The sequence below is a fragment of the Colletotrichum fioriniae genome, assembly GCF_027942845.1.
Source record: "Colletotrichum fioriniae strain IMI 355084 chromosome Unknown scaffold_1, whole genome shotgun sequence".
NCBI classification, from domain to species: Eukaryota; Fungi; Ascomycota; class Sordariomycetes; order Glomerellales; family Glomerellaceae; genus Colletotrichum; species Colletotrichum fioriniae.
This window is the reverse complement of record NW_027076837.1, coordinates 6,629,932-6,767,541: the sequence shown is the minus strand read 5'-3', so window position 1 is coordinate 6,767,541 and position 137,610 is coordinate 6,629,932. Positions and strand designations below refer to the sequence as shown.

Genomic DNA, 137,610 nt, shown 5'->3' with positions numbered 1-137,610 from the left:
ATGCCGTTCGGGATATCATCAGATCGCGGCGGGACCAGAGACGGGCACGCTTACAACAACGGTGTCGGACCCACGGCGGCAGCATCGACATGACACCGACTGCGGCGACGGCATCCGCGTCTTCGACGAGCCGGAGCGTCACGCCTCTGAAACGGCAGCCGAGTCAAAGCAGCAGCATCAGCAAGCCGGATAGCCCGCTGTCCTTCACCTCGTCTGAGTTCTCGGCCGACTTTTCACCATGCGTCTCGCCGTTGATGGAGGATCTCATGCTTGAGGTCACGGATGCGATTGAGAGCAGCGGCCAGACGCCAGAGCTTCTGGCCATGTCGCCAAGGCGGACGACGTCGGCGTTCAATATGGACGACATATTCAGAATGATTGACGAGGCTCAGAGGGAGTACGAGAGCCTGAGCGACGCGCCTGTCACACCAGCAAGAAGAAACGAAATACCCCGCGAGCCACGCTGGAGCTGGGAGAGTCTGCTAGGCCCATCATGACGGCCAGCGACTTGGGCGACGTAGTAGACAAACGCAGGAGGGCCGAGCCACTTGGCCTCAGCATTCCGTGGCCCATGAAAGGGCCGTCTGTCCTGCTCTGAAGCAAGATGACAGCACGCAAGGGATGCCAGAGTGTACAACTTTGCACCTCTAACATTTGGGAAAGGGATGAGTGAGCATCACAAAGAAAGCGTCAGCAAACCAACCGGGGGCGTCTGAAGAGTTGAGCGTTGTGTCAGCAGGGAATAAACTTCAATTTGGATTGTACATATTAAAGGGTCTGCACCTTTTTCCTGGTCCATGGTCCCGACACCAACCCGATTTAGCCTTTTATTGTAATCGAACACCGGCCTGCCGCTTCGCCGATGATGAGTTCATATTTGCGTTCTCGCTCGCGTCAAACGTCGGCTTGGCCTCGCGTCGCTTCTCCTCCTCAATCTTCTTCAGCAACTTGTCGGTCTTGCCCTTGCCGCTGCCCTTGCCATGGAACTGGTGACTCATGTGCTTGAAGGCTTCCTTCTGGTCGAGAGATCTGCCGTGATCGTCCACGTACTTGAGCTCCACATTGGGCTTGTAGTGCTTCTTGAAAAGCTCGTCGACGACGCGTGATTGCTGCAGTTCGCGGTGGGCATTTGCTTGTCGGGCGCGCTCCTCTCTGTCCCTTACAGACATGGAATCCAGTCGGCCGCTGTTTCTGTCGCGCTCTCGCTGGGACTTGGTCCGATCTTCTTGCTCCCTCTCGAGACGTCTCTTTTCTGCCAAAAATTCGGCCTTTTGGCGTTCGCTCATGTTTCGCTCCGCACCATGAGAGTCTTTGATAAGACCACGCTCTCTGAGTAGGGCCAGAGCTGAACCCATACCGGTGTTGAGTGACTTCTCTTCGTCGACTCCCGTCGCTGCAATCTCTACAGATGCCTCTCTAGCTCTGTCCTCGGGAACTTCATAGGCATCGTCGCCCATCGGGTGATCTTCATCGTCGTCGTCGTCGGCGCCCATGGCAGTTACAGGCTCTACTGATGTGGATTTTGGCCTCTTTGTTTTGCGCTCCTCCTCCTCTTCTGGCTTCTTCAGATTCGACACAAACTCAGAGATCTCGTCAATGACTACACCGCCATTGAGAGCCTCATTGTCCGGCTCATCTGCCTGTTCTTTGAGTTGCCGAGCAATGTCCTCAGGTCGGTTCTTCTTCCGTCTCTTTAATGCGCTCTTCCGTTGGATGGCCAGGGAAGCCTGCAAATCGTCGTCATCAACGAAGTTGTCGTCTTCCACTTTGCGTTTCTTCTTGCTGATAGCCGCACCAGAGTCGACATCCATCTCGTTGTCGTCTGCCGGTGCCGTGTCAAGGGGGAAGATGTCGTCCTCATCGATAGGCTTCTGCCTCGTTGACTTGTTCTTCTTCTTCTTTGGCTTCTTCACCTTGATCTCTGAGATATCAAGGTAATCTGAGGTAGGAGCGTCTTCTGGATGGAGGGTTAGCGACGTCCCATCATGACCAAGTTTAGCTAGGCAATACTCACGCATGACATCAAGATCAATGTTTTGCAACTTTTTGACCTTTTCTGGAGCTCCAAGAATATCTCCCAACTCCGCGATAGCGCCAGACCCATCGAGGGTGAACTTCTTGCCCTTCTTGCCGTAGATTTCTTCGTCGTACTGAGCCAAGATGCCGCGTTCACCATCTTCATCTGCTGCAGCAAAGACGTCGTATGCTGGCTTTTTCTTCTTCAGGTCTAGTCTCTCTTGCAGTTGCTCTCTGGCTCTGACGTCCATATTCTCAAGCTCGTCGCCCTCTTCTTCATTCTGATCGATGGTCGAGTCCTTCAGGGTCAAGATCTGTTCGTCGCCGTCGAGAAAGTTGTCCAATTCGTGTGCGACCTTGACCCCGGCAAGGTCTTTCGAAGTGTACTCGACTGCCGCGAGCGCAGCTGCTTCGGCTGCTGCCTGCTCTTCCTCCAACTTTCTGGCCTTCTCGATAGCCTTTTGTCGCTTCTTCTGCGCTTTCAACCATGCCTTTGCGTCCACGTCGTTTTCGTCAGCTTCGCCGAGACCCTTGCCCTCCAAGATTGCATTGCGCTGCGCTGCTTCTCTTTCCCTTTTCGCGGCGGCGGCTCGCTCTTCTCGTTTGCGCTTGGCGGCTTCGGCGTCGCGCACCTTTTGGTAGTTGTCGTATGCTTGCGCCTGACGTCCTTCGAGTGTCGCAGACGCATCCTCTTCTTCCGATGCAGAATCATCGTGCTGCGTTTCGGCTGGGGCGGCGCCAGGAACCGGCAACGGCTTCATGCCCAGCGAAACGCGAATGCGATTCGTCTCTTCGATGGTCGCGGCGTCCATCTTGGCGGTAATCTGCGTTTTGGATGTTTCTGGCGATAGGTGTGTTTGACCTGTTGTGCAGTGTTGAAATGGATGCGGTTTTGTCAGTTGACGCGATGGTGAGTCGAGGGCTGCGGACGATGAAAATGCTATGGAGCATCAACGGAAGGCTGGAGTTGAGAGTGCGATTCCGATAACGATACCTTACGAGGCGCAAACTTCGTGGCCAACCGGAAAAAGCATGCGGCTCACCAACACTTTGCCAGGCACCCAGGCTCGTCAGGGTCGTTCTCCACCGCCAACGACCCGTGCTTAGCTAATCGTCCGAAGTGGGTCTCTGGTTTTTACTACATAGCGCAGCCTTGCGAAAATTCTCTTCTCTTTTTCTTTTCCTTCTTCAACAAACACGGGCCTGTGCCCAGAATTCCTCTGCTCCTACGGGAGTCAGGGTCGAGTTCTGCGGCAGCTCGATCATCCAAGGAGCCATCAAATTTCATGATGTCAATCTTCCGATCGACAGGTTCAAGAGTGACCGGTCTTGAGGCAGCCATGTTCGCCGTCAAAAGCTTGAGCGTGGTGTAATCTTGTACTGGGGACGTCATATTCCTACCCCTTTTGCCGAGATCGTCGATCTATGAGGTTAGGGAAAACCATGACTTGCCCACAAACTATGACCCTTGGGACTTCTTTTTTTCCTCCGCGTAGATTTTGCTGAAGAATTTTCACTATCGTGAGCGCGTAAAGTGGCAGCTTCCATCTGGATTTTGCCCCGCGACTGCGGCGCGTCAGGTGTAAGCAGCTTCAAGTGAGGAAAATCGCACTTGCCTAAAACTGGCAACCATCTCGTAATACAGTCTTAGCGGACCATTTGGAACCGAGTCGCGGCCATCTTGTTTGCGCCTAGCCCAGAGACCACTTTTGAAGATACTGTTACCAGGTTCTTACATGAAATATCCCATGTCTAGCACCATTCTTACCTAAGAAGACATGTGAAAGACCTACGGGCAATAATCGATAGACGAGCCACGATTTTCTCCACGGGCTCTTTCTCGGCGCATCCCGTGCCTGGCGCCGTCATCTCAAGCTTGCGCCGTTCGACGATGCATGTTGCTCCTGCATCTCGGTGCCCACCCTCTCGCTTCTCAAGTTCTCAATACCATCAGAGTTTGTCGGTTACGGCGCAGAGTCCCCGTTCTGGATATCCCGGCCGGCCGTGTCAACGGGGCCAAGTTGGCCAACATGTGGGATGGCCGGTGCGGGGTGCAGCCGTGTGATCTGGGGTAGCTATTGGCATGGCTAACTCTCTCGTCCGGCCCGATATCAACAGGAGACTCCGCCGTAACATCGTCACACTTCATACAGCTTGGTCGACGCTACTGCACGGCAGCAAATGAGCAAGCTGTAAAAAGGACGTTTCGGCTTTGAGGGCGAGGGAGTTTCCGCATTGATGATGTCGACTTGCTTGATGGCATCACACCACCAGCAAGCGCCGGTGGGTGAGGAAGCATCGCATGCCCAGCTTCTAGATGCCGATGGGACATGAGGCTGGCTCGAATGGGACAACAACGACAGCTGTTAGTCGCCTCTCCTTTCAAGTGATCCAGAGCATCATTCGCTTTCTCAGGTTCGTCCGATTCCGACAAGTGTAGGCTTCAGACAAAGGCCGCTCCCACTCCAATACGCATTAAGCTCATCAGCAGTGCAAGCCATCCAATGTCTTAGTCGTTCGATCAAGCCTAAGCCTCGGGAAGGAGTGTGCGGGGAACGCTTAAACCTCCTCCGCCTCCTCCACTACCCCAATGAGTCCTTCATCATAGCAACCAATAACACCCCGCAGTTCCTGGCGGAAAGGACCGAACGACAAGGTTGTCTGATCTACTTGGCCTTGGAGACGACATCACTCGACCCCTGTCTGCTATCCTTGCTGCCTACCTGAGGTGACCTTCTAGTAATACAACCAACCTGGTCCACGTGCGGCCTGTACGGCATCGTCTGAGCTGGGATTCTTGTTACCCTTGTCTCACGGCACTGCTGGAGCACTTGTACGTGCCGGCACTGGTACTATTCACAAAAGAACTCGAAGAAGTTGAGACTGAGGTCGACGAAAGCTGGAAAATTGGGCGTGTGCTCCACAACCGGGGGGCTTTGGAGGAATTATTGAACGGTTCGACCAAATTCCTCTCGCTGTTGTGCCGACATAGGTCCAGCTTCTAGCTCGTGGCGAGGGGCATCTTGGTTGTTCGTGAGACTAATGCAGGCCAGCTTGACAGCTCGGTGATACTCCAGCATTCGGGCCTTCGAGGCACATCAAAGCAACCCACCCTAAATACATCCCCTGCTCTACAGCTTCTTCGTGCCTCGCGAAGAAGTATATAATCATCATGGTTTACCTACAACATGTCATGTCGGGAAGCCTGGCACACAACACCACAGAGCGTCTTACACAGCCCATCATGAAGCTTCTCACTTCTGCTCTTCTGCTTGGGTCACTCGCCACCCAGACGATCTTTGGCTATCCCGGCGGCCAGTTTGTCAAGAGGGACGTCGACTCCTTCATTGCCACTGAGACTCCCATAGCCCTTGCGCAGCTGCTCTGCAATATTGGCCCGAATGGTTGTCATGCTCAAGGCGTCAGCTCTGGCATCGTCATTGCTTCTCCGGACAAGACTGACCCACCGTGTAAGTTAAGTTCTGTTGGTGACAAACCTCAAGCGGAGAAACGAGCGGCGGGACAAATCCATCGACCTGTTCTCCGAGGGGCAAACCATGGTACCTTGATTCAGGGACTCTTGCTAATGTTTCACAGATTTCTACACATGGACTAGAGGTAAACGTAATCTGCCAGTGGTTTCACTGCAGAAACTGACAGGTCCATAGATGCTGGCCTCGTCTTCAAGGCTGTAGTAGACATCTTCACCAACAGCTACGATGCCAACCTCCAGACCAACATCCAGAACTACATTGCTTCTCAAGCTCGCCTCCAGGGAGTCTCGAACCCTTCCGGAGGCTTGGGTGATGGTGCCGGTCTTGGCGAGCCAAAGTTCGAAGTAAACTTGGCCCCCTTCACGGGTGCTTGGGGTATGTTGGAAATTTGCCACTGGATTTGAGGCGCATACTAATATTGACTCAGGACGACCTCAGAGAGATGGTCCGGCGCTGCGAGCCATTGCCATCATCGGGTACGCGAAATGGCTCGTATCAAACGGCTACTCGTCTACTGCCTCATCCGTCTTGTGGCCGGTGATCCGCAATGACTTGGCATATGTTGCCCAGTACTGGTAAGAAGACCAGACTACAAGTGGCTATGAGCATACCTGACTTGTCTCTAGGAACCAGACTGGTTTCGATCTGTGGGAGGAGGTCCAGGGAAGCTCTTTCTTCACCGTCGCCAGCCAACATCGCGGTATGTTCACCTCAATTATATGATGAACAGTCATCAAGACTAACTCAAGAAACTAGCTCTTGTTGAGGGCAGCGCATTGGCCCGGTCTCTTGGACAGTCTTGCGCAGCTTGTGATGCCGTAGCCCCCCAAGTCTTGTGTTTCTTGGGCAGATTCTGGAACCCGTCTGGTAACTTTATGGTTGCAAACAGTGAGTTCATGAGCACAATCTTAAATGCCTGTCAGTGAACCACGCAGTCTAACTCCATCAAGTCAACGGAAACGGAAGATCCGGCCGTGATGCCAACGTCATCCTCGCCTCCATTCACAACTTCGACCCGGCCGCAGCCTGCGACGCGGCGACTTTCCAGCCCTGCAGTGACAAAGCCCTTGCCAGCCACAAGGTCGTCGTAGATTCTTTCCGCTCCATCTACGCGATCAACAACGGTATCGCCCAATCCGCCGCCGTCGCAGTCGGCAGATACCCCGAAGACAGCTACTACAACGGAAACCCGTGGTACCTCAACACCCTGGCCGCCGCTGAGCAGCTCTACGACGCCCTCTACGTCTGGAAGCAGCAAGGATCCATCACCGTCACCCAGACGTCACTGGCCTTCTTCCGAGACCGTGACGGCTCCGTAGCACCCGGGACGTACGCTTCTGGGTCATCAACCTACAACTCGCTCATTAATACCGTCAGCGCCTACGCGGACGGTTTCATGAACGTGGTCGCGACCTACGCCCAGTCCAACGGCTCGCTCGCCGAGCAGTTCTCGCGCAGCAACGGCCAGCCCCTTTCGGCGGACGACCTCACCTGGTCTTACGCGGCCTTCCTCACAGCCGCACAGCGCCGCGCCAACGTCATTCCCAAGGGCTGGGTCGGCTCTGCCACCTCGGTCCCGGGTACGTGCCAGGCCACCTCCATCGCCGGCTCGTACTCCAGCGCCACGGCGACTTCGTTCCCTGCCAACCAGACGCCTGGTGGAGGGGGCGGATCACCTACGGGAACTACTACGGGGGCTACGCCGACCGCGACGGGATGTCCTATTGCCAGCTCCGTGCTCGTTACTTTCAACGCCCGGGTCGTGACGCAGTTCGGCCAGACGATCAAATTAGTGGGTAGCACCGCCGCCCTCGGAAGCTGGAACCCGAGCAATGCCATCGCTTTGAGTGCTTCGGGATACACCTCGGCCAACCCCATCTGGTCTGTGACCATCGAGCTGCCGGCTGGTACGACGTTCCAGTACAAGTACATCAACGTTGCCAGCGGTGGTGCCGTCACTTGGGAGAGTGACCCCAACCGCAGCTACACCGTCCCGTCAACCTGCTCGTCGACGGCTACAAAGTCTGATACCTGGCAAGGATAGTTATCTTGAAATACCTTGGTGGTTCACCGTCTTTGACAACAGCTGCTTGAAGTTATTTCAAACACCCTAGGGAAAGGGGTGAAGTACATACGCTTATCTTCTTGCACATTGTTTTGAATCTTAGTTCGATATATCATGAAATCCTGCTGGTCTTCTTAGGCTTTCTCAGAAGCACGCTTCTCCAACTCCGTGATGATGGTGTCAACAGTCCACTCCAGAGTAGTCTCCATATCAATATCCAGTCCCTTGCCAACCTGTGCCTTAATGTTCTTCTCACTTAACACCTCCGCATTCAACTTTCCTTCGACGTCTCCATTCTCAAAAAGCCATGAGTGGGACTCGACATAGTTAGGCCAGACAATCTTGTCCACGTACCCAGGAGGGTCTTGCCAGAACCCCTCCAGAGTGACATACCCATCGCGGGCCTCGCGCCTCTGCGTCGCCTTGGCGCGGCTCACGAGGAGAAACAGCTTGATGTCGATGAGCTCCATGGTCGTCTCCATCTCCTTGCAGTAGAGAAGGAAGCCATCAAAGAGACAGACATTGAGCTTGCCCTCGGTGAAGATGGCGTGTCCTGGCTTGCCGGGCTGGAGCCAGGCTTCGACTTTAGCTTTCATGGCGGCGATCTTGTTATCCGAGACTGGGCACTTTCCGACGGAGTTTTGGTCTTCTTTCGAATCTACAAAGGGCTGATATTGTGTGAGAAGCGTGAGGGAGATTATACTATTCGAGTGGAACTTACAGGGAAAGTACCATTTTCACGAATGTGAACTAGAGCCTTTTCCATGTCGGGGATAGATATCGATTCAAGACAGTCCCAGTCCAAGAGACCATTCTTGCTTGGTAATCTGTCGGAAATGTAAGCAAGACTTGACCGTCATCATGATTTGTGTGGACTTCTTACTCGGATTCGGCTTTGTAGAAATCGTCCTCATGGAGGATAAAGGTACTGGGAAATATGTCTCTCAGTAGACGAGCGAGTGTCGTCTTCCCGCTGGAAGAGCAGCCGCTCAACCCGACAATCACGGCATTCTTCCCCGCCATCTTGAAGCTTTATCGTGAAGCGCCTCGCGGGAGGTATGTCTGTGAGTTGTGAGCGAGTGTGTCTATGAGAATAGCAAACTTGTTGCGTGTTGCTTTCAGACTTGATGAGGAACACTGACATAGATTAAAGTAGAGAGACCCGTTTTATGAGTCGTCGCCCATTAAGACAGACCGCCAGTTGCTAAACTGTGAATACGCGGGAGATAGTCGCAGCCAAGTCTTGATCTGAGATTCCGGCTTGTAGTAGCTTACTGTTAGATTGTTGGATCCCCATGGAAGTTAATCAACCCCACCACTACCCCTCCCCAGTCAGAATATCAGATAGTGGGGGCACCTTCCGCTGAAGGGTCCCCGGGAGCGGCGGTCCAGGGGGTTTCAGCCAAATCCAGGCAGGCCAAGGCAGGCAAGTCAAGCCCCTGGCGTGCGTCATCCGGGCCTGGCGAAGCGCTGTCCGATAGACCTGGAATTCGGACCTCGACGTCTCCAATTCCATCCATCCAATCCTATCCCACAAAAAAGTTGCAGTTCATCCCATCTTGTCCGCCCAACTCCTCCATATTGTCCCGGCGTTTCTCAGCAATTCTCTCCTTAAACCTTTCGAGCCCACACCGAAACACCTCTACAATACCGAACAGGCCGCGCAACAATGGCGGACACAGGCGGCCAGCAGACAGCCGTGGTGCTGTCGACATCCATCGTCGCCCTCATGACGGGCTTCCTCCTCGGCGTCTACTCGATCCGCGGCTACCTCATCTCCCCCGAACTGCGCTCCGAAGCCCGCGCCAACTTCGATGACCCTGTCGAGAGTGAGGAGTCCGACATTGACGAGGACGATACTGTTCTCGACCATGCGCCCAACTGGGCCAATGGCCTAGATGCCGACCGCCGTGACGGTCTGCGCCAGCGCAAGGGCAATGCCTCCGAGAAGCCCGCCTCTTCCAAGAAGCCCAACCCGGCTGGCACACCGCTGGTGGATAAAAATGAGGAGTGCAAGCTCGTGCTCGTCGTCCGGACGGACCTGGGCATGACCAAGGGTATGTTCTTGCTCTTCTCTCACTAACCCCCCTGAAAGGCGATCCATGGCTTACCAATCTCCCTCCTTTATAGGCAAGATGGCAGCGCAAGCCTCGCACGCGACTCTGGCATGCTACAAGTCCCTTTCCAAGATCGCAGCGAAAGACCCCTCGTCCCCCGCCGCCAAGATTCTTTCCCGCTGGGAGAATCTTGGTCAGGCCAAGATTGCCGTTCAGATCAAGAATCAGAACGAGATGCTCGAGCTCATGGGCAAGGCGCGTAGCCTCGGCGTCACCTCCGAGGTAATTGCCGATGCCGGCCGGACACAAATCGAGGCCGGCAGTCTGACTGTGCTGGGCGTTGGCCCTGCGCCCAGGAGCTTGGTTGACCAGATTACGGGACACTTGAAGCTGCTGTAAAGGCGATCTGAGAAATCCACATGGTTTCTTACGGAAGAAAAGTTATTATGGGAATATAGACTCTGGGAACATACACGAATGAAGCGTAATGGCGTACGGTACATAAAAGTAGGCGAAGAACTGATGTATTTCGCTTTACATGCGGACATGAGATATGTCCTGGAATGATGATCAAAAGTCACGCTGCTTACGCCAATGTTGATGAAGTTGATTTTTGTGACTTGACTCAAATGCCTACCTAGTTTGTCTCTGCTGAGGAGCTTGATACTGGAGGAGAAAAATCGTACAGGGACCGGTGGAAAGAAAACACCTAGAAGTAGATATAGCAACAGGCAATGTTTTACAGAGAAGACAGAGAGTATAGAGAATATCTTCCAGATTCGGGTATTCATGGTCACTAAGGGAGCAAATGCCTAAAACGCCTTTTTACATGCAACCAACTCCCCCTGTTCCAACTTTTTGTCAACACTTTTTACAGCCACGATTTCCTACTTCCTCATCATTCGCATTATTCCTTGCGCGCAAACCTCGACAGCGCCGGGCCGAGATCAGCCTCGGCCTCCTGGTTCTTGCTCTCCCTCTCCTTCTTGCGCTTCTCCCATATCTCATCAACCTTCATCCTCTTCTCGTCAATGATGTTCTTCTTCCTCTGCTTGCGCAGATACTTCTTCAACGCGCCGTTCTTGCCCCTGGCGCGGTTCTTGATCTCCTCCTCGACGGACAGCGGCTTCGCGTCCAGGTCCTTCTCGGCCTTGCGCTGCGCGGCCGAGCGCAGGTCAATGTTGCCGATAAAGTTGGGGTCCAGGGCAATCATCTCGGGCTTGAGCTTGTTCAACAGGCCCTTGACCTCTGCCTCCTGTCTCTGCTTCTTGGTCTCGAAGGGGTTGACCTCGAGGGCGTCGAAGTTGGCCTCGCCGGCGCCGGGGATGAGGTGTGAGGAGAAACCCTCGTCGTGGCCGGTGCCGAGGACGTCCTCAAAGGGGCACCACCGCACGCGCTCGACGCGTCTGCCTTCGCCTCCGAGAGCCATGTACGGGCTTTGGATCTTCTCCTGGACAGGTATGTTCTTGTTGAACAGGTCCTTCCAGACGCTCGTCTGCGTGCCCCATCCGACGGCCGTGAGACCCGAGTCGGAGATGGCTACTGAGGATGCGGGTGTTCTCGTAAAGTACTGGTTTACTTCCCTGAACATTCTGATGTCCCAGACGGCCATCTTGCAGTCTTGGCCGGTGGAGACCATGTATCGGCCCTCGCGGTCAACGGCTAATGATCTTACCGGTCCTCTATGCGCCAGGAGCTTGACGAGGGGGTCGGTCTGGTTGGGTGACCAGAGAGTGACTGTGCCGTTCTGGTGTCCTACGTGGAATACGGCGTTCCAGGGGTTCTGGGTCATGGCTGTTGGGGGGCCGAGCTTGGTGGGGATCTCGGAGACGATGTCGCCGGTCGAAACGTCCTGGTATTTGAGGAAACCTGTTGATGCCTGTGACCATTGTCAGCGAAGCTCAAAGCTCGCATCCCTACTTTTGAAAACTTACCACTGTACCAAGCAGGAAATGGTAGGGGAGAAACTCCATGTGTGTGACCTCCATGTGTTTCCTCAAGCAGTGAATCTCTACACCATTGTGATCGTAGATGTACACATACTTCTTCTGCGCAACAGCAAAGAATTGGTTGTTGTGCAGCCACCGCACATCCCTAATCGTCTCATTGAGTTGAATCTCGCACCCCAGCTTGCCTTCCCTCCAGTCAAACGTCGCAAGGTGACCTTTCCGCCCCGCGAGCAGCAGTTCCCTGCCGTTACGGGTGTATTCGCCGACGTACGGCCCCAGCTCCTCCAGCTTCAGCTCAAAGCGCTTCTGTGCCGTCGTGACGGAGACACCCTCGGTGATCTCATCCTGGCGGACCTTGTACGTCCTCTCGAGCTCCGTCTCGGGCTCGAGGAAGCCGCTGCTGTTCTCGAGAAGGATCTCGGCGTCCTTGGCCTTGATGGTGGCGTCGCGGTATTTGTTCTCGAGCTTGGAAAGGTTGGTGCGCAGCTTCTTATCCTTGATCGATTTCATGTTGACGCTCTTGCCGCGGCCGTACGACTTGTTCGCCTCCTTGAGCCTCCGGATCTTCTCTCGCTCCTCGCGCGGGACGAGGTCGGTGCGGCGCTTCACCTGCACGGCGCCATTGGAGTGCGGGTTGTCTCTCCGCGATATCGTCTGCGTCTCGGGTGTATCGATATCCATGGCGGGCAAACGGGTTGTGAGGTTTGTGTCGTGGCTCGCAGGTCTGGAGTTCTCGTGGAGTGCCGTCGCGAAGGGTCCCTACAAGGAAAAAAAAGTTCACTGAGGTGCTCGACAATAGCGACTCGGCCCAAAATTTCTTCGGCTCTTCTGTTATCGGGATCCTGGTTCGAGCGTATCTTATCACCCAAGCCAGTGCCCCGCAGAAACTTTTACCAGGCCAATGGACGTCTCCAGATAACGCACGCACGAATTCAAAAAAATAGTCGGTCAAAGTACCCCTCCATCCGCATCACAGGCGCAAATCCGTCCAAAAAGTCCAAAAATTGCGCCGTACTCGACCAAGTCTCGATTTCGACTGTGAAAAGTAGTAAAAGGAGCCTCTGTTCAACCTGGCTTCGCTACCTTTTCGTTTCAAGGCTGGGGGAGACGGGAAACCGCCCGCCGCGACCATGAGTCACTCTCACCGACCGACGACCAAAGTCACCCACAAGCCCTTCAAGTCCAAGCATGCGTCCAAGGGTGCGCTGAGGGACGCCGCCAAAGGTTCGCCTCCAGATTCTCCCTCACCCAAAATTCGAGGGCGCATTTTTCCTTGGAATTTTCAAACTAATGTTTGGTTTGAATAGGCAGGCTCCCGGGTGACGAAAAGGGGCAGCGAAAGACACCTCACCAGCAAGTTCTGTCCAAATTCGACCGACGAAACCAGGCCAAGCAGCGCCAGATCGCCAAACGCAAGGAGAGATTGGAGGAAGCTAGCTTATTTGTCGGAAGGGATGGCGCACCGAGAATCGTAGCGGTCGTGCCCCTATGCCAGGATGGTGACGCCGCGGTCGCCATCAAGCAGTTGAACGAGAGTGTGGACATCGAGGCCGAAGTGGGGGAGACGCCGTTCAGAGTCTCCGTCGACAGATTCAAGCAGAAGGTCCAATACATCCCCCTCAAGCGGGACCTGAATGCAGTTTTGGACGCCACTCGAGTTGCGGACTTTGTAGTGGTCATGCTATCCGCCGACGTCGAGGTCGATGATCTCGGAGAGCTGATGCTGAGGAGTCTGGAGAGCCAGGGTCTCTCGACCCTCTTCACCGTTGTCTACGGCGTGGACAAGATCGACCAAGCCAAGCACAAGCAGTCCACCCTCGGTTCCTTGAGGTCATACATCACCCACTTCCACCCCGAGCAGGAGAAGCTCTACCAGCTGGAGAACAGACAAGAGTGCGCCAACCTCATGAGGTCACTCTGCAACACCACACCAAAGGGTGTCAGGTGGCGTGAGGATAGGAGTTGGATGTTGGCCGAAGAAATCAAGTTCGCCAGCTCAGGACTTGACTCAACGGTCATCACCGGTGTCGTTAGGGGGCGTGGCTTGAAGGCCAACCGCCTGGTTCAGCTGGGCGACTTTGGCACGTTCCAGATCGAGAAGATTACGAGTGCCCCGTTGCCCAAGAAGCTGAAGAGGGGCGAAATGGCCGTGGAGGAGACCGAGACCGAGGAGACTCTCGATACCCCTGATGAAGACCAGGACGATCTGGCAGAGCTGGCCCCTGATGCGCCGATGGAAGACGACGAAATGGAAGCGGCTGAGCCGCCAGAGATTCAGAAGGGTGTGCTCCTCGACGACCACCACTACTTCAACGACGACTATTACGAGGCCGCGGAAGCCAAGACCAGAGTCCCCAAGGGAACGTCCAACTACCAAGCGGCATGGTACCTCGGCGACGACATGTCAGACTCAGGTTCCGACATGGAGGACTTTGAGATGCAAGACGGCGACTCTGAAGAGGACGAGGCCCGCCCCGAGGATGGTCTCGAGGGTGCCGCGCCCAGGGAGCCCACCGAGGGCGCGCCCACAACGTACGCACAGTCCGAAAAGTTCATCGAGCCGGATGAAGAGGAGGACGCTGCCGGTCTCGCCGCTTACCGCGCGCGCAAGACGGATGAGGTCGAAGACGACAAGGAGTTCCCCGACGAGATCGAGCTGCACCCGGGTGTCCTAGCGCGCGAGCGCCTGCAACGGTACAGAGGTCTCAAGAGCCTGCGGACGAGCGAGTGGCTCGAGAGCGAAGACCGGGCCTACGAGCCCGAGGAGTGGCGCAAGCTCCTCCAGATCCCAGACTACCAGGCGTCCCGGTCGCGGTCCACCCGCGAGGCCCTCGTCGGCGGCGTCGCCCCCGGCACCCGCGTCCACGTCTATCTCAAGGGCGTCCCGGCGTCCTTTGAGAAGTCGCACCAGCCCGGCCGGCCGGTGACGCTCTTCTCCCTCCTGCGCCACGAGCAGAAGAAGACGGCCGTCAATTACCTCTTCAACCTCAGCGCAGACCACGACAAGTCCATCAAGGCCAAGGAGGAGCTCATCGTGCAGTGCGGCCCCCGCCGCTTCACCATCAACCCCGTCTTCTCCCAGCCGGGCAACACGCCCAACAACGTGCACAAGTTTGCCAGATACCTCCATCCAGGCCAGTCCGCCGTCGCGACCTTCATGGGTCCCGTCACCTGGGGCGCTGTCCCCGTGCTGTTCTTCAAGCGCACCGAACCCACATCCGGGGACGCCGAGGGGGATTCTGCCCTCAACCTGACGCTCGTGGGCACCGGCACCGCCCTGCCGTCATCGACGAACCGCGTCATCGCCAAGCGCGCCATCCTGACGGGTCACCCGTACCACATCCACAAGAAGATCGTTACCATCCGCTACATGTTCTTCAACCGCGAGGACGTCGAGTGGTTCAAGGCCCTGCCGCTGTGGACCAAGCGCGGCCGCACCGGCTTCATGAAGGAGCCCCTCGGTACCCACGGGTACTTCAAGGCGACCTTCGACGCCCGTATCAACCCGCAGGACTCTGTTGGTGTCAGTCTGTATAAGCGTGTGTTCCCGCGCAACGCAGTCCCCTTTGAGGGGCCTCTCCTTGAGGCTGGCGTCCCGGAGCTGGTCGAGGAGGGTGATGTGATGATGGAGTAAAGGAAAAAAAAATATAGGCCAAGGGAAAAAATAAAATAAAAGTCAGACATGATGAGATGGAAATGCCAAAAAAGGGGTGCGCCCCGGGAAAAGAATGCATAGATATTAGCAGTAACGTCGGCTATAGATACAGGTCTGATGCCATCCTCCGGAGTTTTTTGAAAAGAGAGATTCGTTCAACTTTTTTTTGCATCAACCCTCACTTCTTACATTCTTCCAACGTTCGATGGCACATATGCTACTCAAGCCTTGAGGCTGTCAAGGCCCTCTGTAGGCCGCGGTCCGCCCGCAGCCCTACGGTTCTCCTCGGCACCACTCGCCTTCCACGCGCTAAGCATGAGGTTGACAATGTGATCAACGGCAACATTCTTCTTCACCTGCGCAAACACAGTAGGCCCGCCCTCGCGCATCTTGCGCGCGTCCCTCTCCATGACGCCCAGATCGGCGCCCACAATCTCGGCCAGATCCGTCTTGTTCACAACCAGCAAGTCGCTCTGTGTGATACCCGGACCGCCCTTGCGCGGGATCTTGTCGCCTCCCGAGACGTCAATGACGTAGATGATGTAATCGGCCAGCTCGCGGGAGTAGTTGGCGGCCAGGTTGTCGCCGCCGGACTCGATGAGGAGCAGGTCGGCGTCGAACTCGCGGTGGAGATCCTCGAGGGCGGCGAGGTTGGCCGAGATGTCCTCGCGCACGGCGGCGTGCGGGCAGCCGCCCGTCTCGATGGCGCGGATGCGCGGGGCGGGCAGGGCCTTGTGGCGGGTGAGGAATTCGGCGTCCTCGCGGGTGAAAATGTCGTTTGTGACGGCGGCGATGGAGTATTTTTCGCGCAGGGCGAGGCAGAGGGCGAGCATCAGAGCTGTCTTGCCGGAGCCGACTGGTCTGAGATTTTGGTAATTCGTGTCAGCCTTTCTTTCGTATTCCATTGCCATTGGGATTCGATTGTTCATGTCCAATTTGATGCTGGACATGTATGCCGAGGGCGCATCTAGCAAGCCATGTGGCCCTCCGAATAGTAAGAGTTGAGCGGTTTTTGAGCCGACCTCAGGAGTTGGATTGCAAATTGAACTCACCCTCCAATACCAATTGTGAAAGCACGATCGCTCCAGTTTCTGCCCTCGACAATGGGCATCTCGCGGCCGAGATAACTTCCAGGACCATCAAGGATCTCGTGGGAGTGGCCGTGCTCCTGGGCATTGAAGCCGCCCTCGTGGGAGTGCGCGTGGCCATGAGGGCCGTCGTGTGAGTGCTCGTGAGACATGATTGTGTGAGGAAAGTATGAATTGTGCTTAGATGAAGGCTCTTCCGAACGGACTTTACAGTAGTACGAGGAAGAGAGGCTTTGTGAAGCTGTAGCTTATATGGCGGAAGCTGTTGAAGAATGGCGGGGTTACGTCTGAGCACTGTCAAGGGATCGCGGGGTCCTTAACTTATCGCAGCGATAAGATCTCAGCGCGTTGTGCCCGGGCGTGCGAGAGCTGGTCCCCCCACGGCCGCCGCCGGCGCACTCAGTGCGGGGACACACCGCTCTCCTCCGGGTCCGCGAAAGGAGGGACTCCAGCGACGAGGCTCAGCACTCGAATAGGATTAACAGATCGATCATCCGTCTCTGCAGCCGTTTTTTGTCATATCATATGTCAAAGGTCCCACACTGAGTGAGCAGAGAATCACTATCTATACTTGTAAAACATCTTGTATTCGTGCTGCCGCCCGTCGCACCCACTAGGGGCCGTAGATATGCTCATCCGTGAACCATGCACCAATCCACTTCAACGCCTAAAATATGCATCGCCAATCATAAATCAACCATCTCATGCTCTCCAGCTTGTGCTCCCTCCACTCAAGCCTTGGCCGGCGAACCACTGCTCCCCTCATCCTTGGGCTTAGGCGGCTTCGGCACCCTCTCATACGCATTCGGGCTAGGCCGCCTCTTCTCGCTCCCCTCGCGATTAGCCTTCCTCCCATGCCCGTGGCCGCTGTGGTCGTGATCGTGGTCGTCGCAGTCGTGGTCATGGTCTCCTCGCTTGCCGCTCTTCTTGCCTTTGCCCTTACCCTTGTGGTCTCCCGAGGGTACCCTCCTACGCCCGCCGTTGGTGTCCGCCTCCGAGTCGGAAGAGTCGTCAGAGGAGTCCGAGGAGGACTCGTCGCTGGACTCGTCTACGCCTTTGGGGCGGTGGTAGATGCAGCAGACTGTGAAGTTACGTTAGTCGGTCATATATGTGACTAGATGACAGGGCGAGGTCAACTCACCTTTTGAGCTCTTGCGTCCCAGGCCCTCGTTATCCACCACGTCTTCCGCCCATCGCACCGACTGCCTAGATGGAGCGTGGGCACCTCTCAGCCGCAGGATCGCCTGCGTACCCGTCCTGCTCTGCGTTTCTGTCTGGGTCTGTGAGGGACCTGGTGCCGACCGCTGCGGCAAGCGATCTTGTAGGCCCGCCATTGTGGTGGGAAATTTGGTGCAAGCAGGTTATGCGAAGTCGAAGGGTGGCAATGTTTGGTGTGGTCGTGTGCTGCCGATGCAGTCACTTCTTCTTCGCGGGGGCGCTTCTCACACCGATGAACCCCCGATCTTGTAAAAGTTGCTGGAACTTCTCGAATGGTAAGACTTGATGCAGTCGCAAATCTGTAGCTGTCGTGCGTGCTGGAGAGTCTGTTGCGTACTGATTCGTTACCCGGCGGGAAGATCGAGGATATTCAGGGGTTCGTGTGTCCGTAGGGATTTGCCTATTTGTAAGTTTGGAGGAAGGCAAACAGGGTGGGATGCTTTCTAGATCCTTATTTTTTTTCCCCCCTGGAGGGGCGGGAAAGCATGCGGGCGACGGTCACAGGCCAAACATGGAAACCCCCGATTATTCAGGTACAGCCTGGGCATGACCTAGGCGATTCAGTGCTACCAACCCCACGTCATTCCCTGAAGATCCACAACCCACAGACGGCCAAGAGCCGGAGCCACGGCCGGGCCAGTCAATTCCAGGGACGCACCGGCGCGGCGAGAAGGTTCCGGATTCGGTGATCCAAACGGTCCCGGGTGTCGGCCACTGTCAACAGCTCAACCACTCCGTCACACTTCGACTGTATCCAAGGCTCATGACACGCCGCGCATTTCCCATGCGTAAGTTGGTTTGTGGGAATGGCCAGTGCTTTGGAAGGGGCGAGAAAGGGGGGAGCAAGAGTGGTCCTGCTACCTTGCTGCCCTGCTACGTACTTAACTGATTCTATTGATCCTGCTGCCTTGCTGTCTTGCAACCTTCCTGCCATTCTTGGTCTGCTACCTCTCTGACCTGCCACCTTCCTATACTTTTTGCTATCCTGCTACGTACCTTACTGATCCTGGCACAGGTCTGATACCTATATCAACCCACCTACCCACCCACGTCCAACCTCCCACTCTTCTCTTCCTCAAGCAGCTGCAAGCACGACAAGTCACGATCAAGGTACCGGTGTAACTCACATTCCAGAGACACTGGGAAGGCGACATTGAATAAAGTGCTTGCCAAGACAGATATTTTCAGCTCCTCTCAAAGTATTCTTTTTGCCTTAAGTATTGGTGTCTCGCGCAGTATTCCATAATGAATATAGTCCAGAAGGTTTGTATTCCTCTTCCTATACCCCTCCCTTTGCCGATTGCTAACCACAATCAGTGCTTGCGTGCTGGTTTACGACGCACCCCCTACCCGCTGCTCCCGGTGGTACAAACGCGCACAATGTCATTCGGTAACTCGAACAATGGACAACCGAGAAATAACACTCCAGATGACTTTCAAGCTTTAGTCATTACACGGCTCGACAGGCTTGATGCTATGTCGCGCATTGTTCACGCGTAAAGTGGTTTAAGGAAATGTCCAGGTCATCAGTGTTGTACATCCGAAATCAGCAACGCCTGTATCCATCAACTGCTAAATGGCGTCAATACCTACGGGCATACCTTCCTAAGGGGCCGTAACACATTTTATATCTATCCGACCCTGTTTTCCACATATTCGCCTACGAATGGTTTCAAAATAATATAGGAGTTAGAGAAAGACTAGAGACGGGGGAGGAGCTTAGAGACGGAGGAGAAGCTTAGAGATGGGAGAGGAGCCTAGAGATAGGAGAGAAGATTAGAGGTAGGGGAAACACCGCCCGGAGACGTATATACTAACGGAAGTATTAGATAGGATACTATTAGCGAGATTTATATAGTAGACCTATATAGAAGGGTTGTGTAGTGAATGTGTGTAGTGAATGGTAGATTCTTGTTATTATTACATGGTGTTTACATATGGGTATCGCATGCAAATATTCTACAGATGGTGTACATAGTATGTGTTTGTGTTGGGGGGAGATGTTACAAGACCATTCAAGCATCCGCTGCAAGAGCTCTCTTGGCAGCCTTAGCCGCCTTCTTCGCGCCCTTCATGCTCTTGCGCGGACGGCTCTTCATCTCCTTCTTGGGGGACTTATTCAGAAGCCACGCGTTCATCGGCAGACGAGTGCCGACGAACCTGCCCTCGGGCGTCCAGACTTCGACGACGGGCCAGTTGGGCTCGTCGGGGTTCCGGGCGGGTTTCGCGGGCTTCTCCTCCTCCTTCTTCTTCTGCTTCTCGACCTTGGGTGGGCCGGCCTGGTCGATTGAGGCCAGCTCCATTTTGGCGAAGCCATCCACAGGCTCAGGCTCGACCTCGAGTTCGGGCTCGGGTTCAGGTTCCTCCTCCATCAGGGACGGCGCGCAGCCGGCAAACAGGTCTTTGGTCCGCACCTGCGCCACAATCTCGACCCATCCGCACCCCTCGATGAGGATATCGGTGGCCACCACGCGCCAGGGGGAGGTCCTCGACCTTTCTACGGCCGACGTCCTTGCGGGTGAGGGGTCCCGCGCGTTCCTTGGTCACGTCGTACTTGAGCTCAAAAGAGCCCGCGAGCTTGAGCTTCTCGGCAATACCGGGGGCGGCGATATTGGGCACGCGATCGGATTCCCTCGTCTGCTGCTGGAACTCGATGGCCTTCGCCGTGGATGTCGCGTGTTCGGGAATAGGGGTGAAGTTGTAGGCGAGGAAGACGAGGTCCGGCGTCGTGGGCGTGATGCGGATCAGGCTTCCGAGCAGGAGGGACTGACCAGGTTTTAGGGATTGCTGTTCGGGCTTGATTCGGTGGTGCATGATGAGATCCTGGCGGTGCTCAGGCTTGACGTATCTCTCGAGATCCGATCTAGCCACTCCAGGTAGATCAATCAGCTCACCCTTGCCATTGCCAAAAGGAATTCGAATAGGAGAAGCCGTCGTGCCTGGAAGAGAGGAGACCGTAGGCATCTCCGGATAATCTGTTTCGGGACGAGCAGGAGGCAGCAAAGCATCCAGTTCGAAACGATCTGAGTCGTTCTCAAAGTTTCCCCTCGCAGCATAGTGGGCGCCGTCGCTATCCTCCTCCTTTGCAAATAAGGAGATCTGCACAGGGTTCTTTGATGGGAGAGATGCCGAAGTGCCCTTTGGGAATACCGAGTCAAACAGTTGACTCTTTCCAACATTGACCTTGCCAACCATCCAGCCCGCACCGCCACGCTTGTAAATCTCCTCCTTGAGCGACTTGGTCCACCACCCTCGCTGGGCGCTGACGCACTTGACGTTGCCCAGTCTGATGAGCTGTCCAAACTTGCCCAGCGACCGACGCAGAACCTCTCTCAGGTACGGCATGAGCGAGTCCACCTGCTCCTTCTTCGGCGCCAGCAGATCCGACCGTGTGATGATGAAGCTCATGTCGAACTTGCGATCTTTGAAGTATCTCCCAGCCCTGTTCCTACGGTTTTTGTGCTTCAAGTTGGCGTCGAGGACTTGGTGCAGCTTCGGAATGAACGACATTGGGAAATCGGCGGCGTCGATTACGTGGTATATATGGTTATTCTTGAAGGGGGACTCCTCGATCGTCTCGCGCAGGGCGTCGACCGTCGGGTGGTAGATTGGCTCTCCGGCATGGTGGTGCACCAGCTTGTGGCATCGGTCGCAGAGCGGTACTCTCTTTGGTTTGGGACCTGATGCTGCTGCAATTTATTAGCATCTACGGTAGACGCAGCACAACAGTAGAATACGCACTTGTAACGTCTGAACCCAGTTCCTCCCCAAAACGCAGCGTCTTCGGGTCCAAGCCAAGTTGAGCCAGCTGTTCCTCGCTCATCTTCTGCAGGACCTCATCAATGACCTTGTCTTCCTCCCGCGCCTCCATTTCCGCATCTTCCATGATACCCTTAGGCGCGAGATACTCCTTCACGGCTTTCCTGCTCAGGTCGTAGTACCCAGCATGCCCGGCCTCCGTCGTTTGGCTCAATGCGCCGCAGCCACTACATGATAGCGGAAGGGTTCTCCGTGGGATCTTGGTCGATTCGTCAGCAGGAGGTAACGGGGCCGCCGCTGCCGGTTCGGATATCGTAGTCGCCTCGACGTGCATACAGCGTCGCTGTCTGTAGGGAAGGTTGCGGTGCGCATCTCCAGCCGGCGCAAAGCAGTGTCGCGCAGACGCGGTGGTGAGGGATGGACAGAGGTAGACCGGAACTTCACCCAAGGCGGCCCGGTCCCCAATACTCATGGCACTCCTGAGCCATCTCGAAGACAAGGCGCGATGCATCGTCGCAAAAGCATCAAGAAACGAATGTCGTAGATTGGGTGTTAGCTTCAGGACTTTTGGGGGTCCTGGCAGCTTTTCGACTAGACAAGCACCTAGGAAATTCTAGAAATTTTGGGGACGATCAACGTCCGAGCTACCCCGATAAGAGTTCCAGCATCCCTTATCGCCGGACAATCATTTGCCCCCGTCCCGAAAAATCCAAGGGTCGCGGGCAATTTTCAGACTCCCGACCACGCGACTGACATCGAGAAGTGCCTGGTGTGAAGTGCAGTTTTAAGATACCCTGAAGAGACTACCGCCAAGATGACTCGTGTAGGACAGAGATGGCACGCTCTACGAGCTGTAGGTTTCCTTAGGCCATTGAATTGTTCATGACGAACTTAGAAAGCTAACTTGCTGGTGAACAGAAGGTACTTACATCCCGCTCGAGACCTACACCCCCGACATAGCTCCCAGGAATAGCTTCAATTGACACCCGCCAGATCCTCAACATCCGCTTCGGCCTCGGCGCCGCAAAACTGCCTCCAAATGTGACGAGGATACACATGGAGTTCGCCAGGCGCGTAGATGGCGGCCACTTCGGACCCAAGTTCGTCTGCCCTCCTCTGCGAGAGCCTCACCACCTCTCCTCAAGGAATACCAAACTAACCACTTCTTTTCCAATCATCCACAGGAAATTCTGGCGCGACATGCTCCCCCGCCTAAAATACTACAACCCCGCCGTCCCCATGATTGTAAACCGCAAAAACAACAACGAAGGCGCCGCCATAATGTCCGTCTACTTCTCCACCTCGGGCGAACCACTCGAACCCTCCACCCTCCCGCAACCCTCCTCCTCGGCAATCGACAATTCCAAAGCCCCCGCGCCCCTCGAAGGGCTCGAGCGCGTCGTCAAGATCGACATGAAGAACAAGCACTCGGAGGAAATCTACGAGCACTTCCTCCAAGAGACAAAGGCCGAGGCCGTGCTTCCCGGTCCCGAGGACGAGGCGGATATGAAGGCCGTTGAAGAGCTGAAGGCCAAGGGTGACAAGGATCGGAAGCGGGTGGCCAAGATCCTCGAGGAGGAGAGGAGGGAGAAGGCTATGCTTGCCAGGGCGCGTGCTGAGTCTAGCTAATGGATGATAAGGAGATGGAGGGGGGGAGGCAGAACAAAAAAAGTATGTACGAGGGCGGGCGTGGAGAAGAAACCGAAAAAAGTGTATGAATATCCTGTACAAAATGTACCAAAAAGAATCTCTGCAGAATGAGAAATGCTCTGGGTTGTATTCTGACCGGTCGGCTGACTTGATGGGCTACTTGACCAAGTCCTAGTCGTGATCACAAATGCAAGCTTGGGAGGCACTGAATGCTGTCAACTGCAATTATGGTTGGAAACGAAACAAAATCTTTTCCTTTAAAAACTAGCCACGGGCTTATCGCCCATGTTCATCCAAAACCTTGACGCCGCCCACCACCGAAGAAAGACCAACAAGCTGTAGGTCGTTGTGAATCTGCCAGCCATACCGTCTAGATGCATGCTGCTACCCTTTGCAGGGCTGCGGTTTGTCTTTCTGTAAACTCCGATATCGATGCTCCCTGTAGCTCATTTGACACATGATACGCTTATTTCAAACCAAAGCCTTCGCTCTCGTGCACGGCGGTCCATAGCATGTGCTCTAGTCTCTCCCTTGACCCATAACGGCGCAGGGCCAGCATATTGAAGCATGTTCGAGCGATGGGATACCTGTTCTCATCATCGCCTAGACACGTAATCTTGATCGGAAGAAGAGCAGCACCCATGGCCGGCACTCTGTCCGTACCGGTGATGAAGGAGAGAAGCTTCCTCTGCTCATCAGGAGTTGCATTCTTGAAGGCATCCCAGAACCATCCTATGACTGGCTCTACCCCATCAGGGTTCTTCGAACCCCAGTTGTCGTACTCAGCCACGCCCCTCAGGGCGTCCACGTCGAGTGCCGTATCTGAGCCTCGAACAAGCAGTTCAATCTCCTCAGGTCGAAACAGCGACAGAGCGTTGCCGCCACACACAGTGTAAAACCCACGTTTGAAGGGCTCAAACTGTCGGGCGACCGCCGTCTCGAGCAGGTACCTGACGTATAATGTGACGTACTCTGCTCTGTTTGCATTCGTGACTGGCTTCCTCTCTCCTCCCGGGCAGAGCGGGACCTGCATCACAGTTCCGTACTTCTCAATGTCCACAACGAAGTCCAGCTGGAAAGTCGCCTCAACGTCACCGTCATACTCAAGAAGTTGTTTGAGGCCACTAGCTAAACGCGGGCGATACTCTGCCAGATCTTCTAGCGTGTAGTTCATGGTAGGCCGAGGATGGGCAGATGGGCCTGACGACGAACTAGGGGCGGAAGCAAGAAGCTTTCGGAATGCAAAAGGCGGCAGTGCCACGTCGAGGATGGTGGAGTTGTATATGGCCAGACCCATGACAACGCCAACCAGGAAGAACTGGTCAGAAGTCTCAAAGGCGTTGGGGTTGAAATAGCAGAACTGAGAGTCCTCGTCGTAGATAAACATGCCTGTAATGAAGTGTTAAAAACAGACTCAGACCTGACGCAGACTGATACGTACCATGCTCGGGGTTGAACACTTCACGCACGAGGAGAAGAAACCATTCTTTCTTCAAGCCACCGGCGTCGAGCCCCTCCTCGCCTTTGAAAACGATGCGTAACCCCTTCTTGATGTCTTCGCTCCCGCTTCCAATGACTTCGCTCACAGCCTTCAAACTGTCGTCAACCAGGCACTCTCTTCGAACATCAAGCACCAAGAATTGTGTAACGTTCCTCCTTGTCATGATGCTGTCGAAAAAGGCGTCCCGGGCCTTGGTCATCTGTTGCCTTCGTGCGTCGTGCTCCAGGATCTGGGACTTGGCCCACATGCTCAACAGAAACGGATACTGGCAGAACGAGAACTTTCCCCTCTTCGATTCCCATGCTTCGAACTCGGCTACCAAGTCGGTGTAGTCAATCATGGTGTTGTAAAAGTCACTCGTAGGAATGATTTGTCCATGTGCCTGTATGCCTCCTCTGTGAGTACTGCTACTCATATTTCCCGTCTGATCCGGGCGCCGAATGTGCGTCATATTATTTGCCGCAAACACTAGAGAGAGAACTCTGGCGGCGGCCCGGATTTGCCAGTCTTCATTATATACCATCTTCTTTTGTTGCTCCTTCTGTTGCTTTGAGGAGCTACGCTGCGTTCCTAGCGCTGCGTGCAGCGAGGCTGCTGAATGCCCGGCACTCATGTTCGGAATCAGCCCGGCTGTTATGTCAACTCTGACCTCGTGTTTCTTCTCATTCTGGCGAATGAGTCTGTAAGTTAGAAACCCAGCGGCAAGGTCTTTGATCTTGATGAATCTGGCCTCCGAATACCGCGCGAACCAAGTGGTTAAGTGGTTCTGGCATGAAGTCGATGAATTCGAAATCAAGCCCAGGATCCGCTTGATAATGACGGAATGTTGTCCGGATACGGGTCCGGTTTTCAAGGTCGATCTGTCTTCCCTAATGATCTCATCGCGTTTCAGCGATGGACGCCTGTCATTGCTTCCTCGGCCTTGGAAGGCATTCGACTCCCCGTAGAGCAGCGGGTTCTCCAAGATGATGAGAAGATATCTCAGGTCTTCTGGATCAGTCATCGGCCGCCCAGGACGCTTGAGTAGTGTTTCAATGGCTTTCAATAGGGTCCTGTGGGTATGGTCTTGGCCGAAGAGTAATTGGGACTCGATGGCTCGGAGCTCTGTTGCCGATAAAGGGTCTGCCTCCGAATCTCGGGTTATCTCCTCATAAATGGACATCCATGATTCCGCAGCATTGATCACCGATCTGTACCACTCTGTGACTTGATTCCATTCCACCTGCGGCGAGCGAGACGTGATGAAGGAAGGGGCATCCTCCATCCGCTGTGAGGCCGATCGCTTGTGGCGTGTCCCTCCCTGACTTTGGTTCCCAGTCCACCACGTCCCGTTCTCGGCGAAGTCACCAAGCAACAGAAGCTTAGGGTCGAGATCACACACGGGAGATTCGGAATGCTGCTCTGCGAACTTAGGCTCGGGTCTGGGGACAGGGGGCCGCCGCGATGCCGACTCACTCCCTGAGCGAGTGGCTACGACAGGCCGACGAGAAAGGAACGAAGAGTTGACGCAGTGGAATGAACTGAAGCAGGTGGTAATGTAGTCTTCAAGCGGCCTAAATATCCTCTTTGGGTCATCGGCATCTGAGAATCTGGGACCCGCCGGCCGTGGAGCACTGGCGTCTGCCGTGAGCTGGCGCATGGAGGGCCTCTCGGGGTAAGAAGACGAAAATGACCGGGCCGTCGGGGGTAGACGCAGCGGATGCACGTTGGGATTTGGGCGAAGCGTAGGCTGCTCGGGGAAGAGGTAGCCAGAGCCATTGCCTTGGCTTCTCTCCCGCCTGTGCTGTGGACCTCCTGTCGTTCTCGAAGTACAGGGCCGTTCAGTCTGTTCCCGAAACGGACTGGGGGTTGCGTGCCTCTCGGCGGCGACCTCGCGGTGTTCATCCTCTGAGCTCGAGGACCTCCTAATCGCCCTCGCCAGATGTGCATGGATGGATTGCCGGATCAGTCTCTTGGTCTGGTCGAGTGAAATAGGCCTGGTCTCATATCGTTCTGCCGGGCGTGTGGTCTGTTTCTGAGGCGACGTCGACTCTTGAGACGGGCGCTGTAGCCATTTGGGGCCGCTGTTGGATCTGGAGGGTAGCTGGTCCGGGTGGATGTCATTGATGGTTACACAGACTGTGCATTTGAAGACCTTCAGCTCGCGTGGCCAGCGCACGAGAGAGCCGCAGGTCATGCAATTGCCAGTCGCAAAGTCCCTACTGCCACCACTGGTGCCTCCCCTCTTGTGTGTAGTGTTGTTGTTGCCGGGCGGCTTCGTCATGACGGGCGCATCGTCTTCGGAATCGGTGTCATGGGAGGTGTCGGGGCGCTTCTTCTTGCTGGAGAATAGCGAAGGGAATGGGTGGCTCATGGAGCGGGAATGTGTCGGACGGCGCGGGCGTCTTGGGTGGAAATCGGATTCGGAAGAGCTCGAGTCGGCATGGAGGTGGGAGTTATCCAAAATCGCATAGCTGTCGGGCAGTCGTCCCAGCTGGCCAGGTGGTGCAGTGTGCGAGGGGCTGTGTATTCGGGAGACAAGGTCGGCGGAAGTTTGACGGAGAGTAGGAGGGCGAGGAGGTGGAGCATGACGTTGCGACGACCAAGGAGCAATGTTTGCGAGCGATGCCGTCTAAACTCTGCGACAACAGCAAGGGCACCTGGCCAGCTTGGTCTGCAAGCAGCAAATCGGCATGGAGAAATGAGGATGTACGAGAAGGCAAGGTTAGGTTTTTCTCACGGTCTGTCTTTTCTCTTTCTCTCTCTCTCTTTCTAAATGCTTCCCACCGTGCCCAAGGAAGGTAGTTGAAGTAAAAGTGAGACGATGGAGGACGAGGGGGGTGGGAAAGTGAGGTGCGGCTGGAAGTGGGAGAGAGGGAGGGGAGAGCCTGCACTTTGAATTGAGTTGAAGGCGTGTCTCGTCCAACAAGTGTGGATGTAAGTCAAAGGGACGAGACAGGACACGGCATGACACTTGCTGCAGGAGAGGGCAGGCTTCACGATGCAGGTAGTAATAACAAGGCGCGCAAAGAGTAATTGTCCGACGCACCCATGCTGGGATTATGCTGTTGTGATGGGTTCTAGCTGCAGGATACTGCTGTACGAACATAACAAGAGGCCATGGAGCTAAAGCAACACCGACAAGGCGGATGGCCCAGCATCTAGGAAACTCGATACCAAATATTAAGTGTGTACTAAGTGAAAGTGACAAACGGCCTCGTTGTTTTTGTTATGGTGCCAATAGGTTAGTTACGGTACTTGGAGCTTGGGGTGCTTGGGTCCGGCTGGAGGTAGTGGAATTGACCGTCTCTAGTGTCCCAGCCAACAATTTGCGCCGAGCACATGCACACACACACAAACATATGAGAATAGGTATCAGACGACGGTACGGACATGTAAACGGCATTCGGGGGTGATGGTCTTTGAACTGAGCGCCGCGGCGCTGTGCCCGTTCCTCTAGAAATGCATCCTTGGCCACAGACTGACTACCTGACAGCAAGAGACTGAGAGCTGAGAGTCGACTCGACTCGAGCTCGGCCGAGGGAGGGAATGAAAATTGAACAATGCAACGGCAGCAGTGTCCCGAACCAAGACACTCCCTATGCTAGATTCCATGTTCTCTCATCTCAATCTCGTCAGGTCTCGTATTCGACAGTCGACGCTGGGCGCACATGGAGCCGAGAGCGAATCAGCAGGCTGCGTATGTCAGGGCAAACATATTAGTACACCAGGAGTGATTAAACTGCTGATCCCTGTGAAGCGCCGGGTGGCTGACTGAGTGCCCTTTCGAGTTTCCCACAGATGTGTTTACTCTCCCTGATATTGGTTCCGAATAATAACCTTCGAGAAAGAAACAAGTCTACAGTTACACTCTGATACACGGTTCACTGCTCCTTACCTCTCTGACTTGCAGGTAGGTATCCGTACTTATGTCAAAAGATGAAGGGGGCCAGTTTCCATGTCTAATTGTTGTACAACGTACCAGTACGAACCTGAGGTAGGGTACCTACCTTGATGCATGAACTGCTAAAGAGCTTGCTGTAATTAAGGTCCCAGAAACGTCAAACATGATCAGCTACGCTGCCAATTTAACATAAGGTAACAGAATCATCAGCCTGGACAGCTGTGGAGTGACATAAAATGTTGCAATTTCCTAATGACGACCCCTGCTCCAAGTGTTTTTATTTTATTTTATTGAGGGACGGATAAGTAACTGGAGGTGTATTTTAGGGGTCCTGGGCTGAGTGCCTGAAGCAGGGGCCCTTTTGGCTGGGTCAGCACTCAGCTCCAGACTCCAGTGTAACCCAACTCGCCAAACCAAACAAAACCAAGCCGACCGCGGCTGTGAGAATCCCTGCAGGGGAACACTCCCAGTCTCCAGCGTGCATGCCCTCCCGCTATTGCCCTGCCTTAGCACACCAGTCACGCTGCAGCTAGCGGTCCAAGGTCGCACTTCCCCGAGACCGGCACTCGGCGGGGGGAACTTCGGGAGACCTGACGGACGGTTTGTTCCTCCCTGACCTAAATTCTACCTAGGTACCTTGAGTCCCCAGGGCAGGTCCCAATCCACCCAGGTCGTTTCCTTCCGAGTCCCGTCGGTGCCATCCAGCGCCAAGCCCGGCGACCTTAACCTCGAATGTGGGGGAAAGAAGTAATCGCGGATCCCCGTTTCGTCGATGACAGGCCCCTGCCATTGGATCTCTGCTTCGGACCTTTGCTGGTGCACACTTTTGCTCCCTCGACCTTACACTACGGGAGTCTCCACCCTCGACCTTCACCACATAAGGTAGCTTCAGCAGATGACAACTGGCACTACACACTGCCTCGGCCGTTTCAGCATTTCGGTGCATCCATGACACGCCCTCGAACCCGACTCTTCAACTTCGCTGTCCAAGTCCGGACAACTGGGATCCCCCAAGCTCCACTCGGAGGAAGCTTCAGGCGAACAGCTCCGGAGCTGACGGCCGCCGTGACGTCAATTCTTGTCTTGTCCGTCCTCGCGAGCTACCATACAGCCAATGTCTGCGCACTCGAAACCTCGAGCGATCAAAGGCAGCACAGCATCGGCCGCTGCCTGTAACCGTAGTTATTATCGTCTTCGAGAGCTGTTTTCTAGACCTGGTTCGGTTGTTCTCTAGATCAATGACATAGGCCAATTGCCTGCGGACGGGCCGGTGGAGGGAATCTAATGGAGAAGACAGCAAGAGCCAGGAGAGTGTTTTGTCCTGCTTCTGGCCATCTCTCTTTCAATCGATAGCACAAAGGCTGCCAAATGTCAACAACCATGAGATATGCGGTGCTTAACTACCATTGGTCGTATGTCGCTCGCTTATCGTCTCTGCTGACAACTCCAGATCAATGCATCATACATAGGAAATATGTGGGTGTTTGCGAACATTGTCATATTCTCATTCGTCATAACGTATGAACAGCTACCTGGTTATCGCCTCGCTCCCAAACTCTACAGCATCTGCGCAAATTGCGGCGATACCGAGAATTGGCAGTTGATAAACTTGATCGTGTCGTTGCACCAGTTGGACTCCTTTGTTCCGGTGCCAACCATTCTTGCCTTGTCCGAGGCCTTGGCCCCCTTCTTGAGCGTACCCTGCAATGTGCTCTCGAAGTCGCCCTTCACAATCGTCAGGTCACCCTCCAGCTCTGCCAGTACCTCACCGCTTTCGCTTCGGAGCTCGAACATGCTGATGCCGTGGTTAATTTCCAATGGGCTGGGGTTGTACACCTTCATCGTGTTGACGAAACCACCGCCGCGCTCCGCAGAGTTGACCTGCGCGATCTTGGGGCCGCCCATGCCAACGATGGGCACGTCCTTTGCGTATTTGACCTTGGCGGACAGGCCGAGCGCCTTGATTGTGCAGTCGCCGTTGTCGAGTCGCAACACCAAGCTCTCGTCGCACATGATGGCTTTGACGAACGCCATGAAGGCATTGCGGTCGAGGATCTTGATGAGCTGGTCCTTGACGACAACCTCTGTACCTCCGGACTTGGTCTTGACTTCGGGAAGATCCAGCTTGCCAAAGCAGCCGCCGTTAAACATCATGTCGACGGTCATCGGTGCCATTGTCGCGCCCATGGGTCCCGTGCCTGTGACCCTGCTCACGATTCCCATGACAAAGGTGCTGTAATTCGCACAGCAGTCAGATTTATGTCACAGAATGCCGCCAAATGGAGTGACTTACTCAGCCGTGGGCTGGGAGATCTTAATGTGTTCCACCTCCAGCTTGGAGCGGTTGAGAATGGCCTGGGTGATGGCGTCCATTTTGGCTAGTGTGCTGATTTGTGGAAGCGCTAGGGGAGTGGTGACGTTCAGTAAGCTGGTTTGGGGTTTGTTGTAAGTGAGACTTGATTATTACAGTTGAAGTTGGTTGATGAATTGATAGGAAATTCAAGGCGAGGAACATTGGGTTATATACACGCTCCCCATGTCGTCCAATATCCTGGTCATCACAACCCAGATACGGCCTCACTGTCGTCAGAACGAACACATGCAGCTTGAGCTGCCATGCCATGTGCTACTGAGCTGCCACAATCTCACTTTTTGCCTCGGAACCTGAGTCTCGTCTCCAACAGAACCCACCGCCACAACACAGTTCGCATAGCTCTTCGCATAGCTTGCTACCCTGCCACACCCCGTCCAAAACTTGACAAGGCCTCAGGGGGGTTAGAACGGGCAGTCCATCAGACGAAGAATGGTTGCTATTCGGTGAGCCCAACACTTCGGATAACACCCCTGCCTGTATGACAGATCGATCAACCCACCGATCCTCTGCCTAGAGTGTTGCCCCCTCTCAAAACGGCAATTCCCTGTGCGGTGAAACACCAATGGAGGGCGAGGGTTTCCTTCACAGCTCAAAAGCAGGAGCCAGCTCACGCACACAACGCAACGCACCCGCACCCGCATTCGCACAGCTCTTTTCGACGGCGGATCCCGCAATGCGAGCGAATGCTTCTTATTTGGTTTCCATTTCGCTTGGACGTCCCGTTTCGGGAAGCATTGAGCGCTTACCTGCCCTTCTCTCCCCCCACCTTTAACTCAAAAAATAAGTGGAAGAGAGAGTCCGGGGACGAGATCCGCGCCGGGCTGGCGGCGGGAAGAGTCTCAGTCTCAGCCTCATCTCTCTCTCTCTCGCATACTTGACTTTATTCTTTTCCGACCGGCATGTGTCAGCGGCGCAACATTTGCCAGCCAGGTCCCTTTTTGTCACGTTCCAGAAGTTACTCAAACCTAAGTGGGTAAAGAGGCGCTGCGAACACTGCCCACCTCCCTGATACCTCCCCGAGGGCTGACTCGAAATGTTTACGTTGGGGAAGAGTGAGTGAGCCAAGAGGGTTAAAACACGTTTTGCAAGTTAATGCAATTCGACGCAAGTTGCTGGCCGGTGCGGGGACTGGGTAAAGCATCAATCTCGGTACGCAACGTTGGCACGAAGAAGGTGAAGTTTGGCATGTGCTCTAGCCTTTTCACCGAGGGACGTTGGTGTGGAGGTGGACGAGAAGAAGGTGCGGGTTGTTTACTGATTGGCGATGATTTCCCCGGCAGTCGTAAACTCAACCTCTAGTTAGTAGGGATGTGGGTTGTATCGCGAGGGCGGGGGGCAGTAGGATGAATTTGCCCAGCTCATACATACAGAGAGAGCCCAAGGTGTGGAGGGGTTACGAATGAGAAGAAGCGGGAATAGGCTTCGGTCCCATGTGCGCCAGATGGACGATGCGTAGTCAACACTGCGTAATGCCATTCCCTTTTTGCCTTTGTCAATCATTTCCTTTGATAGGTCATTTTTGGATAAGGTAGGTCTAGCTAGGGAAATCTAGATGAGAAGAACATTTTGGGACTGCGTAAACCAACTATTCCAGGTCAAGACACCCAAGTACTTACGTTTCCGGACTCGGGTCTGGAATCGAACGGGAACTCGTGGTGATTCATCGCTCTTTTATTATCGAGCAGGAAAAAAACCTGGGTAAAGAGAAAGACTAACAGAACAAAACCAAGCTTCTCTCTGTCCCTTCGACCCATTGAAGTGCCCTTTTTTTTTTCTTTCCTCTTTCTTGGATTCACTACCCTCTCCAAACTCCGCAACCGCCGAGCCGCCTTACGCTAATCTCAACCAAATCCTCAACCGCCGGATCCAAAAGTCGTCATCAAAGTCATCAACCGTTCAAACAACACCGTTTCTGCGCCGCCAACCACCTTTTTTGTCAAGTTTCACTATTCGCCAACCGCCGACTCGACAACAGCCGCCGTTCCCACTCTACAGCCGTCCCACCAGCTTCTGACTCCGATCCGATGCTTGTCTAAGTAACGAAATGAGATGAGCCAAGCAGAGACTTTTTTAAAACAACAACAAACGATCCAAGGCAACTTCATACTCGGGGAGAGAGTGACCAAAGGGGAGATAGAAACCAGTCTGTTCTGTCATGCTTGCGGTGCGGCACAGAGAGCCCTTACACTCCAGTAGCATCATCGAAAACAATCGCGGCCTTGATGGCGCTCTTGTTCTTGATGGACTCGAGAGCTTCACCAAACTGCTCAAGCTTGAACGTCTTGTTGACGATACCCTTGGTCTTGACCTTGCCCGAGTCGAGGTAGTCAATGGTGGCGGCTGCGCGAGTGTTAGGATGACTGGGCTTAATGTGCGTATGCAAGCAGTAGGCACAAATGTTTTGAAGATTGATACGTACGGAACATATAGGTCTCGGAGAAGGAGCCGAGAATTGTGATCTCGTCACCGAAAATCTTGGAGGGAGGCCATGATACACGAGCAGAGCTGCTGTAGACACTGTAGTTTGACGGATCAGCAACCATGTACGCTGAAACGATGATTCGCAACCTTACCCATAGACTACGAGCTTGCCACCGCGGCGGACGTAGTTGATGGCGTCCTCGAGAATCTTGACGGAACCGGTAGCCTCAACGACGACGTCAAAGCCGTACGGGTGGTCCTTCTGGAGTTGCGTGAACTGGACCTGAGGGTCAGAGCGGGACAGCTCAACGTAGTTGTCGGCAGCATCCAAGCTGCGAGCGAGGTCCATCTTTAGACCTTGAGGAGCCGCGATGGTGACATTGCAGCCGCCGTTGTGGCGCATGAGTTGAGCAAGCATCTACATTGTAGTACATCGATCAGTCACTGGTGCACGGGGTGCAGGGTGCAGGGTGCAATCTCCCGGCCGAAGTCGAGGTGGACTCACGAGACCGGTTGGGCCGGCGCCGAACATGAGGACGCTTGATCCGAGGCGGGGCCGGATCTTGTCCAGACCGTGGCATGCACAGGAGGCGGGCTCGAGAAGAGTGGCATCGACATCGTTAAGGTTGTGGATCTTGAAGACCTTGCCGGCAGGGTACGCGCAGTACTCGGCGAAACCACCGTTCATGGTGACACCGTGAGCCTCGAACTGCAAAGGAAGTGTTACTTCAACATCCGTCCGTATAAGTGGTAAAGTGGGGTCGGGCATACGTGCTCGCAGAGCAAAAGCTCTCCACGTCGGCAGTAGAAGCACTCATTGCAGAGCTCACTGTTGTCGGCAGCAACACGGTCGCCGACCTTGAAGTCCTTGACTTTCTGTGTCATCATGTTAGCAGCCATTTCATCAGGAGTGGAGGACAATAGCTTTGCTTACAGGTCCTACGGCGGCGACGACACCAACAGTCTCATGGCCAGGAATCAAGGGAAACTTTGCAATGAACTCTCCCTCGTGAATGTGCTATAAATAACGTTAGTTATGTCACTCGAGGTACGACTGGAGGCCGTTAGGTTTGGGAGGTTTTACCAAGTCTGTGGCGTCCGTGTTAGTCGTACTGATCAATGCAAAAGATCACTCTCGACTTGCGCGGCGTATGCATTGGTACAAGAAAGATGACGGTTTACTCACCAGTGCCACAAACACCGCAAGCTCTGACTTTGACCAGAACATCATTTTCCCGAAGCTCTGGGAGAGGAACTTGGACGATTGACCAATCCTCGGGCTTCTCGTACCTGGATGAGGGGTCAGCTTAGCGCCAATGGAGGGGTAGATGGTCCAGCAACCAGAGTTGCGCGAACTGCCATGCTGGTCCGATGATCATTCGTGGTCGACAGAGGGGAACCATACCGAAGGGCCTTCATCTGCTTGGGAAGGTTCGACATGTTGAAGGATTCTTGACTGGTGTCCTGAGGGTGGCAGATGTGCTATCGTAGCTTGATGCTCAGTTAGCGAATGTCAACAGTATTAGTGAAGCTCAGCTTGTGTTATAGGGGATGCAAAACAACCATGGAAGCTACTAACGTACACAAGAGACTCACTAGAGGACAGGCGAAGTGGGGAGAAGTTTGATTCAGTACTTCTGTGTGAAGCTCCTAGAGGTGGAATGGGTAGCTTTATATATGGCCTCCTCCGAGCAGCGCGGGGATGGGCACATCTTGGGACGGAGATGGGACCAGGGTCCAAGGTGTTGGCTGGCGTGTCTAAGGTCAGGGTAGTTACATCTAAACTCTCCCTTGGACTTGCATTGTACGCTCGAATCGGCGAGCTTCGAAGGCTACACCGAGTCCATGTACCTCTTCATTCGTGCGGTGCCATCCGGCATGCTGGCGTAGGTAGCTGCATCCCGCGTCCGCAGACGCATTCTCGACCATATCGACGCGCCACTCGGCCAACAAATGATGGTACATACACGAGACGGCATGCCACGCCTCGAGAAAGACCCCAGCCTGGTCTGGCCAAACATTGATCGGTGAGGGTAAAAAGCACCTGAGAAAGACCGGAGCTGTTGGCAGACCACAGAGCTGAGCAAAGTCTAAACCCCCCTGTCCGTCCAAAAATTGCCCCGCCCCCAGACTTTCAGCGGAGTTATTGCTGCAAACCTGGCGTCATCACGCAGGGCAGGGCTGCCACCAGCAACCAGACTTCCAAGCGCGGGAAAGTCGGGAGGTAATGACTTTGGGAGCAATCGAAAATCAGGGAGAAGACTCAACGTGTGAGGGGCAAGGTCATGACAACGCGTCCGCGAACGAGCTTCCAACAACTGCCAGGCAGTCCAGCTGTCTAGCTCATCCCACTGAACGGGGTCAAGACACTATCATCGAGCCACTCAGAGAAGCGAGAGCTAGCGAGCTGCATACAAATTGGAGAGTGGGGAGCGTGCAAGAAGTCCTGGTCTCGACTTGTAAGTGTGTGAACCAGACAGTGACAACACCACTTCCACCATCAACAACACCATCTCTTCTTTTCTTTCCCGCCAGGAGGTCCACTTGGACACCGCCGCAGTGCTTATCTTGCACACCCGGCACTCTTTCCCTGGCACACTACCTCAACAAAACACTCCCAGAGCCGGGCCAAGGAGAGTGGGAGCGTGGTGACACCCCATGGCACATGACATGAACTTACCGTAGTCTACTCGTCTCGACCTTGCCCAGCACCCAGGCTCTTGCTGATATCCGCGCCCGCGATTCTCTCTCCACGCGCTATCCTTGGAGTACCCCCCTCGCCGGTTGTTCCCCGGTTTGCTGGCCTTGTAGCGCCAGCCCTTGGCGTGGAGACACTGCCTCCACATGGAGTTGACTTAAGACCCCACCCCACACGACGGATCACCCCCCACGACGGATCGCTCGATTAGGCCGACTTTTTCCCTTATTTAATACTACTATTATTATACTATATAAGTATTAAATAATAATAAAAAAATTATAAAAATTATATTAAAATTATTAATAAATTTACTATACTTAATTATATAAAAAAATATATTAAAAACGTAAAATAAATATTAGCTTTAATAAATCGATTTAAAAAGCTACTACGAATTAGGGAATCCCTTTATATTACTTTTTTTAAAATAATTAAAAAGTATTATAATAGTTAAGAAGTTAAAAAAGATTATTAAAAGCTTAATAAGTACTAAGAATAGTCCCTTATTTATTAAATAATTATATAAAGCTAATTAAGATTTACTTTAACTTATACTTAAATTAAAAAGTTTATAACGCGAATTATTTAATAAAATAATGACTAATACCTATTTAAAAAAAAATTAAAAAAAAATAGCTTTTTTAGAAAAGAATCTTATATTATTAATGTTATAGGCTTATTATATAGATTTAAAATATATTAAATCCGTTATTATTAACGTTATAAAAGCCTTTTAAAAAATCTTAACGATTTTAAATATTAATAAAATCTTAAGATCCCTCTATTAAAATATAAATAAAATAAGATTAATAAAAAAGAATAATAAAAACTATTTAATATTAAATAATTTTAAAAAAAAATCTATTTATATCCAGACTCCTGGGGACCGTATTTAAATATTTATATTTAAATATATTTTTTATAAGTAGTTACTACTTTTTATTATTAATTATTTTTAAAAAAATAAACTATATAATAATAATAATTCCCTAAAAAAATATTAAATTATACTTCGTAAAGTTTTATATTTTTTTTAAATAAATAAATTTTAAATATAATTAAATTAGAATAATTATTTAAAATATTTATTTTTTAAATAGAAGTAAAAACTAAGATATTACGACTTAATATATATAACTAAGACTAGGGCCGGCCCCGTAGGCTTATAGCGGTTATAGTATATTATATATATATAAAAGCTAAAGAATATAAGAGTTATTTTATAAAATAAAAGAACTATAAAATAAGTTATATATAAATAAGAAAAGTAATTAGGTAATAAAGTAATTATTATAATTACCCTAAATAAGCAATTATTAGTATTTATTTTTTAATTATTAACGAATAAAATAAAATATTATAAAGGATATATTTAAAAAACGAGACTTATATATAGTATAGCCTCGAGCTAGGCTTAAAAATAGAACTTTTATAGCTTTTTTTAATAATTAACTTAATATTAAATTTTATAATTATTTTTAATTATTTTTATTAAGAAACCTTTTTAATAAAATTATAATTAATTACTAAAACCTTATTTATTTTATAATTTATAAATATAGTTTTAAAAAAGCTATTTATAATTATAATATTATTTATTTAGTATTTATAGCTTTAATTTTTTGTTAATATATTTATTATAACTAATTAACCGTAATATTTTAATTATTTTTTATTTAATAAGTTTATATTATAAAAAACTAATTAAATAATACGAACAATATTTTTTTATATTTTAATTAAATTACTTACCCTGGGCTCTTTTTATTTTTTTCTAAATAGCCTATTTAAAACTTAGTTAAAGAAATAAAAACGGCCCTAATAAACGTTAATTCTAATAATAAGGTTATATTTAAAAAGGAAATTTATAAACGACTCTAAAAAAGAGTTAAAAAGGAGACATAAATATTATTAAAATATAAATTATATATAACGAAATTATAAATAAGTTTTAGAACTTTAAAATTATATTTTAGTAATTTAGGAATAGCCCTTAGCGTATTTAGGCCCTAAAAAACGAAGTTATTTAATTTAGGGAATAAAAAATAAATATTAATATTTAAGTTTTTTAGAGAGAAGTTAATACTTTCTAAGCCGTTATTAATATTATTAGTACCCCCCTCTAGGGAGGACGATAGAAGTTTAAGTTTAGTATATTTATTATTTATAATAATATTTTAAGTATTTTTAAAGGATTTTTTAATTTAAGTTAAGAACTATTAGAACTTTTATTATAGAGATTTTATTAGCGAAATTAAGAAGGTTATATATATTATTAATTTTTTTTAGGGAACGAGCCCTTAGATAGTTTAAGCTTATTTAAAAAGAATATTTTAGTAAGGAGATTTTTTAATAAGTACTTTATTAAAATATACAATATTTATTATAATTTTAATAAATTTAAAAAAAGCTCTTAGGTCCCTATTTTAAGATTTTAATAAGAAATAATAAACTAAGCGCGACTTAGTATAGTTATAATAAACTAAATTAGTAAAAAAAATACTTTACTAAATTCTAACGTCTTAATACTTAACTAGATTTTATTAATAATACTAAGATATTTATATTTTATTAAGGACTAAAGGACGAAATTAAGGATAAACTAATTAAGCTTAATAAATTAAATAACTTCTTTTAATATAGCGAGCTCGTTATTAAAATTAATAATTAATTTTATAAATATAAAAAAAAACGACTTAATATAAGATGTAAATACTAATAATAACCTTAGTATAGTTTTTAAATAAATTAAAAACTTCGTAATAACTAAAATAATAATTACTAAAGTACTATTTATAAATAATATAATAGTTTTATAAACCTTAATGTTACTAAAAAAAAATAACTACTTAAAAAAAAACTTTAAGTATTATAATTATAATAAGCTAGGATATATAGCTAGAGATTATTAATAACCTAAATATATTTAATACTAACTTATTCTAGAGAAATAAGTTAATATTATAAATAAAAAAGTCCCTTATGAATAACTTTTATAAATAGCTTATTATAATAATAACTATTTTACTTATTAAAATAATAAAAAATAAACTAAATAGTATCTAAAAAAACTTAAAAAATAACGGATAATTAAAATATAGTACTATTTTATTAATTAAAATACTAGCCGTTAGGACTAAAGAAAAAAGTTATTTTAGTATATTAACTAAGTACTCTTAAAAATAATAACTTTAAATATATTATTATACTCTCTTAAATTTATAAAAAATATAAAAAAAAACTAAGACGGACCTTATTATAAAAAAATACTTTTTATTTTTTTTAAAAAAAAATTATATAAAGACTTTAAATATTACGGCTAGCTAGTTATAATAAGTATATTAATAAAAGTTAAGGCTACGAATACTAAGTAAATAATATTATAATTATAAATAGCTTCCCCGAAACTATATTTATAAATTATAAAATAAATAAAGCTTTAATAATTAATCGTAATCTTATTAAAAGGGTTTTTTAATAAAAAATAGCTAAAAAATAATCGTAAAATCTAATATTAAATTAATTATTAAAAAAGCTATAAGAAGTCTATTCTTAAGCCCGGCTTAAGTCTATACTATATATAAATCTTATTTATAAATATATCTTTTATAATATTATTATTTATAATTACCTAACCGTTTACTAAATAATTATCTATCCTATTTATATATAATCGTTTATCTTACTTTTTTTATAAATATCCGTTCCTTATTTTATTATATAATCGTAATTACGTAACTTATTTATAGTTTTTCTATTTTAAAAAGAGTTATTTTAAATTCGTTTTTTTTATATATATAGTATAATAACTACTATAGGTTTTATAGGGCGGCCCCTAGCTTTATTATATTTATTAAGTTATAATATTAACTTCTCTTTTTAAAAAATCTAGTCCTCTAAGCTTATAAATAAATCGTCTATTTTTAAGTTAGGGAATTATTAAATTTATTCTATTAAAAAATATACTAATACGATATTAAGTTAAATTAAAAAAATTAAAATTTTAAGTAGCCGTATCTCGTTATAAGTTATTACGTATTATTCGTTTTTTTTAATAAAAAATATAAAAAATAATATTTTATTTAAATTATCGCTCGCATAATATTTAATATTTAGTCCTTTTTAATTTTAACGTTTATAAAATATACTATTACTTAAATATATTATATAATACTTTTACTAATACTATTTATACTTATAAATAATCGTAATTTTTATTTAATAATTTAAGCTAATTTAATATAGTTAATTGTTTAATAATAAAATCTAATTAATTAGATTATAAGAAGTAAATAAAAAAATCGCGCTTTTAAAAAAAGGGTTATAAAGTTATAAAAAAAAGCTAAGGCTTATTAAAGGGCTTAAGCTAAGTTAAATAAATTGTTATTTAAACTAAAGCGTTTTTTATATTTAAAAGCGAATAATATTTAAAAAAAATTATATTATATTAAAAAAATTTCCTAAGGATATTAAAAAATACTTTATTAATAGCTTGCGAAGTATAAGCTAATAATACTTTCAGGGGTTATTAATTAAGATATTATAATAGCTAGGAGTTCTAGTTTTAATTTTAATTTTAATACTCCTTAAGAAGTTATTAAGAGTTCTAAAAGTTCGTAATAAGTTCTTATATATTTTTTTTATATTTATAGTTTTTTTTATTTAATTAAGAATTCTTATATTTTATTCTTAATTTTATAATTAGTAATCTTTTTTAACTTCGTATTTTAATTCGTTAGGTTCTATAATAATATAATTTTTTTATATAAACCCTTAAGTATTAGTTTAAAAAAATAAAATATAAAAAACTAAATAATACTTTATTATATTTAAAAGTCTTAGTTTATAATTAATATTTAAGACTTTTTAAATAATTTCGAAAGGTCTAAGTTTTTTATAATTTAATTTATTATTTAGTTATTTTATTTTAATATTATAATAAAAGAGATAAGTACTATCCTCTTTTTTTTAAAAATTAGTCCTCTAATTTTTAATCTATTTACGTTTTTTTTATATATTAATATATAAATTCGAAATTTAAAAATACCCCTTTCTAAATCTTTTTAAGTTTTATTATACTTACTACTATTTTAATAGCTTATAACCTTTATTTTACTTTTCTATATACTATTAACTAATATTTATAATTTAAATAAAATAAGGATTCTCTTATACTTTTACTAACTATATTATTATATATAAATTAGATTATTAATAATAATATTACTTAGTTATTCTAATCGTAGTTTATATAATAATAGAAGTATATTTTAAGAATTTAGTTAATTCTTTTTATTTAACTATCGGTTTATAAATAAAAAAGTAATTAATAATTTATAATTTATACTAAGTTATAAAATTAAGGATTTTTAAAATTTTAAAATAAATAAAGTACCTCTATTAAAAAACGATTTTTTTTAATATATTATAAGTAATAATAATATTTTTTAAAAAAACGTATATACTAATTTTTTTATATTACTAGCTTTTTTTATAGGGTATAAAATAAGCGAACTTAGTAAATCGATTAACTATAACTAGAATATTATCGTACTATATATTTATAAATAGTTTTTTAAACTTTAATAATTTAATAATAAAATCCTATAAAATCGATTATTATATTTCTATAAGTAGTTATAATAATTATAGCTTATTATATAATTTATACGGGCTATTCTTATTTTTTTTATAAATTGCGTAATCTTTAATTACGTTAGTAATTTTAGTATATATAATAAATTTATTATAATACTAATAAATCCGTTTTTATATTTTAATAACTCTTTAATAACCGTATATAAGTATATTATAAATTTTTATAATAAGCTTAGGGGTTATTTTTTTTAATCAGGCTAGTATTAATTTTTCTAGTTATTATAAAAAGCTTTGTAATTAGTATAAAGCTACTATTTTTTTTTAAAAAAATAACTTATATTTTTTAAGGATTATAACTTCGTAATTAGGTCTTTTATTAAGAGCGTTTATTTTATTATTTTTTTAAACTTTTTTAATAAATAATTTAAAAGTTATATTTAAATAAGAACTCGCTTTATTTAACTTATTGTTTATTTAAATTCTTATTTATTATAAAGTTTATAAAGTTTTTATAATTTATATAAACCGTAATTTTATATTTAGTTCTGGATAATTATAATCTTTATTTTTTAAAAATATTTCGATAATAGTTATTAATTCCTTATTATAAATTTATTAATTTAATTTTATTCCGTAAAATATTTTAAAATAAAAAATAATATAAATAAAGTTTTTTTTATTTATTTTATTATTTTAAAACCGCTCTTATAATAAAAATCCGAGGCGTTAATTTTAATTTTAAAAAGTTTCTGGGGGTTTAAAATTATAATAATTAGTTCGGAAATAACTATATTCTTAATTTTAATAAATACTTTTTTATATTTAAAGTCCTAAATAAATAGGTTATTTTTTTTATATTAAATTATTAAGAGGTTTAATAATATTAATATAGTTTTTAAAAAAATCGTTAATAAAAGTTAATAAATCCTAAGAATTTTTATATGTCCTTAACGTTTTATAATATAAGCTAGTCCCTAACTATTTCTATTTTTAATATTTATATATAGATTTATTTTAATATTATAATATATTTAAAAAAAATCTATTTTTTTAAATATAAAACGTATACTTAGAGGGTTTAGTATATAATTTAGTATTTTAAAGTTTTTAAAATACTATATAAATATACTTCTCGTATATTTCGAGGTTAAAAAAGAAAATAAAAAATATTATTAATATAAATAATAATAAAGATATTAATAAACTCCCGGAGTATATAGTTAATTATTATTTAAAAAGTTATTAGAATATTAGTAAGTTTAAAAGGTATAATAAAATATTTAAAAAATCTTTTACGAATTTAGAATACTATTTTTTTATTTATTTTTTTTTAATTTTAATTTAGTTAAAAGCTTTTTTTAAAATTTATTATAATAAACTAGTTAATTTTATATAATAAATCTCTAAATTCAGTAATAAATAATAAAAAAATAGTAATTCTTTTTTATAATTTTATTAAGTTTTTTATAGTTAATAATAAGTCTTAGTTAGTATAAAAAATAGGGGTGATCCCGTAGGGAGATTTTAAGGGTTAAATATATCCTTTTTAAGTTTTTTTATTAATATACTTATTAAAATAGTCTTATTTTTTCTTAGTTTATAAGGTATATAAAAAAGAACTTAGGTTATGTTCCTTTTTAAGTTCGATTTTTATATTTTAATTATTATATTTTAGTAATCCTATTTCTTTAGGTTTTATAAATAGTTTTATATATTTTTAATACTCTTTAAATATAATTTAAAGTTATTTTAATCCTTAATTATTTATATTAAATACGAACTTCTTAGAGCTTTTTACTATTTTAATAAAAGCTATATATTATATTTTTTTTTAAAAAAGTTATAAGAAATTTGTTTAAACCTTTTTTTTAAGTTGTTTAGTAACTAAATTTACTTATTAAACTTAGTTAGTAATTTAATTTATTTATAGGTTATATTTTCGTAATTACGAGATTCCTAGGATAATATTAATATTTTTAATTTTTTATAATATTATATTATAGTTAATTTTTATAATTATTAATATATATTAAGAGGTATACAGTCTCTTAATTAATATATCCGTTATTATAATTAACTTTTTTTTACTATTTATAATTAGTATAAGTTATTTTTTTTATATTTATAATAAATTGAGTTTATTTATTATTTTTAATAATATAAAACTTTTTTATATACCGCTATTAATTATAGTGCGTAATAATTATCCGCGTATAACGAGTTTAATTAATAAGTATACGTTATATTATTATTTAATTATATATAAGAACTTATTTTTAATATTTACTTTTCGTTATTCTTTTATAATTAGCTTTTTTAGTTTTTTAATATTCTATTCCTTAGTTATTCTTTTTATTCTGTTTATTTTTATTATTCTCTCTAAGCTCGTACTTTAAAAAATATAATAAATCTAATATTAGTTATACTTATAATCGGTTTATATTATATTATTATTATTTTAATATTATATAGGGAAGTCTAAGCTTAGTCTAAATATTATTTTATAAATTCTATTAAAATATAAGATCGTTTAGTTTAGTAATTAATTATTAATATAAATATCTTTAATAAGTTAGTTATTACGTTTTTATAAATAGAAATAACTATCCTTTTTAGGTAAGAAGTACTAGAAGTATTTATTATTTAGGTATTTTACTTAGAATAATTTCTTATAAAATATATTTTTAGTATTAAATAGGGAACTATTTTCCTTTACTTAGAGTATTATAAAAAACTTTTTTTAGGTTCTACTATTCTATAAAAATTATAGTATTTATTTATTATTAAATAAGTTAATATTTTTTGTATTAATTTTTATTAAAAATTTTTTTTAAAACTAGTATTATTAGTATTAAAATAAGATCTATAACTAATTTCTATTTAAATACGTCATTAAATAACGTCGTAAGGTTTATTTAAGTTATATAATAATTCTTTACTAAAAATAAGTTTACTAGGGCCTACGTAAAGTTCTTTATTAAATTAAAAAATTAATTTTTTTTAATTTTTTTTAAAATTAAGGTTTAATTTTTTTAATTATTTTAATCTTATTTTTTATATAATAAGTTTTTTAAGCTATTTTTTAACTTTATAAATAAATTTTTTTATTATTATCCTCTCGTTTTATTATATAAATAGACTTAGTTAGGACTTTTTTTTAAAATTAAGTTTTTTTAAACCTAAGGGGTCGTTTTTATTTACTATTTTACTATATTATATAAATAAAGTTATTTATAATTTCTTTTATATTAAGTCCTTTTTTTTTAAAACTTAAAAAAGTTATTCTTTTATACTTATTTAGAGTTTTTATATAATTCTTTCTTTAAAAAAAATAAAGGGTATTTTTTTATAATAAGGGTCCGTCTTAGCCTTCTCCTCTATATTTTTATAAATTTAAAAAAGTATAATAATATATTTAAAATTATTATCTTTAAGGGTATTTAGTTAATATATTAAAATAACTTCTTTTTTAGTTATAACAGCTAGTATTTTAATTAATAAAGTAGTATTATATCTTAATTATCCGTTATTTTTTAAGTTTTTTTTAAATATTATCCGGTTTATTTTTTTACTATTTTAATAAGTAAAATAATTATTATTATAATAGGCTATTTATAAGAGTTATTTATAAAGGACTTCTTTATTTATAATATTAACTCGTTTTTTTTAAAAATAGGTTAATATTAAATATACTTAGGTTATTAATAATCTCTAGCTATATATTTTAGCTTATTATAATTATAATATTTAAAATCTTTTTTTATATAGTTATCTTTTTTTTTATAACGCTAAGGTTTATAAGACCATTATATTATTTATAAATAGTACTTTATTAATTATTATTTTAGTTATTATAAGTTTTTTAATTTATTTAGAAACTATACTAGGGTTATTATTAGTACTTACGTCTTATATTAAATCGTTCTATATTTATAAAATTAATTATTAATTCTAATAATAAGTTCGTTATATTAAAAGAAATCGTTTAGTTTATCGAGTTTAATTAGTTCGTCCTTAATTTTATCCTTTAGTCCTTAATAAAATATAAATATTTTAATATTATTAGTAAAGTCTAGTTAAATATTAAGATATCTAAACTTAGCAAAGTATTCTTTTACTAATTTAATTTATTATAACTATACTAAATTATGCTTAATTTATTATTTTTTATTAAAATTTTAAAATAAGGACCTAAAAGCTTTTTTAAATTTATTAAAACTATAATAAATATTATATATTTTAATAAAGTACTTATTAAAAGTCTCCTTATTAAAATATTCTTTTTAAATAAATTTAAATTATTTAAGGGCTCGTTTTTTAAAAAAAATTAATAGCATATATAACTTTTTTTAGTTTTATTAATAAAGTTTTTATAATAAAAAATTTTAATAGTTCTTAACTTAAATTAAAAAAATTTTTTTAAAAATACTTAAAAGTATTATTATAAATAATAAGTACGCTAAATTTAAATTTTTATTGTTCTCTTTAAAGGGGGTACTAATAATATTAATAATAACTTAGAGGGTATTAATTTCTTTTTAAAAAAGCTTAAATATTAGTACTTATTTTTTATTCCTTAAGTTAGATAACTTTATTTTTTTAAGGCTTAAATATATTAAAGTCTATTTTTAAATTATTAAAATATAATTTTAAAATTCTAGAGCTTATTCGTAGTTTTATTATATATAGTTTATATTTTAGTAATATTTACGTCTCTTTTTTTTAATTTTTTTTTAAAGTTATTTATAAGTTTTTTTTTAAAAAATAACCTCGTTATTAGAATTAACGTTTATCAGGGGCTATTTTTATTTCTTTAGTTAAGTTTTAAATAGGCTATTTAGAGAATATAAAAAAGCCCGGAATAAGTAATTTAACTAAGGTATAAGAAAATATCGTTTGTATTATTTAATTAGTTTTTTATAAAATAAACTTATTAAATAAAAAGTAATTAAAATATTATAACTAGCTAATTATAATAAATATATTAATAAAAAATTAAAGCTACGAATACTAAGTAAATAGTATTATAATTATAAATAGCTTTCTTAAAGTTATATTTATAAGTTATAAAATAAATAAGGCTTTAGTAATTAATTATAATTTTATTAAAAAGGTTTTTTTAATAAAAATAACTAAAAGCGATCGTAAGATTTAATATTAAGTTAATTATTAAAAAAGCTATAAGAAGTTTATTTTTAAGCCCGGCTTAAATCTATATTATATATAAGTCTTATTTATAAATATATTTTTTTATAATATTATTATTTACGATTACTTAACTATTTACTAAATAATTGTCCGTCTTATTTATATATAATTATTTATTTTACTTTTTTATGGGCATCCGTTTTTTATCTTATTATATAATTATAATTATATAACTTATTTATAGTTTTTTTTGTCTTAAGAAGAGTTATTCTAAGTTCGTTCTTTTTATATATATAATATAATAGCCGCTATAAGTCTTATAGGGCGGCCCCTAGCCTTATTATATTTATTAAGTCGTAATATTAAGCGAGTATAAAGGAATAACTTTTTAAGTTTAAAAAAAAAGGATTTAATATAAAAGAAATTATAAGTAACCTTATTTATATAGTATAGTAAAATAGTAAATAAAAATAACCCTTTAGGCTTAGAGGACCTAACTTAGAAAAAGTCCTAACTAAGTTTATTTATATAATAAGACAAGAGGATAGTAATAAAAAAATTTATTTATAAAATTAAAAAAATAGCTTAGAAACTTATTATATAAAGATAGGATTAAAATAATTAAAAAATTAGATCTTAATTTTAAAAAAAATTAAAAAAAAGAATTAACTTTTAATTTAATAAAAAACTTTATGCGGGCCTTAGTAAACTTATTTTTTAATAAAGAATTATTATATAATTTAGATAAACTTTATAATATTACTTAATAACGTATTTAAATAAAAAATTAGTTATAGATCCTATTTTAGTATTAACGATACTAGTTTTAAAAAGGATTTTAATAAAAACTAATACGAAAATATTAATTTATTTGATAATAAATAAATATTATAGTTTTATAGAATAATAGAACTTAAGAAAGTTTTTATAATACCCTAAGTAAAAGGAGATAGCTCTTTATTTAATATTAAGGATATATTTTATAAGGAATTGTTTTAGGTAAAATGCTTAGATAATAAATATTTTTAGTACCTCTTATTTAAAAAGGATAACTATTTCTATTTATAAAGACGTAATAACTAATTTATTAAGGATATTTATATTAACGATTAGTTATTAAACTAGATAATTATATATTTTAATAGGATTTATAAAACGATATTTAGATTAAGCTTAGACTTCTTTATATAATATTAGAATAATAATAATATAATATAGACTAATTATAAATATAATTAATATTAAATTTATTATATCCCTAAGGTACTGAGCCTAGAGAGAATAATAAGAATAAATAGAATAAAAAGAATAACTAAGGAATAAAATATTAAAAAAACTAAAAAAAACTAATTATAAAAAGAACGATAAAAGGCGAATATTAAAAAATAAGTTTTTATATATAACTAGATAATAATATAATATATATTTATTAATTAAACTCGTTATACGCGGACGATAATTATATATTATAATTAATAGCGGCGTATAAAAAAAGTTTTATATTATTAAAAATAGTAAATAAACTTAACTTATTATAGATATAAAAAAGATAACTTATATTAATTATAAATAGTAAAAGGAGAAAAAAGTTAATTATGATAATAAATATATTAATTAAGAGACCGTATACTTTTTTAATATATATTAATAATTATAAAAATTAATTATAGTACGATATTATAGAAATTAGAGATATTAATATTATCCTAGGAATCTCGTAGTTATAAAAAATATAATTTATAAATAAATTAGATTATTAGTTAGGTTTAATAGGTAAATTTAGTTATTGAACGACTTAAGAAAAAAGGGGTTTAAATAAATTTATTATAACTTTTTAAAAAAGAAAGAAGAAATACGATATATAGTTTTTATTAAAATAATAAAAAGCCCTAAGAAGTTTGTATTTAGTATAAACGATTAGGGATTAAAATAATTCTAAATTATATTTAAAAAAATACTAAAAAATATATAAAACTATTTATAGAACTTAAAAAGATAGGATTATTAAAATATAATAATTAAAATATAAAAATTAAATTTAAAAAAGGAATATAACCTAAGTTCTTCTTTATATACTTTATAAATTAAAAAGAATAAGATTATTTTAATAAATATATTAACAAAAAAACTTAAAAAAGAATATATTTAACTTTTAAAATCTCTTATAAAATTACTTTTTATTTTTTATATTAAAAAAAGGAAAGAAGAAACTAAGATTTATTATTAATTATAAAAAACTTAACGAAATTATAAAAAAGAATTATTATTTTTTTATTACTTATTATTAAACTTAGAGATTTATTATATAGAACTAACTAGTTTATTATAATAAACTTTAAAAAAAGTATTTAATTAAATCTGAATTAAAGAAAGAGATGAATAAAAAAATAATATTTTAAATTCGTAGAGGACTTTTTAAGTATTTTATTATACCCTTTTAGACTTATTAATACTTTAATAACTTTTTTAAATAATAGTTAACTATATATTTTAGGAGTTTATTAATATTTTTGTTATTATTTATATTGATAATATTTTTTATTTTCTCTTTTAATTTTAAAATATATAAAAAATATATTTATATAGTATTTTAAAAACTCTAAAATACTAAACTATATACCGAACTCTCTAAGTATGAATTTTATATTTAGAAAGTAAACTTTTTTAGATATATTATTATATTAAGATAAATCTATATATAAGTATTTAAAATAGAAGTAGTTAGGGACTAGCTTATATTATAAAACGTTAAAGACGTATAAAGATTTTTTAAAAATTTATTAACTTTTATTAATAATTCTTTAAGGATTATATTAATATTATTAAACTTTTTAATAACTTAATATAAAAAAGATAACCTATTTATTTAGGACTTTAAATATAAAAAAGTATTTATTAAAGTTAAAAAATATAGTTATTTTTTAAACTAATTATTATAATTCTAAACCCCTAAAAACTTTTTAAAATTAAAACTAATATTTTAGATTTTATTATAAGAGCGGTTTTAAAATAACGAGATAAATAAAGAAAACTTTATTTATATTATTTTTTATTTTAAAATATTTTATAGAATAGAATTAAATTAGTAAATTTATAATAAGGAACTAATAGCTATTATTAAAGTATTTTAAAAAATAGAGACTATAGCTATTTAAAACTAAATATAAAATTATAGTTTATATAAATTATAAAAACTTTATAAACTTTATAATAAATAAAAATTTAAATAAATAATAAGTTAGATAGAGTAAGTTTTTATTTAAATATAATTTTTAAATTATTTATTAAAAAAAGTTTAGAAAATAGTAAAATAAACGCTCTTAATAAAAGACTTAATTACGAAATTATAGTCCCTAAAGAAATATAAGTTATTTTTAAAAAAAAAGGATAGTAGCTTTATACTAATTATAAAGCTTTTTATAATAATTAAAAGGATTAATATTAGCCCTGATTAAAAAAAATAACTCCTAAGCTTATTATAAAAATTTATAATATACCTATATACGGTTATTAAGGAGTTATTAAAATATAAAAATAGATTTATTAATATTATAATAAATCCGTTATACGTACTAAAATTACTAATATAATTAAGGACTACGTAATTTATAAAAAAAATAAAAAATAGTTCGTATAAACTTTATAGCGAGTTATAATTATTATAACTACTTATAAAAAATATAATAATCGATTTTATAGGACTTTATTATTAAACTATTAAAGTCTAAGGAACTATTTATAAATATATAGTACGATAATATCCTAGTTATAATTAATTAACTTATTAAGTTTACTTATTTTATACTTTATAAAAAAAGCTAATAATATAAAAAGAATTAGCGTATACGTTCTTTAAAAAATATTATTATTATTTATAATATACTAAAAAAAATTATTTTTTAATAAAGGTATTTTATTTATTTTAAAGTTTTAGAGATCCCTAATTTTATAACTAAGTATAAATTATAAATTATTAACTACTTTTTATTTATAAACCGATAGTTAAATAAAAAAAATTAATTAGATTTTTAAAATATATTTTTAATATTATATAAACTACGATTAGAATAACTAAGTAATATTATTATTAATAGCTTAATTTGTATATAATAATATAATTAGTAAAAGTATAAAAAAATCCTCGTTTTATTTAAACTACGGATACTAATTAATAATATATAAAGAAGTATAATAATATTACGACTTAATATATATAAGATAAGATTAGGGCCTGCCCTGTAGGCTTTGCGGCGGCTACGATATATTATATATATATAAAGGACGCTAATATAAGAATTACTTTAATAAAATAGAAGAATTATAGATAAAGTTATGTAATAATAAGAAGGACCGATAGGTAATAAGTAGTTTATAAATAGGATTAATAAAATAAGGGCGGTTTATTTTTAAAGGATTAATATTACGATATTAGTTTTAATTATAAAGGAACTATTTAAATAGTATATAGGATTTGTATATAATATAGCCTTAAGCTAAGCTCGAGGGCGGACTTTTTTATAATTTTTTTAGTAATTAACTTAATATTAAATTTTATGATCGTTTTTAGCTATTTTTATTAAGAAGCCCTTTTGATAAAATTATAATTAATTATTAAAGTTTTACTTATTTTATGATTTATAAATATAGTTTTAAAAAAGCTATTTATAATTATAATACTATTTATTTAGTATTCGTAGCCTTAATTTTTATTAATATATTTATTATAACTAGTTAGCTATAATATTTTAATTACTCTTATTTAGTAAGTTTATTTTACGAAGATTAATTAAATAGTATGAATATATTAGCTATTAATAATAATAGTACTGGGTAGCTTTATTAGGGTAGCTACGCTTATTATTTAATAATTATACGATATAATATTTGAATTTAAAAATAAGAATAAGTAGTTTTATGCTTAGCTTATAATACCCTGACCTCTTTTAGTACTTAGAGCTAAGTACTCTGAATTAGAACCCTATAATAGGTCCCCGGATATATTTTAAAGATTTTTTATTTAAACTAGGGCTTATTTATATTATTATAAAACTTTTTTTATTATTAAGGTAGATAAGGTTTATTATATAGCCTTTTTTTTAAAAAAGGATACCCTCGTTTAGTTCGAACTTTTAATAAGAGACTATTTTGAGAATAATTACTATATATAAAATAAAAAATATTAAGAAGATTTTTATAGACTATGCTAAATTTAAGAAGAGAATTAAAGAAACTTTTGGTAATTTTAATAAAGAACGAGTTATTAAACGAAAACTTACGAACTTTAAATAGAAAGGGTTTGTTAGTAAGTATGTTTTAGAGTTTTAATAAATCGTTTTTAAGCTTAATTAGGGTAACGAAGTACTTATAGTATTATTTTATTGCGGCCTAAAAAAAGAAGTTAAGGACGAACTTTTATATAAGAAACGACCTAATGAACTTTATAAGTATATAAATATAATAATTAAGATTGATAATTGATTTTATAAACAATATTTTAAGTATAAGGGTTAGAACGTATAGAATAACTAACTTAAACTTAATATTAGAAAGAAATATTAACTTTTGATAACTATTATTGGTTATTATAGCGGATTTATAGATTTTAGTATTACTAAAAAAGAATAACCCTACTAAAAAAAAGATTTTAAATATTATAATTGCGATAAGTTAGGATATATAGCTAGAGATTACTAATAATTTAAGCGTATTTAATATTAGTTTATTTTAGAAAAAATGAGTTAATATTGTGAGTAAGGAAGTTTTTTATAAATAACTTTTTTAAATAACTTACTATAATAATAATTATTTTATTTATTAAAATAATAAGGAATAAACTAGTTAGTATTTAAAAAAAACTTAAGAATAATAGATAAATAAGATATAGTATTATTTTATTATTTATTAAGACGTTAGCTGTTATAATTAAAGAAGAAATCCTAACTAAGTTTATTTATATAATAAGACGAAAAAAACGGCGATAAGAAATTTATTTATAAGGTTAAGGAATAGTTTAGAGATTTATTATATAAAAAATAGAATTAAGATAATTAAAAAAACTAGATTTTAATTTTAAGGAAGTTAAGGGAAAGATTAATTTTTAATTTAATAAAGAACTTTACGCGGGCTTAAGCGAACTTATTTTTTAGTAAAGAATTGTTATATAATTTAAACGAATTTTTGCGACGTTACTTGATAACGTGCTTAGATAAAAATTAGTTACGGATCCTATTTTAATATTAATAATACTAGTTCTAAAGAGGATTTTAATAAGAATTAACGTAAGAATATTAACTTATTTAATAACGAATAAATATTATAGTTTTATAGAATAGCTAAACTTAAAAAGGTTCTTATAATATTTTAAATAAAGGGAGATAGTTTTTTATTTAATATTAAAGATATATTTTATAAGGAATTATTTTGGGTAGAGTGCTTAGATAATAAATGCTTTTTAGTACTTTTTATTTAAAAAGGATAGCTATTTTTATTTATAAAGACGTAATAACTAACTTATTAAGGATATTTATATTAACGACTAGTTATTAAACTAGATAATTATATATTTTAATAAGATTTATAAAGTAATATTTGGACTAAGTTTAGACTTTTCTATATAATATTAAAACGATAATAATATAATATAGACTAATTATAGGTATAACTAGTATTAAATTTATTATATTTTTAAAAGCACGAGCTTAAAAAAAATAATAAAAATAAATAGAATAAAGGGAATAATTAAAGAATAGAATATTAAAAAATTAAAAAAGCTAATTATAAAGGAACGATAAAAAAGCGAATATCGAAAATAAGTTTTTATACGTAACTAGATAATAGTACGACGTATATTTATTAATTAAATTTAATATATATAAATAATAATTATATGCTATAATTAATAGCGGTATATAAGAAAAACTTTATATTATTAAGAGTAGTAAATAAACTTAACTTATTATAAATATAAAAAAGATAACTTATATTAATTATAAATAGTAAAAGGAGAAAGAGTTAATTACGATAACGAATATATTAATTAAGAGACTGTATACTTCTTAATATATATTAACGATTATTTAAAATAATTATAATATAATATTATAGAAATAAGAAATATTAACGTTATTTTAAGAATCTCGTGGTTATAAAAGTATAACTTATAGATAAATTAGATTACTAGCTAGGTTTAATAAGAAAATTTAGTTACTAAACGATTTAAAAAAAAGGGTTTAAATAAATTTATTATAACTTTTAATACGATATATATAGCTTTTGCTAGAATAATAAAAAGCTTTAAGAAGTTCGTATTTAATATAAACGATTAAGGATCGGAATAACTCTAAATTATACTTAAGGAGTACTAAAAATATATAAGACTATTTATAGAACTTAAAAAAATAAGATTATTAGAATATAGTAGTTAAAATATAGAGATCGAATTTAAAAAAAAATATAACCTAGGTTCTTTTTTTTTATATTTTATAAACTAAGAAGAATAAGATTATTTTAATAAATATATTAATGAAAAAACTCGAAAAAAGGATATATTTAACCCTCGAAATTCTTTATAGGGAGTACTTTTATTTTTTTTATATTAAAGAAAGGAAAAAAGAAACTAAGACTTATTATTAATTATAAAAAACTTAATAAAATTATAAAAAAAACTACTATTTTTTTATTTTTTATTATTAAGCTTAGAGATTTATTTTATAAAACTAATTAGTTTATTATAATAAATTTTAAAAAAAGTATTTAATTAAATTTAAATTAAAGAAGGAGATAAATAGAAAATAGTATTTTAAACCTATAAAGGACTCTTTAAGTATTTCGTTATGCTTTTTGGACTTATTAATATTCTAGTAACTTTTTAAATAATAATTAACTATATATTCTAGGAGTTTGTTAATATTTTTTATTATTGTTTATATTAACGATGTTTTTTATTTTCTTTTTTTAATTTTAAAATATATAAAAAGTATATTTATATAGTATTTTAAAAACTTTAGGATACTAAACTATATACTAAACCCTCTAAGTATAAGTTTTATATTTAAAAAGTGGACTTTTTTAGATATATTATTATATTAAGATAAATTTATATATAAGTATTTAAGGTAGAAGTAGTTAGGGACTAGCTTATATTATAGAATATTAAGGATATATAAGGATTTTTAAGATTTATTAATTTTTTATTAACGATTTTTTAAAAAATTATACTAATATTATTAGACCTCTTAATAATTTAATACGAAAGGATAACTTATTTATTTAGGATTTTAAATACGAAGAAGTATTTATTAAAGTTAAAAATATAGTTATTTCCGAACTAGTTATTATAATTTTAGATCCCCAGAAACCCTTTAAAGTTAAGATTAATACTTTAGACTTTACTATAGGAGTAGTTCTAAGATAACAAAATAAATAAGGAAAAACTTTATTTATATTATTTTTATTTTAAAATATTTTACGGAATAGAATTAAATTAATAAATTTATAATAAAAAAATTAATAGTTATTATAGAAGTATTTTAAGAATAGAGATTATAGTTATTTAGAACTAAGTATAAAGTTATAATTTATATAGATTATAAAAACTTTATAAACTTTATAATAAATAAGAATCTAAATAAACGATAAGTTAGATAGAGCGAGTTCTTATTTAAATATAATTTCTAAATTATTTATTAAAAAGGTTTAGAAAATAATAGAGTAGACGCTCTTAATAAAAGACCTAATTACGAAGTTATGGTCCTTAAGGAAACGTAAGTTATTTTTAAAAAAAGAAAAAGACGGTAGCCTCGTACTAACTACGAAACTTTTTTATAATAACTAAAAAAGATTAATATTAGCCCGACTAGAAGAATAATCCCTAAAGCTTATTATAGAAATTTATAGTATACTTATATATAGTTATTAAGGAGTTATTAAAATATAGAAACGGATTTGCTAGTATTATAATAAATCTATTATATATATTAAAATTACTAATATAATTAAAAGATTACGCAATTTATAAAAAAAATAAAAATAGCTTACGTAAATTATATAGCAAGCTATAATTATTATAATTATTTATAAAAGTATAGTAATTAATTTTATAAGACTTTATTATTAAATTATTAAAGTTTAAGGAACTATTTATAAATATATAGTATAATAGTATCCTAGTTATAGTTAATTAACTTACTAAGTTTACTTATTTTATATTTTATAAAGAAGCTAGCGACGTAAAAGAATTAGCATATATATTTTTTAAAAATATTATTATTATTTATAGTATGCTAAAGGAAATTATTTTTTAATAGAGGTATTCTATTTATTTTAAAGTTTTAGAGATCCCTAATTTTATAATTTAGTATAAATTATAAATTATTAACCGCTTTCTATTTATAAACCGATAGTTAAATAAAAAAGAATTAACTAGATTCTCGAAATATATTTTTATTATTATGTGAACTACAATTAGAATAATTAGGTAATATTATTATTAATAGCCTAATTTATATATAATAATATAATTAGTAAAAGTATAAAGAGAATCCCTGTTTTATTTAAATTACGGATACTAGCTAATAATATATAGAAAAAGTATAATAAGGATTATAAATTATTAAAATAGTAATAAACATAACAAAACTCTAAGAAATTTAGAAAAAAGGTATTTTTAGATTTTAAGTTCGTATACTAATATATAAAGAAAAACGTAAATAGATTAAAGATTAGAGGACTAATTTTAAAAAAGGGGGATAGTACTTATTTTTTTTACTATAATATTAAAACGAAATGACTAAGTAATAAATTAGATTATAAAAAAAACTTAGATTTTTTTTAAAATTATTTAGAAAGTTTTAAATGTTAATTATAAGTTGAGATTCTTAGATATAATGAAGTATTATTTAGTTTTTTTTATATTTTATTTTTTGAACTAGTATTTAAAGGTTTATATACTAAAAAATTATATTATTATAGAACTAAATAAACTAGAATACGAAAGTTAAACGGATTATTAATTATAAAGTTAAGAATAAAATATAAGAATTCTTAATTAAATAGAAAAAATTATAAATATAAGGAAAAATATATAGGAACTTATTACAGAACCTCTAGAACTCCTAGTAACTTTTTAAGGATTATTAGAGGACGGTACTAATAGACTTAAAAAAGTAAACTTATTACTAATTTTAAAAATAGATTAGTTTATATTATTAGGAACCTATATAAACTATAATTCTTTAATTATATTATATTTATAAGTATTTAATACGAACTTTAGAGCGTTAGACTTATTTATTTTTTTATATTTTTTTAATAAAAAGTCTTAGCTTAGCGATTACGTATTAATTTATAAGTTTTTTAAATATAAGATAAACGATTAGTAGCGGTAGTTATTAATAACTAAAGACGGGCTAACTCTTTGTAAAGCTTAAAAAAGTTTTTTTATTTACTTTTTTTATTTTTTTTATTTTATTCCTTTTGCTAAGCGTTAAGTTTTTTAAACTATAAAAAAGAATATTAGAAAATAAATTTTTAAAAAGAAAAGGAAAAAAGATAAAACTTATAAGTTGAAGTTATTAATATTTTATTATAAGGCTTTTTTTATTTTAATATAGGTTCGATAGCGAAAAGAGCTTTTTACTAAACTAATACGGGACCCTTATATAAAAATAATAAGTATAAGGTATATTAGTAACTAACGAACGAGCTTTAATAAATTTTAAAAGTGCGAGGCACTTATAATTTTTTTATTTTTTATTTTTTTAGATTTTGTTTTTAAATTTGATTTTTTTATGCGACTTAATATAGTGTTAGTATTATAGAAAATAAATAGATAAATAAAACTTAATAGGCCCTAACCTGGGCTATGGATACTTATTTATAAGTCTATGGGACTAGATTTTTTAGAAGGGAGACCTAATATTATAACTTAATATGTATAAGATAAGACTAGGGCCTACCCCTGTAGGCTTATAGTAATTATAATATATTATATATATATAAAGGATATTAATATAGGAGTTATTCTAATAGAATAGAAGAATTATAAATAAAGTTATATAATAATAAGAAGGATTAATAAGTAATAAGCGGTTTATAAATAGGATTAATAAGATAAGGGCGGTTTATTTCTAAAGGACTAATATTACGATATCGGTCCTAATTATAAAGGAATTATTTAAATAGTATACGGGATTTATATATAATATAGCCTCGAGCTAGGCTCGAGGGCAGACCTTTATAACTTTTTTTAATAATTAATTTAATATTAAATTTTATAATCGCTTTTAATTATTTTTTATTAAGAAGCTTTTTTTAATAAGATTATAATTAATTATTAAAGTCTTATTTATTTTACGATTTATAGATATAGTTTTGAGGAAGCTATTTATAACTATAATACTATTTATTTAGTATTCGTAGCCTTAACTTCTACTAATATACTTATTACGATTAGCTAGCTATAATAAATAAGGATTATAAACTATTAAAATAATAATAAATATAATAAAATTCTAAAAAAATTAAAAAAAAGTATTTTTTAAATTTTAAGTTCGTACGCTAACGTATAAAAAAAAATATAAATAAATTAAGGATTAGAAAATTAACTTTAAAAAAAGGGGGATAATACTTATTTTTTTTATTATAATATTAAAATAAAAACGATTAAATAATAAATTAAATTATAAAAAACTTAGACTTTTTAAAATTACTTAGAAAATTTTAAATATTAATTATAAGCTAAGATTCTTAAATATAATAAAATATTATTTAGTTTTTTTATATTTTATTTTTTAAACTAATATTAAAAAGGTTTATATATAAAAAAATTATATTATTATAAAACTAAACGAACTAAAATATAAAATTAAATAAATTATTAATTATAGAACTAGGGACGAAATATAAGAATTCCTTATTAAATAGAAAAAACTATAAATATAAAAAAAATATATAAGAATTTATTACGAATTTTTAAAACTCTTAATAACTTTTTAAAGGAGTATTAAAATTAAAATTAAAACTAGAACTTTTAGTTATTACGGTATCCTAATTAATTATGTTAAAAAATATTATTAAATTATACCTCCCGTATTAATAAAGACTTATTAAAAAGAGCTACTTTTTTAAAAAGATTAGGGATTACCTTACCCTTCTTAAAAAACTATTCTCTTTACCTTTTATAAATAGTCTAACTTAAATAGAGATTTATTTATTTTAATTTATACTTAACAAAGGGCTTTTACTTATTTCTAAAGAAAAGACTTTTCTACCTCTTCTTTACGTTCTAAATAATTAGTTTTAGTTAGAAAACGGTTTATTATACTTATATTAATAAAATAAAAATATTACTACTTAGGGGAGAACTTATAATTATAAATTATATTAGCTAACGCGTTATAAGAATAATTACGACGAGTATACTCGTAATATTTCGATTTTCTTTTAAGTATTTTATACCTCTAACTTACTAAATAATAAAACGAGTAAGGTATTATAATTTTAAAACTATGCTCTTTTATTTTAAGAGCTAGTTTAAAGTAACGATAAGTTAAAGAACTAGTAAATATCTTAATAAAAAATATTCTTAGGAAGATCGGAGTAACTAAATAAGGACCCTATCGACTTATTTATAGGTTTATAGGACTAAATTTTTTAAAAAGGAAATTTAATATTATAACTTAATATATATAACTAAAACTAGGGCCGGCCCTATAAGCTTATAACGGCTATAATATACTATATATATATAAAACTAAGGAATATAAAAATTATTTTATAAAATAAAAGAACTATAAAATAAGTTATATATAAATAAAAAAAAATAATTAGGTAATAAAGTAATTATTATAATTATTTTAAATAAGCGATTATTAATACTTATTTTTTAATTATTAACGAATAAAATAGAATATTATAAAAAAATATATTTAAAAAACGAGATTTATATATAGTATAGCTTTAAACTAAGCTCGAGGATAGAACTTTTATAACTTTTTTTAATAATTAACTTAGTATTAAATTTTATGATTACTTTTTAGTTATTTTTACTAAGAAACTTTTTTAATAAAATTATAATTAATTACCGAAGCCTTATTTATTTTATAATTTATAAATATAGTTTTAGGAAGCTATTTACAATTATAATATTATTTATTTAATATTCGTAGCCTTAATTTTTGTTAATATACTTATTATAACTAGCTAGCCGTAATATAAGAAACTCTGATTTAAGTATTTATTTATTATTAATAATTATAATAATTACGTTTCTAATAATTTTATATAATAATATTATTTTAAAAATATTTATTTAGATTATTTATTATTATATTTTAATTATATTATATAATTCTTAAATATTTTAATATTCTCGCTCTTTAAAATATACTATTATAATAAGCTTAATAATTACGGCCTCTAGCTTAGTTTAATATTAATTAAAAAAAAGAACTTCTTTTACTATTATTTTTAAACTTAAAAATAAGTATTTATAAAATAAAATATATATATTAATTAAAAAAGTAATAGAGTTATAGCCCGTTAATATAAAATAGCCCCTATTTAATAAATTTATTATTATAACGTAATTTATAAACGTTTTATAAATATTATTATAAAAACCCTTATTACTAAAAAGCCCCTAAAATACTTTAAAATTATAATATTATTATTTTTAAAAAGTTAAGAGATTTTAAAAAAATATTAAAAGTTTTAAATATAAAATAAGAGCGAGGTTAATTATAATTTTATTATTTATAAATTAATATTTAATAAAATAAATAAGTGGTTAAATATTTAAAATATAGCCCTAGTTAATACTTAATTAATTATTAAATTACTAAAGGTTTAAGTAAAATTATATAAGCTAATTATAAAAGTAAAAAATATAATAAGATTTAAATAAATAATTTATATAAATCGAGGCTATTATAAGAATAAAAAAGGAAGCTAAGGTTTATTTATAATACTTAGTTATGGTTCTAAGGCCTATAATTAATATAAAAAAAGCTTAATTTATTAGTATATATTTAGAATTTTAAATTTAGTAATATTATACTAATAATAATCGAATTTATAGTTATAATATTAAAAAGTTAAAATCTAGAAAATCGTCTATTTTAGGTGATCTGTCGTGGGGGGTGATCCGTCGTGTAGGGTGGGGTCTTACGTATCGGGTTAGTTCAAAGATAGTGGGATGGGTCGTTGGATGCTCTGATATGATTCTGAATCTCTGCCACCCTGAGGTTAAGCTGAGTTTGCGTTTGGTGGCTCATAGCTTAATCGCGTCTCCGATTATTATTCTGCACCACAAGGTGCTAAGGCATGATGGAGTGTCCATCTTTGCTGGCGCGGTTAGAGTAGAATCGACATTTGCTTGCAGTTCCCTGTAGTAATTAGAAAATGTTCTGCCGCTAGTGATGTGGTGAAGCTGTGTGTAAATCAATGTCGGGTTGGGTTAGACAAGACATCGATTGGGTGAAGTGACTTTCATGGCAAGTACTCTTGCCCAGGACCTTCTCTTCCCTTCTCATCCCACGGCTCGGGGATATTGAGGTAACCGCGTCCGGAAGCTGGCACAGGTGCAGAAAGGAGGCCAGGTACGTAGGAGTGAGGGGAAGGGGGGATGAACCCTACCTCTTCCTGGGCCAGGTGCAAGCAATGGCACCCAAAGGCACGGCAGGACGTTGAGGAAGGCGTTCTGGTCTCTTCTGAGCCAATGCAGCACATCTCACCTGCTGAGACAAAGACGCACAGCCAGACAGCATTTGCAAAAGTGTGGAGAGGTTGCTTGAGTTCCGACCTTACGCGGGGGCGCAATTGAGACTCTCGCCCATTCGGCGTCCGGAAACCTGGCAGTCATGAGATTTACGCAGTCACCGCCACTTCCCAACGACCTTACTTACCCGCCTCGGGATTCCTCCAACTGGCCATCCCGTTCAACTTTCGAGGCTATCACGCATATTCGCTAAGGCAAGGGAACATCGCGCATTGCTTCTTTGCACAGAGGGGGCAGCGGCGCTACACATAAAACGCACTCATGTCTGGAACCATACGTTATTCGTGCGAAGCCTGCTGAAGCTATCCTACGTGCGTCGGCGCTTACCCCAGGCTCTCAACATTCCTTCATAGACGGACCCCTTTCTCGTCCATCCTTCGACTTGAGGAACGCTTTGCGCATGTCCTCGTTTCTTTTTCTCATCTTTGCCTGCCCTCGACATGCAGAAGGGGTCTTGAACGTGGCCTCTCGCAACTTCAGCACCACCCCACGTGCTAGCCGGCAGACACTGCTTGCTCATCACAGCGTGGTAAGAAGGACAAAAGGACGTTTCACAGTTTGGAGAGAACGGCACAAAGCCGCAGGCTGCAATTCATGACCTTTTGATGCAAACGATTTCCGAGGATCTAACCTCCAAACTCCCACGATGTTTCCCCCGTTGTCTGTGACGTTAACAGACGCGCGACTGTTCCGGCCATCCACTTTTTAGAGTACATGTCGGTGCCTTTTTGTTTCTGCCAATGCGTCTCGAGAGTAAAAGCCGATAGGAAAGAATCCTCTTACGAGGGGGGAGCGGCGCCACGGCCACGGCCAAAGCCACCACGGCTGTAACATGTGTTAGCAAAAAAAGACGTTCTGACCCTTACTATGCGCAGTATCGACATGGCGCAAAGCATTCGAGGGGTTGAGGCTCACAATTGGGGCTCGAATCCACCAGGGGCACCACCCTCCTTGCCACCCTCGCCAGCATCACGGCGGCGGTAGCCACCCTCACGGTCACCACGGTCACCTCCACGGCCACGGCCGCCGAAGGGTCTTCTCTCGCGCTCGCCCTCGCCGAGCATGCCGCGGGGAGGAGCGTGGGAGCGCTGCTGCTTGATGTGGGTGGCGGGGACAATCTCGGCGGGAAGGTGAAGCCACTCGCGGAGGTAGTCGAGACCCTCGGGGGTCAGGGTGTAGTAGTAGTACTGCCACGAGAACTGGGTCTTGACATAGCCGCGGGAGGTGAGCGACTGGCAGGCCTTGACGACGAACAGGTTCTTGGTGTCGATGTCGGGGTGCTTGGGGAGGTTGAAGTCCTTCTTCGCGACGAGGACACCCTCACGGAAGAGGTACTGTAATTTTCGTCGTCAGCAATCGCTATCCTCCCAATTTTTCAGCACGCCTGAAAATTGTAAATCTAACCTCGTGGATCTTCTTGCGGTCGGCCTTGGGGATCAACATCGTGGCGGTTGTCGTGGTCGCTGCTGGTCGATGAGTGGGATGTCTGATCGAGCGCTGTCGAGAACTAACAAAAAGTTTCGAAATTCGTCGTGGGAAGGTAGAATAGCCTAGTGGGCGTCAACCCTACGCGGAACGGACGAAGTGTGGGGCGCTGTAATGGCACGCAGAGCAGTCACGTGTAGATAACGCCTATTGATAAGTGGGTGTATCCTCAAGGGCCGCCACACTTCCTCAGAGTGCTGCGCCTCACCCAGTAGCTAGGTATCTGCGATAAGTCAGGGCCATCTCATAATCATCGTTGTATCCAAACACTGAACATTTGCCTGCCACTTCGCGTCCCCATCCCGCCTCGACATCGTCACCTGCCTATCGATTTACTATTGCGTCGGCGCAAATCGAGAAACCAAATACTTCGGTCACGGACATAAAGCACTCCCAACTCGAAAATGGCTGTCAAGAACGTCAACGTGTTCGTCAGCACCTTTGCTGGTTTGGGCCTACCGTCGACACTGGTACTGCCTGTTCCCTCGACGACGACCCTATGCGACTTGCGACAACAGCTTGACGAGCGACTGCCCGCCACAGACAACCGCCTTATCCTGACAACCGTCTCCAACAAAGAGCTGTCAACTTCGTCTACCAAACCAGTGTCAGATCTTCTGTCATCCATCGACGATGACTTTGTTTCTTTGCGACTTTCCGTACCGCTTTGCGGTGGCAAGGGTGGTTTTGGGTCCCAGCTTCGAGCTGCCGGTGGTCGCATGTCCTCAAAGAAGAAGCGCAACCAGGGAGATGCGAACAACTCAAGCCGAAACCTTGACGGCAGACGTTTGCGGACCGTCACCGAGGCCAAGGCGCTGGCTGAGTACCTCGCCATCAAGCCAGAGATGGAGAAGAAAGAGAAGGAGAAGCGTCGCGAGAGATGGGAGCAGATTGTTGAGCTTGCAGAGAAACGCGAGGACGAGATCAAGAACGGCAGCAAAGGTCGCCTCGACGGAAAGTGGGTTGAGGACAAGGAAGAGTCCAACGAGAGAACCCGCGAAGCGGTACTTGCTGCCATGAAAGCCGGAAAGTACAAGGACAACCTTCTCGGTACGTCGCAAGGATCGACAGGATCAGAGGAGACGGACGAAGAAATGAGTGAGAATGAGCAGGATGAGGAAGGAGGCAGCTCGAAGGAGTCAACACCGCCGTCAGAACCGGCAAAGGCACCCAAGGACAAGCCGAGAACGTTCTTTGGATTCGATGAGGACGATGAGTTTATGAGTTCTGATGAAGATGAAGTCAAGAGCAAGAAGAAGTGAGCTGTCGAGTCGGATCGCTTCTCATGACTTTTTACTTCTTTCTTTGTTCTACTATCTTCATCACACTGCTTGGCTTGCGTAAGGGTTGCAGGGACAAATGGGAGCGCACGGAGTTTCTGGTCAGCCGGGTTAAAGGAACGGTATCAAGGTTCATGTTTTTGTACAAGTGATCAAATGGGCGGACACTACAAATAGTTTTCACGAAATCATATTCGGCGCCCTGGAGCGTCATCAGCGTCATCGCACGACACGTCCTCCGATGCTCTATTTGAGGTCTCGATCCATCTTGAAGTAATACAGTCGCCCGGCTCCTCCGTCTAACCTGCTCACAACAGAGTCCAAATTCGCTTATGCGTCGAGCTTGACGGGGAAGTTGCCGGCCTCTGTTATGTGTCAGTATGCGTGCTTTTGATTTGCGGACGGAGTGCTAACCTCTCTGCTCGTCCCAACGGGTGTACCAGCCAGAGGGGCACAGAGAGCGGTAGCCGAGCCAGAACTGCGACTGGTTAGTTTCTTTCAATTTTCAACATAACTCGCGAACGGTCCGGACCTGGCGGCAAGGGGCGAAGTCCTCGCCCTTGGCGTTGATGCACTTGTGGTAGTCGACGTAGTTCTGCCAGCAGTGCTTGGTCTGGTTCATGTTCGGGTAGCGGGCATCGGTGCCTATACAAGTCAAGTCAGATTCACATCGCTCATCGTGCCCGCTTCCAATTGAGGCGACGCTATCGCGGGTTTCGGTGGTTCGGGCGGAGGGTTCATACCGGCTATAGTGGTCATCAGTTAGCCTCGGAAAAAAGATCAGACCATAATTTGGAGAGGGATATTTCTTCAGCGTACCGGTAACGAACTTGAAGGGCTTGGTGACGAGCTCCTGATCGTCAGACATTTTGGCGGCTTGCGAGTTCAATTGACTGGGAGTCGGATCTGGTGATGAGGTCGAGTGGGCAGCGGCGTGCGATCGGTGTTGATGCTTTGAGAGCAATTGAATGGTCGTTTCTGCACCGAGAATCAGGTGGTGACGGGCGAGAACGGGTGGATGCCTGAAGATGGCCAATCGGGCCTCAGGCATTAGAAAGGTGGGCCGAGCTCCAGTCCAACATCAGACCAGACCGATGGAAGTCGAGTCCAACTTCTAAACACTCATTTTGAGATCCAATCCCGATCAACTACGCTCCCTCCCGCCGTACCGACAGCACCGAAAAATCTCCCCTCTTCAGAAAATAACAAAATCGCCAAAATGCGTCCTACTCTCGGTCTCCGCGCTTTCCGCCCGACTCTGCGCATGATGTCCCCCGTTCCCGTACGTTGAAATTTCGCCGGTCCGGATGAGCGCAATCGCTAATTCTTATGTCTCCCCTTAGGCCGAGGACCAAGTCGGTACGTCGACACCCGCCCCCAGCCATTGAAGACTCCCGCGATATCGGATATCTACTTCGACGAAAAACCGTGGTGTTGCGAAATGGCTAGCAGGTGCTGATATTGTTGACTCTAGGCCACACCGTCTCCCAGAGACTGCGCAAGCTCCGCCAGATCCCTCCCGAGTTGATCCCCCTCGGTACGTCATTAGGCATTCAAGGTTGCGTCAAATTTTTGTTGACGAAACATAGGTGTTGTCGTTGGCTTCGCTCTGGCCGCTGCCACCTACTCCGTCGGACGTCACTTCATGACCGACAAGACCATCCGTCTCAAGCGCCAGGGCAAGTCTGCCGCCGACGCCGGCCACGGAGAGGAGCACCACTAAGCGAAGGTTATGAGGACGACGGGAGAACGGTTGACCATGGCGCTCGTGTGTTATTAGGGAGGATCAGTTTGTATAAGTCTACGACAGAGACAGATCAAAAAGCACCAGAGACGCTGCTTTCATTTCCTTTCTCATTGTGCTTCTCCGCCTCAAGTATTAGAGAAAAGCCGTGCCCCTTTTATATCTCGGTAAAACCATGTGAACGCCGTCGCTATGTAATTCGAAAGAGGCTTCCGTCGCCTTCGTCCACACCTCCTCATCTTCACTCTGGTCGTGGTCCCGCAACATCAAGCCCCTCCAAACCTTGCATGGGGTCATCCCCACGCATCTCAATCTGTGCCGTGCCTTGGTCCGTTGCCAACCCGTCCTCCTCGCCAACAGCATGCTCTGCCAGCCATCCTTCCTATGATGAATATCAGTGGCTTATTTCAAAGCTCCATAAGGCAGCAATATGAGGAAGGAGAGTGTCATAATAGCAGAGTGATAGGAATAGGAGTAAGGAAAGAGGAAAATAAGAAGTAGTGAGAACAGCGAACATAAGATGTATATAAGACATATTTTCTAGGAATGACTAACCTGTTCCCAGACAGCTTTCTTGCTGCCCAGGCCCTCGTCTGCGCTCTTCGGAACTTTGGCGGCCGACACTTTGATGACTCGCCCGAAGAATTCTGACTGATCCATGTTGTCGATGGCTTCTTTCGCGTCCTCCGTGTCTTCGTACTCAACATAGGCGAAGCCACGGTGAGGATCTGTTGAGTTTGGCTTGTCGTTCTTCGGTAGCGATACATCGGCGATTTCTCCAAAGGGGATGAATGCATCGTGAACATTGGCGGCCGTCACTATTGAGGCCAGCCCACCAACGAAGACGGTCGATTTCCAGCGCGCAGCGTCCGTCATCTTTGCTCAGATTGTAATCGTTTGGCGGTTGTTGAATTCGTTAACCTGCTCAGCAATACCTTGAGAGTGAGCGCGGCTAGGTGACAATTGAGTGAATCTTTCTGATAGTACCTAAGTGGAGTTTCTGCGTAAGAGCTGTTGTAAGTCTCTATTGGCTGAGTGGATTTTTAGCTACTTGGAGCTGTGCCGTGGTTGTTTGGGTGTAAGCTTCCAGTTACGTAAGCCACACGCAGCGACGATTGCTCGCTTCTTCCCCTCCACTGAGGTACCTTACCTTAAGGTATACCCATCTTCAACATTGAGTTTGGATATCATCTTCTGTCGGGTATCCCTGCTTCTACAAACTTGCTTATGTAGTTTTTTACTTTCTCATCTTGATTGGGAATATATGGGATTTCCGATGAAAGAAGATACATCATGAAGATACATCTTGAAGATGGCCGCTTATGTAATGAATTCCATGTCCCGCGACTGCTCTCCGCCTTCAACTCTCCCTGCTGTGATGACGATGCACGTGACGCCACTTTTCCTGCTTGAGCCAGTTGAGAGGTGCACGGTCCAGTACTAGGGGGGCCATTGATGGCTGCGATTTAGGCCTTGGGGAGCTTGGGATGGGGCTGCAATCTGGCATCATATTTCCCTAAGGGCCAGCGTGCACTGTGACACTACCGCTTCAACGACTAATAGCCACCTCTCCCATAAGGCTTGGTTTTACTTTTCTCAACTCCAGAGAATCTCGGCCCTCCTCGCCAGATCTTCTTGTTACTGTCACGTCAACCAATGCCAATTCGCAGCGAAATTTGTCTTTCTTAGACTGGCCGACTTCCCTTATAGCAACGTCCCCCCCCTCCCTCCGAGTGCAGTCCTGGGGACTGAGTGATTCTCGCAATCATGGTTCGCCTCCGCGAGATCCCAAGGACCGCGGCGTTCGCCTGGTCCCCCGACCCGTCGAAGCCTCTTTTGATCACCGGCACTAGAGCTGGAGCTGTGGATGCCGACTTTTCTGATGAGACCAAGCTGGAGCTGTGGGACCTCAACCTTGACAACCAAGACCAAGGCCTCGAGCTGCAGCCCATAGCTAGCATCAGCACCGACTCGAGGTAGGCTCTGCTGCCGCGCTACCAATCAGACATATTGGCTCACGACACTTAGATTCTATGACCTCGCTTGGGGGCCCGCCGATTCCGACCACCCGAGGGGTATCATCGCAGGTGCCCTCGAAAATGGCTCTCTCGACTTGTGGGATGCCGAGAAGCTCATCGATGGAGCCGAGGATGCCTTCATGTCCCGCACAACGAAGCACACCGGTGCGATCAAGTCCCTCCAGTTCAACTCCCTCCGACCGAATATCCTTGCGACCGCTGGCGCAAAGGGAGAATTGTTCGTTTACGACATCAACGACGTGGAAAACCCATTCCGACTGGGAACCGCCGCTGCTCGCGCTGACGACCTGGAAGTTGTCGCATGGAACCGCAAGGTTGCGCACATTCTCGCTACCGGAGGTTCTGGCGGTTTTGTCACTGTCTGGGACTTGAAGACCAAGAAGGCCTCCTTGACCCTGAACAACAACAGAAAGCCCGTCAGCGCCATTGCTTGGGATCCCAACAACTCGACGAAGCTCCTGACCGCCACTCACGACGATACCGCTCCCGTTATCTTCCTGTGGGATCTCAGAAATGCCAATGCGCCCGAGAGGACGCTTCAGGGACACGAGCAGGGTATTCTTTCCCTGTCTTGGTGTCAGCAGGATAGCGACTTGCTGCTTTCTTGCGGCAAAGACAACAGAACTCTGGTGTGGAACCCTCAAACGGGAGAGAGACTGGGAGAGTTCCCTGAGGTTACAAACTGGACCTTCCTCACTAGATTCAACCCCGCCAACCCCAATCTTTCCGCTACCGCTGGTTTCGACGGCAAGATCACCGTCCAGACCCTTCAGAACACCAACCCTACGAACACGCAGGCCGCTACCAACAACAACCTCGATGGTGAAGACTTCTTTACCAGTGCCCAGACACAGCCTCAGGGAGCGTCGTTCTCCTTGAGCCAAGCTCCCAAGTGGTTCGAGCGTCCAGTGGGGGCCACCTTTGGCTTTGGTGGAAAACTTGTCATTTTCAAGCAAAATGCCCAGCAAAAGTCCACCAAGATCTCCATCTCCCAGTTCTCTGTTGACTCGTCCATCGGTACCTCCACGGAAAAGTTCGAGGAGTCTTTGCAGTCAGGCGACATTGTTGGTCTCTGCGAGTCCCGTAAGGAACAAGCTAAGACCGAGGAGGAGAAGGCGGACTGGCTTGTCATGGAAACCCTTACGGGCGAGAACCCGCGGAAGCGCATTGTTGAGTACCTCGGATTCAACGAGGAAGAGATCACCAACGGAGTCTCGAGCAAGGAAGAGACGAAATCTGAGGATGCCGCGGCGGACAAGGAGGAGGACACGAAGGAGGCAGAGAAGCCCGACAACATGTGGGGCGAGGCCGACGGAGAAGGAGAGGAAGACTTCTTGTCGAATCTCTCTGCAACCAAGGGCGCCAAGACGGACAGTCCTTTCCACCTACTGGCTGACACAGATACCACAGTGGAGAAGTCCATCACCAAGGCTTTGATGCTTGGAAACTTTGCAAAGGCCACTGAGATCTCCCTCAAGGAACAGCGTTGGGCAGATGCTTTCCTCATTGCCAACTGCGGTGGCCAGGAGCTGGTGGACAAAGTGCAGAGCGCCTATCTGGCCAGCAAGGACGGTGTCCCAAGCTACGTCCGCTTGCTTGGATCAGTCATTGCCAAGAACCTGTGGGATGTTGTCTACAACGCCGACCTCGAGAATTGGAAGGAGTCAATGGCCATTCTTTGCACGTTCTCTGACCCCAAAGAGTTCCCCGATCTCTGCGAGGCTCTTGGCGACCGCATCCTCGAGAACGGCTCACGCAAGGATGCTTCTTTCTGTTTCCTCGTTGGGTCAAAGCTTGAGAAGGTCGTCTCCATCTGGATCACGGAGCTTGAGGAGGCCGAGCAGGCTGGCATGCAGGAACCTAGCGATGATTCGACGTTCTCTGTGCACGCTCGTTCACTTCAGCACTTCATCGAGAAGGTGACCATCTTCCGTCAAGTCACAAAGTTCCAGGACTCTGGAAAGGAGCAGTCTGCCGACTGGAAGCTGTCAGCTTTGTACGAGAAGTACACGGAATACGCCGATATCATTGCCGCCCACGGTCAACTCGCAGTTGCCCAGAAATACCTGGATTTGCTGCCCAAGGAGTATCCTGAGGCGCAGCTAGCAAGGGAGCGCTTGGCACGGGCTACGGGCAAGGCCGCCGTCTCGCAGGCCGCACCAAAGGCGCCGGCTGCTGCACGTCGTCCGGGACAACCTCCTGCGGCGGCCAACCCCCGGGCCACCCCCGGTTATCAGCCCTACCAGCCCGCTGCCCCTGCTCCGACTCCTGTCGGTGCTAGCCCGTACGCACCAACGGGACCGGCTCTCGTCGCAGCAACCGGACCGGCAGCTGCGTCGAACCCCTATGCCCCGGCTGCCCCGGCGATCGGTGGTTACGCACCTACCGGCCAGTCGCCCTACGGCCCGAGCCAAGGCTACCAGCCTCCCGTCGCCCAGCCGGCCTATCAAGCACCCTCGGGCTATGGACCACCTCCCTCAAACTTCGGCTCGGTGCCGCCGCCGCCGCGCAACTCCACGCCTACTACGTCCTTCCGCCCCAAGGAGAGTTGGAATGATGTACCTTTGGTTGCCAAGGCACCTCCTCCAAGGAAGACTACTCCTAGCGTCGCTCCAATCTCTTCGCCGTTCTCTCAGCAACCTAACCAGCCGGGTCCCCCGCCTCAGAGCCCGTACGGACGTACTGGTTCAACGCCGCCTCCTCCTCCGCCCAAGGGCCCCGCCCCGCCTCGTGTCACGTCTCCTCTGGCCGGTCCTCCCCAGACTTTCCAGGCCCCGCCTAGGCCAACATCATCGGCATCGAACGCATACGCGCCTCCGCCCCCTCAGCCCGGCGCGATGCCACCGCCTACCATGCCTCGCACTGCCTCGCCATACAACCCTCCTCCATCTGGCCCTGCCCCTCTAACCGCTACGCGCCCGCTCCCTCGGCCCAGCCACAAGCAAGCCAGCCACCCTTGGGGTCCTCTATGCCACCTCCCGGAAGCCAGCCTCCCCGAGAAACCCCCTATGCGCCGCCGCCCCAGCAGCCGGGCACACCACAGAACCAGTACGCGCCTTCGCCGTACGGCGCCCCCCTGCTGCTGCTTCGAGGCCGCCCACTGGCCCTCCTCCCTCCAACGGACCTCCGCCTGCTGCCAGAGCTCAGCCGACCCCTCCTCCCCGAAGGCGGCTGCCCCGCCCAAGGCCAGACACCCTGCTGGCGACCGGTCGCACATTCCAGCTCACGCCCAGCGACTGGTCGATGTCCTCAGCTCGGATATGCAGCGTGTAGCTTCTCGCGCGCCTTCGTCCTTTGCTGCGCAAGTCAAGGATACTCAAAAGCGCCTCAATCTGCTTTTTGATCACTTGAACAACGAGGAGCTGGTCAAGCCTGACACAATCGATCAACTTTGTGCTTTGGGCGAGGCTATTGAGCAGAAGAATTATGAGGTTGCTCACAAGATCCAAGTCGAGATCCAGCGGGACAAGACTGATGAATGCGGTAACTGGATGGTAAGTTCGCTGCTACGATACTTCACTTACTATGTACTAATATCTTATCTCAGGTCGGTGTTAAGCGTTTGATCAGCATGAGCAAGGCCACTCCATGAGTGCCTTCTCTAAGTTAAGGGGATGGGATGTCATGGGACATGAGATGTTGATGATAGCCAACTGCGCTTTTACGTATACATTAGAGCTTAAATCGAATGTGGAGACTGTGATTGAATGCCTGCAATTCTACCGTGGTAGATGCTCAGATGATTTGGACTCGTGGCAATGAAAGTAGAAAAGCGAAATTCCGATTGAGAGGGTGAAGAACTCGCTCTGCCATTTGATCAACTCGGCGTCTGGATTGCAAGTCATGCAAATATTGAGGGAATTACAATTGTTCCTGAAAGGAAAATTGCAACTGGTTGTCAAGACTTGTTCCCAGTACGTTTTTCGTGCAAGGTTTGGGTGGGTTGACTGGAGCTCCCTACCTACCTAGTTAGGTGTAAGCTGGCACCTGCGCCAAGATAAGATAAACAAGGGCGGGCTAAAGCCAACATCATCCACAAAACGTCACACCTCGACAACCTGTCACCCCACAGCCAACAAACCAAATCACCCACGATGACGGAGTCAACATCAGAGGATGCTGCGGCTCAACGCGCAGCTGAACAAATTCGCCTGCGCAAGGCGAAGCGCGAGGCCAAAATTCGTGCTGGCGGAACCGCGAGACTGAACAAGATCACTGGTCTTGGTGGAGGATTCCAGCGAGGTACGATGACCGAACCTTTCTCGACAGCTAGCGCAACTGTAGACGCCGGTTTTGAGCTTCCACAAAGCTAACTTTCGATTTCTATCTAGATGAGGCCGTATCTACACCTCCCTCAGCATCATCGTCCCCCGCTCCGGCCACGTCAGGTCTGCCGAAGCCCAGCGTGAGCGCCGACCATGCAGACCCCGAGGAAATCGACATCTCCCAGCACTACTACGAACCAGCCTCGACACCGCGTCCCTCTGCCGCTGGACCGCCCTTCGACCCGAACTCTATGAACGAGGACCAGCTTCGACAAATGATGCTCGGCTTCGAGGGCCCTGGCGCGGGCGGAGCCCCGCAGAACCCTTTTGCGGGTCCTGGTATGGGAGGAGGCATGCCCGGCGGCGAAGATGATCCCTTGATGAAGATGCTCTCGCAGATGATGGCCGGTGGCGGCGCTCCTGGTGGCATGCCAGGCTTTCCCGGTGCCGGCGGTGCGCAGGGTGGTTTCCCCGCGGGATTCCCTGGCATGCCTGGCATGCCTGGCATGCCCGGTATGCCTGGTATGCAAACGCCCGAACAAGCCAAGGCCGCTTCGTCCGCCTACATCTGGCGCATTGTCCACGCTATCTTTGCAATCTCTCTTGGTCTCTATATCGCCCTTACCACGACCTTCTCCGGCAGCAAGCTTGAACGCGAGCGCACGGCGCTGTCTTACAACTACCCCACGGGCAGCGATGAGGCAGTCACAGACGTTAACAGTATGGAAAAGGGCCGCGAGATCTTCTTCTGGATCTTCGCGACGACTGAGGCTGTGTTGCTTACGACAAGGTTCTTCATTGAGCGTGGACGGGCACCTCCGCCGGGCATGCTGTGGACTGTTGTGGGATTTTTGCCTGGTTCGATCAAGACTTACGCCGAGACTGCGTTGCGGTATGGACAGATCTTCTTGACGGTGAGAAGCGATATCCTCGTATGTGTGTTTGTCTTGGGTCTTGCTTCGTTGATTCGCGGATGAAGCCACCGGTTGAGGTTATTCACTGGTTGGGGGCAAGTTCTAGGTAGAGGGGCACTTCAGTCGAAGTTGAATTCGACCAGCCTCACGGCATAATGGTCAATACACTATTTCTACCTAGAGTGCAATCCGTCGGTCATGAAAGGTTTGGAAGTCCAGAGTGCTTTTGTGAAAAGTAGTGTTTTCAAATCCCAAGTGACTATGTTTGACCTATTACAGCGTGTCAGTTTCAGGCCTTTGACCTTAGTCTTGTCATTTAAGACGTATTCCTGTTTTGTGTATACATTCTGACCAAGGAAACTATCGAGCTACTAGCTCTGAGGCTTCGACAAAGTACTATCATTTCGAATCGGCCTGAAAGCCATAGCGTAAGAGCATACTTACTCCAATTCCAAGGCTGTCTAGGAGAGATCAACCAGGTCATTCTCATAATCGTATCATTCATTAGATGGGGTCCGCAGAGTGGTGCTGAGTATTCATCTGTGCAGTGGTAGTGACGGGCACGGAGGCGGAGGCGGGCCCGGATAATACCAATGGTGCGCCTTGTCCTGACTTACTCAACAGATCTACAAGGCAACAAGCGGAAAGTTAGAACTAGCAACAGCTGTACTCGGCCGAAAATTCACGGTGAGCTCAGTGTCCTTATTGATATCGTCCACTTAGGAGTAAGGGGGTAGTGCTGATTCATGGCGCAGAGTCTATATGCCCTGACAGCCCACTTCCTCATACTCAAGTGCCGCGTCCGTATTCTTGGCTTTATGGGATTTACAAATGTTAGTCCGCGCGGAGGCCGTCGTTAAATTCGAAATATCCCTGCTATAGTCAGTGTGGCTAGGATAGCTCCCCGGGGCCGTTGCAGATCCATAATTCTGTAGGTTTTGTGATTAGAGGAGTTGCCCGAAGGCCACTGCGCAGTCGGTCATTTGCAATCCGAACACCCCAAGCGGGTGTAACATCTACCTTGCCTCCAGCGGAGTCTTTAACGGAGTTTATTTTGACGGAGAGTAGTGAAGATCCCGAGCAGCCTCGTGTCCAACTCGAGAGGAGAAGCATATATCGTATAAGATGACTTGGTGCCGTTCCAGGAGTCTGATAGTTTCCGCAACTTGATCAAGTCAAACGAATCTGCGTAACTCGGAAATCACTTTCTCATTAACACAAAGAAAAAAATGGCAGGACTTACAACCATCACCGCAGCTGCAGCGGCAGCTGCCCTCCTCTTCGGCCTCGTCTACAACTGGCTCATGCCCAAGCCCATCCCAGGCCTCCCGCACAACCAGGACTCGGCACGTCGTATCTCGGGCGACGTCCCTTACTTTGCGGAATACGACAAGGCGGCGCGCTTCCGGACCCGGTTCTTCTACGACTTGGTTGCCAAGCACAAGTCGGCCGTGGTGCAGGTCCTCCTGCCCTTCTCCAAGCCCCTCGTCATCGTCGCAGACTATCGCGAGTCGAAGGATCTCATGGCGAAGCGGAGCAAGGAGCTCAGCCGCGGGTACATGAATAACGTGGCGTGGCAAGGGTTTTTGTCGGAGCACTTTATTGCCATGGAAGATGCGCATCCGTCGTTTAAGAAGTCGAGGTTTCTTACTAAGGACTTGATGACCAATAGTTTCCTTCACTCTGTAAGATATTTCTCTCCCCTATCCTCTTCTCGGTATACAATTTTGTGTACGCATCCAAGGGCAATCAAGTCAGCGATCTTAACGTGCTCTTAGGTTTCTGCCCCGGCGTCGCACGTAGCCATCTCTGACTTCATCCGTCTCTGGAAACGCAAGGCAACTCTCTCACAGGGGCTACCATTCGAGACCGTCGAGGACTTGGAGGGCCTCACCTACGACATCATGATGACAGCCGTCTTTGGCGTCGGGTACAAGGAGAGCACAACAACAAAGTATTCCAAGCTCCTGGAGGACGCAGGCAAAGACGCCGTGGTTCCCAGCGGCTCGTCCGCACAGGTTGCCAAGTTCCCGTCACCCGAAACCCCGGCCCTGGTGAAAGCCCTCCACGTCCTCAACGTCTCCATCACGGCGGTCTTTGGCTCCGTATTCCCCAAGCTGTCCGTCTTCATCGAGAACCTGAAGCCCAAAGCGCGCCAGGCTCTGAAGTTGAAGAAGGACGCAATACAAGCCCAGATCGATGCCGCTGTCAAGAGGGCCGACAAGGGAGGAGGCTCGTCAGAGCATAAGTCGGCGGTAGACTACGTCGTCTCCCGCGAGAAGACAGCGGCCGTTGAGGAGGGGCGGGAGCCAAAGTACGACGGCATGCAGCTCAATGATATGCTGTGGGGATACATCGCCGGCGGCCAGGACTCTACCCACAGCACCTTGTGCTTCACGGTCAAATACCTCGGCGCGTACCAAGAGGCCCAGCAAAAGCTGCGAAGCGCCCTACGATCCGCCTACACCGAGCCCTACGCGCAGAAGCGCGAGCCCACCATTGAAGAGATCCTCAGGACGCAGGTCCCCTACCTAGACGCCTTCGTCGAGGAAACGCTCCGCCTGTGCAGTCCCGCGGGGGCCATCACCAAGGAAACCGTCCGCGACATCAACGTCCTGGGCCACATCATCCCCAAGGGCACGACACTCATGTTCCTCCTGACCGGGCCGACCTTTGTCCAGCCAGGCGTGCCCGTCGACGACGCCAAACGCAGCGAGACCTCGCAAAAGTCCTCGGGCGAGGGCGTCGGCGACTGGTCGCACAGTGACTTCCCCGCCGAGAATTTCGCCCCCGAGCGGTGGCTGCAGATCGAGGGGGAGACGGTCAAGTTTAACAACAATGCTGGTCCATTTATGAGTTTCAGCAGCGGGCCCAGGGGCTGTTGGGGGAAACGGCTGGCGTACCTGGAGCTGAGGATGATTGTGACGCTTTTGGTGTGGAACTTGGAGTTTTTGAAGTTGCCTGCCGAAATGGAGGATCCTGGGTTGACAGAAGGGCTGTTCACGAAGCCCAGGTCTAGTATGATCAAGTTGAGGGTCATTTCGGACACGAAGTGAGTTTGGGGTTAGAAGGGAAGACTGGGGTTGCTTTCAATTTCGAAGTATCAAAATCGGTATTCTTGCTACCTAGCTTTTACACCATACAGTAGGGTCTATCCTCGAAGCAAGGAAAGAAAGGAGGGACGAAAAACACACAAGATGTGAACTCTTTCGAGGATTTGAGTAAGTCAATAGTCGTTTGGGATGTTGTTTACTTTATAATAGGCACATAAGTCTGAACAACCCCTTACCCTTTGCGGATATCTCTGTGTGTAACTACCCTCAACTGTTGACTAGCACGAACTCATGTCTTTGAGATAAACCTGCCACATGGACCTTTAATATGGAATCCATATGTCGCTTCTAAAGCCTTCTAAGAAGTTGTCAAGTCACCAGATATCGTTGAAGCCAGAAAGCAAGTGGACCTAGACTAACTGATAGCAGTACCAGTTCCACCGGCCCACTCCCTCTACACCAAGAGAACCCAGGCCAGCAAGAACGTGTCGTTTACCGTCACTCCGCCATTGGTCTCTCACGGGGCCAAACATACAAAACAAACAAGCCGTAACACCAAGACAGTCCTGAACGTTCTCGCCCCTGAACGACCCGAATAGCAACCCTCAAAAAGAGTCAAAAACATACAACACCAGGTATTCGCTGGTCGTCACCGACCCAACTACTAATCCGGCCCTCACTGGCTTATCTATGGGAGAGCGGACGGGATCCCGAGTTCTCCAGTGGGTATGGTCGTATGTGAAGGTCTAATAATGCCAAATTGGTTATATAGTTTTCAGTGGAGGGAAGATGCGGCTCTGCCCTCAACTTTGAACGCCGTATTTCATATCATCATCAATATGCCGTCTAAATATTACAGAAATATTCAGAAGAATTGAATCTTTCTTAGTTTATGATTTTTTGGGGATTTAATGTTGTGGTGTTGATTGCTGATGGCGAATATTGGTAGGCGTATTTCGAACGACCTGCAACATCTCGTACCCGGCCGGCGTCATGCTCACATTACCTTGCCCAATGCACATCAACTATGTTTCAAAATAAAATAAACTAAAAAAATCAGATTATTCAACACTTCCTCTTCTCGAATTATAGCAAATGAAACAAGCTAATATGTTCTCATAATCTCAAATATTCCAAAACGCGGCGTCAACAAACGAACCTCCTCAACACCGTCAAAGCCACACTTCACTAAGCAGAACCCCAGCCCCCAAACCAACATGAACCAACCAAATGAAGCGCCATAAACCCGCGGGTTACCAACCCAGCAACCACATTTTCCTGGACAAAGGAGACTTTGAAGAATAGTATAGGTGGCTGCTGCAACGGAAAGCCCATGTTTATTTCCTAAGCTACCACACGCCAGAGGGGGAACGTGTACCCGATTGCTCTTTCGACTACTTCCGTCACCCAAGGTACGATACCTCACCCTCTTGGCTCCGTATTCTTGCTGGTAGCTCACCCTGCCGCCTTTGACTCCATCTTCGGCTGTGTCCACTTCCGTCCCTCCCCCGCCTCCGCCTCCGTCTCCGGAGCCACCCCTTCAACGATCCCCGACTTCGCCGGTGAAATCTTCCGTGCTCACGACTCCCCACGCCGCCATGCACATTTTCGCCTTCCCTACCTTACTTGCCCAAAATAGCGCGAGTAGACCCTTTGGCAGGCTTATCAAGTGAGAACAGACACAAACAACAACCCCTCCGAGCCCTTCACCGACGGGCACTAGACAGTAGCTCGGCTAAAAAAAAACACCATCGAGGTTTTGCCGTTTGTCCCATTGCTAGTAGTGTAGTACAAAGCCCAGCCAGCCCGCCATCCACTAGAGGTAAGACCGTAGGAGGCCGTGGATAGCAAAAGCCACTTCATTTGTCCCAAGGCCAGAGGGCCACCTCAGTCCATCCAAGCCTGGCCAAAATGGAATTCTGTTTTCTCAAATTCACCCATTCAACCTCCCCCCCCCATCAAGCCTCAGCCCATCGCTCGGTCCCTTAGATCCAAACGTATCTCGCACTTCGAACTCGAACTCGAACTTCCTTATCTCTGTCCATTAAAAACACATTCCCCAGACCTCGTCACCGCCCGACCGCTCAGATCTCCCTTCCCTCCTTTTTTCCTAATCACCCGCCCGTTCACCCCGCGATTCTTTCCGATCAGATTCGCGTGCCCCCCGGACAAACGGGCGTTTTCTTGGAGGGTGACCTGCCAGCCTAACCCCCACCATCGCATTCCCCCGCCATCCGAGACATCCACACAGAACCACCACAGCAACTTCACTGGGCCCTGGGGTCGGTGAGGTGGGAGAAGGGCGAACATACTAATAGACAGGTGAACATGAACAGTCCACTAGTACCAAGCATGTGGCCTTCAATCTCCGAGATAATATCGTAAAAGTGACTGCAGACACGGAGCGGAGTGAAACAAAGGTCGACCTTGCCAAGCGCTGTCGTCTGGCTAAAGGTGTCAAATGCGCGAATACGCATACGGTGATCGACGTCGATTAAAAAAAAAGGAAAAAAAAAGAGGAACCTGCGGGGTGCATCCGCACCACGCGAGCTGGAGCTTTCACATGTCAAAAAAACACGGCTGCCAACTCCGAGGAGCACCCAAAGTCTGGACTGAGCGCTTTCCAATCCTTGCAGATTCTTGTGGTGCGTCAGTCGCCAGGGAGGAGCAAAAAGTTGAGATGGCAGATCAGCCCAACAGAAACAGGAGGTAGATGAAGGGGGGAATCATTGAACCGGTAACAGATTTGCAAGTAAGACGAAGTCTATTATATGTGAAAAATGTTTTTTGGTTTAATGAATAGGATTTGGGGGAAACAACAGTGTGAAGGGTATCAACTACAAGAGCCTTCCCTGATCAAATATAATAAATCTGGGTAAATCTGGTTCCGCAAGTAAATCATCATCGCCTCCCGTGCGCGGCCCGCAACAGGGCCGGGATACTCCCGTAAATCACGTTCATTATCGTGCCCAAGATGACCTGCCTTGCTTCCTCTGGGAATCTGCCTCTTGATAGCGATTCCCATGTGCTGCAGGTACCTCCTCTCCTACATCATGATATAGCAAGCGACCTCATACTCGAGAAGGCGAGCGATGGCATCCTTCGGTTCGGTGTTCCGAAGTTCGTCCGGAGGAGCAGTAGGATATTCCAACGGCAAGGCATGTCCACTGATGGTAGCGTGGTTGACATTGGGCCGTAATATCACCGTCCCACGAGGGCGCTTTCCTGGGCCCTGAGCTCGTCGTTGCCCTTCATTATCTCTTCAAGCCACTCAGCCGCCATGGTCAACATCGTGCTCTTGCTGAAGCCGCCTCCCTTGAGACCTGGCACAAGCTCGCAGAGATCGTCGAAGCCTTCCTTGATTAAAGTTCGGCGCTTTTGCTCGCTCTTGATGTGATTTTCTCGCTTCTGTGCATCCGTGAGGTTCTCCCGTGCTGGCTTGGCCCCAGTCCCGGATTTACGCCTCCGGCCTGTGCCGTTTTCTGCTGGCGGGGTGGCTGAGCTGGGCTCGGCTTTCGTCTTGCGTTTTCTTGCCGTCTTCGTTGCAGTACCGTTCTCTTCATCATCATCGTCAACTTCCTCCTTCGTACTCCTGCTCTTCCTCCTTTTTCTTGGCGGTGCATCAGCATCCTCTTCTTTTTTCAATACTTCAGATGACTTTCGGCTGTGACCTTTCCCTGTTGCGTGCTCGCCGTTCGGGCTTGGTGGGCGAGTATTATCTGTGCTTTGGCTTGGCTCCAGGCATTCCATGTACCTCAGCTGGCCTCTAGACAGAGCATCGTAGGTCTCTTTAGGATCCGGAACAAAGCTGTTGGAGCGGTTGAATCGAGCATCCGAGCCCCACTGCACATCGATATTGGGAACCTGGTTAGCCCGTTGCGAGGACACTCTCTCTCCAGGTGCGGGTCCGAAAAACATGTCCGCAAACGTGCTCTCGTGATCATCAACGAGGCTGGCCTGAGCCACGCTCCCTCGTTCAGCACGCTTGAAGTCCTCCATAGGTTGGTGCCTAAGGTGGCCGACGGGTGGACCGAGGGAGTGCGGAACATCCCTGGTACTGCTGAACATCGGCCCACTTCCATTTGTGTTTGTTCTTGACGAGGAACCGTTGTGCAGTAGTGTGCTGGCGGCCTGGAGAACATCGGCTGAGGCGTGCTGATCGAGAGTCGGGTGTGACTGCTGCTGATGATGATGCTGCTGCTGCTGCGATGGCGGCGGCGGCTGGTGCTGTTGCTGCTGCTGTGGTGGTGGGGGAGGAGGAGGCATCAGGCTTGAGCCCATGGACATCATGTCCGCAAAGTCGTTATGAGGCATACTATGCCCAGGGGAAGCAAGAGGCGGTGGGGCCGGTGACTGGCCAAACGACGTCGCCGTCCCCATGAACTGGGGAGGTAGTTCCAACCAAGCATCGCTGAAGTTTAGTCCTTCGCCGAAAGAAGGCAGATTATAGTGGTCGGCAGTCATGTCCTCGAAGAAGGAACTGAGTAATTTGGTTTCATTGTCGGAGAGGAGAGGTGCGCCAGGCGCAGGTTCGGGAGGATCGAGGAAGAAGTCTTGCGAAGGATCAACGGCATCTGGGAAAAGGTTGTAAGTATTTGACTTTGTTGGAAAATGGACGAGACGGTTTACTAACAGCCGAAGGGCAAATTGGGGTCTGACGGCTGCGTCGAACCCATCCTGGGACGTTGTATGGCGAGCATGGGTGCGTCTTGTGGCAAATGGACGGCGACCGTCGAATGCGCTGATTCTGGTTCTGGTTCGGAGAGCGAAAGACGTTTGTCGTGGAGGCTTCGAAGCGTGGGAAAGATTGAGTGTAGTCGACTCGAAGGAGGGCATGCGCATTCCTATGGGCAAATCGATATCCTATGAATCATTGACGGAGGGGCGGGACGTGTCTATCAGAAGCGCAGCGCAGCGCGTCTGTACGAGAGGCTCGTCTGGCTGGGAGAGGGCATGCGGTGGAGAGGTCTCGAATAAGTTATCGGCCAGTCGCTTGATTGCCTTGTGATTTGGCGGGGTGGCTGATTGTTATTGTGGAAGCAGTCACCGCTATGGTGTCGTTTGATAGGAGTCTGGAGAGGTTGGTGGGTGTATTTGCCGCCTTTAGGTGTGCGCCGTGGCAGAGCAGGAAGAGACCGAAGTAGAGGCTGGCAGGTTACGTCGAGGCGGAGGTGGGGTGGTGGCTGCGCTTAGGCACCGCACTGGGCTTCTGGATCCCAAGTGCTAGAAGGAGGTTCTCTTCGCCGTCGTCTCGTCCGATGAGCGGGGGGTGAGGGGGGGAGAAAGGATGGATGGCGATGATGAGCGTGAGGCAAAAGGCGGGACGGGTGCCGTGTAAGGTAAGGCAGGACAAGGTGAGGTGAAGTGAAGTCGGGGAGGGTAAGCGGAGCTGGGGGGCAGCGTGTGGGATGGCGGCGGAGTGGTGTACTAAGGTAGAGCGGCGCGTCAAGCAGTGCTACGTTCTCGATGGTGAGATGGAGAGCTCCCAGTTGAAGAGGATCCAAGGTCTACCCCGTATGGCGGACGTTAATGCGGCCCATGCAGGGCTAAGAAGAAGAAAGAGACCCTTGAGACTTGTCGAACGGCAGAAGCAGAGTCTGAGTGGACTCTACTGCGTAGACGTACGGTGTCGAGCCAAGAGACGGCGAGGGTATGTGTGTTTGTCCAAGATGGGATGCGAGCGCGAGGCCCATTCGAAGCATTGGACTGTGAGGTAGATAGACTCTGGACCAACGTGGACGAAGCTGTTGCTTTGGCTTGATGTTGAGGTTGGCTCAACCGTGTACTTGCATATCTGAGAGAGAGCGCGCGCCCAAACGGATAGCGAGGAATAGCAACAGGTGAGGTGAAACGAACCCCCAATCAGCTCAGGGAGATGGCCAGACGTAAGCTAAGGCAAGTAAGACAGATGGGAAGAGGAAGCGGACGTGGTCGTAGGCGTATAGTAGGACGCGGGCGTGAGGTGACGGACACGGTACTCTCTGGTACTGTACGGTGCAGCGAGAACGAGGGCTCAAGGACCCCGTGATTTTTTTCGGCCGGGGAAAGTGAGTGACGAGCAGGAAATCAAGGACTCGAAAAGAATGAAAGGTCTGGGGCACCAAACAGCCAAAGTGCGACCCCTGTTGTTGACCAGGGTGGTTGAGTGCTAGTGAGTGTACGGAGTACTTGGTAAGGTAGAAGAGAGAGGTCAGAGACTCTGACTCTCTGAGTACGAATAGTGAGGATTGAGGTAGAGGTGGAGGAACTTAGGAAGAGGGATCAGGGAGGGCAAAGTCGCAAGTTGCAGGCAGGGGTGGGGTGTGAGGTGTGGGTGGGTTGCCGGCACGGTCACCTGCATCGCGCGCTGCAAGCCTCCGCACTTACCTTAGTGGCAGCAGTCAACGGACAGTGGACAGGTTAGGCCGGTCGGCCAGCAGCAATGGAATTGGAAGCAGGCAAGGCAGGGCAGGGCAGGGCTCGAGCCGGCCTAATTTTCCCATTGCTACCTTTGCCCAGTTTCTTACGGATGAGGATGCCATGGATGGTCCCAAGATTAGGTAGGTAGGTAGGTATCTTGCCCAACATCTGAACAAGGACGAAAGACTGATTGGATAAGGCGCCGGATCTTGGATCGGAGCCATGCGGACATGAGACAAGCCGAGCTATATCGTTGAAACGGTGCGATTGCGCTTATGCCTTAGCTAAGCATCCACCTTAGTGCACTATGGAAGGTACCTACTTCACATTACTGCATTACTGTGTACCTAAAGGCTGAGGCACCTCTTTCTGGCGGGCTCGGGTCACACGAATAGCGGTCAGCAGGTGGACCATCAAGAAATTGAATCAGTTTTCATTGGTTTGCTAAGCTCTTCTCAACCTTCTCGTTAGCTTGGTGCCTGACTGCTTATGGTAGCTGGGTGGGTCGATGCCAGTTTTCGATGCTAACGGGCTTATGTCCCTAGCGGGTCATCACATGCCAGCTCGGAGCTCCCCCCCTCTCAGTTCTCTCTCATCCCCAATCTCATCCCCCCCTCCCGCTGTCCAGCGCTGTCAGTCATCTTCACGTTCTCCCTGCACCAGGAATTACCTTACACTATCCCATTCTAGGCTTGGCCTCTCGTAAATGTACATTGTACCTGTATCCGTGCACCCGTGCTCCGCATCATCAACCTTCCTAAGCTTTTCCCAGCATTTTCACACACCTGGGTACCTCACCTCTTCTCAGTTTGGGGCACCTAGCTTTGCAAAGAGGTTCTACGGTTCTACGTTCGCACCCACTCGACATGTTCTGAAAGTTCCTCAGCTTTTGCTTCGATATACCCTGTCTTATTCCCGTTGACTCTCAAGTCTGGCCTCATCGTTCGGCCAAACTCGTTGCTTCCATCTGTCGCCTGGAACCGCATCTGTAACACGTCTTCATCCCGTTTGTGTCTTTCAGTCTCGGTATCTCAATTAACGCTGTCACATCGACACTTGCCGCACTGTTTGTTCTATCCACCCGGATACCTCTTACATCAAATCCTTTGGAATTTTGACGGCTGTCCACAAGTCCCTGCTCAGCACCCAAGGCAGCGCCGACAGATCCCACTAAGCCACCTCACAGACCCTGAACGGTTCTTGACACGGCGAGACAAAGGAAGCAAACACAGCCTCGGTTGATACGAAACGGCTGGCTGTCCCAGCCTGTCTGTCTGTGGTTTTCCCACCAGCCAACCAGTCAACCATCGACCTCTTGTGTCTCCCTGTCTACCAAGTATTCATCGTTCGAGAACTAGGAGCAAGCGCCGAGATTCTTGACGGCCGGTCGATCGCACTGATCGAAATCCTCCACGCCCGAAGCGTCCCGCAACTCGCAAGGACAAGACTTCTCGAGCAAGGCTAGCAAGGTATTCCCTGTTCAACGCCGTTTACCACTACCGAGCCAACGCAAAACGCCGTTCCCTTCAGGTTTTTCTCCAGACAGACTCCAGACTTTGATAGAAGTCTCTTCTTCTTCAGCACCGTCGCACTCGCATGGGTTGCCGCGCCTAAGCCCCATCTGGCTTGGCTGAACGCTGAATGTTCACTCCCGTTTCTTCCTGGCCGCCAAGGTGAACTGTGAAGCTCAGTTTCTCCGCGTGCCAGACCAGCTAATCGAAACACTTAATCCTGCAACCAATCACATTCGCCAATCTTGCTAGCTGTGGCGGTAATCTGCGCTTCGGTCACGTTTGCCAGATCCGACCTCTCCTCCTATGCGTACCGTATTCCGTACCTTTCTCCCTACCATACCCTCCTCTCTCGAGTCTCTCGACCGTGCCGAGGAACCCAATGGTCACATTTCCTTCGGCCTCACCATTGACTTGCCCCTGGTCTCCATCTGCACCTACTGCACAACCTACGTCGCTCATCCTACCCCAGGCCCTCCATCACGTCGTGGGTCGCACCATTACCCCACAATTCCTTATTTCATTCCCGTCCCCTTCGTCTCTTAACACGCAAGGTACGCGATACTTTCGCTATTGAGCACAGCTCCAGCCCTGCCCTAGGCGCTACGGGTTGGCTGTTGACTCTGGAGTAACGACCATCACGAGCCTTCAGAAGAGCAAGTTGATCAATAACCCCCTGGTAAGACGCGCCCACTAGTTCGCCATCTTCATTACGCGTTATCCCGTTGTTCTTCAAAGGTCTAAGGATACCTACATGCCTAGACTGCTTTCCTGCAGCTTGTTTGATTGGCATCCGAGGTATATGGCCAGCTTCTAGTGAAGATGGGCCGGGCAATCCCGAACCTTGTTCCTCATAACCAAATACCTGTCATTGTCTGGTTGGTCTTTCAATTCTCGACATGATTCATACTCTCTAGGCGGTGCGGATGGCCAGTCCGCTTGCCGCTTCACTCCTATTACCTAACGTAACTCATGCCTTACCACGGTTCAGCTGTCGTTACGCCCCTCCCGATCATCACACTTTCGCCGGTCCTTCACCTTGTCTGCTTAGAGCAACAACCCATGTCTCCAGCCACATCCTTCGTTTCCCAATTCCCCTCTGCTGAACTCAGTTTTGACGAGCAGCCTACCAATTCAAACCTCACGCCATTGTACGGTTACATCATAACATATCCGAATGTGCACAGACACATCGCTTCCGGCTCTTATGCGGATCGCTGATTTTCTGCTCAGGAACCGTTTCCAGTTCAACTACCGGCACTGACGCCGAAGCCTCATGGCTGCCGTCACACCTTCGCTCTCTGCAATGCTACCTCGGAGTCAGCTGCAAATTCGCCGGAATGGCCTTGTCGAGTTGCAAGCAATTCCGCCAATCCTACGGCCCCTCCTTCGGGCCTACCTCCTAGGATATGCTTCCGCTGTTGCTCCGAGAGTCCTTACGTTGCTGATGCAATACCTTACCAAAAAACGCCGCCAAATTGCAAAGGAGAACGGGTGCATCGGGTTTGTGGCGCAACTGAGGCGGATAGTCCTCGCCGGTCTAGATCCCCAACGGTTTCCAACCTTCTGTGCCTTGCTTGTTGGTGGCAGTACACTTTTAGAGGTATGTACATCTCTTTCAGCGTGAAGTATTCAACACTTGTACTTCCCGGGACATGAGCTGTGGTTGCTTCACTTGGGTTCAAGTACTGTGAACTAGGCATCCAGTGCACATGGTGATGGAGACCTCAGAGTTGCACTGGCTCCTCTCCTAGTTGCACACAAGTTCTTGTTCCTTGCATTAGTTCCAGATAAACAACGTTTGCAAGCTCAGAAAGGCGAACTGGAGTTCCAGTTACTGCAACTACAACAACTTGCCTAATAGACCTAACACGTTATGATAGGAGCCACTTCGACGTCTATTTGAACGCCATGCCAAAGGCCTCACAGAGGTGATACGGATTAGGTGAGCGGGATCTGATCCTCCATTCTCTTGTCGTTCGCAACCGACCCGTACTAACACACATCTAGACTCGCAAGATGGAGCGCCACATTTATTGCCGCTTGGTTCAGTCTGCAGCTTTTGCAGTCCAAGAAGAGCTCGGCCTTTACAGGCAGTTCCTCTGAGAAATCTGATAGCCCGCCTGGAGCTCAGCTGAAGGAGACCCGGTATGCAGGACGGACTCTTGACTTGACGTTATTCACATTGACGAGAGCCCTGGACGTTCTTGTTGGTGAAGTTTGGGCGCGAAGGCGAGCGCGGCGTGTAGCCCAAGGCAGTTGGACCAAGGTATGCAGCAAGCACCCCATCTTGACTTTTATTTCTTATCATCGCCACTAACTTCATACAGGCTGAATGGATCGTCGGCAGGTTCACCGACCCTTGCTTGTTCGTTACTTCGTGTGCTTTCATCATGTGGGCATGGTTTTACCACCCCGAAAGACTCCCCAGCGGCTACAACAAGTGGATCAGTTCGGCGGCAAACGTCGACATGCGGCTGATCGAGGCCCTCCAGAAGCTCCGTGCCAACGACATGTCCTATGGTCAAAGTGGACAGGCAGAATTGCTGCAGGGCATGTGCGAGAAATACGGATGGCCGAATGAATGGGGCGATCCGTCAAAGTCAATTCCCATTCCGTGCGAGATGGTGCACATGGGCTGCGGCCCATCATGCGAGCTCCATGCCATCAGCCGCTTCTATCGGTCGTGGAAGTGGTCCATGGCCATGTATCTACCCCTGAGCATCGCGCTTCTTCTTCGGGGGCCTATCAACAAGAAGACCCTTCTGCGGACCTTGCTATCATCGTCGAGGTCGGCGGCGTTTTTGGGAGCGTACATCACTTTGTTCTATTACGGTGTCTGTCTCGCCCGTACCAGAATTGGGCCTCACATCCTCGGCAAGGACCTGGCCGCGAGGCAAAGGATGGACTCGGGGATCTGCGTCCGCACGGGGTGCTGCCTCTGCGGCTGGAGCGTCCTCGTCGAGTCCGCCAGTCGTCGCAAGGACATGGCGCTGTTCGTCGCCCCGCGGGCCATGGCGACGCTGCTGCCTCGGCGGTACGGCATGGAAAAGCAGTGGAGGGAGACGCTCGTCTTTGCCGCCAGCACGGCTGTTGTTTTCACTTGTATCCATGAGAACCAGGCCCGCGTACGCGGCGTGCTGGGCGGTGTATTGGGAATGGTCTTGCGCAACTAGAAAAGAGAGAGAGATTGTGTTTTTGGCTGAGGGAGTACACGCGTCTCAGCGTCGGTTAGGGGGTTCCTTATACGGGGACCAAAAACGAGTGTTTTGAATAGAGATACTGAAGATGGGTTAGATTCTGGGTACACTTTTCATACTTGTACTCTTTCTGTTACAATAATGAGGCTGGGGCGGAGCGAATGGCTTCTAGTGTTAGAGCGTTTGGTAGTTTGTTGTAGTAGAACAAGAAATGCAGAAAGATGCCATGGCATGCTTTCTGCTACTCAGTACATGTTAGTACCGTAACTCAGCGAGAGACGAGAAATGCGAATCAAGTGTGAGATATCCATAGCGGACTTGACCCTCTAGTGTAGCTTTCCGCCGCCATGCCACTTCGTGCCCGTTTGTTGGTCTTCAAACTGACGCATTGGAATGCACTCGGATGCCACCAACGACGGACATCCAAGCATAGCTTGGTAGATCTATCGCACAGCCATACCAAACCCTGTGTCGTGACCTATCGTAGGATGAGAGCCAGGTTTCTTTTCTACCTATAAACGAATAGGTAATTCTCCGACAGTGTGATTTCGACGGTAAACTTTACCTACAACACCCTCACTATTGATGCCATGTGCTGGGGACGCATTCATAGGAGAGCCTAAAGAATACTATGTAGCTATCCTATGAGATACCACCTCCAAGACAGTCTTGCGCTCGTAATTTGGTTATGCATGTCGTGAAATGTAACACCAAAGCTGCTATGAAAGTCCTGAAGGAGGGCGTTCCTCGTAGCAATTTCCTAATCAAGATGGAAAAACTTCAGATCCAGAAAGACGACTTCGATTACCCTGATTGATGAAATGTTGTCACTTGAGATGGCCGACTACTTCATTTCCTCAGGGACATTGTCCAGTGACTCTGCATCGAAGGGAAGTATCAAATGCACTCTTAAGATAGAGAAATGACAAACACCCGAGCCGACCTATTTACGTAACACGGTGAGTTCATAGAAACTCGGGACCACCAAATTCCATGGCCGGCGACCATCCGCCTTCGGCCCGGAGTTGAGTTGAGTTTCGGGGATACGCCTGGAGCGGGGCAATCCAGGGATCAACTCCGGCGTCCCGGGGGTTTGTCCTCCCACCGATCGTTTACCTCGGTCTGAACATTCGGCTTGGCGTAACCCTTTTACCAGGATCCCAATCGACTGCGAGAGAAGGAGTGGTGACCGGGACCGACGACTTGCGGCGAAACTCTAGCATCGCCTTTGACAAGCTGCTTTTGTCAAAGAAATACAGAGTACTGAAAGCCAACATATCCCAAGTCTTGACGGTTGGGACCTCTCACCGCAACACATTAGTCAAAGAACCAATGGGCGTCGCCAACCGATATTAAACGGGAAAAGCTTGGTAAACAACGCTCTTACGCAGAACCGGAGGCTTCTCCGCCGCAATGGCACCCCCTTTCAACAACAATATCCTCTTCTGCAGTTGTGCCAACCATTGTCTCTGCTAACAGGGTGACCTTCCACGCTTGGTTTCTTTGTCTAAGGAGCCAGACAATCAATGACTTCCAGTGGCATCCAACCAGGATCAAATCACTCACATTAAAGGGAAGGAAAGAAAAACAGACAAGGGCCAAGAGAATCAACCAAGAACAGCGAAAACTCTAAAATGCTCCAAGATAATCAAAGTATCCACTTGCCACAAACAGCTTGTCAAAGTCTTCCTATCGCAACTGATAAAGCAGAGTCCCCGTCGTGACGTGCCCCTTTCTGGTGAAAGATAGCTCAAGATGGATGTTCAGTCTATATTGGCAAGCTTTACTCCCCTTGCTTGCATCTCGTCCCGGCCCGGCCGTTCCTTCGGGATCAGAATGCTTCCAACCAAGTCCAAGACCTCCTGGTGGCTCGGAATTACAATAGTTGGTGTTGATGGCCTGTGTCATTTAGTTGCGTTCATGCCACCCCCGGAATGTTCGTGATCATGACCAAGATTCCCGGTGGGATATTCATGTATATATGTTTATACAGCACCTGCTCTGATTGCTGAATCATGTTGAAGCAGCCAGCACTCCCTGTTCCTGGGGTTACATTCTCGGACTTTCCATTCACTCGTTCACATCTCTCTCTCGCTTTTGTTTCTTCATCGAGAAACTCCAATCTCGACCTCACATCTCACGCAATCTCCTTCCTCCAACCTCAACAGCGGAGCTGAGCCGCGCTGCCAAAAATCACAAATCTCACAATGCGTCTCTCCCTCCTCGCCACCGCGGCCTCAGCCGCCGCCGCCGCCGCCGCCCTCATCGCAGGAACCACCCCCTCCCACAGCACGCCCAACACCCGCAGCATCGCCGCAAACACAACGACCCTCCCCGTAACCTTTGGCGCGGTTCTCTTCCAGGCAATGGAAATGCTAGACCTCGTCGGCCCAATCGACGCCCTCCAGCTCGTAGCCTACAACCGACACGTGAACCTCCACCTCATCGCCGCCACCCTCGACCCCGTCACCACGGCGCCCGTGTCCCCCAGTTCCAACACCTACAACTCGTCCTGGTGGCCGACGTTCCAGCCCACCAACACCTTTGACGACGACCTGGACCTCGACGTGCTCATCGTGCCCGGCGGACCGGGCGTGCGGGCCCCCGGGCTGGAGCCGATTGTCGAGTACGTGAGGAAGCACGCGCCCAGGGTCAAGTATCTCGTTACGATTTGCACGGGGGCCAGTCTCGCTGCTAGGGCGGGCGCGCTGGACGGCAGGAGGGTTACGACGAATAAAGCGGCTTGGGGGTTGATTACTGCGCAGGCGCCGCTGGCGAAGTGGGTTTCGCCGGCGAGGTATGTTGTTGATGGGAACGTCTGGACTTCTTCGGGTGTAAGTTACTTTTTTGATGTTTTACTATTTGATCCCCTTTTTACGAGAGAAAAAGTGGGAGAGTTGTTGGAGGAAATCGAGAAGAATTGTACTGACTGATGTGCGGGATAGGTTACCTCTGGTCTGGACTTGACTATGGAGTTCATCAAGCAGGTGTATGGCGAGGAGTTGGCAACCAAGGTTGCCAGAATCATGGAGTTTGTTCCTCATGCTGCTGACTGGGATCCCTTTGCGGAAATCAACGGTGTGGAACCGACCTACAATTGATAGCCCTTATGGCATCGAGAGGATTGGAGAGAAGGAAGAATAGAGGCAGCGACTTGGAACACGGCTCCGCTGTGAGATTTGAGTGTGATAGAGCGCATAGCTGCGGTGCAACCTGATTCTCTTCTACGTACAAATTCAGCTTTGTTTAGCTCTTAGTTGAGCTAAAGGGTCCGTTCTACGCTTTTTAACCGTCGTTCTTGATAATAAAAAAAAAAGCATGGTACCCAAACAATCTGGTTGGTGAAGATTGAGAATCCCGTTACGCTATCAACTGCTTGGATGAGATGAAGTCCGTCGAACGTTTTTGAGGAAGTCCTTACCCGAAAGTATGGGCAGTGTGAGTGAGAGAACGGTAGCCGGGCAAGACCTGAGAAGGTCTCGATTGCAAGCTCAAACGCATCGCTCGTCGGAAGTTGTTCACGTCACCCCATTGCTTGAAGAAGTTGACAGGGTTAAAGATGTCGTAATCTAGGCGAGATATCAACGCCATCAGCAGATTTATTCCTGACACCCTTCTCGTCGAGGTCCCCGCATGATCTACCCTAAGGACCGATGAAATGTTCACCAGGTGTAAGCTAAGCAAGCGCCATGGGAAAGCAGGGTGGTAACTCGCATGCACCTGGTACGAGCAATTGGACCATATCAACAGGGTTTCTCATTGAGTCTTGAGTGATATGTGCCGCGCAAAAGCCAAGGTTTTCCATCAAGGCTCAGAGAAAGCTCAGAGAAGGCTCAGATTAAGTCGCAAACAGAAACTCGAATGTCAGCATGGCCACTAAGATCCTGATGAAGACAGAGTCCCTACTCCTCTTATGAATTTGTCCAGTCCCCAGAAGTACAAATAGAGTTGAGTCAATCCCTGGCTCACTTATGCTGGGTATCATAAATGTTGGAGTTGCAGGAGACTCTGCAAGACTTGTAGACTTTGATTTCTTGCAGTCAAATCCATGGAGGGTCAATGCTAGAAGTAAGAAGACGGGGAGGTTGGCAGAGGATGCTTGTACTCTCCTCTAGTGAGAAGAACTTCTGTGCTTAGAATTCAAGAGAATGAGTTGAGATGTATGGGCAGTGGCATTGCGAGGCACGTTCAACTACTGCGATCTTACAATAAAGTCACCACTCATACCAGCAATGCGACCCATCAAGGTTACATCTCAGGTACAGGATGGCAAGCATATTTGCACTTGCAAACATGTCTTTAGAGCACACCAATGAATGCTCCAAGGCAAGTAGTGCAGTGAGGCTCAACACGAGGAGATGATGGGATCGAGCTGCCATGGTATGCGCGGTATCGTTGCCTCAGTCCTATCGTTGCACTTGCACCCAAGGTCCACGGCTGCCCAAGGATTCGTGGGGGCGCGTTGGGGACCTCTCTGCATAATTTGAGATGACAATCATGACAGGAACCGAAGCGTGGTTCTGCACAACGGCATAAGTCAGATGCGCGGCATTAATCGTGCACCAGTCCACTGTGCCGAGCTTGGACCAATTTATGCTAGGAAAGTCAGCAAGCCCTGTACAATTGTCGGTGGGGTCTGATATCTCGGTGTAAGTCACCGCCCACCGAGACCGATAGATTCCCTCACCGAGAATCGATATCTTTAGGAGATATAACCGAGGAACGCCGTTTGGTCTGCGGTGCTTTCTTATAGGAAGAAAGTCCTGGGTTCAATAATTTGGAGCCGATATACCGTGATCAGACGGAACGAGAACGTAGCCACATCCCGGGCCCTGTCCGCCAGACAAGGATGAACACTCAGCCGGCAACTCCTGCTTCAAGTTCACGATATCTCACGAATGCCATCATCCGGAACATTTTCATAGACAGCTGGCCCGGGCGCGTTAGGCGCCACAGGGAAAAAAATCCACAGATTATGCAACTCCAGACGCCAATGGCGAATCATCTGGACTGAGCTACGCCAAATATTTCCGACTGCCCGACTTACACGCGCCCGCCTCGTACAAACGGGCTGCCAAGTGTGACCCCACTGGGCGTTAGATACGGAACCCCCTGGGCTCTTGAAGAACCTCAGAGGCTAGTGTAAATCGCTGCTAGATGAGACGAGGTTCCAGATTCCCCCCAGGCACGAACGTTCCTGTACCCCGGCTCGGCAAAGTGTAGCTTAATGTACGGCATCGGGGCAGTAAATCGGGAGGAACCGGAGCGGAAATCTGGGGTAGCTCGGGTCGAACCTCGACGAAGGGAACGCATCATTCCGGGGAGCGGCTGGCGGCAAACGGGGCCTGTAGGAAAGCTCGGTTCTTGCAAGGCCGCCACTTTGCTGCCGTGGTCCATGTAAGTCTTGTGTACCCAGTCAAATGTGGACTTGAGAAGGGAGGGAACGGGAACGGCGAGTACAGTACGTAGTCGTGATGATGTGGGCTTGCGGATGGGACGAGCGTCAACGACATCGTCCTAGCCACGAGGCTGATGACACGGCTGTCATTCTGACAGTTTGTAAGGTGGAGAGGAGGCCTTAGGCACACCGACACAGCAGCTCCATGATCTGACAATATCTAGTCGTCTGATTTTAGGAATCCCTTATCAGACCGAAATGAGATGTGCTGAATAATTTGGCCGAGAGATAGCTTGTCCATGTTGGTTTAGACCGTAGTACGGCCAGAAGCTCATTCAGGGGTTTCGTGTCGTACGGTATTGGTAGTGGGCGAGTGACGGTAGAGTCATATCATGCTAGGTCGATCGATGTTTGGACCATACAAAATGATCCAACCGCCAACCTGGGCCCTGTCGGGCGCCTGACGATACGATACGGCCAGGCAGGCCTCCATGGGCAGCGGTAAACACATAGGCCGCGGCATTGACGTTTGCGGGTATCCTCGGTATGGATATCGTCATTCCCGATGTCATCGGAAGTTGAGAGTTGTTTTAGGCGAAGCCAGGAGCGTTTGGGGCCGACGAAGCCGTGATGCTCCGGCGTGTCGGGCCAGCCGGGCTCGCTTGGTAGCTCATTGGGTTGGGTGAGTCGAGAGGTAGATCTCGGGCCCCACCAAGCGCCGGAACACACCAGCCCTGTTTTGATGGACCGACTTTGCATTGGAAGCGGCCGGCCAAGACTGTGAGTGGCAGAATTGGGTGGCGTGTACATTTCGCATCAGTCATGGGTGGATTGGATTGATGGGTGGATGGCATTCGTAGGCGAGGTATCTGTACAAGTTCCCCAATTGAATTCGAAGGGTTTGGACGAGCATGGATGGGTGCCTTCAGATTCTTTTGCACGCAATCTGTTTTTCTTAGAGTCCATTACTCCAACACGGACGACGGAGCCAAATATGGTGCGGTCCATCTGGGGGTGACCGAGAACGGAGTCGTAAACGGGCCTTCTCGATCATCATATCTCTCTAAGCTAAAATCGGTCGAGTCGAGGCTGGAAGTGCCTCATGCACCAGGCAACGTGTTTCATTAGCTGGGCTCAGTCGAGCTTGGCGGGTTGAGCGATGGAGCATTGAGTGATTTATGGAGCTGGGGTCTGTTTTTTTTTTTTTGGTTCAATATCTAGAGGTAAGCTGAGCTAGACTTTTGAGTAAGAGAGTGTGGTGGGAGCGAGCGGACCACACGGTACCTACCTCAGGGTCGTGTAGGGGGAGGAGGCGGAGGAAGGGGGGCCGTGGGAGCTTTGGCGCGGGATGAATGGTGAGGTGTGCGAATGAGCTGTTTGAACCTTGTGGCATGTCGTGTCTTGAATCCAGTTGAGGATGTTAATAATAACAAGAATCCACCAAAATAAACTGGAACGGTGAGAAGATGACATAAAAAAAGACGCCAGAGAATTTGGCGTGGACCACGGTGCCACGGTGCTACGGGCAGATGTTGCATGGAGGTGGCAGTGGCAGTGTGTGTGAGGTGTGAGAGCGAGCAAAGCGTGCAAAGCGTGCAACGGAAGGCAAAGGTGAGTCGACGGGGGTATCGGACCTGATGCTGCTGCTTGACCAGGGGGTAGCTGTGAGAGTGATGTAACGAGGGGCAGGCCAGCAATGAGGAGCAGGGGCCAGGGATAAGGTGCCGTAGCTGACTTTTTTTTTTTCTCGCTGGAAACCAAGGGAAAAAGCTGCCCCTCCATGCCCCTCCATACCTGACAATTCCTGACCCTTGATAATGCCTGCTCTTGCTTGAGTCGTTGATCGGTCCGGTCTGTCTGGTGAAAGTGACACCACCAGCCATGACCCGCTGAAGAAATGGATATGGATGAGGTGAGAGTGTTGCTGGAATGGAGAGAAAACAAGTTATTGATGAGTAGTTAGTGCATCATGAGATATGCCCGAGATACGGACAAGATGCAAGATGAAGGCTGGAGCACAGACAAAGTTGAGGTGTCAAAAATGTAGTGAGAAGGAAGGGGGAGGGATATCGAACGCCACGACAGACAGACCCGTCAAACAATGCAGCCTGCGCCTGCATCCCATCCGAGCTTGGGGTCTTGGGATGGCAAGCCGCAAGATGGACCGGACTTGTTCCAAGCATCAGCAACTACGCAGTAAGGTAATAATTCTAGGCAAAGTAGATTGGATTGGTAAAACAACAACGCATCGCATCCCACCATAATTGTGTTCCAATCCCATCATAGCAATTGGTCCAGAAAACCATCAAGTACCCGGAGGGTATCATACTAACGCCACAAGCGGTAGCAGCGCCTTCCCGCTGGATGCCCATGCCCCGCCATGTCCGTAAAAAGACGCAACTGGCACCTGCTTGGACTGAGTGGGTGAGAGGCAACGAGAGGGACTGAGGACTCAGAACGAGAAGACAGAATTAGTATTGGAGAGATACCCATGGAGAGAGAGGTACGGAGTACGAGACACGCGTTACGGGGGGAGCTCTAGTAGCCCGGTCAAGCACAAAGTAAGGTAAGGTACCTCCTACCTCAGCTAATGTAGTAGAAAAAGTGTGTCACTCACCCAATTCACCTCACCACCTGGCGTCGACCGGGCAATCACCACCAATTCACCACCTTCAATCGCCGAGTCACCTCACCGTTCTCGGGGCGTCTGGATTACCCCCCATTGGACCCCCCCTGCGGAGTGGCCGTACCTGGTACCTCCCTAACTTGCGTCAGATCCGCCTTGAACCTCTCACTCCCACTCCTGCCTGCTTCTTGCCTGCTCTTGCCATGGCCGCCGGCCTTGCGTTGGATCGACCAGCAGGAGGAGGAGGACCACCCCACCATCTTCCCTCAACCGAATTTACTATATCTCGCGCGCCCTTCCACCACCTCCCATCTCTTTCGTTCCTTCCTCCTTCCTTCTTCTGCCATTGAAAATTCTCTACTACACATCAATCCATCTCTGACCTCGTCGAACAACCCGACGTGATCCCAATTCAAGGTAAGACCTAGCTCTCGATAGCTCCCTCAAGCTCTACATACCTCGTGTCTTCATCACCCCACCCCGCTACCGCGATAAATACCCCGCCTACCTTGGACACATCGGAAACGCCCGTCCTTCACCAACGCCCCAAGAAAACTCAACTAACTCTCTCAACCGCCAGACATACCCTAAATACAAATCACATCAGACAACATGGCTCCCATCAAGGTCGGCATCAACGGCTTCGGTCGTATCGGACGTATTGTCTTCCGCAACGCCGTTGAGCACCCCGAGGTCGAGATCGTTGCCGTCAACGACCCTTTCATTGAGACCAAGTACGCTGTGAGTATCACCCCCACTTTACCCCTCCATAATGATATCACGTCTGCTACAATAACACCAGCTTCATCGGTAACCACGGGAAAAGAGTCAGAGCTAGTACTCTCGACTCTTTGGACCCAAGGTTTCGATTGGGCTCGTTGTTGTAATGATACGACGTGACACAATCATGCAGAAACAGCCCAAACAAAATTTGCTGACAGACAATCATCACAGGCCTACATGCTCAAGTACGACTCCACCCACGGCATCTTCAACGGCGACATCCAGCAGGATGGCAACGACCTTGTCATCAACGGCAAGAAGGTCAAGTTCTACACTGAGCGTGACCCCGCCGCCATCCCCTGGAAGGACACCGGCGCCGACTACGTCGTCGAGTCCACTGGTGTCTTCACCACCATCGACAAGGCGAAGGCCCATCTCCAGGGCGGTGCCAAGAAGGTCGTCATCTCTGCTCCCTCTGCCGATGCCCCCATGTACGTGATGGGTGTCAACGAGAAGACCTACGACGGCAGCGCCGACGTTATCTCCAACGCTTCTTGCACCACCAACTGCCTGGCTCCCCTCGCCAAGGTCATCAACGACAAGTTCACCATCATTGAGGGTCTCATGACCACCGTCCACTCCTACACTGCCACCCAGAAGACCGTCGACGGTCCCTCCGCCAAGGACTGGCGTGGTGGCCGCACCGCTGCTCAGAACATCATTCCCAGCAGCACTGGTGCCGCCAAGGCTGTCGGCAAGGTCATTCCTGAGCTCAACGGCAAGCTCACTGGCATGTCCATGCGTGTGCCCACCGCCAACGTCTCCGTCGTTGACCTGACTGCCCGCATCGAGAAGGGCGCCAGCTACGACCAGATCAAGGCCGCCATCAAGGAGGCTGCTGAGGGTCCCCTCAAGGGTAAGCTAACAATCCCAACCCACCAGAATCACATAAACACAAGCTAACTATCTCCAGGCGTCTTGGCCTACACTGAGGACGACGTCGTCTCCACCGACATGATCGGCAACCCCAACTCCTCCATCTTCGATGCCAAGGCCGGTATCTCCCTCAACGACAACTTCGTCAAGCTCGTCTCCTGGTACGACAACGAGTGGGGATACTCCCGCCGTGTCCTCGACCTCTTGGCCCACGTTGCCAAGGTTGACGCCTCCAAATAAATGTGCGGTACACATGAGGCTGTCGCGGAGGGGAAACAGGACCGAAAGTGTCCATTAATGAGATGATATACCAACGACCACAAACAAAAGCAGTAAAATGAAGATGGGCAAGTCTTTCAGGAGGGAGGGCCGCAAAGGCCAGGGAGGATTATGGTTGTTTCTTTCCTACAAACAAACGCTCCCAGAATACATGTCCGTATGACGTCTATGAAATAGATTATGCCTACCCATCACAGTCCACCCCAATGCCAAGTGACCAGAGTGTAACTCGAAGCTCGGATTCTTCAATCAGATCATGTTGTGAACAAGCATAGTTGACATGGCATTTTTCGTGTCAGATCATGTATGAAGTTTAGCTATGCGGGCTACCTTGCTTGTATGCATGTATGAGATGTGACAACCTTGAGAGTTGTGAGGGGTTGCCAGTGCGGGGTCGCTCCACGTTCGCGTCTGACAACTTGCTTCCCCCTCCCCTCCTCGCGTCGCCGCTTCCACCAAGGTCCTCAAAGAAGGTGTGCGTCTTTACTATCATGTCACAGCATCTTGTTTGAATGGGTATTGATTCCTCTTCTGCATTGAACTTTCAAAATCAGGAATCCTCGACTGGGGTACAACGACCACTTTACATTTGAGACGAAGCCGTTCGTTTCGGTACTCCCCTGTCCTCCATCAACCCAAGCCTTTGCCTTTGCCTTTCCGCAAACATCAAGCCCGAGAGATGCGCAAGGGGAGCCGTCCGGTAGAGGGATATCTCTTTTTATATGTACACACACACACACGCATACAGAGTCCGTAGACACAGAGTTCGTAGACACACACAGAGTCCTGAATTGTCCCCCCTTGAACGCCAAGCTAGAGAAAGGAAATAGAGAGGAAACAAAAAAACCGAAAGGCCGTCGAGTTGGACTTGATATCAGACAAAGTGAAGAAAAAGTGTGCGTGCTCGCTTGAAGAGACTCGGGGTGACTTGTGTTTCTTTTCATACATGATGGGCTACCGCCCATACTTTCTCGACAGAAAACGCCATTCTCGCCATAACCAGCCTCCGGACCCCGTCATCCACCAAAAGGGGAAAGGGATAAAAAGGACAACAGTTGACTTGGTTCATAATACATGTCATTAGGAGGGCCCTAATGCCCGTATCCTTCTGTCTGTGGGTGTACCGAAATCGCTCGCGACGCTCTCGTTACGCGGAGGCGACGAGCTCTCCGCCGTGGTAAAGGAGGAATCGACCAGAGTCGACGCCTCGCCATCGTCGCCATACTATGGCAACGTTCCGTTGGCGGCTGATACCGTGACCTCGGCGCGCCACGAGACGCCCTCCTCCTGCGCCCAGCGCCGCATAATCTTGAGAGCCGACGATACGGCTTCCTCCACACTCGTCCACGGGCCCATGTTTGTCCGCATCGCCGAGGCTTCGACGCGCTCCGCCGAGTCGTATGCCGATTTCCATACATTTGATCGACCTCTTTCTGCGCCAATAATGTGTAACGCGTGCGTCGCCGGGTCGAGCGACCAGTAGCACTTGATGAGCTCCTCGTGAATCACGCCTTGCATCTGCCAAAACAGTGCCTCCAATGGCTTGCTCTTTCGTACATCGTTGCGCATGACATTCAGAAGCGGTAGAATGCTGCTCCACTGCTTAGGATCTTGAGCCTTGTTTTCTATCCGCCTTGACTCGAATAACGCTCTGAAGCTGACCATGAATGCCATCGCCGTTTCCAGTCCGAGCATCATGCTGAGCTTGATGTCATAGTCCGACACGGGAGCGCCGCGGTCGCCGTGCTTTCGCTCTAGCAATATATCGCGCTCATGCTTCAGCTTGGTGCCGAGTCTGCTGAACCGGCTCCAGCGGTCACGGAGCGCCTGGACCCTATGAGGATTCGCGGCTTCTCTGCTGTCGTCTCTAGTCTGCGGTCGATCTCGGTCTGATGATGGCGGCGCGGGAGTTAGGCTGTGGCCGTCTCCAGGTGTGTTGACCGAGTTGCTTGACGCCACCCTCGACATCGATGTAGCCCCTCCTTTTGATGGAGTTGAGGGCGCGTTTAGCTTGGAGCTCGTGATCTCCGACGTCCGAGGTCGCTTCACCGCTATCGAATCGCCAACATTCTCCGTGCTGGTAATCGGTCGCTTCCGTGCCTGCGGCGGCGGAGGCTCTATGCTCACTGACCGCTCCTTCTTGATGTCTTTCCTTGGGGGCCCCAGGGCTAGTAGCCTCTGCACCGACTTGGTGTACTTTTTGCTGTACTTCAATGTCACCATAAACCTGCGAGGCTTTTCCTTCGGCCGCTCCTTCCCTCTGATCTCCTTTCGGTCATCTTCCTCCTCCTTCACTAGCACGTGTGATCTCTTGCCGTTTGTGGGGGAATCGGGAGGTTGCGTTCTTTGGCTTGTGTCGGAGCCTTTCGTCGGTGTGTTCTTCATCCGGGCCAATTCTTCCTCGAGCAATGGGGGTAGTGTCGGGGAAAGTAGCTCCGGAAGCTTCAAGGGAGATTTCGGTCTCTTGATAGGCGGAGGTGGTTCTGCTCGTGAGGATTTCTGCGGCCGGTTGTGCTCGCCAGGATCGTCTCGTCTCTTCTCTTTCGATCGAGAATCGGATTCGTTCGGTAGGTGTAATGGAGATAGTAACGGCGGAACTGCTGACCTCGAAGACGCCGTATCAGCTCTTGCCCGACCGCTCGAAGAGGGGTTGGGTTTGTTGCCATTGATAGAGTCTCCTCGCGCACGGGATATGGGAGACTTGTTCGCGCCTGAGCCAAAGGCTGTTTTTAAAGCAGACCGCCCGTTTGGTAATGAAGATGAGCTTGTGCCCAACTTCCCGTCTTTTTGTGGCGTCCTGTCTTGTGATGAGTGTATCTCTTTTCTCTTCGGCGTATCGTCTCGAGGTGTCCGAGATCGCTCGTCGAGCGGTGTGCTCGCTTCGGGTCTCGCTCGTTTCTGAGGTCGCAATTCGCCGTCCACATCCGCGATTCTTTTCCTCTTCTCTGGGGTATCATTGCTATCTTGCGCTGCCCGGGATCTTGCGTCAGGTCTGCTCGTTCTAGAATGGGTCAGTCAGCCTCTAGACGTAGAGTACAGTACGTTGGGAGAGACGGGCGCGAGGGGTTTACCTTTCATCGTGGGCGCCGTCGCGCGCCTTATGCGCCTTGACATCCCTTGATGCATCCGGCTCCCGATTTCTGTATGCGTCTGGCCTCTTGGGCTCGCGATCAATCCGACTTTCTACCACGTTCTTCTCCTTTCGCGAGACGTCGGTTTTCGGCGTCGATCCGGAATCGGGAGGAGAATCCGACACCTTCTTCTGTTTGTTCTTGTAATCACTCAGTGACAGCTTCGTCACGTTCTTCCTTTCCATCTTCGCGTTCGAGTCTTTGACGGCTGGTGGGATCGGAGGTTCTTCGCGCATATCATGGTACGCGCGAGTTAGTAGCATTCCGCGATCCGCGTCGGATAACAGCGTCATGTACTGCAGAGCCGGATACTTGAACTCCTCGAAGGTCTTACTGTGATCGGGAGGAACTCGAAAGCGTTGGTCGGGGTTCATGGAAAGAGAATGCGGTCGATCGGGCAGGATGCGCTGGGCCAGCAGTTGGACCTTTTTCGCCGCTGCTTCCATGGTTTGGTGGTGTTTGCATGCCGTGGGGGCATGTAGAAACACGGATCGCAAAATGCGCGGTCGGGAGCGCAAGACAAGAGAGCGGGATGGCGCGGTGCGATGGGTGTGGATGAATTGTGGTTGGATAGCGAGTGTCGGGATTGAGGTTAAACAACAAAGACCCGCGATGGTTGGCAGGCGATGCGAGATCGATGGGTGACGCAGAGGGTGGAATGGGCGCCGGAGTAGAGCACAAAGCTCTCTCCGCAGCCCACGAATGTATTGATTCGAGCCGGCGGCAATATGCGCCGACAATTAGGCAAGCTGGTGTTGTTGACTTGGTTTGGGCGCCGATGAGGATATGTCGTGATAACGTGACGTGGGTGTGCGATGCCGCCCTTATCTGGGGCTACCTAGGTTGATGAGGCGGTCGGAGTTGGGGTGTTTTTTTGAGAGGAATCGAAAGACACGCAAGCAGATGGCGTCAATGAAGCTTGAGGCGATGAGTGCGGCGCTGATAAGATGCGACGATGGCGATCGCGACGCGGGCTATGTGTTGAGCGAGATTGCAGTTGTGCTCGGAGAGTTGGTGCGGTGGTGGCAGTCGGGGTCGTGACCGTGGTCGTAGTCGTGGCAGTTGTGTATGCAATTGCAGCGTCCGAACATCAACCCTTGCAGCAGGCGTAGCGGGAGGTCAAGAGGAGCCGCAGCGCATTTCCCGACGTGGCGTGCTACTGGGGGGTTGATTTGATGGGTTGGGATGGGATGCGAAACGAAAGGAAGCCAAGCCAAGCCAAGCTCACTCGTAGCGACGCGGCGCTCAAAAGTGAGGTGCAGCTGCGTCAATCGAAGACGCGAGTTGAGGTGAGGTTCGGGTCGGTGCGAGGAAGTGTAAGAGCGTCCCTAGCAGAGCAGAGGGAGGAGCCACCTGCGCTTGACAGTGAAGGTAAGGTAAGGTAAGGTAGGTAAGGAAGGTAAGCCAGCAGTTGACACCTCAGTTGCAACCTGCGCCGGATCCAGACGGGGTTGAGGACGGGACGACGTGCCGCAGGTCGATGATACGGGGTGGAACAAGGGTCAAGGTAGAAGATGGTGCTGGAAAGGGTCGAGGTCGCGGATCTTTTGGAGAGACGGTGGACGGGACCTCGCGAGTAGTGTGGATTTTGGACGTGGATGGGAGGTCCAGGACATTGCCCACTCGCTATCCGTACATACCTTAGGGAAGGTACCTTTCGCGTGGCAGGCACTGGACCTCACCTCACCTCAGTGCTCAGCTTACACTGAATGGACTGGGTGGGGGGACTGGCACAATACCTTACTGGACTGCCCAGGCGGATGGTGCAAAGGGGTCTGGGTGGGAGGGGAGAAAAAGGTGGATGCCGAGCCTGACCTGGTACTTCCACTGGTGCGCCCAGTTGGATGGATGGATGGATGGGTTCCAGGTCAAGCCTTCACCATAGGTAGGTACCTTGCCTATCATTCACCGTACCTACCTTAAGGTATGGTAAGCACGTAGTAAGGTATACAAAGTACGTAGTACGACAGGCAACCTAACATGGAAGGCACTCAAAAGTGGGATGGAGGTCAGAATCACGGCAATTCAGGTAGAGACACAATCTAGCAGGGAAGGAACCAGGCAGGATTGGCAGAAGCCAGCGCAGCGCAACTATGGGAAGGCAAGCAAGGCAAGGAGACACACGCTATCTCGCGGGCGAATTCAGGCCAATGACAGGCCCGGAAGGCAACCGCTGGACGCAGATGATGCGAGACGGCCGCTAGGGTGGTGGTGTCAAGTGCGCCAACCAGGACTGGAATTGAAAATGCGACATTCTGGCGATCTGGTTTACCTTGCTTTAAGGTACGTTAAGGTACCTACCCACTTACCTCACCACCTCACCTAGGTGAACCGTGAATTGCCCCCCCGCCAGAGAATTGGGTGCGGCGCGTGCTTGCTCACTGCTCGCTTCCTGAGGGAACGGGATCCCAACTTGAGGCTTGAGCCAACATCCGCACCCAGTCGCGCGGGACAAGATACGAACCTACCTTACAATAAGGTAATCCTAATACCCCTAATTAAAGGGCACTGGAATGATCTGGTCAGGTACCCATGCCAGTCTACGTCTCCGATGCTTATGTCATCACACCGTGAGTCTAAGGCGCTACGCAGCAGGAACAATGGACGCCTGCCTGCCTGCCCTTGCTGGCGGCGGGCTCAGCGACGGAAACCACTGATCGTGCCGCCGACCATGGGGCCACAGAAACTTAAGTAGCTTTCCTTTACGAACCCAACCTAAACCTATCTTACCCAAGTTGCCCATGTAGCTTGGAGGCGCCGCGCAGATCCAACTTCATTCATGGCGTTGTTTAAAAGGGATGGGCGCGGAGAAAAACTCCGATAGCGTCCCGTAGCTCAACTTACAGTCCAAGACCTCAGGAAGCCCACAGCTTTGTCGCGATTTAAGGCATGCATTGTCTACTTTAGTCAACTTGTTTGTTTCGCTGTTTGAATGATCTGCAGGTACCGACGAAGGCTGCCTTACCTGTCTGCATCCAGTGTAAGGCACCTTGCTCACCACGCAGACAATGTGCTTCATTGTGGCTTTGCCCGGATCATTCTACACCCCACAGCCGACGCATTCTGAATCTAAGCGGTTTAGAATTTCTCAACAAAGACAACTTAGCGCTGTCACACGTAACGGGTTTCTTAGACAGGCGTTTGCCCTATTGACAAACGTTACATCATCACAGCGGATAATGTAATAACTCAGGTCGTTGAAATATAGGCGTCTGCCATTGGCATAGTCTCTATCTAATCTAGAGATATGTCTACAGGCAAGTTACCAAAGTATGGTAGCTAGCTATGATGATGTCTCTCTTCTGTCCATGTGAAAAGTACAACCTTGGTATCGTAACAGGATCCATTGCGCCGTCTTCCCTGGTATCTTGCTGAACTCAAAATGCGCGATGCATCAACTCCTTTTCTTTCTCCTCAATGCCTTCCATTGGTCACTGCTAGCGGCCCGTATTGAGAGCTCAGTCTCCGTTTCTTATTCGCAGGCTCATCGCCCAACGTCATCTGCCTCTCCAAGAAGAGCAGTCTCTGCTCATAGGCTGTCACCTGCCTGGCCATCTGGTCTACCTTGGGTCCAACTGCGGCTTCCGTAGGATGGTATCTGTCAATGTGCTGCAGAATGGCCTGGTAAAGGCTCTCCGTCGTCAAGTTGTTAATTTGCGCGTCCACATTCATGATGTTATGCTGCACAAAATCCATCCTGTCTTCGGAAGCCTTCACCCTTTCCTCTGTCGTCGCGAATCGTTGCTCAAAGTCGTCCAAGCGCTGGTGATCCGCCCGGAAATCGTATGCTTGGCTTTCCAGTGACTGGAGTCTTTGAGAGTCTCTAGCCTGGCTTTCGCTCGTTAACTTGGCCGACTCAGAGATTGCCTTGATGCTTTGATCGATCATCGACAACTGCTCCTTCAATGCGTCGATGGTAAGCTTGATGGAGGCCGAATCATCGGGTGCACACCTTTTGGCTGCTACATCCGCAGTCTTGGTTGGCTCTGAAGCATCATGTTCCAAACAACGTGGACTCTGCCTCGAGACAGCCTCAAGTACCTTGATCCGTGTATCGTAGTCCTTCAACTTTCCTTCGTATTGATCGACCTTCAAGTCATTAGTTGGGGTCGACAGGCGGCTGTTTTCAGTACTACGACTCGATTTCTGGTCTGATCCTTTCTCGAGCGTCTTTACGTGAGTCCAGGCAACCGCGTCCGTCCGTAGCGTTGGCATTTGGCGCTCAACAACGTCGATTCGCTTCTTTACATCCTCGATCCAGGTACTAAATGTCTTGAAAACAGTGGCGTTCATGGTCGTAAAGGTTCTGACTGCCAGGAACTTGTCGCCGTCTGGTGGACGTGGTATATCCGCAGCACGTTTCTCCATGTTGGACTGGAACTGAGTCATTTCTGACTTTAATTGCTGAGCCTCTGTCTTGATGTATTCGATGACAGATTCAATTTTCTCAACATTTTTCTTGACATGGTCAGTGTCGGATCTCAACTGCTGGGCTCCTGTCTTCAGGTGCTCAGTGTCAGACTTGATATTGAGAGCGTCTTTCTTAAAGCATTCTGTTTCCGACTTCATTTGAGTTCTGAGGGACTCTACTCCGGACCTCAGTTGGGCAGTCTCGGATTTAAGCTGCTCAGTGCCTGCCTGGATCTCGTTGATGTCGGAACGTTGCTGCTGAATACCTTGTTCAATGTTAGACCGCAACTGCTGGACACTGGATCGAATGACCTCTGCATCCAATCCGAGCATCATGTGTTTTGACTGAAGTGTAGTCACATCATCAGCAGTCTTCTTGACATTCTGTTCCAGTCTTGGCAGCGTTGTCGCAATGGCACCACAACTGTCGCTGATCAGGTCGATATCCATCTCACCGAGCTTGTTGTCGTGCTCAGATACTTGAAGCTTTAAGAACATTATTAGATCTTCGTGCTGGGCCATGAGCGTCTTGATTGCCTTCAGTTCCTCCGATGTAACGCCATTCTCCCTTGGTGGTGCACGAGGCGGCGCGACATCTGGCTTTGGCTCTTGCAGCTGCTTGATGGATGCGTCGTGATCATCGGCCCTGGAACTCAGAGACTGGCAATGGTCCTGAAGCTCTTGAACCTTCTTTTTCAGCGTCTCGTTCTCGATGCCAAGAGCATTTCGCTCATCACTCTCAACTGAGAGGGTTTTACGAAGTTCCTCCATCTGTTTCTGCTGCTTTGCAGCTGTTTCTTTATGTTTGCTCTCGAGCGCATCGAGGCGTGAAGTGAGTCGTGCCTCGAGTCCGTCCGAAGTACTAGGAGCAACGAGGCGACGATCCTTGTCTTTCTGTTGCAGCTCAGTACAAGCTTGAAGCAGAGTAGCAGCAAATGCCTCTGCCGAAGCCTGCCACTGTTGGTCCGCATCCTTCATCTCCTTTCCCAAATGATCTAGGTCTTCGATGTCTTTTTTCTCAAGCTTTCGATGGTAGTCTTTCAGGGAGGGGAATTCGGCATATTTAGCGTGCGATTGGGCATGCTCTTTCTCCCGAGCTTTGGCACGTGCGTCAACTACATCTTTCCGCAACCGAATTGCACCTTGTTCGTTACTTCGCCGAGTAAGCTGTCGTAAAGATGCGGTGATCTTGACCGTTGTTGTCGTGTCGTTCGCGGATCGAGGGGTTGGTTGTGCTGAAGATGCTGGTGTCGTCGATAGCACTGGGGGTTTCCATGATGCTGATGCAACGGTTAGTTTCGGCGCCCTGAAGTGAATCATATTCTATTCTTACATTGTTCTGACCCACGGTTAGATCGGGTGTCTATTGACATGCCCGGTCTGCTGTGGACTGGCGAGGAAAACGTTCTTGTGGGTGGGCCACGGGGAGGAGGGATGGTAGCTCGTGAAGCGGTGGTCGACGGTGGCCTGAACAAGTCCGTTTGTGTTCTCAGGTCGCGGTCAAGATCCTTCGTCCTATCTCTGTCCCTGTCCCTTTCCCTTCCCCGGTCCCTTTCTCGGTCCCGGTCTCTATCCCAGCTTCTGTCTCTTTTTTTCTCTCTGGTCCGCCTGTCTGGCGAAGTAGAACGGGATTGTGACATAGATCGTGATGACCGAGACGCTGAACGGGATCGTGATCGCGAACAACGGTAATATCGAGAATCACGACCTAGGCGGTCTCTTTCACCATCCCGGCGATCGTTGTAGTCGTAGCGGCTGCTGTAATGACCATTGTCTTCGGAACGTCGAAAGGATGACGACGACATGGTTCTTCTGGTGGGCGAAGTGTGGACTCTCAATCGAACGTCGATCTGTGTTTGTCGTCTCCTTTGCACGTGAGATCATGTCCAGACCGCATACTCGATCAGTGCGTTGGAAGGATGCGCGTAGGCAGGTCGGCAGGTAGATAGGTAGGTAGGTAGGCAGGTAGGAAAAGTGTTTGCGTGGACGCAGGTGGCAGGCAGGTGAGGCAAGGAACGTAAGGGTCTTTGTTTGCAAGATGCGAGGTGGGGTGAGATGCCCAGAGGCTTAAGAGGGAAACCCTATGCCGGGAAGGAGCCCGTTAACGTCAATTACGTCGGCTCGCCTAGGGGTCTTGTTGGTAATTGGGAAGCTCCGAGGTCGATGTCCAAAAGGAAGGCACAGACAGTGACCGGAGTTGCCACTATCTATTTGAGGGCAAGTCCTATTGCTCAAGTGGTTTTTCTCTTTCTCCTGTTTTCATATATAAATCCCTGTCCCAAAGGACCTCCTTAAGTTGGGCGGTCAGTGCCGTCGCGTGCTGAAATCGCGCCCCACGCAGATCGCGCTTGCTCGGGTTAGGTCGGGTCTGGCTTAATTACACTCGCCTAGCAACCTGGGAAGTGCAGCATTTGGGGAGGGGAGGTGGGTTGGGGAAAGTAATATTCCTTGTAAGTGAGGACGCACCCACGTAAGGCCGTGTACGCAGTACCTAGGTGATGGATCGCACATGGGCTAGAAATACAAGCCTTACCAGAAAGTTTCTCCGGTACCCAAGGTAAGGTTAAGGTAAGCTCAAGTATTCTGCGCAATTTCACGTATGTAGTAAGGTAGGTAGGCGGAACTCCCCAAATCTGGCGTCAGGACTTGAGTGGAGAGCGGATATGGCTGGATGTGATGGAATGATATCGAAGGACCTACAGGGGCCTAGAGACAACTCAGAGAGAAAAAAGCAAACATCAAGTGGCTGCTCCACGCGTCAGACGATATGCAGTGCGTGCAGTTGCTGTAACCCAGCTTACAGAGCTTTAGGTTCCAGGTTTGCCCCCTTTTCACACACTTCCAGGGTATTTGACACTGAGCTGGCCTCACGAGTCACAGGGGCTCGCTGTAGTGTAAAACGGGTTGCACCTTTAATTGGGGGGCCAAGACGTTCTTGGTTTTGGCCTGGGGTGCATCTACTAGACCGTCTGTTAGCGAGGAATGAATCATGGCCGCTGTCATATCCGATGGCCTGGGTAAGGCACGAAGAATACCTAATTACAGTGCTGTGAATGCTTCCAAGCAGAGCTATTTGTACTTCCTTCCCAGTGAAGTATTTTCACCAACACGTCTGCTCACCGGAACACTATATTCAAACCTGGACTTACACCGACGATACCTCGCCTATTCTCAGTCGGCTTTCGCGGGTTGTGATATTACTGCATAAGGTAAATTAACCTGGAAGTACGTACCTGACCTGCCCGCACTAGAGATTTCTCAGATGGAAGGAACAATTACCAAGGTGTGGTGAGTGGGGTGAGGTTGTTTGCCGGCAGGGCTCCGAGCTGGCTTTTTCCGGGGGCCAGACAAACACTGATTGATCCATCGCCCAAGAAAGGGTCGACGTTGGGTGGGGGAGGGCGCATTCGAATAAGCAAACATTAATGCTATTGTAGGCGTTAGCGCCATTTCTGAGTTCAGGTTGAACTTGATCTCGTATGTCCCTTGCCATTTTCTACCATCGCCGATGTATTCTATCGACCCTGCACTTTAGCACCGATACTGACCCCTCTCGAGCACTGTCAGAAGACCACGACCAACGGATCATTATGAGCGAATTGTTTATCGCCAAAGGCGCATGGCTAGGAATGCAACAGATATCCGTACAGGATGTCACTGTACTAAGCGAACATCACCATCCCTCGTAGTCGATCGGACCTGTTTCCTGGATGACAAAGAACAAGGCGCCTTGGCTGCTTCTGAAAGCAAGTAACTCGCCTATAAGACAAGATTGCGGTGTACCTAGCTGCACTATCTTGACATCAACAAATATTTGCTTGCCCGCGACAACAATCTAGGTACTGCATTCAGACTCTAGAGCGTGTCGAAGTTCTGCTCGACACATGGCTCATAATAATGAACAATGGTCGCACCCTTACCTGACAGCTGGTCGCAACGGGCTGAGCTGGAGCTATCCTGCCCAAGAACTTGCCTGAGACGTTAGTATATAGAAACAGCTAGAAACTCAACACATGTAGTTCTTTGTCGTAGGCAATAAAGTTAAGTTAGGTGGACCGTACTCTGAAGCTGACATGGAGTGCTTAAGTGCTGGCGTCAAGCTTAGACTGAGGTGGTACGGATACAGTGCCTGTAGCTGGGCAGACTTTCTGACGTCTGGCTTACCTACACAGGCTTGTTCCTGTGGCGCTCAAGCGCTAGCCGCGCCACGCTCAGCCTGTGCAAACTGAGGTAAGCGCGTTCCCAAATTTCTGAACGCGCAAGGCCCAGCTCTTTCAGCCTTGAACGACCATTGACGAACTGTTTTTTGCGCCTCATCCACGAACATCACCTCAAGCCCGTCTCTTCCCATTTGCATCCCTCAATTGCCGAAATTTCAACCTTGCGAAAAGCTTCCCGAAGTCATCGGTAACCCTATTCCAAGATGGCTGCGGTATGCGCTCCTCTTCGTCTGCATTCACGCACTAGTAGCTAACAGGGTGTATAGCCCGTCATGACCGTCTCCGAGAGCAAGGAGCTCAAGGGCCTCAACCTCATCGCGGCTCACTCCCACATTCGTGGCTTGGGCGTTGATGGCACAACGCTGGAGCCCAGAGCGGCATCTCAAGGTCTGGTTGGACAGGAGAAGGCCAGAAAAGCTGCTGCCGTGATCCTGCAGATGATCAAGGAGAGCAAGATTGCTGGAAGAGCTGTGCTGATCGCCGGCCCCCCAAGGTAAGCCTTTTCTTCCACATGTGTCCTTTGAAGACTGTACAACTGACTTTGCATCTCCTCAGCACTGGCAAGACCGCCATTGCCATGGGAATGGCTCAGTCCCTCGGTCCCGATGTCCCCTTCACTTCCCTCGCCTCATCCGAAATCTTCTCCCTCGAAATGTCAAAGACCGAAGCTCTCACACAAGCATTCCGCAAGTCGATTGGTGTTCGCATCAAGGAGGAGAGCGAGATTATGGAGGGCGAGGTCGTCGAGATCCAAATCGACCGAAGCGTTACAGGCGGCGCCAAGCAGGGAAAGCTGACGATCAAGACGACCGACATGGAAGCTGTCTACGATATGGGCGCCAAGATGATTGATGCCATGACCAAGGAGCGCGTCATGGCCGGTGATATCATTTCCATCGACAAGTCTTCGGGCAAGATTACAAAGCTCGGCCGTTCATACGCTCGCTCGCGCGACTACGATGCCATGGGTGTCGACACCAAGTTCCTGCAGTGCCCAGACGGTGAGCTGCAGAAGCGCAAGGAGGTCGTCCACACCGTCACTCTTCACGAGATCGATGTCATCAACTCAAGAACACAGGGCTTCTTGGCTCTGTTCTCTGGAGACACTGGTGAGATCCGCAGCGAGATCAGGGACCAAATCAACACCAAGGTGGGCGAGTGGAAGGAGGAGGGCAAGGCCGAGATTGTTCCTGGTGTGTTGTTCATCGATGAGGTTCACATGCTCGACATTGAGTGCTTCTCATACATCAACCGCGCCCTGGAAGATGATCTCGCACCTATTGTCATCATGGCCAGCAACAGGGGCAACTCCCGCATCCGCGGAACAGACTACCGCAGCCCCCACGGTCTGCCCCTCGACTTCCTGGATCGTGTCGTCATTATCCACACAAACACCTACAGCCCCGAGGAGATCAAGCAGATCATCACCATCAGAGCTCAAGAAGAAGAGGTCGATGTCTCAGCCGACGCTCTGGCATTGCTCACAAAGATTGGCCAGGAGGCGGGCCTGCGCTACGCCAGCAACCTCATCACCACCTCACAGTTGATTTGCGCCAAGCGCAGGGCGAAGCAGGTCGAGATTGCCGACGTTCAGAGGAGCTTCTCGCTCTTCTACGACCCGTCCCGCAGCGTCAAGTTCGTGTCCGAGTCGGAGAAGCGCTTGATTGGCAACGACGGTGCCGTCGACTTTACCGTCACTAATGGCCATGGCGATGCGATGGAGTTGAGTTAAGCGTGTTAAAGGGTCTTCCATGTTGGGCGTTTTTTGGGCAGTAAAATAGGTGGCCACCCCCTGGGACGTATGATAGATTATGTACCATAAATGTTTGAATGGTAGCATCGTGACGATGCCAGGAATGCAAGGCTTTTTTATTCATTCATCCGTATTTGTTACATGGTATACGTTTTCTCCCCCAGATGTGTTCCAGCTGGTGGAACGATTATTCAAACGTCGCAACCCTCGTCCAGGAATCATCGCCAACCGGCCGGAACTCAACGCCCTCACCAAAGTATCCGGCATCCTGCCATGCCTTCATCGTAGGCCCGTCGTACGGCCCTTGTTTCTCTGCATTATCCCGCCCATCCGTCCAACGGAACTCCCACATCCTCGAGGACAGATCGTCATCGGCGTCGTCCTTGGCCGGCTCAACCCACTGCTCGCCCGTCTCCCGCTGCCACTCGCGAACCAGCATCTCCCTCTCCTCGTCGTAAATCTCGGCGTGGTCTCGACTCAGCAGCTTGTCCGCCGCGTCGGTGATGGCCTCAATGGCCTCTTTCCTCTTCTGCTGCTCGGGGCTAAGCTGGTCCTTTTCCTTGTCGACGTCCATGGCCTCCTCGCCGCCGCCGCCCTTATTCTGCTTCTTGAGTTTCCATTTGGGTATCTTTTTGGTTTTGGGCTGCCCCTTGCCCAATCTCGCCAGGGCCTCGAGGGATGTCTCGCCTCTTTCTAATCTCACGATGAGCGCCTTGAGCAGGTCCGTCGTCAAGATGTCGTCGTTCTCCATTCGTAACCTCCGCGCCTCGGCCTCGCGCTTCTCGTGTGCATCCGCCGCCTTCTTCAGATCCTTTTTACTCAGCCCGTCGAGCCACTTGTCGTGCACGGCGTTCGGGTCCACAGCTTTCCTGATAAAGTTGCCGTCCTCGTCGAAGCGACCCTCCTCTTGCTCATCCTTCATGTTGAACGCCTCGACCTTAGGCGCGTTGCGCTTCAAGCCGCCAAGCCCGACCTCCTCGTCAATACCCTCCTCCTGCATCGCCAGCTCTTTATCTTCTTCGTCGTCGCTGCTCTCCTCGTCGTCTAGGCGGATCTGTCCTCCGCTTTTACTGTGCAGCTCTTGACCCTGGATCTGTGCGTCATCGAGGAAGCGCACAGCCTTGTCCTTCCCCGCCGCCTTGGTCCCTTCCTGCGCCGCCTTGCCTTCCTGCTCTTCGTCATCGTCGTCCGCGGCAAACATGTCGTCGTCCTCGTCGTCATCCTCGTTAACCTTGCCGCCCTTGCCGCCCGCGCCGCTGTCCTTGGCATCGTAATTATCCAGCTGGCCAAAGAAATCCGCATCGCCGTCCTTCCTGCCCTTATGCTTTTCGTTGGCGCGCGACTTGAAGTTGCGCTCGTTGTCCGAGTCGCTGTCGTAGCCGTCCAGGTTCACGGCGCCGCGCTTCGTCGCTCCCCCCGCCGCCGCCAATGACGTCGGCATCGAGGATGGCGTCCTCTTCCGGCGCATCGGGGGCCAGGGCGGAGGGGTTGCGGACGTCAAACTTGAGCTTCTTGGAATCGTGACCGTCGTCTGCTTCGGCGTCGTGGTGATGCGTTCGCGCAAAGGTTTCGCCTGCCCTTTTTGGGCGCGCTGCCGAGTGTCTGGAGGCCATGGTTCGGGCTGGCTATGCCTGGGGATATGGTGTGGGTTGTGACAAATGAGGAGTTAAAGTAAGGCGAGGCTGGCTGAGCTTTGCCTTGAAAGAGCTTCTTTCTAGGTGGGCTGGATGCAGCAGCTCTAATTCCAAACGTCCCGTTCTACGTTTCCTGGAATGCATCTGAGAGCTGGGAGCGGATACCTCGAATTCCCTACAAAGTTGCATGGGCATTAAGGTACCGGCTGGGGTATCGGGCATGTCATTTTTTGGTGGAGCCCAGTCGAACTTCCAGCGGGTTTCGTCATTCATCAGTTGCCTTTGCGGCCCCACGTCAACCGCGGGTCCTCCTTCATCACACCTAAAGGCCAAAGCTACCTTCTTTCACCACCTGCAGCAGCCACAACTGCTCTGATTCAAAGAAAGCTGCCCAAGTTAGCTTAACAACTCATCGGGGTCATATCACTTCTCTTTACTTTTTTCTCTCTGCTGCCAAAAAAAGATACCTTACTCAACAAATCTCCCCGCTCGATGGTAAGCTAGCTGTCCAAGTCACCTCTTCGCCCCAGCTAATTCTGAGCTTGCAGTATCGCTTCGACCAAAACGAAGCAGACATGTATAACTTTGCCCGCGGTGGCCGCCGGCCGATCGTCCAGCGATTCGACGAATACTACCGATGCTATCCCATGGTCATGGCACCTGGTCCCGAGCGACCCGATCTCAACTACGGTTCCAAGATCTTCCTGCCGCCCTCCGCCCTCGACAAGGTCTCGAAGCTCCACGTACAATGGCCGTTGCTCATGGAGATTATAAATGGCGAGAAGGGAAAGCACTCACACGCCGGTGTGTTGGAGTTCGTCGCGGAGGAGGGCAGAGCATACCTCCCCCACTGGGTTCGTGCTCCTATCCTCTCCTTGGCCCGCGCTGGCCGTAGCGGAGGTGGCGTTGTTAACGTTTGAGACCAGATGATGCAAACCCTCTCGCTAGACGTCGGCGACATGATCCAGATCAAGACAACTTCTCTCGAGCTTGCCAAGCTAGTCAAGCTGCAGCCCCAATCGACCAACTTCCTCGATATCAGCGATCCCAAGGCCGTGCTGGAGAAGGCATTTAGGAACTTCGCCGCACTTACCAAGGGTGACGTTTTCAACTTTGAGTACAACGACGAGATCTACCACGTGGCGGTCCTTGAGGTCAAGCCGGAGACGGACAAGATGGGAGTTTGCCTGATCGAAACCGATGTCGAGGTCGACTTCGCGCCACCAGTTGGCTACGTCGAGCCAGAGAGACAACAGAGAGGCAGCGGAACCAGCACACCCAGAAGCGGCCGCGGTGGCCTCCCGGCCGGCGGTCTGCTTCACAGCCAAGGATCCATGGCCCAGTCCATCAACTACGGCGCTATCGCCCCCGGCACGGCAACGACCAACTCCAAATTCTACGGCGAGGGCCAGAAGCTCAGCAAGAAGGGGAGCAAGGCGTCGACACCCAAGCCCGCGACTCCCGTGGCAGGCGCCTCAGCCAACCCGCCCGCTCTACCCATCCCGCGCCGAAACAACAACGGCCCCATGCCTCTCCGCCTTCCGCCCAACAAGCTCTTCTTCGGCTACGAGATTAAGCCGGTCAAGACCGACGACGATAAGAAGCGCGAGCTAGAGGAGCAGAAGCGGCCGCATTTCGCGGGCCAGGGCCAGACACTCCGGGCCAAGCGCAAGGGCGAGGCCGAGGAGAAGGAAAAGGCTCCCGAGAAGAAGGGCCCTGCGGAGGGACGGAGAGTGGATAGTCGCGGACCTAAGCCTCGCGGCATCGAGTAAGATGGCAATGTGCGGGTGAGAACATATTTGTGATTTGGGATGGATCAAATGGCGTTTGGGGGTATGATAGGTAATTATTCCGGGAGCATGGTTTTAATTACCAGGGCAGCATCGTCTGGGACAGTCAAACGGTGATTAGATTCCCGAAAATGAAGAAATTGAGATTATGTACGAGTGCCGTGCTTGAGACGATCTTCGTAAACGAAATGATGACCGAAGGCAAAGAAGCCAAGGGCACACGACATCAATGTGATCAGTGCCCTGACACTTATCTTGTCCCCACCATCCACGATGACGTTGTCGTAAGAACCGAAGTTAATACAGCACCAGGTCCTCACTCATAAAGCAATCGGTTTACTCAAGTATAGCAGATGATAACTTCCATTTCTGACTAGAAAAGAAAAGCTAGCACAAGAGCAAGCTTGCTTCTGTACGAGCCGGGTGTGAAATCCTCCCTCCGCAAGCAATATCAAAAGGGGCGGTAATCTCAGCCATACCCCGTCAAATCAGTCCGTTGAAACCATTTCTCTCTGCCAGAGATTCCTTGTAAACGATAAGCCACCTGGCCAATCCGGCGAAAAGAAAAAAATCAAACCCAAAAGCCATTTCCCCCCTTTCCAGGTTCCGTCAATCCCAGCCTCCATTATCCCAGAATCCCCCCGTGGTCTCCTTCTCCCCCTCCATTGCCACTCCATATCAATCAACCCAATGGCGGCGGTTGTTTGTTGTGGTGTTGAGAAGAAGAAAAGGTGTCCATGGTGGAATAATAAAGAGATGAAGAAGCCGAGAAACGAACGAAATGCTGATGAGAGAAGAGGGAAAAAGCGAAAAGAAAACCGTTCCTGTTGCCGAAAAAAGTGCCAGTTACTGTCGAACCACCTTGCCGTCAATCCCAGTAGCAAGAATGAAGAAAGAAGGGGGAAAAAAAGACGGCGAACGAAAACCCTTCTTTCCCAAATCTCCCCGCCCATCAATAAAGTCATGAGAGCAGGGTAATCCAAGGATATGAGTTTCATCGTAGACCAATCCCCCATCCTCATCTAATCCAAGACCATCGCGTTCGCGTTCGCAGCCTCAGCTGCCTCAGCAGCAGCCTTGGCAGCAGCCTCCTCCTTCTCAGCTGCCTTGCGCGCGTTGACCGCCATGAGATGCTTGCGACCGTTCACGCAGGCGGTCCAGACACGCTTCTCGAGTTCCTCCTAGGCGGGATCCATGACGTGGGGGTAGGTCTTGACGGACGGGTCAGGCTTGGGGTCGCTTCTGACGGCGTTGAAGTTGCCTCTGGATTTGAAGCGAAACTCAGGGGCAGCGGCCTCGGCGATGGTCAAGCTGAGAAAGTCCTTAGCGAGGTCCATTTTGGAAAGTGGTGAGGGCTTTTGAAGAGAAAGTTGTGTATCTTGTGGAAGTTGGAATGTGGGAATAGAAAATAGAAGTGTAGTTGGAACTTGGATTGTGGAAATTGAGGTGTGAGGTATGGAAGATGAAAATATGGAAAGACGGAAGGTAGTGATGGAGGGTAGGAGGTAGGTAGTGGGGTCAAGCTTGAGGGTAAGAGGTAAAGTCATAGAATAGACGGATGAAGCGATTGCTTGCTATCAAAGCTGGAGCAGCCACAAAAACACCAATACAAGCTCAGGATCTGAAGTGCTGGGGTGTTTCGAATGGGTCTAGGTGAAGATATAGGAAATGAACCAAAAGTCCATAGCAACATACCTGCGCGCACGGGCAGCACGAGTGAAGGAGGGAATGCTGGCATTGCCCTCAAGCTTGATCTCGACCTGGTGATCAGCGGTGAGGTCAACCGGCTGATCGTTCAGACCAGAGGCAGGAGCGGCGCTCTCCATATTGGCATCAGTGTCGTTGCCGGTAAGATCGATATGCTGGCCGTTCAGACCAGCAGCAAGACCATCGTGAGTGATCTTGACGCGCTTCTTAGAATCCTCCATGTCGGACTCAGAATCATCAACGCCATCGTCAACCGAAAGGGCGAGAGAGGCCATCTCGTTGGCGGCCTGGGCCGCGCCAGAACCACCGGCAATGGAGTTTCTAGCCGCTCTAGTGCCGAAGCCGGGGGCAGCACGCTTGCGGGAAGGAGGAATCGGAGCCGGGGTGGCAGGCATGTCGGCGGTCGCGTTGAGCTGTTCATTGTAAGGCTTGATCAGAGACTTCGAGTAGCGCTGACTGTGAAAGATGATGTGATTAGTTCTGCCAGAAACTGTATCAAGAGATGGTCACTCACCTGAGGGCCGCGACGGTGAAGCTGTGGCCGAGGCAATTCATGCGGCGAACGACGTTAGCCCAGTCAGGTTTCGTGCCAGCACCGCTGTTGGCAGTGGTAGCGATGGAGATCAAGAGGGCCTTCTCGGCCTCGACGGTCCAAGAGTTACCAGCCATTGTTGCTGATATTGTGATGCTGAATGCAAAGAGGGTCAGTCTCAAGACGCCAAGTCTCTAAGCGAGAATTGAGCGAAGATAATGAGATTCTGAGAGAGGATGAGGAGCCAGTGAGGAAGGTAAGAGAGATGAGTGAAAGAAGTTGCGATGATTGAAGGTGGAAGAGAGTCGTCAAGTAGAGGGAGTGGAAAAGAGCAAGGTTTGAGAGAGATTGTGTTGGCCACTGGGTGGTGTGAAAGTTGGGAGGCGCGGTATGCTTGAGAGGAAGAAACAAACACAGAAACGCGTAGGATTGCGATGATATGATGGGCAAAAAGGGTAGAGTGTGAAATATTCAGCTTTGGTCGTAATGAAGAGAGTTTCGAGACGAGTTGAGACTCGGAAAGTGAGATACATAGCATGAGTAAGAAACCACGTACCTGGTATGCTGTATATAGCGAAGTGTAATGATGTTGATCTTCTATGGGCGAAGATCTCGCTCCCTAATCTAGGAGTTGTGAGAGGCGAGGAGGGTTGAAGAGGAAGAGTTCAGTGGAGGGGGTGGAAGGATGGATTATATATCCTGGGTGAGAGTCAAAATCTTGAGAGGCCGGACAGGTCAAGCAGGAAAGAGCTTTAATAATGGAAGAGCTGGCACTCGCCTCAACTATGGGACGGCACTCGCCTCAAAGGGCAATAGGATAGCACTCGCCTCGAGGGATTGATGGACGGCACTCGCCTCAAGTTGGGACGGTATTCAGACTCAGAGATGGGACGGCACTCGCCCCAAGTATACGAGAGATGGTGGCCGCCTTGAAAGGTGAATAGATAGCACTCGCCTGAAGTGTATGATGGCACTCGTCTCAAAGATTAGTGAAATGATACTCGTCTTAAGAAGTTGGAGATGGCACTCTTCATTAAAGGTGAACAAATGGCCCTCGCTTCAAAGGGCTGCAAGATGGCATCCGTCTGAAGAAGGCACTCATCTCAGTGTGTCGAGGGACGGCACTCGCCTCAAGAGGTGAATGCACAAAACTCGTCTATACTATGAGACAGTATTCACCTCAAGGGTGAGTCGATGGCACTCGCCTTAAGTGGTTACAAGATGGCACTCACTTTGTGAAGTTACTTGAGAGTAGCACCCGCCTCGATACCTTAGGCAGAGGTATGTCACCCGGCTGAAGGATTTCTCACAGAAAAGGTGAGAGGTACGATCTCAGACCTACAAACTCTTGATGGGCATCATGCAGTAGTAGAAGACTTCTTCTAAATGAGTGGGAGGCATGGACTTGTGCTCACATTGTGATGCAGGGGAGTAAAAGACTCAAGTAGATGACTGGGGGAGCAAAGACTTTGACAAAGATTATAAGAAAAGGGATTGGAGCTTTACTATAGAAGAGCAAAGAATATGTGGACTTGTAAAAATGACAAGACACAAGAGTCCTAAGCTTCCCCAAAACAAATAGAAAACATGCAGCTAGACACATATTGCAATAAGGTGAGCTTGAACCCAGATGAACGAGAGTGGTAGGGACAGATCTCACTTGTTGCGGTGAAGTGGAGTTCTGATGGAGACAGAAGAGAAATGGGAGGTTGGAGATGTGACCCCGTCGAAGGTGGCTATTCAGTACAAGTGTAGCTCATAACTTCATGACATATTGCTTCCCGCTGGCGCTCGTCTGACCATTGTGCCGTCTAATGTCTCGTCCCAAGGTACCCCTCTGACAATGTGTATATACTCTTCTTCTGGCCTCATTTTATCACCCAGCCCCTACACAGTTGAGCTGAATCTCACAAATAGAACTGCTAGAATGCCAGCAAACAATATCTTGAAGAAGGAATTAGGATCACCAACAGATGAAATAGTACTAATCTTAAGCAAAATCTTGTGCCGTAAAAGCACTGGTTCCCACCGGAATAAAATCCTGGATGAGCAAGTGATGGACAGGACACTCCCAGGGCCTCCGTAATAGTACGAGAGCATGCGAAATCAAGAAGCAGAAATCGTCATAGGAATCGTCATTGTATGTGTTTAAAAAGATTCTAAAGGGCCCCTCTGCTTTCTTCCGGGAAGCATACATTCTAGGCCAGACCAGTACGCCGTTTGCAGGGTGTGCGTAAATTCATTAGTACATCTGGTAGTCCAATTCGATGCGAGTAGGAGAGTGACCAGCACAAAGAGACAAGAGACATGAGGAAGAACAGAAAAAAAAAAGCCAACGACAGTGGAGAAAAGCCCGAGGTATTTTCTTTTTTCCAATCCGGACCCAAAAACGTATAAGATGACCCTCCCCTCAATACCCTTCCCACACACCAGAATTCGCTTGAACCGTTTTTCCAGGTTCGGGATAATCATGGGTGGAAATGGGTGTCCCAGTGCTCGTTCTTAATGTTCATGTGCTCAGGCATGAGAGACCCCAGCGCGGGAGATCCGTGCATGTCGTCGGTATGTCCCTGACCGGCCTGATGATCGCACAAGGAGCCGACGCCGAAGCCGTCGATATCGTAGGCGGCGTCAAAGGCCGAGTAGATTGGACTCGGTGCCCAGGAGTTGTGGTCGTGCTCGTGGTGGTGCTGCTGTTCTGGATCGTGTGCACAGGCCATGGCCGATGGGAGGTCGAAGGTCGGGTGAGCGCCCATGAGACTCGCTGACGGGCTGAACTGCAGGTTGTGAGGTGCGGAGAACATGTCGTCGCTACACGGTGTGAGCATCCTGGGCTGGAAGGTCTGCTGGCATTCCGTGGCGGTGGGAGACGCCATAGATGTTGGTGTGAACTGCTGTCGGTAGGGAGGCTGGCTATGCTCGTGCTTCACCTTGACAGGAGACCTGGCACGAGCCTCGGCTTGCTGGAGAGCCTCAAGAGTCCCTGGTTCCGGCTTCACCCTCTTCTCGTCGTCTTGCTCTTCCTTTTTCGGTGGCTTTTGCTCCTTTTTGTTCTTCGTGACCCTGTTCTTGTTTGCGGTGGCTCTGTTACGTTTTTGAGGCTCGAGACCCAGCATCGCCGAGCGGAAACGGGAGTATCTCATGCGAGCAGCATGACCGTTGGTGATGGGTTGTGATAGTATCGGATCATGAGCGACGGCATTCCAATCAATCTATGGGTTGAGTAAGTCTCCAGTCAAGGTGATGTGATGTGATGGTAGTAGAGAGCACTTACATCCTTGAGGTTCTTCTGTTTCAAGATGGCGAAGAGAAACCTCGTCATCTGGTTGTCTGTATTGGAGGACATGTTGAGAGTGTTGAAGAGTTGTCTCGCCTTGAGCTGACCAGGCTATGGGAATGGAGGTGAGGTCGATATTGAGGCCAGTGAGCTGGAGGAAAGGGGAGTAATTTGAAGTGCACAGCAATAGAAGCTGAAGCTTTGGCTCAACCCAGTCAACCAGCACACGACAGGCAAGTGTGGAGTTGAAATGAAGGAAATGAGTCACTGTGAAGATTGGTGAGGCAAGGCGAGGCCCAGATATATGGCATCCAAGTCAGCAGGTTGTGATCTGGAAATGGTACAACCACTGAGGGCGAGGCCAGTCACCGGTTGGTGTGGGTGGTCAATGAGGGTGAGGCGGACAAAAGAGGCAGACAAGGAGGATTCGTCAGAAGGCAGCCAGACAACCCCCGGGACATCAACGGTAGTTATAGGTGCTTTGGAGAGGGCCCATGGACCATGGAACTAAAGGGAATGGGCATGCAAGTCGGCTTGATGCTGGTACCGAGACTCGATGGGGCAAGTAGCTGTGGATTACCTTAGGAGCTGGAGTTGGCGCTGGCATCTATACAGTATGAAGAAAAAGAAAGTCGAACGAAGATGCTTTCAGGGAAGACGCCGCGGCGCTTGGGCCGACATTTTATTGAGGTGTAAAAGTGGCAAACCCCTTGGTTGAGACACAAGGAATCAAAATAGTCCCTTGTTGCCTGGAGTTACGGCGGCAGGCTTTGACGGGGACGCATGTCCTTGAGAGAGTGAGAGGAAGAGGAAGAGAAGGGGGGAAGAGGGGGTGTGTGTGACGTTTGTGAGGGGTGTGGAGAGATGATGTGGTGTGGTGGGTGAGGTGTGGTGAGGTGCAGACGCAAGTGCATATACTCTGTACAGCATCCATGGATGGGATGGGATGGTTTGGGTCCAATGGCTTGGAGTTTTTTGATGGCTGCCCTGCTCACGCTCACTCGAGCGCTGATGAAATGGTGGAGGGGAGCTAAGAGGGTCGAGGTGTGTCGCGGCGCGGGGCCGTGTCATTTGCGCGTAAAGTGGTTTGAATTCCCTAGCTTTTTTTGCGCTGTCTTGCTCACCCTTTTTTTTTCCTTTGCCTTCCGGCGTCCGCAGATCCCTACCCTGCATCCATCCGACGTGATGGAGTCGACTTGATTCTTTCCGACGAATGAAGGTTTGAGCGGAAGGCCAAGAATTGCAAGGTATTTCGACTAGCGTGTCCGCCGATATGCGAGCACTAACTGATATCAACCATGTTTGCACTCGCAGGCAGAATTGACTCGTCAATTGACACGCAGTTGTTGGGCCTTTTTTTTTTTTCCTTCTGGGGGGAACTTTTTTGGCGGTCGAACGGGCCCCCTCCCACCCCAAATGCAAGATCCAGGAACGCCCAGCGGACCACTTGTAAACGGAACAGGGATCTTAATGGCATGAGACAGGTATGCGGTATGGATGTGTGACTCACTTTTCGAGTACTTTAGTCCAAGGTAGCTTCGGAAATGGAGGGGGTTGGGGCGATTGGCTATGTCCAAGTTGCAGCTCCCAGTTCGCGCACTATTCATTGGCGGCCTTCCCACACCGAGTCGTCAAACAAACTTACGCAGCAGGCGGTCGACAGACACTTGTGACGACGCAGCATGGTGCCTTCTGATACGTACATGGTATACTAAATAGCTTGCGAACACCCAGGTTTGCGCATCTAATGTAGGGGTAAACCTGCTAGTAAGCACAAGGTTGGCGAAGCTTGCAGCGACGGAGTTCTGTTGATGCGGAACACGGCGAATAATGGCAAACAGAGTTTGAGCCTCTTGGCCCGATTTAGTGCCCCCTGGATTCGTGCTCCAGTCAATCATACTGTCGTAATCTCAATCTCGTGTCTGGCTGGGACATCCGTCGGCTGCTGGTGATGCGAGCCGGCGAGGGGAGGGGTCAATCGAGATGGCTGTCCAGTTTGGCAATTGAAGATCGGATTGGTCGTTCAACGAGCAAAAGCACTTATGAGACCAGAGAAAATTGCGATAAAATGAAAAGATGCATTTTAAAGCCATGAGTCGTGTAATTATGTCGTCCAAAGGTCTGTTTGGTGTCGTAGGTGATACGCGATGAAGTTGGTGGGATCGAGTGAAGTGGTTTGGAGACGCGCCTCGCGATTCCGAGGGGGCACTGTGTCCTCGCAATATTTCCACGAAACCACGTGATGTGTCATCTAGACCCACTTTGCGCATCGCCCACGGATCGACCTGCAGTTGCTGCCTGAGGTCTGACAGCGTCCGTTCTCCACACCTACCAAAACCGGCCTGAGATGGTGAGGGGAGAGTAAAGCGGCGATTGCGACAGGGAACCTGGGTGAAGGGGCCTCCCGCGGCTGTTTGGGAGAAGCTTCACAGAGGTAAGCTGCCTTGATTCTTGTTCTCATTGGAGTAAATCGCGCCTTTTTTTTTCTCCTCTTTTTTTTTCTCACAGAGAGGCCATAGAAGACGTCCGCCTCACGCTGCTCGGTAGTCACAATTGAAGTTGCCTCTTCAGTCATCCGTCAGGGTCGCGCCATCCTCAGTGCGCGGCTTAAGATGCATGCGAGACAGAAAGCATCACCATTGGTTCCCAAGGTTGATCTCCCTTGAACTACGAGTATTCGGAAGGCTACCTTACACCGTCCGGCCATGTCTCGCAATCAGGCATTTGACAGATACGCTATCATTGCCAATCGAGTCGGCTGCAGGCGGGCAGCGGGCCAGATTCGACGTGTCTCACGAATCCATGTAATACCTACTGAACGCACAGCCGTCACGGTACGACTGACCAGGCAGCTCAGGAACACGATTTCCGTGCAGAAAATAACATGTCGAGTCGTATGAAGCAAGGTGTACTCGCTCGAGGTCTCTGGTATGGAGCGTGTGATATTTGTAAGGCACTTGGTTGGAACAGCAGACGCAGGCCAGCGAGAGAATTGAGAACTTGGAAGCTCTAAATCGTCTGCCCAACTGCAACGGAGTACTACGACACTGAGGAGGGCGCCGTCAATTGCCGCTAACCTGACTGCAGGCAGTGCAGGGTGCCACAGCTCGCTTGATGAACGGCTAAACGCCGGGTATCATGCACATGGGGGCCTTTCGGAAGATCCGCCCGCTGTCTTGTAGGCGTCCTCGGCCATGATATCTTTTGATATGTGGCCTCCTCAAACTTGTTCACAATCAGTTGAAAAGAAAAAGGTCCTCTCAGAAATCGCTCCAAAAGAGATTTTCAAAATTCCGTATTTTTTTGTCTGCTTTGGGGCTTCCCAGAGGTGCATGCAAGTCGAGCTCTTGCCCGGCGAAACGTTAAACCGCGCCAGGGAGCCACTCAAAACCCAGCGCCTTGACTTTGCCGTCTCGAGCCCCCCAACCACCCTTCGACCCATCGTTCTCTCGAGCTTAGCACACTACCAATTTCTCATCCTCGACCGCAAAGGATAGCCACCATCTCACATCCACTTTCAATCGTATAAGTCACGAATATCAGGATATCATCCACGCGAATCGCCGACATCATCCGTCGCATTCGCCATGAATAAAAATTGGAATGACAGAGCCGACAAGGATCTGTTCTTTACCATCCTGTCCGTGAAGAACATTGGCGTCATCAGCGGTTCGGAATGGACCACCATCGGCAACCACATGCGCACACTGGGTTACGGCTTTACCAATGAAGGCTGTAGGTGAGTTGGCGCGCCTCTCTTTCATGTACATCCTTCCGACCTACGCGCAACTTTCTTCGCAGCGCACGAGGGCGTCGTCATTGCGATTCATTATTTCCAGAGAAATTGCGCGTACCTACGCGCCTTCACTTTTGCGCCGACCATTTTCTAGCCAGCTGCATTTCCCCGCTCTGTATCCTCTCCTAGTCTTCTTAGTGCTCATTCTTCTCTGTTTCGCTCCTGGTCCCTCCAGAATGGACCCTAAATCTATTGTGAAAGATAGAAGACGAAGTCAAGGACTGCCTTCGAAACCCTTTTCGCACTTTTCGTTGGGCCTCGAAACTATCACGTCATCTTTGTTTTGTAAGGTTTCACTGCAAGCAAGTAGATACTCTGTAGCTGGGACGAGTAGACCATCGATTTTGCTTCTCCATAGCTTTCTCATCTTCTCATGCCGAACCCGTCTCCTTTGTTCCATTTACATTCAGCAACTAACAGAACACAGACAACACTTTCAGGGCCTTCGTCGTGCCCAGCACAAGAGTGAGACGAATGGAGGAAGCCCTGACAACCCTCGCAAGGTCGATCCAACAACGAACCCAATCACTCGCCGTCCAGGCCCGGGTCGTGGGAGACCCAAGAAGCAACCTCAGCAAGCCGCGCAGATGGCCATCGCCGTCTTGTCTGAGCAAAACGGTGAAGCCAGCCAGCCTGGCCAACTTAATCAACTTGAAACCGATCAAGAAGTTCAAGCTGGCCAACCTCAGCCTGTTATTCAACCCGACCTTCAAAACGATATAACCGATCTTCAGTCCAGTCTTCATCAATCCGATATCGAGACCAGCCTTCAACCCGATCTTCAGCACAGCCACCAGCCCGACCTTCAGCACAGCCACCAACCCGACCTCCATCACGACCACCAGGCTGATCTTCAGCACGACCACCAGCCCGAGCACCAGCCCAGTCACGAGGAGTCTATCCACGATGACCACACCCAATTGGAAGCATCCATCCTGCCTGACAGTCTTATGTCGGAGTCTCTAGACCTTCCCCTTAAAGACGACGCTCTCGACTTGTCTCTCAAGGACGACAACGATGACGAACAAGACGGCCCCGATGCCAAGAGAATCAAGCTCGACAACCCTGTTCATGACCATGACCATGACCATTCTCTCGTCGATGACGAAGCTGTGTTAGCCTTGGCCGCGCACAGCGAACCCCCTTCTGATGGCTACAACTCCGAGTATCCCACGGCCGGCTTGACCGGTTCAGACCCGCACACTTCCTTCTTTGGTCCTGAGACATGAGAATAGTGGCCGACCCGCTTGAAAGCTTTTGAGGCAAAGGCGGCGTCTGAAGCAGTGAATACAATCGAACTCGGCGAATTCGTTGATTTGAATTAAGCGTCAAATCTGCAAACCTGAGCTAGTTGATATCCTTCCTCCCCATCAGTTTTGTTAGGTCAAGGCGTTATGCATCAAAGCGGCAGCGGCATCAGGAGCGAGGTTATGAACACGACGAGGTGCTTGGAGTTTGGACTGATTGGGTTTTTCCATTGTCTGTGATCCTTCGACTTATAAGGACACGTTCTTCGCTGGCACTGATTGAGTATTTAATTGAGATTATTAGGTCTCGAGAACAATGAACTTTTCAGAACTTGCCAGCTCTTTCTATCTGTTATGCATCCCATGGAGATGGTTCTACCTCAGACTCGAGAGCGAACGCTATGTCATCATTCCCTTTGACAAACGCCCACTGCCTTGTAGAACAACCCAGAGTTCGATGATGGACTAAATCACTTCATGTTTGCAAGCCTTCATACGAGCTAAGCTACAATTAAGGTAGGGGCCTGTTACAGGATAGAGACATCTAGAATGATCTCACCCTCTGAGTTCCCCATGCTAGCTTGTTGACCAGGAGACTCTTAACCCCTGAGTTCCCTTCGTCATGAGGCGAGAAGGCTCTAGCCGCATGAGTTCTCCATATCGACTTGTTTGCCTATCAGTACAATGACTCTCGCCCTTCAGGTTTTGTTCAGCAAGCGGAGCAGATGCTATCACTCTTTCAATGAAATTGAACAGTAAGTAAGAAAATCATTGCCCTTTTCGTTCTATCTGCTTCTGAGAGAGGGTGCTCTCGCCCTTTGGGCTTCCTCAAGCAGCAAAAAGGCTCTTGCCTTTCAAGTAGTGTTTACCAGGCGGGAAAGATGCTCCTTCTCTTGGGGTTTGTTCGTCTGAATGTCAGACAGAGGTTTTGGGGTATCTCATGCAGTCAGACGAGGCTGTAATCTGACGACTGGAGTGAGAACCTATACTGCTCTAGGCATTTGGGCAGGTAGTCGGAAGGCTCCCTCCCTTTTGGCTCTGTCGATTGAGGATACTCGCCCTTTGAGTTATTCGTCTTGCGTTCGGACGACTGGTGACTTTGAGAATCAGACATTTAGACGAGGATCTGTTCAGACGAGTGAGATTTGATACTACTCTCGGCTGTGTAATAAGTGGTTAGAGGACTCTCGTCCTTCAAACTCTCTTAAGCAACAAGCAAGAATACTCCTGCTCTTTGGATTTCTCGTCTCACGTTCAGACGATTGGGTCCTTTGAGACGATTCGTACCTTCAGACGTGGATGCGTTCAGACGAGTGAGGTTTGATATTGCTCTAGGCCGTGTAGTCAGATGGCTCTCGCCCTTTAAGTTCTATATACTGGGGGTGCTCTCGCCCTTTGGGTTCCTGGTGCCGGCGTGTGTACCAACTGGCGAGAGGACCTGGCCTCCTTGAGTCTCTATATAATCCCCTTCAGATCCGACCCCGAGAGCAATCTTTCTTCTCTTCTCTACACCTTCGACAATTCTCCTCCCCAACCATCATACAATCATCGTGGTCCCTTTACCAAAACACAATTTCAGAATATCATCTCCAGGGGCTATTCAGCCTTGCTATTTTCAACGCCACCATTAACTTCATCATCATCAATAACAATCAAGATCAACATCGCAAACATGTCTGACAACAAGCAGGGCGGAAAGTGGTCCAACCCGGCCTTTCTCCATAGCCTGGTCGTTGGCTTCTACGGCGAGCTGAAGAACGGCAGTCTCCCACAGGAGGCGAAGGATCGTGTCGAGGCGAAGCTTCGTCGCGATGGCTTCGAGGACACCACCTGGGATAGTGTCCGGTATGTATACGACTTTTGTTTTCCTGTCTAGTTTCTACTGTTGCACGTTTTTGCTGCCTGCCCTTCCTGTCGGTTTTTTTATTCTTTGTTTTTGCAGTCAACCGGGAGCCCGTCTGTTACCTTCGCTGCCTGATCCAGATGGCTCAAGATACCCTTCTCATCCCCTTCTTTACACAATATGCACCCATCTTGTCAGCCCCAACATCTTTCCCCGACACACTCTTTTTTCTCCACAATCCACGGATCATTTCCCATCAACCAACTCAATACTACACGAACACAATCATCATGTCTGAGAAGTCTGCTCCCGGCGGCAAGTGGGCCAATCCGGCCCTCCTCGAGGCTCTGGCTATGGGATTCCATACCGTTGCCAAGGGTGAAGGCCTTACGAAGGAAGCCAAGGACGCCGTCATCCTGAAGATCCATGCATATGGCTTCACGGATATCACCTGGGAAGCTGTCCGGTGTGTATCCTCCTTCCCTCTTTTCCCACTCTGGCGACTGCTTCTTCCCTCGCCCTGCGCGTCCTATTTACCTCTGACCTTTTCCTCTTGCGTCTCTTTCTTCTTGCCTCTTTCATCTCTCATACTCAATCCAATTCATATCAGCTACATCAACTGTTTATTCACCCTCTTCCATATCATCATCACGTCAAGTACCTTCCATTTCTCTTACAGCACTTTGGAATATGTCTCGCTCAATGATTCGGTGGACGGCTGAGATCGACCAGCAGATCCTGGTCGCTATGGTCAAGACGATGGTTCCATCCACTGATCAGTACTCACTCGTCATTGACGAGCTTCATGCCCTGGGTCACACAATGACCGTTTCTGCCTTGAAGTGCGCCTTCCCCTTTTTTCTTCGGCCTTTCCCACTTCTGTCTCTCCAGCACACTCCTTCCTGCCACGTCCCACATATACCTACATACCTACTCCCAGATCAAGCGGTCTCACAAATTTCTTTCTTCCTTCCACTCTCATCTTCACTCTCATCTTCACTCCAGCCACTACCACTCATCTATTTCATTATCACCTGCTTTACATTGCGATTTTCATACCACCACCAATCAAGATGGCTCCAGTCACCGTTTGGAACGATGAGGCCCGATCCGACCTCTTGGTTGCGCTTCTGTCGGTCATCAAGCCCTCTAAGGAGGACTGGGACCGCGTTCTTCCTATAGTCCATGCCAAGGGCTATGTATATAACTCCAATGCTGTCACGTATTTTCTGCCCGCTTTTCATATGCGCTTTCTCTCGTCTCGCTATTTTCTTTCCGAACTTTTTTATACTTTTGTTTTTGTCTCAAGAACCTTCAGGTCTGCTCTAGATGCTAACAAGTCTCTCCAGGCAGCATATCCAGAAGCTCCAGCGCAAGGAGCTTCCCGCCGGCGACGGCGGTGAGGGCGAGGCATCAGCCTCCGCCACTCCCAAGAAGGCTGGCAAGAAGGCTGCTACCCCCAAGAAGTCCGGTACCCCCGCTACCCCCAGAAAGCGCAAGACTCCCGCCAAGTCCAAGGCCAAGGTCGAGGAGGCGGATGAGGAGGACGAGGAGGACGAGCAGGAGGCTCCTCCCCCCAAGAAGCCGTGCACTCCTTCCCGCCCCAGGTAAGCTAGACCGAAATCTATTTGGACCAAGTCCATCTCACTAATCACATCTACCACACAGTATGAAGGACGAAGTCCACGAGGACACCAAGACCACCGGCGCCAAGTTCGTCCCCGTCAACGAGGAGATCTAGGTGCATTCTTCGACCCTCAACACTTTCGATTCAATCACATCAACATGGCATTTCTGAAACGGTTCTCTGGCTTTTCTGGAGCATGATATGCGAGGGTTGGATGAATGATACGTGGGGGGGTTGGCAGCATTGGATCTTGATTTGAAGATCATTGGAAGTGGCACAGGACTGGAGGTTATCACCTCATTGCGCAATGCATTTCGAGACAGGTCATGAGATACCTGCGGATACGGAAAAGTTACACTGAAAATTGAGAAGACCATTTTGCTTCCTCAAACTGCTTCTCCTTAAAGTCCTGGTTGTCGCACGCCTCCTACTCACTTGGGTTCTAATCACTTGATGGCTCATGTATAGCCTTCTTCTCACGGACGACAGAGATCTTTCCTCAAGATTTTTCCCAAAGGTAGGCAACTACCGACGTACCGAGTGCCTCAGACACAGCCTCAACTAGCCGGCTAGTCAGGTGAACTGATCCTGAAGTCAACCTGGGGAACTGGAGGTAGCGTTGCAATAAAACGAGAAAAACCATGACATGTGGCTGGCTGTCTGCCTCAGACTCACACCTCAGAGTGTTGGGTTCTTAGCTGAAGTAGTGCGAAATAGATTGAGAATGGGAGGGCCATCAGGTTCTTATCGATTACTTTTGCCATTAGCTGGGCTCAAGAGCTTGATTAGGTTCTTCGATTAGCTGTCATGCACATACTGAAGGGTTTGAGAACTGTGTCTGCCCACTTTGTCCGCAAAAAGTCCTTCGCTGACTTGTTTGTACATCAGTAGCCGCGGCTAGTATTCTCTAGGCCAAGATTTGAATTCCCGAGGTATTGCGTTGATGACCTGCGTGGAAAAAAAGAAGACAAGGACTTCGTCCAGCACTCAGCTCTTGACAATGAAGATATTATGACGCTTCTAGGCGACAACACCGAGATATCAGGTGCTTTTCCGGTATACTACACATATCAAAAGTTACACGATCTGTTGAAGTTTCGTTTCTCTGCATCTCAAAGCTTTTTGCCCACATTGACGGTGATGTCTTTCCGGGCGCTGACTCGCCTCTTGATACTTGCCAACAAAATTCCAACATATGATGGAGAGTGCTACGACTAGCACGACGAATTGGACCGAACGACGTGACCTTCTTTGACTTTGACGGAGATTTACGTGGGAGATCCCCAGGCCAACGCCTCTCCTGCCTCAGGACTTGGCCCGGAGCAAGCGAACCCAAGAAGTTTAGGGAGGAATGGGGTTGTGACTAGATTGCCTCGTGAGCTCCTTATCTCATCTCCCCAACATCCCCCGGATGCGCAAGATACGATTACCTCTGCGGCGCCCAAGATCATTCAAAGGTTGTAAGTCACAATAAATAAAGGATCAACAGGCAGTCCCCCCAAACAACATGTTCAACAACATCTATTCCATCAAACCCAAACGAGTCCCCCATTTTGTTCCGCGCCTGTCGTCAATTTAAGCCCAAAGCCGTTTGAAACGGTGGTGAGCGAAGGGGAAAGTGTCTAAGACCCGCCCCCGGGCCCCGCATACCCCCGGGCGGAGATCACTGTGGAGACTTCGGTAGTCGGGCGCAACGGGCCGGGACCAAGGCTTGTGTACCGTACCGGCATTGACATAAGAGCGGTCGGTGTATGCACCTACCACTTGCATGAGAAGATCTGGCTCAATTGAATGGAAATCTCAAAGGGGTTGTTATTGCCAAGCGCAGGAGCCCGTTCACCGATAACATCAGTATTAGAACTTTACTACTATGAACCCTGGTTGAATTTAGTTGAGTGGGTTAGTAGATCCAAGGGAGAGAAAACGAATCTCAACACATGGCAAAGCGTCAATCAATCAACTACCTTACCTTATTTAGCGAGCTAGCTGACCGATCGTGAATACGAGACACAAAAATGCACAGCCAGAGCACAGCGCAGTACAGCACACAGCACAGCAATATCGAACACCACTCTCCTGCCTCGCTGGCTTCGCTGGCTCTGCATACGCGCGCTGCACCCAAGGTGCCGATTACAACCTCACCGACATCGCAGACCGTCCCCCTCAATCCAACCTCACCCCCCTCAAAGGAAACGTTTCCCCCCTCATGGAAATGCTTCCAGAAAAAAAAAAAGGTAAGAGTGAGACATTGGGATACCACGTCAACGTACACTAGGTAGGTCCGCCGCTCTCGGAAAAGAGTCTCCCCCAGCCATCATAGGAAGAAAACCCACGACCGCTTCTCTTCCAAGACATGGGAATTCTGCCCCATGCCAACGTGCCTAGCCCAGCCCCCCACGAAACACTTACCTACTCCTGCATCAACCAAGGCACAGAAAACCACGTGCTCGACAACGGCATCCTACGAAAAACAATAGACCGAAAGAAAGAAAAAAGCAATAAGCAATTAAAGATCTCCTATCATCGTGGCACAAATCATCGCACACGGATAATCCTCTCTCTACCTACCTGCTATTTTGCCTCCCCCCCAACCGCCGCTCGGCGAACAAAAGGTCCCTCCTATCCCCCTCGTCGTATGTTGCACGAGGGCACATGACCGCGCTCCATGCATCAGCTTCGCTTACAACGCTCACCGCCGCCGTTCGCTGCTCAAGTGCTCGCAGCTGAGCGCTTGCTCGCCCAGCGAGACGGTCCTCTCAGCTTTTCCATGTGTTCACCGGGCTTGTTTTTTTGCCTCCATCGTAGATCTACAGGTCCATCGTCTACGAGGTTTTTTTACTCGCCTCGAGTAACCAGCCCTATTCCTCCCCCCAGCCACCTGATTTTTGTTTGGTACCTTACCTTACCGCCGGTAAAAAAACTAAAAAAAAAAAACTCAACAAACAAGGCACGTAACCGCAGCCGCTTCAGGGAAAGCCCTAGAATGATTCCGCCGAGACAAGCATACATACCTCAGTAAATACGAGCAGGAAGAAAATCGAGTAAACCGGACTCTCACACTTGTGTAAGTGAAAAAAAAGCTCTCCCAATTTCCAACGCCACCAACAGCCGCCAGCCAAATGCTTACGTTGGGTCTCCATCACATCGATAGACCACGGGCACTCCGTCCCCCATCTATCCGCCCCCCGGTCCGCATCCCGCCACACCTCTCCATCGTTACACCTCTTCAACCAACCCGTGCATCCCTTCCGCGTCGCCCCGCGCGTGCGAGTGCTAGCTAGCCTAGCGTGCCCGTCATCTGCGGACGTTTGCTCATGGCTCGTGCCGGCCGTAAACGGCGGGAGGACGATGGCGGATGAGGGAGCTTGGATGGACGGACGGGGGTGGACCAACGGGGCACCATGTCGAATCACAGATAGCGCCATCCGAATCACACGCGCCTAGGCCACATGCGGGTTGTAGGGCGGCACGGCGGTTGGGTCCAGGGGTCCAACAGCTTTTTTGTCTCTTCTCTTTAGAGAAGATGGGATTTCTAGCAGACTGGCAGTCCGACGCACGGCCGGTCATCATGCCGGGTTACCCTTCATCCTTTTGACGTGCTGCAATTGACTTCCAGATGTCAAGATGGAGCGCACGCCATCAGATCTTAGAGCATTGTCGGTCACCGTGGCGGCGTGTTGGACGAGGTGAGTAAAGCGTGGGTACGAACAGATGTGATGGGACAAGGATATTCTCGGCGGTGATGATCTCTGCAGATGTAAGTGCTGCAGTAGACGTGATCGGATGGTTGACTGGGGAGATGCCGGGATTTCATTCATGTCTATGCCCCCCTGCCCGTTGCCCAAAGAATGCTGTTCGTGCTTGATAAGATGCTGCGAATCTGCCTCTTTTCGCGTTTTTGGGCGGTTGAAAGAGTCAGTTCACCTGGTTTCCCCGCCCGCCCAGAGGGATGACAGGACAGGGGTAAGCGAGCTCTTTCACGGCGCAGGTTCCGTGATGCCACGAGGTGGTGTGTTACTCATCTGCTGAGACATGTCAAATTCTCCAATGGAAACTCGAATATGAGCTTCTCAACTTCTCTTGGTGATAGTCGAGCAGGCAACCCTCATCATTTTTGAGAGCAAAGACCCAATCCTCGGCCGCATTCACTCATCGTCACGGGACGCGGAACTCCCGAAAGATTCGAATTGGTGACCTGCGTTAGATACAAGTCGGGAAGGTGTCGTTGTCCTGCGATTTGGGGGGTTAATCCCGCATGGCCTCCTCTCGGTGGGGAGATATTTGAATGGAGGATTCGCATGTCAAAAAGGGCGTTTTGGGAGCCACTTATCGACGATTCTGTACCCGTCATGCGGTATGCGAGGGACAGCTGACTGCCAATAAGGACGTCAAAGTGGCACAGCAGCCTCTCATTCGTTGCACAGCACTTTGTGGTCCCCCAGCCTGTATAGAAAACTGAGGGTAAACTGCGGTTTGCGCGGCGTGGCTAAAACTTCCATCGTTATGGATCCTACTGTGATCCCGAGAAGCGCGGTGTCCAAGTGTTTAATGTCGTGAGATTCGAAAGCATCTGAGAATGACGTTTTCTCGTGGTTGCCGTTGCCGCTGCCGCTAGGGTGACGGCTGCTCGCTTCAGGCCGCTCAAGCCGGTCATGCATTTGCACATCTTGCGCCGGCGACCGCACGAGACGCAAACGCTGTGATTCCACCACGACGCTATTAGAACAGTAGTGAAAGTCGATCGCAATACTATTGAAATATTATACGGCATAGGTAGGGCGGCCAGCTCGGCTCGCCCTCCATGCCACTCGGCCGCTTCCTGGAATGTGAGATCCTGACGTTGATCTGAGCGATCGAATGTAAGATGGAGCAGCAATACGTGGGGCGACAGTTGCCAAGCATCCATGCCCCCCCCAGCAACAACCTCGAAATCATTGTAATGTGGATGGTCAACGTGATCCATCACGAAATGATATGTGATGAGAGCTTCGAGTCAGTCAAGTCCGTCCGACAACATGGGAAGCTATTGCGGTATTTGATATAGACATCCTTCGTCGGCTATAAAACTAAACACAAGTGTTAGCACGTTGACCAGGCTGATTTGGCCTTTCGTGGCTGTCCGAGCATGAATATCACTGTTGCATTGCGACCGTGAAGCATTCCAGCCGCACAATCCCAGCCTCAGCACAGTTAGGTGACTGGATCCTATCAACAGGGTCAGAAGCCATTGTGCCGTGAGGCTCGGTCTCGTGTGATGGATGTCGATCATTGATTATTAGTTGGTTCTGTCATTCAAGGGTGGGCCAGATAACGTCTGCGAGGACGATTCTCGTTCAGCGACTGATCCCTGGCCCTTTCTCGATTCTTTTCTTGATGACTACCGGAAGGATTGTTCATCCTCAACCGGCTGTCAGATGGCTGATACACCTGGGATCAAAGCGGAAACTCAACCAGGAACGATAACAATCTAGACGGCTAGAGGGGCTAGCTCAACGGCAAAGCAAACACACGACCCCTGCAGTGAATCCAAGACGATGTACGACATGGCAGGGGTGGGCGAGCTCTGCCCATCAACCCACAACTCCGAAGCGAAGGAAATCTCACCAAAGCTCATTTATTGCCTGGTTATTTTCGAGATCAATTCGCGAGTCGAGCTATGGGCTGACCGTCTGCAGTTGGGTTGCAAGTCAGGCTCGACTACTGCTCGACAAGGTTGCCACAAAACATGCGAATATTTCCGGAGTGGCGTACCGCGTAATATACAGATTCCAGGGGTCCTGGCCTCTCGGATGGAAAAAACGTTGCCGTTTGATATTGATGTCTCGCAGCCCCCTCAACGTCGAATATCTTGCAAGGTGTGCTGGCGCCACAAGAAGCTGATTTGACAATTCAGACCGGCCGCCCTATTTCACGCCTTCACCGGCTGCATTTGGAGCAACCGACTTCAAGAGCAACATGGTGGCTCCGTTGCATCTTCTTAGGGACTGTCGAGACCGATTGGCCTTCCGTTCGATATCTTGAAGGTAACACGAGGACAAACGAGGTGTCAAGCAGCACGCATGCCAAAATCGTCGAAAATCTGTCATGTAGGTGCCTGACGACCCGAAGAACGAGCTTACCCAACAAGCAACTAGCCGGCAAGATAGTTGAGGCACGGTCAAGATGGTGGTTGCGGCGGGGGAACTGACCACCCGTTCCGGGGTAGCATCGTGATGGCGAGGAGGAGAGTGCAGGGCACGTTACGTACCTGAAGCTTGTGCATCAGCTTGAGAAATTGGTCTAAGCGACAGTCAATGAATGAGGCGGCCGTGGGTTGAACCATGCTCTCAGCATGCAGCCATAACTTAATCCGTACTTCAATCATGCACGGGGAAGCGGCCGGCGAGGTTGCATTCTGGACGAGTGTGAAGCTGATTAGCGGCCGATGAAGGTGCAATAGCAAGGCTGTTCCGTCTGCGCATGTCATTGGGCTGCCATCGGATGGTTTTTTCCCAGGGGCATTGACGAGGAACTGATATCCGGGGTCCAAAAGGTAGGCCAGACCGGGATGGATAAGTCCAATGGGTGTGGCCAAGGAGCGAATTGAAATGGCAGGTGGACGAATAGGTTGATATGTGCAGCAACGTTCGTTCCTTCGGCCTTGAGTGAGACATGTAACGAATGCCCCGAATGGCAGTGAAGCTTGGTGATGTAATAGAGTGCGTCTCGTCGCAGCGGTGGGATATTGCGATGGACCTCATTGTTGGCCAATTCCCCACAATGGTAGAGACGTTGAACAGAGAGAGGCCAGCATTGATCAGGCACTCGGTAGGCGACGCCAATTGAAGTGATTTGAGTTGGGTGCTGGGATTCGGAAGCTCTATCTGACACGGGTCAGGTCGACTGGGGGTCTGTGTTGTGCATAGTGTTCGAGGTATGTAAGTAAGTAGCAGTGATCGTCTCGCAAGGACAAAGAACCAAAGGCGGGCAGGTGCAGCAATGGTGCAGCCTCAATCCTTGAGAGGGCTGGCCTGTGTGGACGGACCGGGAGTCTCAGGCAGTACTCGGTAGACACTAGAGCTGCGGATGAGAAGGTGGAGGGTTCGGAGTGAAGGATTGCACGTTGCCAGGCCGTTGAATTGCTCCATCAGTGTGCAGTGTGCAGTTTGCAGTGTGCAGACAGGGCGAGGCCGCGAGAGGGCGAGAGGGAACACAAAGTTCCGAGCTTCAAGCACAAGTAGTGGGGATTGGTGATGGATGGTGGCCGCTCGTGTGCCGGCCAGCGGGATGTGATTCCAGACCCGTACCGGCAGAGGCGATGGCGAATTCGCGATGGATGCAGAATAGTGGCGTTCGTTCGAGTCCAGCCCCTGGAACTAAGGGGCCGATCGAGTTCGTATGTTGCAATTATAGGTATTGTAACGGGAGTGACGGGTTTGACGATGTCGATGAGAAATGGTAATGCTCCTGAAACTGGAGGGAAGAGGTCGGATGGTGTGTCACTGGCCAAACAGGCACACGGCCAGATTGGGATATCATTGATCGAGTTGATGGAGTAGGTTGATGGAGGGTGAGGTGGATTGAGGTTAAACGGGGAGAGATATGTGAGGTACGTACTCCCAGAAGGAGAAACAGACCTGAATGAACCTGATGGATGGCTGAGGAATTCCGAATTGTGCACCAGTACCTAAGGTACCTTACCTTATGGGAGTCCGGATGGAAGGAGCGGTGCACTGAGATATTCCGTAGATACCTACCTCCCTTAAGGTACCTTATTAGTTGACAGGAGGAAGGAAGGAAGTAACAAAGTAATTGCAGAGGAAGGTGGAGGTCCATGAGGTGAGGTTGGAAAGGTGGCACAGACGGGGAAACCGGCGAGAGGTAGCGGCTACCTCTGCCTTTGCCGCTGCTTCGAGACAAGAAAGGTGTTAAACGTAAGTAGTAGCTACTTTATAGTGGATCCGAGTGGATCAGTCCAACGGGAGGTTAAAAGCGACGAACCAGTCAGACGCACGTCCATGGGAACCCCTGCAATGCATCTGCTGAACAGCAGGCACATGCGGCTCCGGATTGGCCCCATGCAAGTTCCTTAGGCGCCATCACCCTTTCCTCGGCGCGTAGACTGTTCAACCCCGGCTCCCTGTCCTCCTCCTTCCCCTCCCCTCATCCTATCCTCACTTTCGTCCCGTCCTCTCTCGATTCTCTCTCCCAATCCACGTAGACGTCCTTCAAACCAAGCCTCTCTCTTCTCCCCCAACCATGCTCTTTTCCTCACTTCCCGCCGCTCTGGCCATGTCCGTCTCTCTATGCTGCGCTGCCTTTCGACCCTTCGATAGGCTCTCAAGCCTGTTCAAGAGTCCGTCCTAGCAACTAGTCATCCATGGCCACCGAGGCGAATCAAGCCTGTTTGTACCAGGATTCACGACCGTGACCACCGCCGAGAAGAGGGGAGTCATGCCACTGGTCCCCCGTCTCCAGATTTGGATACCTACGCACTACATCTCCTTCTGTGTACATACCGCGCATCTGCCATTCCACAGCAGTCCTGTAAGGTACCTTTGGCGCCCCCAAGGAGAGTCCTATCCGCTGGGCTGTCTTCACTGCCTCACTGTCAACCATTACTCGATACAGCAATGCAAAGTCAAATCATCAGGGGGAAAGCGGAGCTGGATATCCAAAGCGAGACACGCTTGTTGGAGAACAGCCGCCGATGGGACGTCACTGCGAGTCAAAGACCAGACGATTCGGTTCGATTCTTCATCTGCTCCTTCGTTGTTCTTTCTTTGTCTCGCTACCTTATCCGTGGTGGACTGGGCATTACCTTATCTTGGAGACAAGAACTTAATGATGAGATGGCCTGGCCGTCACAACCACGAGACGGGGAATTCAAGCTGGGCTGAGGGAGCCAGTGCCGCCTCAGCCCAACTTGATAGGTTGATATTCCTGTCGCCCGCCCGCGCGCACATACGCACGCAGGTCAAGCAAGCATCGCAAGCAGCAAGTAGCGGCAGCGTGCCAGCAGCAGCAAGCAGGATCTCGCGAGGAAAGAAAAGACTGGCACTGGCTAGCACCGCGCGAGAAGAGGACCGGAGACCTAATTATGGCAAAATATTGATGTACTGCCCTGTTCAGACACACTCTGCTTGCCTCGATACTTCGTCAAGTCGCCCAACCACGCCGCTCATGGCATTCGACCATCTCCACCATGCCATGACCCCCCCGTCGTCCTGCTGCATATTCCCCAATTCTGTCCCCCTCGGCACGCGGTGGCTTGCACCTTGCACACCTTGACTGGTCCCCTTCCACTGGCTTGACAGGGTCCCTCGACGACCAGCACCCCGGTCTATGCAGCGTCTTGGCTCGTCCAGATGAGCCGGACCGTATCCGCTCCCAGATACCTCGACCGTTCACTGAACAGCTCTAATTTTATGGTCAAGATTGATCGTCCAGTGACAAGTC

At 46.9% G+C, this 137,610-nt stretch overlaps 36 protein-coding genes across 36 annotated transcripts in view; 17 read left to right on the top strand and 19 right to left on the bottom strand.

Annotated features, from left to right (window-relative positions):
* N0V96_001754 (uncharacterized protein) overlaps positions 1–497 on the top strand; it is a gene marked incomplete at both ends in the record, with an annotated part of 636 nt that extends 139 nt beyond the window's left edge. The window contains one exon of the mRNA XM_053192977.1: positions 1–497. This exon is cut by the window's left edge and continues 139 nt beyond it. Coding sequence (XP_053049508.1) covers positions 1–497 — 497 coding nt within the window.
* A 330-nt stretch (positions 498–827) lies between these two features.
* N0V96_001753 (uncharacterized protein) lies at positions 828–2,828 on the bottom strand (the record flags this gene model as incomplete). The annotated part of the gene is made up of 2 exons (XM_053192976.2): positions 828–1,957; positions 2,015–2,828. 2 exons carry the CDS (start codon positions 2,826–2,828, stop codon positions 828–830), a joined length of 1,944 nt encoding a protein of 647 aa, XP_053049507.2.
* Positions 2,829–5,188: 2,360 nt separating this feature from the next.
* Positions 5,189–7,554, top strand: GLA1 (glycoside hydrolase 15 protein; the record flags this gene model as incomplete). Its single annotated transcript, XM_065756309.1, has 7 exons — positions 5,189–5,486; positions 5,614–5,634; positions 5,685–5,885; positions 5,938–6,085; positions 6,137–6,210; positions 6,267–6,398; positions 6,461–7,554. 7 exons carry the CDS (start codon positions 5,189–5,191, stop codon positions 7,552–7,554), a joined length of 1,968 nt encoding a protein of 655 aa, XP_065615549.1.
* Positions 7,555–7,709: 155 nt separating this feature from the next.
* On the bottom strand, positions 7,710–8,598 carry NRK1 (ribosylnicotinamide kinase; the record flags this gene model as incomplete). The annotated part of the gene is made up of 3 exons (XM_053192974.1): positions 7,710–8,243; positions 8,297–8,402; positions 8,459–8,598. The coding sequence occupies 3 exons, from the start codon at positions 8,596–8,598 to the stop codon at positions 7,710–7,712; spliced, it is 780 nt and encodes a 259-aa protein (XP_053049505.1).
* A 646-nt stretch (positions 8,599–9,244) lies between these two features.
* Positions 9,245–10,031, top strand: N0V96_001750 (uncharacterized protein; the record flags this gene model as incomplete). Its single annotated transcript, XM_053192973.2, has 2 exons — positions 9,245–9,632; positions 9,706–10,031. 2 exons carry the CDS (start codon positions 9,245–9,247, stop codon positions 10,029–10,031), a joined length of 714 nt encoding a protein of 237 aa, XP_053049504.2.
* A 508-nt stretch (positions 10,032–10,539) lies between these two features.
* Positions 10,540–12,262, bottom strand: utp7 (putative U3 small nucleolar RNA-associated protein 7; the record flags this gene model as incomplete). Its single annotated transcript, XM_053192972.1, has 2 exons — positions 10,540–11,511; positions 11,567–12,262. The coding sequence occupies 2 exons, from the start codon at positions 12,260–12,262 to the stop codon at positions 10,540–10,542; spliced, it is 1,668 nt and encodes a 555-aa protein (XP_053049503.1).
* Positions 12,263–12,711: 449 nt separating this feature from the next.
* TSR1 (ribosome biogenesis protein tsr1) lies at positions 12,712–15,215 on the top strand (the record flags this gene model as incomplete). The annotated part of the gene is made up of 2 exons (XM_053192971.1): positions 12,712–12,805; positions 12,889–15,215. The coding sequence occupies 2 exons, from the start codon at positions 12,712–12,714 to the stop codon at positions 15,213–15,215; spliced, it is 2,421 nt and encodes an 806-aa protein (XP_053049502.1).
* A 242-nt stretch (positions 15,216–15,457) lies between these two features.
* On the bottom strand, positions 15,458–16,476 carry N0V96_001747 (uncharacterized protein; the record flags this gene model as incomplete). Its single annotated transcript, XM_053192970.1, has 2 exons — positions 15,458–16,097; positions 16,289–16,476. The coding sequence occupies 2 exons, from the start codon at positions 16,474–16,476 to the stop codon at positions 15,458–15,460; spliced, it is 828 nt and encodes a 275-aa protein (XP_053049501.1).
* A 579-nt stretch (positions 16,477–17,055) lies between these two features.
* Positions 17,056–17,658, bottom strand: YPI1 (Type 1 phosphatases regulator ypi1; the record flags this gene model as incomplete). The annotated part of the gene is made up of 2 exons (XM_053192969.2): positions 17,056–17,405; positions 17,466–17,658. 2 exons carry the CDS (start codon positions 17,656–17,658, stop codon positions 17,056–17,058), a joined length of 543 nt encoding a protein of 180 aa, XP_053049500.2.
* Positions 17,659–19,557: 1,899 nt separating this feature from the next.
* On the bottom strand, positions 19,558–21,635 carry GEP3 (Mitochondrial ribosome small subunit biogenesis protein; the record flags this gene model as incomplete). The annotated part of the gene is made up of 3 exons (XM_065756308.1): positions 19,558–19,943; positions 20,011–21,231; positions 21,284–21,635. 3 exons carry the CDS (start codon positions 21,633–21,635, stop codon positions 19,558–19,560), a joined length of 1,959 nt encoding a protein of 652 aa, XP_065615548.1.
* Positions 21,636–22,115: 480 nt separating this feature from the next.
* Positions 22,116–22,930, top strand: N0V96_001744 (uncharacterized protein; the record flags this gene model as incomplete). Its single annotated transcript, XM_065756307.1, has 3 exons — positions 22,116–22,124; positions 22,295–22,401; positions 22,486–22,930. 3 exons carry the CDS (start codon positions 22,116–22,118, stop codon positions 22,928–22,930), a joined length of 561 nt encoding a protein of 186 aa, XP_065615547.1.
* Positions 22,931–23,417: 487 nt separating this feature from the next.
* Positions 23,418–26,805, bottom strand: HUL4 (putative E3 ubiquitin-protein ligase; the record flags this gene model as incomplete). The annotated part of the gene is made up of 2 exons (XM_053192966.2): positions 23,418–24,340; positions 24,393–26,805. The coding sequence occupies 2 exons, from the start codon at positions 26,803–26,805 to the stop codon at positions 23,418–23,420; spliced, it is 3,336 nt and encodes a 1,111-aa protein (XP_053049497.2).
* Positions 26,806–29,892: 3,087 nt separating this feature from the next.
* N0V96_001742 (uncharacterized protein) lies at positions 29,893–30,708 on the bottom strand (the record flags this gene model as incomplete). Its single annotated transcript, XM_053192965.1, has 2 exons — positions 29,893–30,568; positions 30,629–30,708. The coding sequence occupies 2 exons, from the start codon at positions 30,706–30,708 to the stop codon at positions 29,893–29,895; spliced, it is 756 nt and encodes a 251-aa protein (XP_053049496.1).
* Positions 30,709–32,891: 2,183 nt separating this feature from the next.
* On the bottom strand, positions 32,892–34,570 carry N0V96_001741 (uncharacterized protein; the record flags this gene model as incomplete). Its single annotated transcript, XM_065756306.1, has 8 exons — positions 32,892–33,049; positions 33,129–33,226; positions 33,283–33,548; positions 33,636–33,839; positions 33,902–34,006; positions 34,065–34,148; positions 34,387–34,420; positions 34,536–34,570. The coding sequence occupies 8 exons, from the start codon at positions 34,568–34,570 to the stop codon at positions 32,892–32,894; spliced, it is 984 nt and encodes a 327-aa protein (XP_065615546.1).
* Positions 34,571–62,132: 27,562 nt separating this feature from the next.
* Positions 62,133–62,796, bottom strand: N0V96_001740 (40S ribosomal protein eS10; the record flags this gene model as incomplete). Its single annotated transcript, XM_053192963.1, has 3 exons — positions 62,133–62,178; positions 62,269–62,687; positions 62,758–62,796. The coding sequence occupies 3 exons, from the start codon at positions 62,794–62,796 to the stop codon at positions 62,133–62,135; spliced, it is 504 nt and encodes a 167-aa protein (XP_053049494.1).
* Positions 62,797–63,242: 446 nt separating this feature from the next.
* N0V96_001739 (uncharacterized protein) lies at positions 63,243–64,100 on the top strand (the record flags this gene model as incomplete). The annotated part of the gene is made up of 1 exon (XM_053192962.1): positions 63,243–64,100. One exon carries the CDS (start codon positions 63,243–63,245, stop codon positions 64,098–64,100), a length of 858 nt encoding a protein of 285 aa, XP_053049493.1.
* A 348-nt stretch (positions 64,101–64,448) lies between these two features.
* Positions 64,449–64,986, bottom strand: COX12 (Cytochrome c oxidase subunit 6B; the record flags this gene model as incomplete). The annotated part of the gene is made up of 4 exons (XM_053192961.1): positions 64,449–64,483; positions 64,533–64,596; positions 64,651–64,763; positions 64,938–64,986. The coding sequence occupies 4 exons, from the start codon at positions 64,984–64,986 to the stop codon at positions 64,449–64,451; spliced, it is 261 nt and encodes an 86-aa protein (XP_053049492.1).
* Positions 64,987–65,337: 351 nt separating this feature from the next.
* On the top strand, positions 65,338–65,841 carry N0V96_001737 (uncharacterized protein; the record flags this gene model as incomplete). Its single annotated transcript, XM_053192960.1, has 4 exons — positions 65,338–65,400; positions 65,462–65,477; positions 65,593–65,655; positions 65,708–65,841. The coding sequence occupies 4 exons, from the start codon at positions 65,338–65,340 to the stop codon at positions 65,839–65,841; spliced, it is 276 nt and encodes a 91-aa protein (XP_053049491.1).
* Positions 65,842–66,103: 262 nt separating this feature from the next.
* Positions 66,104–66,738, bottom strand: N0V96_001736 (uncharacterized protein; the record flags this gene model as incomplete). Its single annotated transcript, XM_053192959.2, has 2 exons — positions 66,104–66,244; positions 66,418–66,738. 2 exons carry the CDS (start codon positions 66,736–66,738, stop codon positions 66,104–66,106), a joined length of 462 nt encoding a protein of 153 aa, XP_053049490.1.
* Positions 66,739–67,629: 891 nt separating this feature from the next.
* On the top strand, positions 67,630–71,493 carry SEC31 (protein transport protein S31; the record flags this gene model as incomplete). Its single annotated transcript, XM_053192958.2, has 3 exons — positions 67,630–67,838; positions 67,891–71,395; positions 71,449–71,493. The coding sequence occupies 3 exons, from the start codon at positions 67,630–67,632 to the stop codon at positions 71,491–71,493; spliced, it is 3,759 nt and encodes a 1,252-aa protein (XP_053049489.2).
* A 502-nt stretch (positions 71,494–71,995) lies between these two features.
* Positions 71,996–73,143, top strand: N0V96_001734 (uncharacterized protein; the record flags this gene model as incomplete). The annotated part of the gene is made up of 2 exons (XM_053192957.2): positions 71,996–72,143; positions 72,233–73,143. 2 exons carry the CDS (start codon positions 71,996–71,998, stop codon positions 73,141–73,143), a joined length of 1,059 nt encoding a protein of 352 aa, XP_053049488.2.
* Positions 73,144–74,309: 1,166 nt separating this feature from the next.
* Positions 74,310–76,136, top strand: N0V96_001733 (uncharacterized protein; the record flags this gene model as incomplete). The annotated part of the gene is made up of 2 exons (XM_053192956.2): positions 74,310–74,765; positions 74,859–76,136. 2 exons carry the CDS (start codon positions 74,310–74,312, stop codon positions 76,134–76,136), a joined length of 1,734 nt encoding a protein of 577 aa, XP_053049487.2.
* A 3,198-nt stretch (positions 76,137–79,334) lies between these two features.
* Positions 79,335–80,809, bottom strand: N0V96_001732 (uncharacterized protein; the record flags this gene model as incomplete). Its single annotated transcript, XM_053192955.1, has 2 exons — positions 79,335–80,707; positions 80,767–80,809. 2 exons carry the CDS (start codon positions 80,807–80,809, stop codon positions 79,335–79,337), a joined length of 1,416 nt encoding a protein of 471 aa, XP_053049486.1.
* A 5,145-nt stretch (positions 80,810–85,954) lies between these two features.
* Positions 85,955–87,219, top strand: N0V96_001731 (uncharacterized protein; the record flags this gene model as incomplete). The annotated part of the gene is made up of 3 exons (XM_053192954.1): positions 85,955–85,974; positions 86,054–86,312; positions 86,374–87,219. 3 exons carry the CDS (start codon positions 85,955–85,957, stop codon positions 87,217–87,219), a joined length of 1,125 nt encoding a protein of 374 aa, XP_053049485.1.
* Positions 87,220–89,450: 2,231 nt separating this feature from the next.
* N0V96_001730 (uncharacterized protein) lies at positions 89,451–90,344 on the top strand (the record flags this gene model as incomplete). Its single annotated transcript, XM_053192953.2, has 2 exons — positions 89,451–90,077; positions 90,189–90,344. The coding sequence occupies 2 exons, from the start codon at positions 89,451–89,453 to the stop codon at positions 90,342–90,344; spliced, it is 783 nt and encodes a 260-aa protein (XP_053049484.1).
* Positions 90,345–95,879: 5,535 nt separating this feature from the next.
* N0V96_001729 (uncharacterized protein) lies at positions 95,880–97,166 on the top strand (the record flags this gene model as incomplete). The annotated part of the gene is made up of 3 exons (XM_053192952.2): positions 95,880–96,008; positions 96,222–96,906; positions 96,964–97,166. The coding sequence occupies 3 exons, from the start codon at positions 95,880–95,882 to the stop codon at positions 97,164–97,166; spliced, it is 1,017 nt and encodes a 338-aa protein (XP_053049483.1).
* A 1,263-nt stretch (positions 97,167–98,429) lies between these two features.
* N0V96_001728 (uncharacterized protein) lies at positions 98,430–100,782 on the bottom strand (the record flags this gene model as incomplete). The annotated part of the gene is made up of 2 exons (XM_053192951.1): positions 98,430–100,206; positions 100,277–100,782. 2 exons carry the CDS (start codon positions 100,780–100,782, stop codon positions 98,430–98,432), a joined length of 2,283 nt encoding a protein of 760 aa, XP_053049482.1.
* Positions 100,783–103,750: 2,968 nt separating this feature from the next.
* On the bottom strand, positions 103,751–106,022 carry N0V96_001727 (uncharacterized protein; the record flags this gene model as incomplete). Its single annotated transcript, XM_065756305.1, has 2 exons — positions 103,751–105,861; positions 105,941–106,022. 2 exons carry the CDS (start codon positions 106,020–106,022, stop codon positions 103,751–103,753), a joined length of 2,193 nt encoding a protein of 730 aa, XP_065615545.1.
* A 3,147-nt stretch (positions 106,023–109,169) lies between these two features.
* On the top strand, positions 109,170–110,698 carry RVB2 (RuvB-like protein 2; the record flags this gene model as incomplete). The annotated part of the gene is made up of 3 exons (XM_053192949.1): positions 109,170–109,178; positions 109,233–109,459; positions 109,522–110,698. The coding sequence occupies 3 exons, from the start codon at positions 109,170–109,172 to the stop codon at positions 110,696–110,698; spliced, it is 1,413 nt and encodes a 470-aa protein (XP_053049480.1).
* Positions 110,699–110,906: 208 nt separating this feature from the next.
* On the bottom strand, positions 110,907–112,187 carry N0V96_001725 (uncharacterized protein; the record flags this gene model as incomplete). Its single annotated transcript, XM_053192948.2, has 1 exon — positions 110,907–112,187. The coding sequence occupies one exon, from the start codon at positions 112,185–112,187 to the stop codon at positions 110,907–110,909; it is 1,281 nt and encodes a 426-aa protein (XP_053049479.2).
* Positions 112,188–112,845: 658 nt separating this feature from the next.
* On the top strand, positions 112,846–114,125 carry UFD1 (ubiquitin fusion degradation protein; the record flags this gene model as incomplete). The annotated part of the gene is made up of 3 exons (XM_065756304.1): positions 112,846–112,848; positions 112,902–113,207; positions 113,280–114,125. The coding sequence occupies 3 exons, from the start codon at positions 112,846–112,848 to the stop codon at positions 114,123–114,125; spliced, it is 1,155 nt and encodes a 384-aa protein (XP_065615544.1).
* A 1,040-nt stretch (positions 114,126–115,165) lies between these two features.
* On the bottom strand, positions 115,166–115,480 carry N0V96_001723 (uncharacterized protein; the record flags this gene model as incomplete). The annotated part of the gene is given in 2 exon segments (XM_053192946.1): positions 115,166–115,324; positions 115,343–115,480. 2 exon segments carry the CDS (start codon positions 115,478–115,480, stop codon positions 115,166–115,168), a joined length of 297 nt encoding a protein of 98 aa, XP_053049477.1.
* Positions 115,481–115,792: 312 nt separating this feature from the next.
* On the bottom strand, positions 115,793–116,519 carry N0V96_001722 (uncharacterized protein; the record flags this gene model as incomplete). The annotated part of the gene is made up of 2 exons (XM_053192945.2): positions 115,793–116,306; positions 116,365–116,519. 2 exons carry the CDS (start codon positions 116,517–116,519, stop codon positions 115,793–115,795), a joined length of 669 nt encoding a protein of 222 aa, XP_053049476.2.
* A 2,331-nt stretch (positions 116,520–118,850) lies between these two features.
* On the bottom strand, positions 118,851–119,728 carry N0V96_001721 (uncharacterized protein; the record flags this gene model as incomplete). The annotated part of the gene is made up of 2 exons (XM_053192944.2): positions 118,851–119,594; positions 119,657–119,728. 2 exons carry the CDS (start codon positions 119,726–119,728, stop codon positions 118,851–118,853), a joined length of 816 nt encoding a protein of 271 aa, XP_053049475.2.
* Positions 119,729–123,246: 3,518 nt separating this feature from the next.
* N0V96_001720 (uncharacterized protein) lies at positions 123,247–124,684 on the top strand (the record flags this gene model as incomplete). Its single annotated transcript, XM_053192943.1, has 2 exons — positions 123,247–123,398; positions 123,883–124,684. 2 exons carry the CDS (start codon positions 123,247–123,249, stop codon positions 124,682–124,684), a joined length of 954 nt encoding a protein of 317 aa, XP_053049474.1.
* A 2,151-nt stretch (positions 124,685–126,835) lies between these two features.
* N0V96_001719 (uncharacterized protein) lies at positions 126,836–128,286 on the top strand (the record flags this gene model as incomplete). Its single annotated transcript, XM_065756303.1, has 3 exons — positions 126,836–127,011; positions 127,895–128,152; positions 128,214–128,286. 3 exons carry the CDS (start codon positions 126,836–126,838, stop codon positions 128,284–128,286), a joined length of 507 nt encoding a protein of 168 aa, XP_065615543.1.
* Positions 128,287–137,610: the final 9,324 nt, after the last annotated feature.